General features: G+C 36.9%; 1 protein-coding gene across 4 annotated transcripts; it reads left to right on the top strand.

The window, feature by feature from the left end:
• Window positions 1–24,765: 24,765 nt before the first annotated feature.
• Atp2b1 (ATPase plasma membrane Ca2+ transporting 1) lies at window positions 24,766–136,137 on the top strand. 4 transcript variants are annotated; one of them, XM_063255283.1, is made up of 22 exons: window positions 24,766–24,905; window positions 75,161–75,589; window positions 89,750–89,947; window positions 98,194–98,448; window positions 98,541–98,666; window positions 102,183–102,323; window positions 104,811–104,849; window positions 105,556–105,717; window positions 106,879–107,093; window positions 108,624–108,866; window positions 110,226–110,467; window positions 113,219–113,456; window positions 118,438–118,617; window positions 119,272–119,359; window positions 119,703–119,809; window positions 121,650–121,841; window positions 122,072–122,285; window positions 122,698–122,909; window positions 124,126–124,233; window positions 125,894–126,076; window positions 126,446–126,532; window positions 132,909–136,137. In XM_063255283.1, the coding sequence occupies exons 2-22, from the start codon at window positions 75,382–75,384 to the stop codon at window positions 133,218–133,220; spliced, it is 3,750 nt and encodes a 1,249-aa protein (XP_063111353.1). In that variant the 5' UTR covers window positions 24,766–24,905; window positions 75,161–75,381; the 3' UTR covers window positions 133,221–136,137. The 4 variants fall into 4 exon arrangements, with proteins under 4 accessions (XP_063111353.1, XP_063111355.1, XP_063111354.1 ...); XM_063255285.1 differs by having other exon boundaries at window positions 126,446–126,597; window positions 132,909–133,209; XM_013159226.3 differs by lacking the exon at window positions 24,766–24,905 and adding an exon at window positions 26,037–26,061.
• Window positions 136,138–144,179: the final 8,042 nt, after the last annotated feature.

Below are 144,179 nucleotides of genomic sequence, written 5' to 3'. Positions count from 1 at the left end.
GCTTTTTTTTACCTGGGAATTATATAAATTTCTATGCATATTTTATAAGAACACTTGCTATAAACATACATTTTTATTTTTCTTCAATAAATGTATAAAAGTAGAAATTCTAAGTCATTTAGTAGGTGTATGTTTAACTCTACAAGAAACTGCCAAGCCATTTTCTAAAATGGTTATACCATTTTAACCTTCTATCCATGGCACCAAAGGGTAAAGACCACTACAAACCGTTTTCAACGATTAGTAGACTCGGTTTTTCTAACTTTATTCGTTCTGATACGCAGTGCACCAAGAGTAAACATAATGAACAACAATGTCATCAGACATAAAAAAGGTCATTTCATACTAATAAAAGGCATCAATTCACTAAGCAGACATACTAGCCCAAACCTTTAACTACCTAATAACATTTCAAATATGTGAAGAATAAAATTGATAGAACTTCACAGAAAAAGAGCCACATCACAATTACACTTGGAGTTTTCACTCTCCCTCACTTAATAATTAATAAAAATGTGGATAAAATATCATGCAGATATGGAAGACTCAATATTGTCAACCACATAGACCTAAGTGATAGTTTCAGAACAACAAAAGATAATTTACAATTTTTTAAAAAACACACGTGTAAAGGGGTGAGGGTTTAGCTCAGCGGCATAGGCACCTGCCTAGCAAGTGCGAGGTCGTGAGTTTGATCCCTGGTACCAAAAACACCCCACACACACCCTAAGTACAGATCTGTCAGAGGATGCTGACTCATAATGGTTCTGCACTGTCCACACTGAGGTCCGCGCTGGCTATACTTCTCTGACTTAATAATTCCTCTGCCTATATGGGACAGAATGTGAGAACAATAGTATTTTAAATAAATAGGATGTCATTGTTATTACAAAGCAGCAATGAATCAATGTTCTCAAAGACAAAAATCTCGGTGTTTCTCTTGGTATTTTTCCCTATAAATGTTGAGCCATTTTTAAAAAGTATTTTTAGTTGGGCATTGTGGTGCACATCTGTAATCCCAGCACTCAGGAGATTGAGGCAGCAAGGTCCTTGTGAGTTCAAAGCCAGCCTGAACTACACAGCAAGACCTAGTCTCAAAAAACAAAAACTAAAACTAAACAAAAACATTATTTAAAAAAATTTCAAAAGCTTCAATGGATAAAGCCATGATGATCAGTTCAATGGGGAAAAGAAAGAAGCTGGGAAGAATAAAACAGTACAGTTTCAGTCTCCTTTTGTCAAAAGATTAAAGAATTTTTTTAAAAACTCCACCCAGAAAAATTCTTCTCAGGTTCACTGGCCAGAATCGGGTCATGTGGACGTGACCCCTAAGGGAAACCCGGAAAGCAAAAGGAAAACCAGGATTACTTTTAATAGCTTAAATCAGTGCTTTCCAATATGTATGTCACATACATAACATTCAGGCCAGCATTCTTAAGTGAAAAAACAAGTAAATTATTTTAACCTCATTGAACAAAATATATTCAGAGTATTGTTATTTCAATAGGTCATCAATATAAAATTATTAATAAAGTAGCATACTTTTTCAACTTAGCTTTTGAAATCCAATACATGTTTTGTATTTATAGCATATCAGTTCAGACTAGCCTTTTCTCATATACTCAGCAGTCACGTGACACTAGTGGTTATATACTGCAATTTTATGAAATATTCAAATATCCCAATTTAAGAGCAACCACAATCCATTGCCTGAGACAAAGCACACTGCAATCCAATGAGGTTTTGTTAACAAAGAAGGAGAGATTGGGAGTGAATTTGAATACAGGCAACTAAAAATGACAGGAGCATTGATGTTATTACTGAAATTATTATTGATTAGCTTGAATTGTCAAATAAAATGAAATTATTTCGTTTTTCATTACATATTCAGGGAAGTCTACAAACCCCTTCTGGAAACTTGTACAATTTAAAAGGAGTCCTAAACGCTTTAGAAGATTCAGCAGTACAGTGGGCTCATATCTTCAGATTTTATTCACTAACAAAATGTTTGTTTTTGTTTTTGTTTTTGAGACAAGGTCTCACTAAGTCGTTTCAGCTGGTTTTGACTCTCTATGTAGCTCAGCTGACCTTAAACTCCCAGCAATCCTCCCGCCTCTGTCTTAACCTCCTGAGTGCTGGGATTACACTGTAACCACCATGCCTGGCTGAAAACATTTATTAATGACTTTACAATATTTTTTCAGCCTTTTCCAAGGCTCTGTGCCCTCCAAATCTATGCCGCTTCCTGAGAAAGAAATACGTTTCTGTTTCATCCCAATTTCCCATCCCTCAATCTGGCCGCCTCTAAATCTTTCAGTGCTCCGAGTAAATGTTGCTGCCTCAGGAAAGCGGTTCTCTAACTCTATATAATTACATTATGTACTTGCATGGCCTCTTGTTGCCCTCCTATCATTATGCTCACTGCACTTTACTATAATTATTTCTTTTATTACCCATCTATCTCAATATATGATATGCCCTGCATGGTCTTGTCTGTTTTGTATTCAGGATGAAGCAGACTAACTAGTCCATGTTGAATACATACTGATTGAATGAAGGAATAAATGAAATGTTACATGCTATATTAAGCCATGAAAAATAAAAAGTTAAACACAGATCTCAATACAAGTGAACAACACAACACTGTGATTAAAGCTACTACCAAAACTTGAAAAAGATGCTGTGAAATACGGAAGAGATGAGTTTAAACCAAATCTAAAATTTATTCACTATGGAATCAAGGTGAAAAAGAACATTCCAAGCAGAAGGAACAATAATCTAGAATAAGACATAAAAACCATAGTCAAAGCAATTAGAATGGGAAAAGGTGATTGTAAATTAAGGATATATCGTGAAAGGAGGATCAGCAAGATTTGATAAAGACTGGAGTGGAACATTGAGGAAGCAGACAATATCCAAGATGACTTCTGCAATTTTCGCCTTAGGCAAGCAGCTTGGGTAATAGTATTCATTAAGGAGAGAGTAAAGGAAAAGTAAATGCGTGGACAGAGGAGAAAAATCATCTAAACTGAAAACACCTGGAATTCTTGGATTTGTGGAAACTTGGGTATAGACAGTTAGAAATTTGGGAAGGAAGGCATATTTGAAAGGATCAGTTGTGCACGCATCGCTGAAAACATGGGTACAAATGAGATGGAGCTCACACGAATAAGTGCCTGCAGTAGCATGTCATGATAATAAACTAATGCAACCATTTCTTTTCTTATAAAACAAAATGACATCATTTAGACATCCAAGGGAGTGATGTTTTTCCCGGATGAGTCACTGCAGCAGTCCCTGTACGCAGGCTGACTATATTGCTCCTATTGCTAAAAATACATCTAAATGCTCTTTTTTTAGAGGCATCCTTTAAAGAGAACAAGATATTCTTTTGAAGATCCTCAATACTGGCTCATCGTCATTGTTTCTGAATGAATTTGATTAGCGATCAGCGAGAAAATTCCAAGGTAAGTCTGAAAGAGAAGGTGAATGAGTGGTCGTATCATAGAAGGTCATTTTGATTCATTAAACAAAAAAAAAAAGCAGTAGGTAACAAGAAAGATTTTTGTATGAGTTATAGACAGAATCTTAAAGCAGTCTTAATTCAAGAAATACTATGCACTACCCAAGGACCAGGCACTATGTTATATATACACAATGCCAAAGGGGAAGCTCCTATTGAGTTTTAAACTCTAGTAATATCAAGGAAGTAAACAGTTTCCCAAGTTGGCTCCTTTGAAAGACATAACTGCCTGGAAGAGCGTTAGGTCTTCCTGGTTTCCACACGGTTGTGTTAAATACTACTCTTCTGTGCCCCCAAACTCCAGGTGCTTATCTCTGTGATAGCATGTTTCTGTGATGCTACCTGTCTATTTGCCTCATGGGATGTTATGATTACCTTCTCCTTAGCACAGTGCCTGGAACAGAATAGCAGGTAATAAATATTTTTTGATAAGCAGGTGGATAGATTAATGAGCAGTAACTAAGTAAATGAATACTGTTATGATGTCAGTCATTTTCTGGCTCTTCTAAGCTGTCTTCAGAGAGGCCTTTGTTAATCAGCCAATATAAATAGTCCCATATATCTACCCCTGTCAGTCTCTATCTTTGTACTTGTTCTGCTTTTCTCCCTAATATTTACGAATACCTAAAATATATGGAATTACTTTTATTATCTGCTTTCTCGTAGAATTGTAATGGGAATGGTTCATTTTATGTGTTATTTTGACTAGGCTAAAGGATGGCTAGATAGCTGATAAATCCATATTTCTAAGGTATGTCTCAAGAGTATTCTGGAAGGATGTGCATTTGAATTGGTGAAAAAGTAAAGCAGAAATCCTTCCCAATACAAGTGGACATCGTCTGATCTTTTGAGGGTCTGAATAGAACAAAAAACAAAGGAAGGGTGAATTTGCTTTCTCTGAGGTGTGATGTCCACTTTCTCCTACCTCACACACAAGGAGCTCCTGGATCTCGGGATCTCAAACATAGCCTAGGACTTATACCACCAGCCCTTGGGTCCTCGGCCTCAGAAAGAATTACACCACCAGTTTTCTCGCTTCTGTAGTCAGCAGACTATGTGACTTAATTCTCCAAAACTACATGAGCCAATCAATGTCCTCACATATACATCTGTGTATACTTACTGTTGTGGCTTGTATCTAGCTGTGCCCTGCAAGCCTCTTGGAGTCATCGGTGGGGAGTTTTGAAGGTGGCTGGATTAGAGTGGCTGAGGCTGGGATTAAGGCTGCCCCTCCCCCGGTGTGGGTAGCGTAGCATCCACAAGGTGGGTAGCGTAGATGGAAGGTAAAGCGAGAGACAGAAGCTGCTTTGTTACTTTGCTTTGCCGCCTTCTGCCCTGCCATGCCATGGGCGGTTTCTCCTCTACATTCCCCTCTGCAGATGCCACCCTACCTTGAAGCCAGCTGATTAGGGACTGAAATCTCTACAAACTGTGAGCTGAAATAAACCTTTCCCCCTGTCACTTGTGGTGTAGGGTATTTTGTCTCAGCCAAGAGAAAAGTAGCTAAGATGAAGACATTTATCTTATTGGTTCTCTTTTGCTAGAAAATCTGACAAATAGCAGTAACCTTTGTGAGCATGCTGACCTTGTTCAAATTGTTTATAGATATATCCTCCAGTATCTAGAAGAGTTGCTGACACAGCAGTGTGTAATAAACGTGGAATAAATTACCTTTAAAACACAGTGACTTAAAACAACCTCTGTTTTATTGTATCTCATGATTTTATGGCTCAATGTGTAAGGCAGGGCTCATGTGGGAAAGATCTCTGTCAACACGGGAACCTCAGTTGTATTAGCTGATAGCCTGATCACTTTTCTTTTCTTTTCTTTTCTTTTTTAATTTTATAAAATTCCTAACACTTGGGCAAAAGTGACTTAGAAGACTGGACTCAACTGGGTCTGATGATCTGGGCTTTCACATGGTGTCTCCAGCAGGCAGGGCTCCTGCATGCAATCAGACCATAACGCAGTTCCTAGGAGCTCCCAGAATGAGCATTCAGAGATATGTGGGTAGAAGCTACAAGATTTCCTGATACTTAATGTCAAAAGTGTCACCTGTCATAGTCTAGTCATCAAATAAGCGCCTAGATCTCACGTGTCTTCACGGGAAGGAGAATTCCCTTTCAAAAAGGAAGATTTGCAATACCTTTATGGGCATTTAAAAACTCCTACATTCGTGAAAGGGAAAAAATGAGAATAAAAAATGAAGCAAGAATCTAAAACAGAACACTGATTGCCAACCAAGCCAAACATAAGTAACCAGAAGAAAAAAAATATACAATCCATAATCTATTGACTACCCAAAAAGATCAAATTTTTTAAGGGAGATAAATCTCTTGGAAAATGTCTATAAGGATTTAATAGGTATTAATCGATTTATCGAGTACTTTATATGTATTTTTTCATTTAGTCCTACAAGCCACACCATCAAGTTGGTATTAGTATAATGAACCCTTTTTATAGATAATGAAACTGAAGCACAGAGACATCAAGTAATGCCCCATAACACAATTAATAAGTGATAGGACAGAGCTCTAAACCCAGAGCACACATTGTTCTCCGCCAACCACCGGACTCTTGAAGAGAGCGTTATAATACATTGTAAGGCAGCTTTGAATGAACTGGAAGGACTTATTTTACAAACATGAAAAGGATATGAGATTTATAATCAACCCTATGTCACAAACGTGTTTCTTCCTATACTAACTATCCAGCAGTAGGCAAGTTATTTAACCTTAATTATTCATCTGTGAATTAGAGATGGTAATATCTAGTTGATAAGGTACAGTGTGTTAAAGGGAATAAGTGCCTAGAATAAAGAGCCATCATTTAGATTTAAAAAGTATTAGTTCCTTTCTCAAATATATAACTAATGCCCTACTTATGGGGAGAATCAATCCCATTGTGTCCCACGATTTCTCAGAGGGATTTCACATGACATAATTAAATATTTATGCTGAAAAGAATGCTCCAGAAATTTAGATTCATCTATGTCCTTAGCTAGTTCAGTGTCTGCTTTTCTTTTTGTGAAGAATGAAATTCTCTAAACAAAAAAAAGTTTTCCACTGACAAATTAGTAGTTATCAACATAATTTTCCATTGATATACAAATAGCTTTTAAAAATATTATTTGAAATTGTAATTATCTATAAAATAATATTTTCTTAGGAAAGTGCTTCCAATACCTAGATCCATGTTCTACTAAATAACATAACAAAAGAAATGGTGATGTAAAGGTATCATCATTTCTTATTCAAAACATCACCAACAAACTTAACAGGATTTTTTTTTATTACCAATAGTGTATAGTGATGGTATATTTAAGAAAATGATTTCCTTTTTTCCAACTAAAAGAAAAAGATTGGCATTCAGCCACTCATAGCTGTTATGTCCAACTATTCACACTACTATTTTAAATCTTAAATTAGCTACTTGCTTACCAAGTGACAAGGAATGTTGGTTGCATTTAGCATTTTTTATGCCTATACTTTCTGAGTGAGAAATAAACCCGTGAGATGGCAGTTCAAGGATACAGAGCATAACTGTGTCATTAGATGATAGAAGTAGAACAGCTTATAGGACCTAAGAAAAAGCTTAGAGCTCTTCGAAGAAGGGAGAGGAAGAAACAGTAGCTGAAGGTCAAGGACAGAATAATTCAGGATGAAGTCTTAGACGCAGGGCAAATGCAAAAGATGAAAATAATCTTGACTTCTAATAATGCTGTATTTACAAGCGCCACATTTAAAGATCAGAATAGCTTGCTCACATATATTTTATAATGGCTTAAGTTTCCAAATTAAAGAGTTTAAGTCTCAGACTAGAAGGATTTCTCTAGAGCAATTGCATATGAGCATGACAAAGTAAGGCAGATATGGGTCAGGAAACAAAGTCTGGAGATTCCAATCTTCTTGATAATTATCAAAAAGCTTATTTTTCACAAATGAGAACAGCAGAAGAACCTAGATCTTGAAGGGAACAGATTTTAGCAAGAACTTAAAGGAAAGTATGACATATGGAGGAATTTAGATTTTGAAAAAACAAATCTCTTAGGGAGAGACTGCGTTGTTGACCCACAATAGAAGAGATGACTGATTGTTAAAGCCTTTTATGATCAACCACTCTAAGAGTCACGAATATCTGTTAATTATATAATAAACACATTTCTAAAGGCCTCATATGAATTAGCCAGTGGAGATCAATTAAGGGGATAACAGTTTACTCTTTGCCCATTTAGTTTATCTGCAGTCTGGCAGCCACACACAGAAATTTAAAAAAATAAAGAAGAAGGAAGATGGACTTTTGGCCGTGGAGGTATTAAAACTTTATGCCTCTTTACAGTCATGGAAAATTTTACACATCATTACACTTTGGATTTTGGAATTGGCACATTTACTAAATGAGATACAGGAGGGAAGTGGCATGAGGGGAAAGTCTGAAAGTGACAGGTCATTTCAAGGCCCTGAGTCATCAGCCTCACAATAATGTGACCTGGTCAGTTCTTACACATCCTCTTTTTTTTTTTAAAGGGCCAAACAGAGAGATTAATATGTATCCAATAGAAAATTATGAAATGGCAAAATATATAATATTCTGAGGGATTTGGGAAGCAAAGTGCTACAATACATGTATCAATATAGACAAGCTCTTTATGTGTTCTATGATTTGAGACCCCCCCCAAAGAAGCACACACTCTCTAATCAAAAATATGTCTCCCACTGGATGAGATGCCCAAAATTTGTACCCATGACTGTTTCTTTTGGTTTATAGAATCAGAAGAAAGCCCCTAGTTTGACTGGGGAAAGAAGCCAGGGGACCACACAGGGCAGAAGGCGACTGAATGCTTAGCATTCAAACACTACAGAAAGAGCAATAAGAAGAAGTGAAACAGTTCCACAACATAGTCTTCTCTATTATTGTCTAAGAGTTTGGCCCAAAGGAAATGAGTCTGATATTTTCTAACCACTTATCTTATTCAGTAAATTAGTCATATGAGGCCTTAATTATTTTTGCTTCTTACTGAGTTACATTTTGTGTATTTATTATAAAGACTTTGTTTCTTTTTTAGAAAGTGATTTTGCCATTTGAGTTCTTTCCAGATCAATTTTTTTCCAATTACCATTAATGGCAATTGATTGAATGTGTCAATTTTTAGCTTCAGATGGACTACTTGCCTTAGTAGAGAGAGATTTATATCAAATCCAAAATATATTTTTTACCCAAATCTTTTGAGTTTTGTTTGATAGAGTGGTTATAGTGACAATATGAATATACTGTGGAAAGTATTACATAGAGAGAATGTTCAAACATGTTAAATATATGTGTTACATATTGCCCAAGAGTCTGGCCTGTGGAGAAAAATTCTGTATTTCCTCCTTTTGTCCTGCTAGCCAAATTGGATATTTGGCTAGCAGGCAATTATTTTGTTCCTTATATATAACATATATTGGTACATATATATGTTATCTCTCTCTTTTTCTCCCAAAAGACGTTTGTCTTTTAAAGATGTGTACTTGTGTCTAGATGGTACAGTTCATACCAGAACTGTACAGAGCCAAGCTGCTAAATCTTCCTCCTGATCTCCATCTCTGCCAGTCCTTTCTGGTTTAGATCCTCATCACTTAGATGCTTGCATCACTGACATAGCCTAGCCTTCCTGGAGAGTTGTCTGAACTCCCACCATCATGATATCATAATATGTTACAGGCAGCTGAGTTAGATAGAGATATTACAGGCAGTCAGATAGAGCTGGGCCCTGGAAAGAGCCAGTGCAGGAGACCAGATACCTTGCAACTGTAGGGGAGACAGACCCTCCTCTGTGGGACAGACCACAGGACAAAAGACCAAACAAAACACACTCACATCCTAAGGATAAATATCAGGGATTGATAATCTAATAGGTCTCTGCCACCCTAGGGAAGCTAAGAGTCACGAACCCAACCCCCTACAGGCAAGGCCCTGTTCAGTATCCAGGCCTCCTTGCTATGTGACTGGCTTCCTCATTTGTCTCTGAATTAGTCAACTTGACCTCAGCAATAATACTCATGATCTTATTGGTTGACCATAGTTCTGTCCCACCTCATGCCCACCTTGTGCACTCCCCTTTCTTTCCCACCTTGGACTGACCTCACTTTGTGGTTTTGCTGTATAAAATCCCTAGAAAAACGATGTTCTTGGCAACCCACTCAGGACCCCTTCTCTCTCTCTCGGACAAAAGCTTTCTTTTTCTCAATAAATATATTCTGCTCTTAACCTCTGTTTTTCCTAAAATTCATTCTTTGATTTTAGAGAACACAAACTTGTACTGGACATCTGGTAGGTTGGGAGTTTCTTTCCCCTATATCAATACTATTAGAGATATTTTATTTTATTTTATTTTTTTAATCAGTACCGGGGATTGAACTCACGGCCACCTACTTGCAAGGCAGGCGCTTATGTTGCTAAGCTAAATCCCTACCCCCCTATTAGAGCAATTTTAAAAAATAAAACCTGGTTCCATCACCTACAGTTTAAAACCCTGTGACGGCTTCAAATCATTGCCTCTGGGATACTTTGGACACAGGCTCTAGCCAACCTCAACTTCATGACCAAATCTAACTTTCGGTTACATTCTGTGTTCCAGCCACTGTGGATAACCTCTAATTTACATAGAGCTTCTTCACACCTCTCTACCTTTTTGTGTGAAGCATAATCAAGAACTTTAAGGTGAATATTTAAATTTCTTTTTAAGTATTAAAGATACTTGACATATTTCCCCTTGCTTCAAACACAGCTATCGCCCCTTTCTGAAACAGTTCTGGATGTCTTTTTTTTCCCTAAATGTCTTCAGTCATACTATTGTGGCTGCCGCAAGGTCCTGAGCTGATTCAAAACACTTAGGTTTTTAATTTTCGGGAAGAGACAGAAGTCTCATGATGCCAGATCTGGTGAAAAAGGTAGACGTGGACACAACATGATGTTTTTCATGAGCCTGCCTTTCAGCTGGACAGCATTAGGCAGCAGCATTCACTGTATTTTGTATCACAATTTCACACCTTGTGAAGACAAGTAAGGACTGCCAGAACTGCTTCCGAAAGTAGCAAGCAGGATGGCATAGTTTGTTTAAAACAAGGAGGGTATTTTGAGAGGCACTAATGGCAATGTGTCTTTTAGCATACCTTCTACAAATACCACAAATAACTTTTAAATGTTCCTTGTATGTTTTGATCACCCCTTGCGTGTGTTGTTCTTTCCACATGTAAAGCCGTCATCTCTTAACTCTCGTGGACAAGCTAATTTTTCAAAATTTAGCTTGGGCATCATCTCTGGGAAGCATCTGTGGTACACAGAGATGACTGAAATTTATCAACTAAATTAGAATTACTTCCTTTTTTGTTTGTTTGGTTGGTTATTCTTACTAAACTATGAGCCTTGCCTACTATATTATGTTGATGCCTGAAAAGTAGCTAGGTACTGCACGCTGAACGAACTTGAGAAGTCACTTTTATTAAGCAAATTATTTATACATAAATCTATTGTCTCTCTCAGGAAATAATCCTAATGCTTGAAGACAACTTTTTTTAAGACACGTAGCCCACGCTGGCCTGGAACTTGCAGTGATCCTCCTACCTCAGCCTCCCAAGTGCTAGGATTACAAGATTGCACCTCCATGCCCAGCTGAAGACAACTAACTGCTGAATCTAAATTAGTCATTTTATGCTCAACATCTCCACTAACTCAGCATCTTCATCATCTTTGCCTTGGTGACCCCAAATTCCTTTTTAAACAGATTTCCTATCTAATCTCATTTTGTGTCTTGACCTCCTACTTCCAAAAATTCTTAGCATACTATCCAAATTTTATGCATTTCCTAAGGGTAACAATAGACTTCCAAATAGCTCATTTCCTCCATCATTTCTTACTCCAACATCTGTCACCTCTAAGAAAAAGTGCTCTTACTTCATCTCCTTTTATCAGATCATCAAATCATGGCCTAAGGGACTTCTTCCAATCTCTATGCTAACTGTGGCAAAATAGCCACTGATTAACCAGTTGGAGGCAAGCTTGGGAGACCAAAGGAGGAGCTTAAACTGGCATCTTATCTATCAAATGAATGTATGATTTGCATGAGCTAGAGTGGATATTTTTAAATTCCTATGTTTTAGTCCAAATGTAAAGACTTTTGGGAAAATCTACCAAGATAGTAAACTTTTCTCTTTATTGTCATTTAATTAGCTTTAAAAGATCAGTTTTGTTTCATTAGCTTCAAAAGACCAATCCTTGACCAAAGTCTTTCATTGTTACTTAGAATTATTTAGGAAGGAATTTGGAAGGGCTAGACAGGAAATTAGCTCCACAGTATCACACTACCCCATGGAACTGGAGATTGGAGATGATTGTTTCTCTAGAAACTAAGCTGATTAAATACCTGTGGAAAGAGAAGAGCAGACAGGTGTACCTGGTTTTTAAAAAGTCAGCTGACTTAAGTTAGCTAAAAGGTCACTGTAATCTGGAGCTCCAGCAGTGCAATTAGTTAGCATGTGGTACTTAAACTGCTAAAAGGTTGCTATCAGATTCTCTTTGCTTCTGTAGTTCTAAAGTAGGTGCAACATTTTGATATTTTCTATACGTATTTATCCATTTGAACTTTCCATGATCATTGTGCAAACTAAAAATAACTTTTAAAGAAAATGTCCCTTTTCTCACAGCTTTACTTAATTTCTTTTGCATCTATTCAATTTAAAAATAGGAACACATGTTACAGATGAGGTCTGCTCATTTGTCTATATGAAGTATCAGGTTCCTGCTGGTAGTTTAGAATGATTTTTATCTGTTACTTTATAAGTATCAGATATTGACCTATTCAAATTGCCATCTTGCTTTGTCATAATACTGAAAGGAATGTATGCTGAGTACTATTCTCTCCATTTTGGACACAAGGGCACAGGATTGGAAAGAATTTGATTTGCTTCTTGCCTCCTCGAGTACATACTACGTCATGGCTCCTGAAATGATGTCATGTAGTTTGTGGCCTGCAAAAAGTTTCCAGGCATTAAGTGCCTACATAGCTTACTTCTGTGCTTACTGCCCATGTGTAATAATTTAAATAATGGAAATTCTCAACAACATTTATTGATAAAGCAAGATTTTTTTATTGTTCAGATTTATAGACACAAGTTTTAAAACTCAGTTATTAACAGGAAAAGTATGTACTTCACAATAATTTTAAATTTTCTTGCCTTATACCTTCCAATTATCACTCATTTATGTCTAAGTTAATTAAATACAAAATTGCTACATACTTCAGAAATATACAGAGTCTAGCATATGTGTATCAATGTGCCTTTTAGAATCCTAGAAATAACCATATTAGAGGGTAAATTTACTTTAAAAATGCTCAGTTTATCTAAACTGCTGGTTTTGGATTTTAGTTGCGAGTTTCAGAGTGCAATAACCTCATTTTTTTTTGCTTGAAAATGCATTGTTGATTACTATATATGTGAAGGATCTCATACGCTCCCTATATAATAAATGGCTTATCCCATTTGTTAACTTTTTAATACTGTCCAGCAGAAAGAAAAAACTGGAACCTGCCTTCTTCTGATAAACCCTGGACATTAATAACATGTCCTCTGAATTAATTCTGTTAATTGCAGTACTAAAGTTCAGCATGGTCACCTGGACTGTTTAATTAGTTCACAGCTGCACGGCTGGGATAACATTTCTTGTTGAGGAGGTAGCTTGGTATTCATTATTTGGGCTCTGGTTCAGAGCGCAGTGGTCATAGGCTTTCTTGAAAAATGGTTTATCATTGTTTTCAGGGAAGACTATATGCTGTCTTGATTAATCACTGCTCGGAAACATTTGCTAATTTTCTTGCCATATCTATATAGCTGTTGCAGTGGCCTTAAATTATAGCAGTCTTCTAGCTATAAAAGGATCCTGTGTCATCAAAGGACATTTATCAGAGTTATTGGTTCAACTAGCACATGTTACACAGTTAGAACCTTTACTGTTTTAAAATTGCTTAAACGTTTAAAATCTTTTAAAATGTTGAATATAAATTAACACATTTAAACATTTCCTTTGAAGCTGTATAAATGTTAGCTACATTTTCCAGTAAATCATATCACCTTTGCATATGATAAAGAATATGAACGCTTACTCCAAAATGTGGCAGAGTATGTGGGAAAATAATACATTTAACAACTAATAATTGAGTATCCATTATAAAAAACTATATTGTACATTTTCATACTTAAAAGAACCCTAGAAAGTCATTCCCATTTTAAATAAAGGAAAACTGAAAAATCAGAGTAAAGAATTAGCCCAAGATCACACTGTTGATAAATTTCAAAATTGAGGTTCAAATCCAAGCATCTAAACTCAGGTTTTAAATGTCATATCCTCTTCCTCAGAGTCAAGTTTAAGATTCATGTTTTCCACAGTAATCTTTTCCATTAATTTTAATTTGATCAGCATGAATTTATACAATAAGTATTGCATTATCACATATTTATATATATCCTTGGGATTACTTTTCTTGTTGTTTTGTGCTTCTCTATACTAGTATGTGTGTATATTCCCTAAATCTAGAAACTCTGTCTTCTACTCCTTTTTATGTCAACACAGCAAGAGCCACTGTACACAAATTATAACAACTTTGTTACCTTGGTGATGTTAGGTGTGATTATAGAGATCATTCACTTTCACACTGTACATATCTGTATTGCTTGTATTACAAAGAAATTGCAGATACAAATATATAGGTAATTATCTATGCCTAGTATCAAAAATATAATAAGTATTCAGAGGGAATGTGTATTTTCAAAAGTACAAAGCATACATACTCATTTAATAATGTCCTTGGTTTTGCTATTTAAATTCTTTTTCAGATAAAAAAGAATTATATGAAACTGGTAATTCAATTATTTTTCATTCTATATGAGTAATGGATAAGGGTCTAGAAATGTGGAGAAAAATGTATAAGGAACATAAATAGGAAGAATATGAAGTTATTAAGTGACCAACATTTAATTTTTAGACACATGAGAAATTATAAAGGATATTGAGAATGGATTTTTTTAAATTTTGAAGGTAGTAAAATACAACAGAAAAAGACAGAACAAAGCCAATTGTGACTATGCAGTGAAATTAGTACAGAACTTCACAGCAGGTTACCAGGATAACAGTAATAGGTATCACAGTATATCTCATTATCTTCATAATAGTTCTTTCAATCACGTATAGCAAAATAAAATGAAATACAGACCATTATAGAACTTATCAAAACAGATTACTGAATAGAGCAGTACCATTAATCAGAATAAAGCAAAACAGTAGTAAAAATATTTGCCTTCAAAGAGATGGTAGAAGAGAGTCCCCTTTATTTGCTATATTGTATATGGTCAACCTCCCAAGAGATATGCAGATCTCTGGTTCCCATTTGCTAAGGGGGACAGGGAAAGTGGGATGTTTGACTCTCAGCCTGTGCACTGATAGGCTCATATTGCTTAGCAGGGAGGCAGTCTGGTTGCTTTGTTTCCCAGCGTCCTAAGTTCCAAGATGGTGCGGATCTCAGGAGATGCTGGTGGTTCTCACCCTGGAGGGACCGGAGAATGGATATTATAACCAGAAAAAGATACAAAATGTATGCAAAACAAGCCTGAAATATAATAGGAAAAAAACACAACCATACTTAAGAATGTGAGACAAATAAAAACATCTTTAATTAGACCAGGACTATATGTAAAAACATTAACACAAATGCCAAACATCTTATAGGTATCTAATTAAACCAGTAGAATAATGGAAACACAAAGAGAATTTAGCATAACCAAATAAAAATGATTTTCGGCAGATTTTTATGTAGAAAATTCCTGTAGTCCCACAAGCAAGATGCTACTGCATAAGAAAATCTATTTTCCTCAGTAAATATTGTGCTTGTTGGTGGAGTAACTTCATATATCACACTATCTTACATTAAAACAAGGCATCTGAGAAAATAAAAATTGAAATTTACAAACATACTTAATCCTTGGTGTCAGGACTGTGATTAATGATATCAAAGAATTTAAAAAAGGAGGAGGGCTAGAATTTGGAAATGGGAAAAATCAGAAATGGAACTGGAGAATCTGGACAAGGCCAGGGAGTTAACCATCGATTGGGACACGTATTCCAAAACTGGAATAATTAAAATTCAAGATGAGCCAGCAAGGTTAGACACTGGGCAACGAACAAGCAGAAGTGAGAGTAAACAAACCTGAGACGTAAGTCTAATCACTGGGGCGGAAACTGGGCAGGCGAGGAGCAGATAATACAGTTACTGGGTTCTGGGCAAACGTGAGAACCTAGAGGACTCGAGTTCCAAAACAGAACCAAAAAGGAGAAAGCAAGCAACTAGCAGTTGGCAAGTGATCTCGCACCAGAAAATTCACAATGGTTTAGAGTTGGTAGAACAATTTGATTCTGTGACAAGTGTCTCCAGAAGTTTATTACTGGCATAAAGAAATTTTGTAAAGAGTTCAACATTTGTAGGTCTGGAGAGTAGGAAGAAGAAGACGAAACTGACCAGACACACTTGGTTGCCAGGTTTTCCTGGTGATAAGCGTTCACCAGTGTTATCTACAGAATTTCGGCCTCGGTTCCCCCTTCCTATCTCCACCACAAAGTAACTCCTTGTCACCTCGGTTTTCTCCCTGGAAAAGTCCCTATTTTTTCATGTGATTTATGATATGCAATTGCTCGGTCTTTTCCGTTGTATTTGTGTAGGTTTGGTGGTGGTGGTGGCTGCAGTGGTGGTTTAGTTTTGTTTTGCTTTGCTTTGTTTTTCCATACAGGATCACCCCCAGGTGGCCTTGAATTCACAATCCTCCTGCCTCAGTTTTTTGAGGTCCTGGGATTAACCTCCATGGGCCACCACATCCAGCTCGTGTGATTATTCTTGTTCTAAGGACATTTGACTATGTATTAGGTTATGGCCCCAAGTGCAAATATGTGAAGTGTTTCTCTTCAACAAGCAATTTCAATAACCTCCACACCATACTTTTTTCCTAACAATATCTGAAGCAGATTCTTTAACTTTCTGGGTCTTACAACTATGGAAACTTAACATCATTGCTGTTAAACTTGTATTTCTATTTGACCTAAACGTGTTTGCCTGTATAATTAGGGAGAAAGAGTGCTCAGTATGTGAAACTTTAGTTCCCTTTTCTGTCCCTTCTCAAAACTACTCTTGCTCTGCTGAGAACAGGGAGGATGGAGGAAGAGAAACCTGGGAAGGCTTTTCTTGGCTAGATTCCATTTATAATCTGTGTAATGGCTGATACGTTGTGTCAATTTAAGAAGTTTACTAGTTTAACTAAGGGACTCAGCAGGGGGCCAGGGTGCTCACTTTGCAAACATCCTGATCCTGTTCCAGAAGAGGAAGCCCAGATGGTGGAGGGCGGTAGCCTGCTTACAATATAAGGGAGGAAAAGAGGCTTACTTCCCTCTTTTTGCTCTTGTTGTCTATTGCCACCTTTAACTGTTGTCCCTGTGCCAAGCCACCCTGCCTTGGAGCCAGCTGGTTATCGACTGAAACCTCCACAAACTGTGAACTAATGAAACCTTTCTTTCTTTAATTTTGTGAGTCAGGTATTTTGTCCCAGCAATGAGAGGAAAGTAACAGACAGTCTTCTGGCAGTGAAACTTTCAATGTGGCTGGAATCCAGACACTGACTCTTAAGGGTTTATGTGGGAGGTCTTGGAAGAGCTCAGCAAGGCCTTCCAATCTTGCTTCCTATTACTGAGGTAGACTTTTCTTCTTTTTTTTTTTTTTTTTTTTTTTTTTCCAATCTCTTGATTTTCTAGCCCAACTATCTTCTCAAAAGCTGCTACCAGGACTCTTCTTGTAGGTGCTCTCACCTCTCTAGGAGCCATTTCCAAGCTGTCCCACAAAGAAACTGAGGCATCTATGCTCAGCCACATGATAGTCAGAGATAACTCTGCTACCACTGCTGTACTCACTGTGATACCTCTTTTCAAGGAAGTCTTTTTATTCTGATAAAATAAAGCAAGTATTGATATGCACCTGCTGCCTATGTAGACACCCACCCAATGTCTGCAGAAACCCCTGTTTATGTGAATCACTTTCTTAGGAACCTTGATTCCTAGGTAAATGAGATGTATGTTCACTTTCTGTTTTCCTGACAATGTTTAATTTCTCTTTACTCTCATATGATGCTGTAGCTAAATATGGAATTCTAAGAGAACTTGTTTCCCGAACAATCAGTTGGATTCTGGATTTTGTTTGGTACAGGAGATTGAACCCAGGGCTTGTTTATTTATTTAGGTGGTACAGGAGAGAGCCACATTCCCAACACTTTGAGTTTTTGGTAGGGTCTCACTAAATTGCTCAGGCTGGATTTGAACTAGGGATCCTCCTCCCTCAGCCTCTCAGAGGGCTGGAATTCCAGGAATATATCACCATACCTGGTTTTCCTAAGGGATTTGAGAAAGATCTTGTTTTAGTCCCTTTACTAGTATGGTTGCTCATACAGAGTTAGCTGTCATGTTAATTGCTTTTATGTTCTCTTGTCTTTGGAGTTATGCAGCTTCTATTTCCAGGCTCAGTAATTCACTGAACTATATTATCTGTTACTTGCCACTCTATCTTTAAATTCTGTATTCCTAACATTACAGATTGTTTTGTTTTTGTACTGCATTGCATATAGCATTGTTTCCTATTTGCCACAGCATTTATGACACTACACACAAACATTTGAGAAGTAGAATTATAGAATGCAGAAAATCAAATCCAGTAAATCCAAAGAAGGACTTTGATATAGGAATCCTCAAAAATGCTCATCAAATGAATCTGTGTTATGAATTGAATTGTGTCCCATCAATATTCATATGTGGAAACTCTTACCCTCAGTGTCAGCCATAGCCAAACATGGACTGAAACCTCTGAAGCCATCAGCTAAAAACATGGCCCCATCTCTTTGCAGTTGTTTGTTTCAGGTATTCTGTCACAGTGATGAAAATGCTAACACACTGTTGTTTTAGCCAGCCACTGTTGGATTTTGTTACAACATTCAGAACAAATGAGCATCGCCTGACTATCAAGACCATGTTCATTTTTGCTAGGAACCTGTGTACTAAAAATCTCTGGAACTCTTACCAAATGTAACCATAACAGGAAACCCCACATCTGAGCCACAAGAGAATGTCATGCAAACTTATACTGCCAAACTTATATTGCTACAAAATCATACTCAGACTTTACTGGACTTGAATATCACTTTTTAATCCTTTGCTCATCCTTCAATTTCTTTAATCTACCCATTCCAGTCTTTAGCTTACTAAATTCTGGCTGGTGCATATAAGCAGTTATTGTATAAGGAATATTAAGATTGGTATTTATATAGCTATATTATCCTCCCTCTAAACTTCATTTTTAACTACTTTCCAGTTCTTTTTTGTCTTTTCTTATGCCTTAGGAAAAAAAAAAAATGTTCCTTTTTCTTTCACAATGAACCTCCCTGGCATGTTCTATATCCCTTTATCTCTTCACCCATTTCCAGTATTTTTTGAAATGTTCCTCCCCTGACCCTTTTTTTGCCTTGCCATTGCAAACACAAGGGTCAAGAAAATGGCTTGCAAGGTTTGTTTTTGATGACTGGTGAACTGGCTTCTTTCCATCATTTCTATCTGGAAGGGGGAAAAAATGACCCTGAAAGAAGTTCCCTCAGGTCATTAGAATAAAACAATAAGGCTGTGGATATAAATTTAGAATTCATCATCAGAGAAGTGATAGTCATTTGTTTGTCCATTCCTATGAGCCAACTTTTACTTTAAGCGCTTATTAGGTGCCAAATTCTGTAGGGCCTTGCATAAGTGCTTAATAAAAATTTATTTGTGTAAATGAATAGATGAACTCTCCCCTTGATGCTAATGCCTCTTAAACAGAATCTTGTTTTCCTGCTGTGGTCACCTCAGAGGACATTTATCAGGATTAACAAATACACGATGAATAAATTCAAAGAACATTATCCTGCTTCTTATGGCACTGCAAATGGGTGAACTTTATAGAAATTAGTATAAAATTTACAAGTACAAAAACTTGCTACTGGAAATTGCCAGGTGAACAGAAAGAACGACCAGTAAAGAGCACATGGAGAAACATGAGAACAGTGTGGTGGTTCACCTTTAGGCGGAACCACCTAAAGGGACAGTCTCAACCCAAACCTCTGACACTGTAGCCTCAGAGGGGTCTGCACTGCCAACTTCACAGAGGTATTTCTTCCGTGTACCCCCAAAGGAGTTTTGAAGAAAGGGTAGGCAGCAATGGAGAATTTAACAAAGATACAAGCATTAAAACCACCCTTCTCTAAAGGAAGGATTTGCCATCAGTCTGAGAAATCTGGCTGGTTTTCGTATTGCTAGCATGTATCAGAGATGGTGGAGCAGAAAGTCGTTTACATGAATCAATGATGGCTGTGTTCAACAGCCTCAACCACCATGCCATTACTCCTTTAAACTTCCGATGTCAGAATAACCCCAACTCACTGAAGCTACCACTAACTTGGGTTTTGGTTACTTTCAGCCATATGCACGTCTGATTCAATAAATTTAAGATGTTATTTATCAAGAGAAGGCTTAGAAAGTACCAGTCAAATTAAGTGATAATTAATAGCTAAACTTGATTCACTTTATAGCAGAAAATGCTACCCCAAGCAAGTCTGTTAGAGTTACCCAGGTAACAATTCCTGTCACAAGTTATTGTTACTTCTGTTTCTTCGATATGGCCCACTAGTCATTGTGACACAGAGCTGGTCACTATGATGCATATTGTAACCAATCAAAGACAACCAATCAAAGACAGCCAAGTACTCCACCTCTGCACCTCCCTTATAATTCCATAAAAATCTCCCTTCCTGAGCCTTCCATGCCTGATATTTTGAGGAATAATTGATTCCTTGTTATGCCCATCAATGACATAAATAGATCTGCCTCCAAATACTGGGTGCCATTTTGTTGTTTGCTGTTGCAATTAAAGAGGATGACAAATATTGTCTATTTTACAGGAAACAAACACTTCCAAAATAATAATTGGTTTGACTAAACATGTATATTTTCTTTAAAAATTTTTTCAGTGTATTAACTTGGTAGTAAGGAATAAAGAATGTTTCTGAATAATAATGGCATTTATTACAAGTCAAATAAGGTGTTAACAACAGTATAAGAAAAACTCCCGTCAAATAACCCCATCTATCATTGTTAAGAAATAATGTATTCTATTTATGTTATGGTTTGGTACATTGTATCAATTTGAGAAGTCCAGAAGCTTAACTAAGCAGCTCTGCAGGTCTCCATTCTGGGGTGGAGAGGACATGCCTCTTTAGGATATTGTCCATTGTGTCAATTTGAGAATGTCAGAAGTTTAACTAAGTGATTCAGCAGGGGGCCAGGGGCATTACTTTGTAAACATCCTCACCCTGTATAAGAGGAAGGCACAACAATGGTGTAAGTGCTACACCCATCAGAAAGGTGCCTTTCTGATATGAGAGGAAAAGAAGCTTGCTCCCCCTTTCTTGCCCGTTTGCTCCTGTCCCTTTTGGTATCAGCACAGTCACCATGCACAGTTGCCCCACAGCCATGCCACCCTGTCTTGGCAGCTGAGTATGAACTGACACCTCCACAAACTGTAAGTTAAGTAAACCTTGTCTTCCTTCATTTTGGGGCCAGGTATTTTGTCTTAGCACTGAGAGAAAAGTAACCAACACAACTTATAAAGGTTAGAGATAGCAGAGGTAAGTATGTTTCTTGGAAACTTAAAGAGTAAGGAAGTAAGAGTGATAAACTTGTTCATTCTCAGGTATCTTTCCTGGCATTTCTACTATACGCCTTTGAATGATGACATGAACTGTTTTCCATTTTTTTACATCTAAAACTTTACCATTATGTAACTGGAAAATTCTTATTTGGGGCTGACTTGTAATTATACTCCATTTAATTTAGCAAATGTAATCAGTTTGTTACTAGTAGATAATGGTTTCTATGGTTTCAGCTAAGTACTGTTTTTCTTGACATCTTTCTTTCTAGATTTTCAGGTTAATGGAAATTAAGTACACATACAGTACTATTTTTTATGAAGTATTTAATATCATTTCATTTCCTCCCTCTCTCAACCAGTCAGTGTTTAGCATATGATTTTAGCAACAACTGGGATCAGGACTGACAGATTCACATATGCATAAATGTATATTTGGGGAAAGGATGTGATTTTAAAAATATGCTGCTGTTGATGTGCCATTTTTTGTCTTACTGCTAGATGCATGTGACAGAATTTTTTTTTTTTTTTTTTTTTTTGGTCTTTTTCTTTTTTATCAGTACCGGGGATCGAATTCACGACCACACACTTGCAAGGCAGGCGCTTATGCCCCTGAGCTAAATCCTCAGCCTCGTGACACAATTCTTGACAGTAAAGATTCTTAGATTTCCTTTTGCACTTGGTTACCATGAGGACTTTAGAAAACTATCTCCACGAGTTATACATCTTGAATGGATCAATTGACCACTAAAGATGTCAACAGTTCAGATTTAATCCACTAAAAACAATATACTGTAAAAAATTGCCAAATATATTATTTTTAATATGCAGTGACTCAATGTTGACTTCCCGAAATAGTAACTTGTCATACAGTTTGTCTTTTTATAAATTTTGCATTGTAAAAAGTGTATTATGAGAAATTTGTGAGATCATTTCAACAACTGTACTTTCTCTATTATGCACTGATATACCTCCAAGTCAATTAAATTGGGGGAATAAACTATATCTATGATTCAAAAGATTGTATCATATATATCACATTGTTGAATTCAGGCAACTTTTTTTTTTTACAGAAATGCTAACTAAGCAATTCAGTATTTTTTTGGTTTTCACATTGAGAAATATGCCATTCAGGAGGGTTTCAGTATTAACCCTATGGGAAAAAAAATTGTGTGTGTGTGGTACTGGGAATTGAACCTATATTTGTGTATGGTTGAGGTAAGTGCTCTACCCCTGAACTTTTTATTTGTTTTTATTTTGAGACAGGGTCTCGCTCTTACCTAGGCTGTTCTCAAATTTGTGACTCTCCTGCCTCAGCCTCCTGAGTAGCTGGGATCAGATGAATATCATCACTTCTGGCCTGAATAATTTAATGCACGCAGTTGTTTCTATATTCCTTTTAGCTTTTATTTCCACTTGAAAAATGAAAACATAAAAATCAAATATAATTATACTATATAATCATTTTAACAAGATTATAAATTTATCACATATGTGCCTCATTTCCTTAAAATACACATATTCAGAGATACGGTTTCACCGATGGGTAATTTACACACAATACATAATACTTATTGAAATCATATTCTATAATGAAGCTGTTCAGTTACTTTTCATAACCACGACACCCTTAAAACCATGTATTTTATAATTCAGAATGGCAACAAAGTGAACAGATTTTAGCTTCCTCTAGTATCCATTTTGCTGGTGTACTATAGAAATGATTCATGCAGTATTTTAATGTCAAATTACTGATTAAAATAGAACGTATAATTCAATTTTCTATTGTGACTTCCTTGGAGGAAAAGCTGGAGAAAAGCCAAGGAATCTTAAATGTAACTGAGCCCCTTTGAAAAAACATTTCAGGAGAATACTGGAAACTACCTAAGCGAAATTTAGTTAATTCCTTCATCTATTAAGCAGATTTGAAAGGGTCAAGACGGGCTATTTATTGCGGTACAGCCAATCAACTCTAACAGTGATTAACGAGAAAAAAATTGTTATTATTCTGTTTACTGCTGATTTTGCAGGCTGAGGGCACAGCTCAGAGGGCTGCTAATGTCTAACGTGGTAAGTTAGGTAGAATGAAAAGGAAATTCAACAGGATTTTTTGAATTGTTTAAAGTATTTTGTTTCTAAACCTTTAAACTTAATCTTCAAATCAGTGCTAAAAGAGATACTGTATGAAAACAGATATGATATACATAACACAGTACTTCTATATGCCTTTGAGAAAACTGTACAAGTATCAGTTCTTTCAGTTCTCAAATTGGGAAAAGAATACTGCTGAACTTAGCTTTTTGCTCTGGTTAAGTGCTATCAAAAATAACGCCAACACAGTCTGTACAAGCAGGGATGGTTCATGCGAACAATTAGACGAAGCTGGAGCACGGCATTTTAGTTAAGATACATGTCTTTAAACGTGTGCATGTGCGGATAGGCAGGAAAAACCGTTTTAGTTTTAAAAGTAGACGTAAAGATGGGTTTTTCCCCCTTAATTTGCAAAATCTTTTGAAGGTTGGAGCACCGCCAGTCACCTTTTAGCATTTAAATGACCGCACGTTACCCCGTCTTTTTTTCTTCCCTCCCTGAGGAAGTAAAGGTGTCAGGCTGAGATGCTACAAGTGACCTGGAAGAGCCACCAGCCTGGTGCAGGTAGAAAACGCAGAGGCGAAGCAAGGTCGCGAGGGTTTCGCGCGCGGCCCCGCAGGCTGGGCCCGCCGCCGTGGGCGCGCCGCCCGTCGGGGTGCGCAGCGGTGACCCTGGCCCGCAGTCGCGGGCCCAGAAAGAGCGCGCGTGGGCCGGCGCCGAGGAGGCGCTGCAACGCCCACCGCCCGGCGCCCGGAGCAACCTGTCCTCGTCGGGAGCGCTCGCCCTCCTCTCCCTCGCCCGTCCTGCCGCAGGGCCCCGCGGGGCGCGGGCCGGGGGCGACCCGGGCGGCGTGCCCGTGAAGGGCGTCCGCCACAGTCCCCGGGCTCCTGCCTCTACACGTCGCGGGAGCGGCGCGGCCCCGCGCCCAAACGGCAGCTGTAACTGACGGAGGTACCGCCCCCGCCTCCCCCGCCGCCCCCTTCCCCCGCCCCGACACGTCATGGAAACACGGACGTCAGAGGCCTCCAGCCAATCACAGGCCTCGGCAGGAGGGAAGGGGCGCTGGAGGGGGCGGGGCAGCCGCGAGCTCAGGCGCTCCGGGAAGGAAGCGCGGGAGGGGTGCGCGGAGGCACGAGTCCCCCCCCTCCCCTCATTCCGGCCACCCTTTCGCGACCGCGCGGCAAGTTCCAGTCGCCGGGCGCGCACCCGCTAACCGGGGACGCGCTCGCCGGGCCCTCCCCTTATACGCGCTCTCGGTGCGGCTCGGCTCGCAGTCCCGGTGCCAACCGCGCGTCCTCTTCTCTCGCGCGCGCCCGCGCCCGCCCGCCTTCAGGCTCCCCGCGGGCCGCGTCACGTGACCGCGCCCAGCCAAGGCGGCAGCAGCGGCGGCGGCGGCGCGAGCTTCGGCGGCGGTGGCAGTGGCCGCGGGAGCAGCTGCGCCGCCAGCGCGGAGCGGAAGGCGTGCGGGTGTGGAGAAAAGGGAGCACCAGGCCGGAACCGGTGAGCGTTCTCCTTTCCAGTCCCACCCCGGCGGGCTCGCGGGCCCCGGCCCGGACAGCGCGCAGCCCCTCGTGCGCGGCCGTCCGTGCCCGGAGCCGCGGGCCCCGCCCCGTGCGGCCGAGCGCGGCGCCCCCTGCCCCGCCCGCCGCGGCCGCTGCGGATGGCGGCGCGAGGCCGGGAGCTGCCTGTGCGGAGCGCGGCGCCCTGAGTGCGCTCTGCGGACCGGGAGGCGGGTCCTGCGGGGACGCGGGCGGCCACTCGGCGGCGGCGGGCTCTGGGCGGGGGCTGCCGGGCGCCGCCTCCTCCTCCGCCGCCTCCTCGCGGTGCAGCGTGAGTAGGGAGCCCCGGCTGGTGGACGCCGCGCCGGGGCTTGGCGGCCGCGTTCTCCCGAGGTGCAGCCGCGCCTCCGCGTGGCACCCCGACCCTGACCCCGTTCGCGGCTGCGGGCGGGGAGCCCCGAACCTGCTGTGGTCTCCTTGTCCTTCCCTTCGGGCAATGGTGCCCGCTGCCAGGCGAGGTGAGCGGCGGGGGTGGTCACCTGCGGGGGCGGGGGGCGAGCGGAGGTCATGGCGGGGTCCTGAGCACAGAGTACCCGGCGAATCGCGGTGGCTTCGGGAGAAGTTGGGGCGGGCGGCTCCCAGGTTGTCTCCGGCCCGGAGATCGTAAAGGTGAGCTTGTTCCTCACCGTGCGCCCGGCGCCCGGTCCAGCTGGAGTCGCCGCCCCTGGCCCGAGGCCCAGGTGGCTTCTCGAGTACACCCGCGGCTCTTTGACTTCGCGGAGCCGCGTTGGCTGCTCCACAGCCCATCCCGCCACCGGTGGCCCCCACCTCGGAGCGTGGTGACCTTGAGGGCAGCGGTGCCCAGCACTCCCTCTTTGCGCGTCCGGGGAGAATCACCCCTTTAATCCCCGGCTTCGGCACCCCAGGCTCGCGGCGGGCGGGGAGCGAGGGCCCCTTGTCCGCCCTCCCCCGGGTGGTTGATGGATGTGTGTCAGACCGGACGGCGACTCCCTGGGAGTTGGAGAACAGTCGCGCTTTTCTCCCCACCTCTTTCGTCTGCGTCCTCTGGGTGGTCCAATTTGCTTGTTCTGACTTAGTTTAAAAGAAAAACGAGCAGAAAAAGAAAAAGCCGCGACACCTCATCCCCTTTGCCAAAGGTCAGTAAGAAGGAGGACGATGTGCCGGCGGCGGGGTGGGGGTGTGCTCGTTTTTATGCCATCCTGCTGGAGAATCCTGTGGCTGAGCTGGTTAGCGAACCCTGGGTCTGCGCCTCGGTCACCAGCCAGGTCGGTCTCTGTGCGCCTTCCATTCAGTTTTCTGCGGGACTCGCAGCCGTGGGAGTGCTCTCGCCGGGTGTGGTGGAGCGGTGCCCGGCGCGGAGGTGTCGCTGGGCTGAGGGGTCTGCAGAAGGGCTTTTCCCTCCTGCAGGAACGATTTTACCTTCTGCTCTAGCAAGGAAAGCTGCAGTCAGACACCTTTGGTTGTTCTGCACGCTACTTTTCTGTATTTATTAATAATCTAATGGCTGCTGTTGGTATCGATTGCTATGCCTGATACATTAGTTACATGGATTTTTTTTCATACGTGTGTAGCTGTATGCACATGTCTGGACTATTTGCCTTTCAACATGGAAGCCTTTGTTGTGTTTAACCTCCCCCACCTGAGGACAGACTTATTTTAAAATACGGCTCTTGCTCAGCGTGGGTGTATTTTATAAGAAGTACTTGTAAAGGCCTGGTTCGTACGAAGCTCTCTCCGGGCATCCTTTTGGATGGTGGCCCCTGCGAGTGAATGGAGGGCCTTCTCTTGCCCTGCCACCAACCTTTCCGAGGCAGACTCCCTGTCTGTCCTTGTGTTTGCCGGGGCGGATTGGGAGAAGTAAGAGGAATTGGACAAGAATCTGCTTTTTATACTCATGCTCTTCATTTGGGTCCCCTTACCCCTATTTTTCTTCTTCCTCTTGGTGAGTTCAAATTTGAGGAAAATAGAGACAGTTTTTCTTATTGGGTGCATTTGAAGGCTATAGAGTATGAGTGGGCCGTTTTAGGCATGATTTCAGGGGCATGTTTTAGTTTCTACCTTGCTTAGATAAGATGGTTAAATTGCTGTAATTAAGGGTGGATCGCTGTCCTGATTCTGGCTTGGGTGGAACTGCAAGGATCTTTGAAAAGTAACTGTTATTTCCTACCATATAGTCTGCAAGAGTGAGTCACATCGGGTGAGTTGAGGACAGAGCGCCACCTTTAATTTAAAATTTTGAGACTTTTATCTAAATGATGAAAATTGAGAATACTCGTTGATTTTTGCCGCAGTTGTCATTACTGCCATACCCATTTAGATGTATAAGGAAGGAAGTGCATTCATTTTTCTATGTTTTGTAATTTTTTACTCCTGGGAGGAATTTCTGTAATTTTGTGGGAAAACATGGTTTCTTAATTGAAGCTTGGAATCCAAGTAGCTTTCTGAGATGAGGTGAGAAACGAGATTTGATTTGAGTTTTTGTTGAAATAATAGGGATATTGATAGTCTGGATCTGTTTAAGAAAAGGAAAGAAATTAGCTGCATTGTAAATGTTTAAAACCAGCCATTCCACCAACTAAGAGCATGATACTAGTTTTATAGACTTTCTAAGCTGCTGAGCTGTTATCAGAGTCTAAAATAGACTCTCAAAATTAGTCAAATGATTAATCTTGCCTGAATAGGTATATAGTAGTTCTTACTTGTTGTGTTTATATACTTGCCTTTTATGGTTTTACTGAGAGTTTTGCAATTGTTTTAAAATAACCCAAACACTTCTGGTAGGAATACTGCTTTTTTAAAGTTAATAAAGACCATATTTGAAAAACTGGTTTTTACATATGGCTCTTCTCAAATGCATCTCCTATAAAAACAAATGGAGTTCTTTTCTCTTTAAAGGAATGCTGTCATGAATGACAGCTGAATTGGTGAGAGGTCCCTGCCTACTTGTTCCTTCCTCTTTTCCTCCTTCCCAAATAATAAGTTTTAAGGTATACAGTCTTTTTAGACACAGGATAATTTTGATTATTGTATCCTATCAGCTGAAGTTTTAATTCAACATTTATGATTTCTTAATATACTGTAAAACTTAATATACTGTAAAAATTTGCCATTAAGCCAAGGGCATCTTTATTAAGCTAAAATTAAACAAAAATGTGTTCGAGATAAAAGATGGCTTATGTCTTGACTACTACGTGGTCTCAAACTGTAGAATGTGGCCCCAAACTAAAGGATGTTATTTAAACTGTTAGGTTGATGCATGGGAGATAATTGCATTGTTGTGTATACACTATGATGATAGAATCTTTTATTTTGGAATTCGACAAACATGTTAAGTTCATTTTTAATAAAATCTTTTATCGTGTGAGATGAGTTTTAAAAGGAATGACCCTTAAAATTTGTAATACCAAATGACAAAAAGTATTTGCTGGTTTTTGTTACACATAAAAATAGTCAAATGATGTTTTCATTGTCCTACTAAAATTTTTTGTTGTAGAAATTGTCAATATGAGAAAGTAGAATCATGAAGTAGAATTGTGAACTGGCTGTGCAAGAAATGAATCTGCTATAAATGGGCACCGAGGACAGATAACTGAATAAAATTCTTAGGTTCTATATTTTGTGACTTACAGAATATACTCCATAGTGTCCCATATTTATTTGAATCTGAAAGACCAATTTTTTTTAACGTTGCTCTTATAGTTCATCTATTTAATGGTAGATACCTGAAGATAACATTGATCAAATTTTGCTTTTTTAATGCTTTATTACAGTGTAGTGATTTACGAAGTGCTTCACAGTTTGTCAGAATGTAACTACTCATTTGATTGTCACACTTGTCAGAGATGAGTGACGCAGACAGTTGTACCCCGCCCCCACTGCCCACTGATAGGTAAAGTGGTTTATCCAGGCAGGCCTTAAGGTCATGCAGGTAGCATCTAGATCAGCCAGAACTGGACTTCAGGTGGCTTTCTAATTATGCTCGGTGTTTTTCCTATTATACGTGTTTATGTAAGTGTATCAAAGTTATATAAGTATATGGAAACTCAGCTTCTGGTGGGTGCTCATTTAATTGTAGAATATAAATAGTTTTGTTTGGGTCCTTTATAATTTAATCATTGCTTTTATTTGATGTAAGTAATTCATAACCTTGATTTACTTAACAGCAGAGTATATGAATTTGAACATAGTTGAAATACTGTATTTTTCATAGTATGGATATTTTAAGTTAAGAATTTTATTTTCAAAAGCCTGTTGGTCTTGATGTGTCTAGGAATGTCTTAAATCTTGATTTAAAAATGTCCTATACTAATTTTTCTTTTTATTCTTGCTGTAATATTTTATGTCCTGTTTTCCTGCTGCGTGCTATTATCTAAATTGTTGAGATATTAATTTGTTATGTAATGAAATTTAAAAGTTTAAATAAAAGTCCCAAGTGAAACTTTACTTTCAGAAGTCTGAAACCTTGTTAAAGATCTCACAAGGCAGGTAGTGGTGCTCCAGCACTGATCTGTAGAAGAATGGGCAAGGGGGTGGGGTTATTGAAAGTACAGATTCTTGGCCTTGCCCCTGCCAGTCTGATTCAGCAGATTTGGGGTGGGGCCCACTAGTCTGAATTTTGAGAAACACAGGCATCAAACTTGTAAGGAAGCTAAAATTCTGTAGTAGAGATGCCTTTGTAAATCAAGAAGACATCATTGATTAGATTTTGCACATAGTGGAATTAGTGCTTTCAAATATTTTTGACTGTTACAGTAAAGTTTGGTTCAATTGGATGATTTTTATAACAGTTGTGAAACTGCTAAATTGAAAATATTTCTGGTTGTATGTATAGTCTTTTAGAAGATCTATCTGTGGTTACTTAAGCACTGTAAGTTCTTAGAGAATGTTCTTTTTTATTTTCATGTTCTATGTCTGCTGTCTCCAAATGATTTCAACATAGAGGCTTATTTTCATAAAAATAATGTGTGTTATGTTATTACAGCACTGTATGTTTCTGCTAGAGTGTAGCTGTTACATTTTATTAGAGGAAAAATCCTTCAGACTAAACAGACAAATCTCAATGAATCCATTTGTATTGTTTTTAAAGTTGCTTTTAAAAAAATAGCTGGTTAGTGCTAAATAATCTTTCAAGAATTAATTATTGATAACTTGCTGTCCAGTGTATGAACAAAAATCACTGCTGTTTCACTTAAATGTTAATAGTTCATATAGTCGAGCACTCCAGTCTATTTGGGCTTGATTTTGGAACTATTTTATCCAACGTGGCCAGTTTTCTTACATAAATCCGCTGTTTAAAATGCAGAGGGAGTTTAGCTTCATATGTGCAATATCCTGTACCTGCATTTACAGTGCTTTTTTTTTTTTTTGGAGACAATTTTACTATGTAGTTCAGACTGGCCTTGAACTTACTATGTAGCCTAGTCTGGCCTCAAACTGGAAGCAGTCCTCCTGCCTCAACCACCTAAGTGCTGAGATTACAGGCCTGTTACCACCATGCCTAGCTATAAAATACATTTTAAAATGAAATTAATTTTGAAGCAGAGCAAGGCTGCACTGATAAAATTTTAGGTATGTTAGCTAAAGAGAATCAGGGAATAGTTAGGTTTCACAAATTACAATTTACTAATGATAGTGGAAATGTAAACTAGTAAGACTTTATGGAAGAAACACTGCGGGCAAGCATTTTCCTATACTCTTTTAATGCTATTTTCTATTAGTTTTCCTAGGACAATTGTCAGCTATTCTAAGTGGTATGTATTACTGTATTTTGCTTTATCTCTTTGGGAAGAGTGTTTCCTATTTATGAGTATAAATAGCTTCCCACAGTCTTATTTCTTAAAATCTATGTGCCCATTTTTGTGTAAATATTACTGTTACTGGGCCTCTAGGAGAACGCATCAGAATAGTTTTGGATGGATCAGTGCTTGCTTACCCTGTGAAATCTGAGATTGCACTGCCTTACTATAAACTGATATTACTGCTGCACAAGCCTGATAAATTTAGGAGTAAATTTTAATTTTTTAAAAAAGTGAATCTAAAGAAGGATTTGACTGCTGAACCTAAAAAAATAGTTTTAAAGTAATTTTATTATTAGAAATGTGATTCTATCCATTTTATTATTCTGGAGAGTTGCTGCCCAGGAGTATCTTTAAAAACAAAAATGCTTGTTCTCTAAAAATTCTCAGATTTGGTACTTAAATCTGCCTTCATATTTGCATTGGAATTTCTAAAAATTCATTAATTAATTACTTAATTTTGAAACGTGGTCTTTTTGCCTTGTAAGTCAGGCTGGCCTGGAACTCTTGGCAGCCCGCCTGCCTCAGCTCCCCACAGTGCTGGGTGCTTCATCATGCCCGGCTTTTGTTGTTTTAGATGTCATTTCTTTCCTAAAACTTTCAGTGGTTTCTCATTTTTAATTTTTATCCAGACTTTGAAGGTTTTGTGCAAAATAGTTCATTTTTAAAAGTATATCTTTAAGCATTAGTTCTAAAAAATATTAGGGGTCTGGGGGAAAGGAGGGAAAAGTGAAAATCAGGAGGGTTGTGTTAGTTTATGCAGTTTTTCTGTGTGTGGCTTCTCAGGTGTTTTCATATACTACTGTGCATTAAGTCAGTCCACATGTGTTCAGTGTTCTTTCCTCCAATTTCACACGGTCCTTTTAGTGGATTATCTTCCTGTCCATTTTATTGTATTGTCTAGCTAGGATCACTGCTTTGCACACCTCCAGGGGGTGCTGTTTACAGTAAGCACAAAATGAATTGTGCTTCCTGAATTGGAAGCATCACTGCGTACTGCAGTACTGCTGACTGCCCGCTGTGTGACGGTGTGTAGACTGCCAGTCTCTGTCCCCTTTCTGTGACTTCATGTATGTTTTTCTTTCACCAGACTGGACTGTATTTTTTGGTCTAAATATTCTGATCCTTTAAAACTCAACAGTGTTCTATCCTTTTGATTCATCTCACGTTAATTTTCTTGTCTGACTTCCTCTGTGTTTGTGTATAGGTTGTCCATCTATTGTGTAGCTTTTTGTTTTAGTAGTTTTATTTAGAGAAAATACAGAAGAGTTAAGATAGAACAGAGAATTTTGAGATAAAACACGAGTGCATGTGTATATTTAGCATTTTATCCAACAGATGTTCAGTCAGTATTTTGGCATATTGATTTAGAAGTTAGACATCATGTAACTTTGGTTCAGGTAAAGCAGAGAAGGTTGAGGAAACTGAGAAGGATTTCTAAAATTGCTTTACTTTTGATAGTTTAACTTTGTTCAAGTAGGCTCATAAAATAGTCTTTATCTCTGCATTTCATAGAATGTTATTAAAACAATTTAGTATCTTCGTAGGAAGTACTTTTCCATTTCTGAATTTCAGTGTAATAATTCATTAGTCCATGTTAGATTGTAGTCTGATAAATAAGCCATTATAGTAGCAATTGCTATTGATATTTATGTTTCATAATGACTAATTTTACTTTTCTTTGGCTTGTATCATCTTTTCCTTTTATCAGAATTGATGTTATTTAGATGTGCTTATTGGATTTATAGTCCATTAGTACATCGCGTGATGTAAAGGGCCACAATGCAAAGCATATGTTAATGGTTTGAAACTTAAAATGGTATTTTATAGTTGCTGTTTATTGATAGAAATATTCTTGGAGCTGTTTTGATATGTTTGTTTTTTTATGAACTACAAGCAAACCTGTTAGCTCATGACCTGGTTCCAAATCACTATGGGCATCAGGAAGATGTGTGGACATAAACTGTGTTAAAATGTGCAGCATGGTTAGTGTGGTTTTTCTTGAACTTTCTCCTTGGGTCACGAAATAAAGCCCATACTTGGTCTCATCATTCCTGTTGACTAATTTGTGTGTTATGCAGAGTAGTAATTTCAAATGTGAAGTAATTATGGATTTATATAAATTCAGTATGCAAATCATATCAAAAACTTCGAAACAAAAATCAGTGTTTAGTGCAGATGAGACTCCATCAGGTGCACTGGCATTCTTCTAATCCTTTTAAATTTTACAAGTTTTGCTAAGATATCCTAGAAAGAATCTTAAGACTTACTCTTGCTCTAACGTTGTGGTAATGGTCTTGATAACATTGTTGGTGAGTGAAGCACAGTAGTAGTTTTGTTAATGAAACACTCTGAACACGGTGATCTGGGGAACCAGCTAAAGTGAAATGAGTTAGGGTAGTACGGAAGTCTTGATCCTTTTCTGCTGGAATGAATACACGTGCGTGATAACGGTACATACTTCCTGCTGACTTGGTCATAAGAGATTTTCTGTTCTTTTCAGATAAACAGTCCTGTTCTAGTCCTCCTCAAAATCATACTTTTTTTATTTAGAAAAATGACTCATGAACTTCAGGTACTTTACTTTGGATGCTCCAGACAGCTGATACTGTGATGAAGCGCTACAGTACTGAGTTGAAAAGGCACCAGTGCAGATCGGGAAAGGGAAACAAGGCCAGTGAAACGGAAAAGAGATGATGGCAAAGCAGCGGAAGAGGAGTTCCCTTGTTGGCAGACTCTGTCAGGGATCAAGAAGCCAAAAACCAGTGATCAGTCAGTCCCTCCCTGCACATACAGTCTATTTAAAATTAGACCACTCTTCGTTTGAGTTTAAATACCATTGTTTTTATATATGTAGAACACTGGGACCTAACTGGTTTCTTTGTCACCCCAGGTCCTCTTGCTGAAACATCTTTTTTGGTAGGAATGCACACTTTTCTGAGAACCTGCATATCTTTGTGATATTCAAGTGACTGAACTTAAAACTTACACTTTGGATTTTTACTTTGATAAGATGGACTATCCAAATTTAAGTTTTCAAAAACCTTTGAAAGCTGTAGCAAATACCTCCCCCACTCCCATGGTGTCATTTTGGAGTGCGTGTGTGTATGTGTGTTATTTAAGACAGGGTCTTGCTATGTAGTTGAGGGTGATCTTGTGCTCACTGTGTAGCCCAGGCTGGCCTTGAACTCAAAGTAATCCTTCCCCAGCCTCCTGAGTCTGGAGTTGCCAGCAGGGTACCACCACTCTGCCATTTTTTAAAAACCACTTTTCTTTTCTCTTTTTTTTTTTTTTTTGTCTTTTTGAGACAGTATCTATGTAGTTCAGGCTGGTCTTGAGCTCACTGTATCCTAGGCTGGTCTCGAACTCTTGACAATCCTCTTGCCTCAACCTCCTGAGTGTGGGGATTATAGGTGTGACCCACCATGCCTGGTTTAAAACGACTTTTCTGTGTGGTTTTATTTCTGATTTTCTGATTTTGCCTTTCTGTTACCTTATCATTTGATTTTTTCATCTGTGTTATGCTGTTTTAGTCATGAAGAAAAACGTGTTTATTGAAAGGCTAAATTAGTCTAAGCTTTCTATTTCAGAAAGTTATAACTCATTTAATTTGACTCCTGGTAAACATGTACTAGAAGACAGTAAGGGAGAGGTGTTTTGTTTTGTTTTTTTCTGTCCTAGATCTACCAGGAAGAGGAGCACGCGCAAAGTTTTAGAGGTTGACTGGATTCTAAGCCAAGTATCTACTCAGCTTGTATCACAGAATTCCCCAAAGGCTCAGAGCTGGAAAACGATCAGCCTTTAATGAAGAGATGACAGTGGGGCTAAATGTAGAGAACTGATTGAAAGTTTAAAGCTTTGATACCAAGATACATTTCCACATTCTGAATAGCTCTGTGACCCTCTAACTCCTCTTTGCAGAAGTTCAGGGAATATAGGTTGAAAATTGGGTACTCTGTAACCTGAGCGAGTTTACAGATCCCCAGTCCTCCTCCTTCTCTCATTGTAGATTACAGGCAGCTGGCTTCAGGTATTCTGTCACAACAAGGGATTACATTAACATCTTTTATCACTGTTTCTCCAGTCCCCAGGGTTTACTTTGAGTACTCTTGACCAGCTCAAGGGAAGAGAGTTAAAGATTCCTCTATTGACTGTGTGTCCAGAGAAAATGTTATAGTTAGCAAGTTCCATAGTTAGCCACGCATTTGGATCCAGGACATTTATATAGCTTGTGTTCTGTTCCTTTCTCTCATAACTAAAAAAAAAAAAATTGTTAGAACTTTATCAAAGTATGGTTAATTTACAGTGGTAAACTTCACTTAACGTGAAAGTATTGAGTTTAGATCTGTATGTATTCCAATGAAATCAACAACATGATCAAGATAATGAGCTTAATCACCTCTCCTGAAACTTCTTGTTTTTTTTTTTTTTTTAAAGTCCCTTAAAACCTCGAAAACTGTCCAAATAAACCTTGTTTTCTTTGTTGATTGATTTTAGGTATCCTATCACAGAAAATGGGCAACTCTTAAACTCCAAGAACTCTAGCTCTACAGATATTGTTTGCTGTGCTCCTGCTTGCTTTTCTAGTCTTAGACTTTATATATATCTTTTGCTTCTGTTCTTTCTTCTACCTCTGGCAAAAACGCAACCCTTCCTAAATAAATAGATAGAAATCTGAATTTGAAAAGTAGAGAAGTATTGTACCTAAAGGAGAAATCAAGGAGAGAAAGACCTCAAATTATTTATCAGCGGTCTTTACTAAAAAGTGTTCAATAAAGTCATTATTAATCACTTATGCTTTTGTAAAATTCATTATTTTACCTAAAGCAATATTGAGTGATGCATTCAAATTGTGTAAAACTGCAGTTTTACGGAAGTAATTGTCACATGACAGGTCTGAATTATCCACACATTTAGCTTTTTCCATCCATGTTTTTTGTTTTTTTGATTTGGTGTTTTGAGATAGGGTCTCCTTACATAGTTCTTGTTGACCTTGAACTGAACTTGCTGTGTAGTCTAGGCAGGGACCCTCTTGCCACCCACCTCTGCCTCCCACGTGCTGGGGTTGGTGTGCCGCCACAACTAGCAAATTTTTTTTTTTTTTTTTTTGGTACTGGGGATCGAACTCATGACCATACACCTGCTGGGCCGGGAATCACTTCACTGAGCTAAATCCCCGGCCATATTTGGTTGCCATATTTGGTTTTATTAAACCAAATTGGTTGCCATATTTGGTTTCTTAATAATGTTTTAGAGTCGATCTAGTTATGGTAGCACCTAATCAAAAAATGGGCCAGTTCTGAAGCACTCTAGTTACTTTGACTAAACAAAGGAACTTCAAAGTGATTGAATAAAGTGAACACCTGTGTAGCTCGTTTCTACCTGTCAGGTACTACTGTTCTAAAAATATTTAAAGCTATTAAACTGTATCAATTAGTGAGTTCTGTAGAATATGTGGGTGAGGTATTCTCTATAGGAAAAGAGGAGAAAAAGATTATTAATGGTTTTAAAGGAATATCCTAAATAACGACTTACAAACTTTTTTATCAGTTAAAAGTGTAACAACAATATGAAAATACAAGAACAGTGTAAAAGTGAGACAAAATCATGCATAATTCTAAACTCGAGAATAAGCTTACTTTATTTTTTAATTTTTTATTTTTTTGGAACCAAGTATCAATCTCATGACCTCGTGCTTGCCAGGCAGCCCCTTACCCACTGAGCTAAATCCCTGGCCCCTAGGATCAGCTCACTTTAACATTTTATTTTCCATTTTTTTGTTGTTGTTGTTGTGGGTACATGTTTCTTGGGGAGTTGGTACACCTCTTCATTAATTTCTCTTTCCTGTCTCCTGCTTCTCACCACCTCCCTGCCCCATCTCTTGGTCACCTTCCCTTTTGCAAAAAATTCATATGTACCTGATCACTCCCTGGAGGTAATGGAAGTATGATTGTGTGCTTTTAAAACACTTACCATTTTTGGCATGTATTTAAATTGTTTCATTAACATCACAATGAGCATAGTATTGGGTTATTTGCTTGTTATGAATGGTTTCATTTCAATAATCCTCCAGCATCTTTATTTGTAGATGTTTACTTCTGTTTATTATGACCTTCGTAATTACGATTTAAAGGATTTTGCTGTTTGTGACATTTTGATTAAACTTTTCTTCCAGCTTCCTTTTTGGTCAAGTTTTGAAATTACTGGTCTTGTTTCACAGTATATGCACTGTCTCCTTCCCCCAGTTTTAGGTCCATGCTCTACTTTCTCAAATTCCCATAACCTTGTTTAAATTGTTGCTTTATGTGTTTGAGACTTTGATGAGATGTTCAGCTTGAGAGCAGGGACTGGTGCTCTACCACTTCCCCTTGGCACAGTGCCCTGTTTTTCTACTTGTGAGGTTCTTAAGAACTCTTGAAGGAGTATCTTGTGCCCAGTCTTTGAGCTTGAATGCACATAGATCTAGTTGCTCCCAAAATAGTTTTATTATCCATATGCAAAGAAGGTAGACTTTACTATAGAATAATTAGAAGAAACACATAGAGATAAAAGTTAGTGTAAGTTCAAAATGTGCATGAATGAAGTGTTCCAACGTGCCTAAAACAGACCAGTTATTTTTCCCAGGGAGGGGGACAGTGACGAGGGATCAAGCTCAGAGAAGCTCAGCTACCTGGCCATACCCTCAGACTTTTTCCTTTTTCTGTTTATATTTTTAAAATTATTATTTACTTATTATTTTTTGAGACAGTGTTCAGATTGCTCTTGAACCCATGGCAGTTCTCCTGCCTGAGCCTCTTGAGGGCTGGGGATACAGGTATGTGCTACCACACCTGGCACTTTCCTTATAGTTTGAGACAGGGTGCCTCTCAGTTGCCTAGGCTAGCTTCAGATTTGCACTCCTGCCTCGGCCTCTTACATAGACTTAACGGGTGTTTACCACCCTGCATGGCTTATGTATGTTGTCATCCTTTTTTTTTTTTAAATAAAGATGGAAACTACAAATTTTAACATCTAAATTTTTAAGTACAAATCTGTTTTCAGAGTTAATCTAAAAAATGTTAAGGCACAATTATTACAGATAAAATAAAACTCAAGGAATTTTAAGATATCCTAATAATATCTTCCTATTGTATGTCTTGCTTTTTCTTTATGTTTAAATGGAAATACTAAGATTTTAAATAAATGTGAAAATATTCACATGATCTCTGCTAGACAGTGGAGACTTTGGTAACCTGAGAAGAGACACAGATCTTGCAGTCAGCTTCAGGGTGTCTAGTGGTGAGGTGCTGGGTGCTTTCGGGGACCAGTGTCAGGCTCACATGTTCCCTTCCTGGTCTATGATCGCTTCATATGCGGCAAATTCCCAGGTATTTTAGCACAAGTCAAGAGGCATTGTAGAATCTTGACCAACATTCAAACTTGAGCCAAACTTGAATAGTTTTGCTGCAATTGTTTCCTTTGTTTCTCCTTCTTCCTGGTCATCTCTGTCTTCTTTTCCCGCCAAAATGGCCCTGGGCTTTGCTTTTATTTCCACACGCAGTCAAGGTAGTAAGTCAGATTACCAATTCTGCATTGCATAATTGTGAGCTTGTTCCCCATTGTCTCTCTTTGTGACATATACCCATAGCCATAGATTCATACTAAATGTTTCCCCACCAGGATGCTTGTATGATGGTCTTTGTCCTGAATAAAGCAAAACCCCTCCTATGAGGAGATTATTTGGCCATGCTCCTCTAGTACATTTGATGTCAGGTAGCTGCAAATAAGGCAGATGCTTTAGAAGATTGAAAGGAAGAAATTTTGAGTGGTTTGAGGGTCTAGACCTCGAGCTGCAGGTGTATATAAGGAATTTGCGATCATCATTGGAAGTCACAGGTTGTAGTAGCATTAGGAACTTTTAAATTGAGGTGATAGTTACAATGCGATGTTAATGGAAGAAAATAGGGAAGATTACTTAATTGTTTGGATGTAACATTTTACATTTACTGGGTAAGTATATGTCTAAATACACATTTGAACATTCACTAATAGGTATTTTCCCCCACTTAAATAATATCCCTTAATTTAGAAAAGTTGAAGTTGTAAAAGAATGAAATGTACGAAATTAACTGCAGAACCAATGTATTCAATTATTGTATAAGTCAATGAAACTAGTCTGTTGTCTTGGTAGATACCACTTAGTAGTAGACTGCTATATGCAGTTGGAATGAAAGAAGCATCAGAACTTAAGAAAGAGGAGAGGTATGTGATCATTTCTCCACTGGCCTCAGGCTGTTATTTATCCAGCTTCCTGAACTATGTAAAACAAAGTAGAGAAGCAGGAAATTGGCAGAACAGCATTCTAAGAAGCCAGAAGTGCCTTGTATCCAAAGCTTTTAGTGCTTCTCCCTACTTAGGTATTTTCTTGATGTGTTTATTAGTATTTCAAATACATTTCTCTAGAATTTTGACAACTAATTTTTTAGCTCTTTGCAAATGAGAGCCGATTTGAGAAACAAAAGATAGAGGTAGGCACAGCTATCACAAGAAGAGTCAAGAGTCAGCATCTCAGGATATAAGAGGTTTTTTTTTTTTTTTTTTTTTAAATGAGCATTTGTAAAACTTAATAGTCATGGATAGTTTGGTTTGAAAACAGTGACTGTGCTGCTTTTCATACCTGGAATGCCTTAATTTGGACTAGTCATCTTTTAGGACTCTTTGTGATTCTGCTTCGTGAAGCCCTCTGGACCAGAAAATCACATGGTACCTACTGAACTTCTGTTATTAATTCTGAGCCCCCTGTATTGTCCTGTGTCTGTTGTCACGGTGATCACTTTCAGTCATACTCAGTCCTGCCAGGAGTTCGTGTTGTTACAGACATGCCCACTCTGTACCTTTTCCTGTTCTTTGCCTTTTCCTGTCACCCTCCCCTTGCCTAAATTCCTCCCATTGCAGAACACCCCTTATCACTCAAGACATACTTCAGCCCTGGGTTCTTTGATGAGCCAGTTCCTGCAGTTTTTCTAGGCAGAATCATTTCCATATCTGTGTTGCCATCACTTTAAATTAACTTGGTGTTCCCTTGACTTTGAAACAGAAGGTAGAAAACAGATGATTAGTTTAGCAAGAGTTGTGTAAGGTAGGGAAGAGGGAAAAATGGAGTATGCATACAGAAATACCTCTGACTGAAGCATATTCCACTCTACAGAAAAACAAAAGACAATACATATTAATCAAATGTTACTTGCTTTCCTCAATACAAGGAAAGTCTGGGTCTAAGCCTTTGCGCTTCACTAAACCATTTAAGCCATGATTGAGGAATAAGATGGTAAAAGCATTGCTTTTCATAACCTAAGTTCTGTGACCTTTTCCGTGGACTTACAATTCTAAAACTTGGTGAAGTGTCAGAATTTTTTTTGAAATTTCTGTTGACTAATCTTGTGTTTTCCTTGTTGCCTTTTAAAATTTTTAAATTTTTTTATCTTTAATGTAGTACTGACGCAGAGTGCTGATGCATGAGGAAGGAAATGCTCTCCTTCCTTCACTTGAAGATTATATTTCTGAGAGCTACTAAGTTTCTTTTCCCTTTAATTGCTTTACCTTGTGATAGGCAGTCTGTGTGTAAATTAGCTTTCTGTTTCAGTGTTAATTTCTTACTTACAGACTTCTAAAAGATACTTTAAACAAAACTTGAGTATTCTCATAGACTCAATGTGGGAAAAAATTGGAATTTCCTGTTTTGGAAGCTGAGAATTCTAGAAAGCGGCCACGAAAATAGGGTATTTCTAAAATATCATTTGTCACCTGAAATTCACCTGTTTGTAAGATTATCTCCCTAGCTAGACTTCTTCAAGGGTTGGTTGGTATTTAGTGTATCCTTCGGACCTAGCAGATTTACTGGTATATTAAAGGTCTTAAACTCAATAGTAATCTGGAGCGATCATCTGGTGGCTTACTTATGTTTGGGTTTTAAAAATTGCTTAAGGTAATTTGCAGTATGTTGTGAAAAGACTTTTATGTAAAATACTTAAAATAAAATTTCTGATTCTATAAAGGTAAAGTTTCACCATAATGTAATGGTTCCTTTCTCTGGGCACCTACTTGCTCAAGTGCCCAGTGGCACAGATTCTGCAGGCCACGTCTCTAACTCAGGTTCACTGCTTTTGCTGCTGTACACAGATGGGCCTCTGATATGTTATCAGAAATTTAATGACAACAGCTAGATTTTTTTTTTCTTCTATCTTAAATGATTCTTCAGGGCTTGCCTATTCATCCAAGTGTTGATGAAATCATGTATAAGACACTAGGGATTTTGGTTAATTGACTGAGTATTGACTGCAGAAGGACAGATTTAAATCTAGTTCTATTTTGGTTGTACCACCCACTTAAAGTGATAAGTCAGTGGCACAAGCATTTGGCTGACAGGTATGAGGTCATAAAAAAGTTCAATCCCCAGTACCAAAAAAACACAAACAAACTAAACAAAAAATAAAGTGACAAGCAGTGAATGCTTGATGTTATTCAAATTTTAAAGGGGGAATTTATACTGTTAGATTTTAGGATAAAAATAGTAATTGTCATTGAATATGACGTTTCTGATGATACCAGGGAAAACAGTATAAGTCAGTAGTAAAAAAACAACATCCTAGAAAGCACTAAATGTTAAAACTAATAAATGATAAAGCACATGTTTATTAGTTTCCAGTTAGCAATAATTGTGCCATGAATTAACCTCATTGGCTGTGATATTGCCACTGTGCAAAGCTAGCATACATTTATTAGAGAAAATCTATTGACTTTATCTCACAAGAATCAAACTGATTTGGACTTAGGGTGTTGATGTTCTGCATTGATTTGGAACATTTTATATTGCAAAATGTTGCCATTTACAGAGGTTTGATAGTTTCTATACTTTTTTTTACCAGCCTACAGAGTATAAGCCATCAACCTTATTAATGAGTTTTATTTACAAAATTTTTGATAACATCTTTGGAAAAATGAAGATTTGCTTTTACTGAAGAGTTTCTTTAAAAGATACCCAAGTACTAAAGGAAAACTCAAATCAGGAGTACATATTTTAAGCAATGGCAGCCTTATTGGGATGACTTACAGTGCTCACAACAGGGCCGGATTTTGTGTGTCTTGTTGCCTGCTGCCTCTGATTTAGATTTGACAGTTCCCACCAGCTTGAATCACTGGTGGTATATGTTTGACTGCCATCAGGGCATCTTGTATCACTTTTCAGGGCTCTTTGATTATAACAGTGCAAAGAAAAGCATCAGTTTAGCAGACCAGATGTCATTATTTTACAGTTCCTTAAGGAAGATATTAAAATGGTATAAAAAACTGTAATGCAGCTAATTTGTGTATGAAGGTGCATATTATATGCACCAGCAATAAAATACTTGTATTTTCCATGTTAAAATTTAGATAACTAATAATTGATAAATTATTCACAAATACAAATAATTTGTTTTAATTTTGTTTGTTTGTTTTGTTTTGTTTTTCTTTTGGTCTGTTGAGACAGGGTCTCCCTATGCAGTTCAAGCTGGTCTTGAGCTCTCACTTTGTAGCCAGGCTGGTCTCGAACTTGCAACACTCCCCCTGCCTCAGCCTCCCAAGTGCTAAGATTATAGATGTGCCACCACTCCGGATAATTTTAATGAAACGTGTTGATTGCTATAATTTTTAGTTGATATGAATAGGATAAGTATTTCTATTTGTAAAATAATTGTTCCAATTCAAGCAGCTAAGTAGATTTGGTGCATTTATAACCTTTTTATTTGTCAGTAAAAAGACCAATATAAGTGGTTTAGATTGGTTTGTATTATCGTGGAATGAGCAACCGAATAGGAGTCTTGTGTGTATCATAGTGCTTCAGACTGACAGGACCATGTTATGAGAATTCTTGGTGGGAAAATAAAATTAAGTTGTACACATTTTGATACATATTTTAAATATTACTACTTTATAATCATAGGAATCAGCAGCATCTAAGGTCTAGAATGTACCAAATGTCCCCAAAATTTCTTACTAGAAAGAATTGAAGCATCTAGAAAGTTCATTACCAGGGTTTCTGTATATTTTATGCTTAAAACTAGAGAAAAGCAAACCTGCTGATAGGAATTTATTACACAAGTGAGTTTTGCTAAAATTTCCTTTAATTTCCCTAAAGGAAGGTGAAGATGTGCTCCATTTCATTAGCTAAAAGGGGAGATACAGTTATGGCTTTAACATCCTAAATACAGTGCCTGCTAAAAACAAAAGAAAAAGAAAAAAAAAGCTGATGTTAGTTATCTGCTATTCGTTAGGAGAGAGCAGAAGGCAGAAGTTTGAGAAAGGAGTTTGGAGTTTGGTGTAGGGTAGTGAACCGGAGGAGGAGGCTCTCGGATGCAGCACCAGCTTATCTTGGAAGTGTTCCTTCTGCTTTCATCACGCTGGGGTTGTCTTCCCAAGGGGCTGGGGGACAAGATGACCTTTTTAATTTCTGGAAAGGATAAAAGACAGGCATGAAGAACGGACACTGAAGAGAATTTCAGAGTGTTTTCTTGACAGTGGCTGGTTTCTCAGTCCATACCTAAAGAGAAAAATTCATTTGAAATTGAAGGGTACTTGAGGCAGGAAGAATGTATTAGTCTTCTGGAGCTGCCACAACACAATACGTCAGAGAGGCTGGCCGGATCAGGGGTTGGTTTTCTCCCAGTTCTGGAGGCCGGGAAGTTTAACACTAAGGCTCACAGGAGCTGGCTTTTCTCCTGGGGTCTCTCTCCTTGACTTCACCACTGTCCTCCCTGCCATGTCCTCACATGGCTTTTTCACTGTGTGGGCACAGGCTTGGTGTCTCTTCCTTTTATTATTAAGGACACAAGTTCTGTTGGATTAGAGCCTCGCTCTTATTACCTCATTTAACACTTCATTACCTCCTTAAAGGCTTCATCTCCAACACAGTCACACTGAAATTTAAGGCTTCAACATAGGAGTTTTAGGGGACATAATTTAGTCTGGGATACAGAAAGAAAAAAAAAAATCACACTAAGGTTTAATTTTCGTCAACTAAAACATGGTTCTCAGATTTTAGTATGCGTCAGAATCACCTGGAAGGCTTGGTATGGTCTCAGTCTCAGAGTTTCTGGTTTAGTAAACAGGGCTGTAGTGAGTCTTACACTGTAGTTCCTAACAAGCTCCAGAGTGCTACTCTGGCACCATATGTTGAGAATCACAAATGTTGAATTTCCTGCTTCATTTGAAATGCAGTTAGGATCAAGGGCAGTTGCAAAAGCTTGTCCCTAAAAAAAGGGAAACGCCCCTGAGAGATGGGAACGGTGAGACAGCTGAAGTGGGAAATAGAGGACAGAGCCGGGACGCTGGGGAAACACTGTTGGTCCAGCTTATAACAGTTAATGTGTACTCTCAGTTGAGTAAAGAGAGATTTGGATTACAAACTTAAGTAGCCTTGTTTTTGGTTACAGGCTTGATTCTAGATTTTATTAGCAAACTTAATTTGCAGCTGTTTGTTACTTCTTCAGCTCTGCTCAGATCCCCCTGCTTTATGATGAGGCCTTCCATGACCATCTTACTCAATTGCATCTGTGAATTTGGAGATTTTATGCCAATGAAAGCAAAGGTAGAGGCTTCAGTGAAAAATATGAATGAATTAGGGTGGCATCTAAAGCTCAGGATTTAATGTTTCTTAGTTTAAAGAGATTTTTTTGGGTTTGAGATGTAGGCAGTGAGTAGAAACTAGATTTGTGTTCCAGAAGTTTTGTTGATTTGCAGCTGGAAATGCTTTTTCTTGTACTATAAACAATTGGTTCTGAAAAATTGTGAAAGAAAGTTGTTTGTTAGCAGTAGCCTGAGACCTGAGAGTCAAGGTTACATTGGTGTCAGTTAACAGACCACGGGGAGAGAGGTGGAGGAAGCCGGGTTTCCTTTTCTGTTCACCCACAAATGGACTGAACAAATGATTGTCAAGAGAGCGAATGTAAAATGTGCGTTACATGCTCTAAAGTATCCAGCTTTTTTCTTTTAAAAATTACTTTTGATATATTTATGGTTTTGCCTGGGTGTTGAAATGTTTCTTAGGTGGATTATGGCATCATTGCCATTATTTCCTTAATGCTTACAGGTCCTTTGTACTTTAAGACGTGTACAGATATGTGTTGCCCATGATGTAGCCATATGCAGATATATGTGAAGGCATGAATTCACATGGATCCTTCTAATTCCATTCTGGTTCACTGAGTTCTTCCTTCTGTCCATCATGTTCTTTCTCTGTTACTCCGCAGAATAATAGTGACTCTCGTCTTTCACCGCTGTAGTTCTTGGATCAGTCTAAAGCTCTGTAGTCGGTTATTTATGTAAAGTTTTCTTCCATGCTTTTGGTGTTATTATTTTATTCATTTGAAACACAGTTAGGATCATTATTTGTATAAAATGGATTGTTGATATTGGAAGTATCACCATTTTATCTTTGGAAAGTTTTTAACAACTTAAACAAGTATATGTTAGGTTTGTCTTCTCAAAAGAGTAAGATATAAGATACATTCAGTTTTAATTTCCATGTTCCAAGGCCTTTTTGTTTCAACTCAATACAGTACTTTCAACATGTAGAACTGCAGTTTGCTTCTGAAAGAGCTGCACATGCAGAACACATACACACAGCTGTCAGCCCTTTGCCACAGCCCCACTCCCATTTCTAGGCTTTTTACTAGCAGCCGGCTTTTTTTCCATCTTATTTTTCCTGTTTCTTTCCCCCAGCATAAACAAATTTATGTAAGTTCCATTCTTTGGACAAAAAGTGATGCCATTTTTTTCTGTTTACTGTATTTTGAGCTGCTATATTGGCTTGTAGATATTTTTCTCTTTTTTTCTTTTTACAGCTATGTATTCTGCTCTGTGTGCTGTTCCATGCAGCCACTTGGACATGTAGGTAGTTTGCAATATTGTGAAGTTTCAAGTAGTGCTATAGTAAATGACTCTGTATATGTATTTTAATATTGTTAAGATTCATAGTAAATTCCTAAAACTGGAATTGCCGGAATGAAGGTTCAAATTCTATTCCATAGCAGTATACTGTTGTCTGGTTATCTATTGATGCATAACAAATCGCCCCAAAATTAATTGTATAAACTAATTATTATTATACTTCTAGATTCTCAGTCAGAAATTTGTGTAGGAGACGGAGGTGGGGAGGGGTTGACTTGTCTGTGCCCACTCTGTCCAGTTTCTAGTGCTGGAGGGGTGACTAGAAGAGTTGTTTCCTGCCTTAGTCCTGTCCAGTGCTCAGTGTAGAATGACACTGATCTCGGTTTAAGCTGTGAGTTACATGGTCTGTCCGTGCAACGTGGACTTCTTAGGCATATCGGGAAAGGGAGTATTCTAAGAACGCTAGACAGAAGCTGCATGACCTTCTGGGACCTACTTTCAGCTCCCATGCTTCTGGGCCTCTTGAGGATGAAGCAAATACAGTTCTGCCAAAACTCAAATATGGATGCAAACTGTGGTTCTACATGTGAAGATGTCAAAAAAAAGTTTGCAGCTAAGTTTTATCTTTCTCTTTTCTTTTTTGTCTTTTTGAGACAGTGTCTCTCTATGCAGTTCAGACTGGCCTTGAGCTCACTTTGTAGCCTAGGCTGGTCTCGAACTTGCAGTGATCCTCCTGCCTCAGCCTCGGGAGTGCTGGGATTACAGGTGTGAGCCACCATGCCTGGCTTGCAGCTAAATTTTAAAACTAGGATGTGGGGGCTGGGGGTTTAGCTCAGCAGCATAAGCGCCTGCCTTGCAAGTGTGCAGTCGTGAGTTTGATCTCCGGTACCGATAAAAAGGAAAAAGACAAAAAAAACAAACTAGGATGTGATGTTTTGTATATGTTGCTGGTGAATTCATTATTTATCCAAAACCTTGACAAACTACATTTTTCAGCTTTTGAATTTTTGTTAGTGCAGTTGATGAGAGATATTTCAATAGTTATTTGCTTTTCTATTGTGAGTAAAGTTGAAGTCCTTACTTTTTTTAAAGGTAGTTTTTATATTTTACTCAATGTTCTATGACTTCTGATCATTTTTCTTCAGGATGTTTAATCTTTTTTTTCCCTCTTCGCTTACAATTTTAATACATTAGGGAAATGAGTCCTTTTACTGTGATCTTAATAAATTGTTACTCGTGTCTTGACTTGGCTGGTTTGTCTACGTGACTGTTAAGTAGTCCACAGTATATGGAAGAATTTGTCTTTGCTTCCCCTTTCTTACAAGTAGACTAATGTCCTTATATAGTAGTTTCTGTTTCAGCACTTTCCATTGTAATCCTTTATCTTCTCATATGTCAACACCATACCTTTTTTTTAAAGTTATAAAGACTTTGTAGTATGGTTTATATCTGGTAGAGCTAAACTTCTGTCATACATTTTCCTTTGTTGTGGTTCCTTGGTATTCTTATATGTTTCTTTTTCTATATATACTTTAACATTCATTTGTCTGGTTCTCAAAAAATACTTGCTTTTAGTAGATTTGCATTAAATTAACACATTCACTTAGAGAAAACAGATTTTGATGTTGAAAAATCCTAATCATGAATAATAAATACATTTACTCAAGTCTGTCTTGTCTTTGAAGAATTTGTCTAAAAGAAATAAAAATTAAAAAAAAGAATGTCTATGCTTTCTTTTCTATAGATTTTAAGCATTGTAAAATTTATGCCTGAGTTTTAAAGTTTGTGGTTGATATTGTTTCATTATATCATATTATTAGGTGTATATATGTAATGCACATTAATTTTAAATTTATCTCTTAGAGTTGTACTCTTGAGTTAGTTTTCATTAATTCACTTCTGTAGTCTAGGGTTTTTGAGGTATACTGTCATTTATATAAAGAGGTGGTTTTATTTTTCTTTTCTAACTTTTATGGCTCTTGGTTTTTGATAATTTATAGCCTTCAGAAAACTATTAGATAGTAGAACTAAGTGGACTTCCTTTCCTTGTTGTTGACTACATATTGAATTCCCCAGACTTTCCCATTAATCAAGAAATTTATGTAATTTATAATGTTAATTATCCATTCATTCCTATATACTGATGGATTTTCTAATATTAGTCCTTATGTTTCTAGTTTAAATTCCACTTGATTATGGTGTGTTATTTTTTATTTATTGTGGTGTTGGGGTTTTCAGAAATCTTAACTAAAATATTAGCATCAGTTTTTGTGATACCTATCTATAATTTCCTTTTATTCTATCTTTATAAGGTGTAGATATGTCAGCATTGCTATAAGAAAATTGAATGTTTGTCTTTATATTTTCTGAAATAATTTGTGTGGCATTAAGACTTTAGTTTCCAAAGATTAGAATCTGTGTGATGCCCTTGCACTTGGTGCTCTTTTGTGAGGGTTTCCTTTGTAAGCTATATTTCTTAAATGACCTGTTGCATTTTGGTTTTAAGATTTATGTTTCCAAACATCTTCAGGTTTTAAATTTTTCGGAATTTCCTTTGTGGAAATAGTGGAACTTCCTCTTTTGTCATTTATTCAATGTATTTATACATTTTTCTTCCAGCGTGTGTGTCATTTGCATTCTCCTAACCACTTTGACACTGTTGTCTTAGTTCTGCACTTAGACATACTGAATGTTCACTGCTAGCTGTTTTGCTACAGCTTCCAGTTCCTGGTAGGTCAGGTTCCTTATCTGGTAAATTCTTCAGGAAAGGCACACCTTGTACATTCACAGTGATTGTTTAGGGCTGGTGTTTAACATAGTCACAGAGTATACGCCTAGAATGCAGAAGTCTTAGGATCAATCCCCAGCAGCAAAAATAAAACAAAAACTTTTCTTTCTGTTGATTTAATACTTGAAGGAAATCCTGGCTTCCATTCTTAATTTTTTTTTTTTTTTTTTTTTTTTTTGCTAATACTGCTCCCCTTTGTTTTTAGCTTGCTTTTAAACTCTTATTTTCTTACTTTTTAAAGTAGTTTTTTTGCTAATGTTATGAGATTTCTCTTTTCCCTTAAATTCAAGTAATCCATTTCCTAAAATGGATTGCTCTAGGGCAGAATTCCCAAGTATGCAGTGGACCTTTTTCAGAAAGATTAGAATTAGATTTTGATTTAGTTTGGTTTAGATTTTGCTCTTATTCTTGTTAGTTTTATATATTAGTTTTGATCTATTGTTTTCTTTCTTAAAGGGCTCTCTATACAGTGTTGGATTTCCTGTGCGTCTTCTATTTCAGCCACTTCCATGTAACATTTTTTTATTCCCTTCTCATCTTCTTTCCCTTACTTTCTTTGCTTTGTTCAGTGTCCCTTGTATTTTCATTAAGACTTGTTCTTTTATGGGCATTTTGTAAATTTTTTAAATTTTATTTTGAAAGAACAAGACAGAATAAAGCCAACTAAGATCATACAGTGAAATTGGTATACAACTTCACAGCAGGTTAGCGGGATAACAGAAATAGGTATCACAGTATATGTATATTTCGTTATCTTTATAATAGTTGTTCTTTCAATCCCGTATATCAAAAGAAAATGAAATACAGAACATTATAGAACTTATCGAAACAGAATATTGAATAGAGCTACTATTATCAGAATAAAGCAAAACGGTAATAAAAATATTTACCTTCAAAGAGGTGATAGAAGGAAATCTCCCTATTTGCTATGGTCAGCCTCCCAGGAGATGCTCAGATTTCTGATTCCCATTTGCTAAGGTGGGGGGAGGGTAGGAGAAGGGAGTTAGGGGAAGTGGGATGTTTGCCTCTAGGCCGCGCACCATCAGGTTCACTATTGCTTAGCAGAGAGGCTGGCTGGTTGCTTGGTTTCCCAGCCTTGTAAGTTCCAACATGGTGCAGATCTCAGGACACACCGGTGGTTCTCCCCCTGGAAGGGCCACAGTCTGCTGCTTACCAGGGAGGCGAGCTGCTTGCTTGGCTTTCCTGCGTCCTAAGTTCCCTTTAATTTGTTTTTAATTTCAGAAATGCTTTTTGTGTCCTCCCCGCTTCAGTATTATGTTGAGATTGATTAGCTCTAATTAGGTTTTTTTCCCTGGCTTTTGTTTTTATTTTTTAATTTTGGGTTTAGGTGATTATTATTTTTAACGTCTTAAAATACTTTTTGAGGTTGTATATTCAGTTTGAAGTACTATTTTAAAGTCTTATGCTTTGTGGTGTTTGTGTTTGGTCATTGTTTTGTGGGAGAATATGCATCAGATGAAGTGTGATTTGCATTTTCTTTTTTGGCCCTCCAGTACCTTCACCTGAGTATGTTTGAGTGCCGCTACCCGCCTCCGTTCCTAGGTGTTTTGTGGGTTGAGTGTCCCTAGTAGTCTTTTTATGAGTTGAGTTCTTAGTTCAAGAATGCCTTCTGTCAGAGCCATGCATGGTGATCCGCACTGCAATCCCAATATTTAGGAGGGTGAGGCAGGATCTCTGGGAGTTTGAGGCCATCCTGGGCTACAGAGTAAGTTCAAGGCCAGCGGGAACTACGTAAGGGATGCCTTCTCTTAAAACAATAAGTTCTGTTGGGTTTTGTTATTTGTTTATAGGTGATTTGAGTTTTGTGGTATTCTGTCACCTACTAGTGCTTGAACTCATTGTAGCTTTTATTTATACTCTGCTTTTTTGGGGATAAAGATCATCATCAGGCTATTGCCCTTATCCTCCTGATTCAGGAGTTACTGAGGAGACTTTTTTTTTTTAAATTTTTTAATTTTATTTAAAGAAAGACTAAGCAAAACAGAAGAAAATGGGTAGAAATAATACGTATGTTCAGAGAAAAAATGAACAGTAAGACATCACTAGTTGATGTTTACATACTGTCCTCTTACAAATAGTTGTTCAAGATATAAAAGTGGAACATATAAAGTGAAAATTCAAACAGCAAGACTGCAAACACTTCTGTTCAACTATCCAGTAGTAATATGGTTGTCAATCCTATACACTTAAACATACATGCAGTTACTCATATCTTCAATTATGTTGAGATTGAATAAACCCAAGCAGGCTAATATCACTCTGAATAAAGAGTAATACTATTGCTAGGTTTCACATTATGACACTCCAGGATCAGCACTAGGTACTTTAGTGTCTCTTTTTCTTCAGAGTATCTGTTCATTTCATCATGTGTCATAAGATCAGTTCTCGGAGCTAGGGATTTAACTCAGCGGCATAAGCGCCTGCCTTGCAATCAGGCAGTTGTGAGTTCGATCCCCGGTACCGATAAAAAGGAAAAAGACAAAAAAAAAAAAAAAAAAAAAAAAAGATCAGTTCTCATGAACTGTTTACAGATTCTATGCATGCATGATGCATGAGTCTTAGCATGTGTTTCTATCCTTTCTATATTAGAAGGAGAAACAGAACAAAGCAAGACAAAAGAAAACATATTCCTATAAACACATGAAACGAAAAAGACATATAAGACCGTTGTACGAAGAGTTCTACAATAGTTCTGGTGTTGTCTCTTGTTATCTTCAATAGAATTGCCTACATTATCAAATATAGTATAACTGAATATATCAGTGCATAACTGTATTAATAAAAACACAACTTTGTATGTAGTATAAAATTTCAAAAGCAGGCAGTTATCAAACCAGAATGTGTATTGTAGAGTCTTGTCATCTTCAGTGTAGTTGCCTATACCCTCAGACTTGATACTATCAATCATACCAGTTTTGAATAAAATCTGTGGATACCAAACAGCAATCACAGATTCAACTAAGATCACTCATGATAAAACAGTGTAAGTCATACAGGGCTCCAGATTAAGATAATAGGAAATTAAAGATGATTATTGTGCTATATCCTGATGTTTTTGGGATAGCTGTCTGTGCCCTCAAATCCAACACAAGTAGACAAACTGGGACAGAATAAAATCTATCAAAAAAAAAAGAAGAAGAAACTATCTAAGCAGAGTGGTGCAAGTAATGTGGGTTTTAAATCCTGATACACTATTAACAATATCTTCTGCCATCTTTTTTAAGACTCCCCCTCCCCTTTCACTTCCCCAGGGCACACTGCATTTTTGGGTCTGACCAAGACCCTTGCTTTTAAATTGGGGGATGGGGAGAGACAACCTGCTATTTACCTAAGTGATTCTGTACCTGCTCTCTCATGGACTTGATCTCTAATTGTATTCCTTTACCTGTTAGAGCCTGTCTTTGCAACCTATCCACAAATACTGGTCTAGTTGCCCCTATTATTCTCCGGTTCTCTGTCTCATAGAGCATTGTTTTCTCATATTTGATTTTCAGTCCATGTACTCTTTTTCTTTTCTTTTTTTGTCTTTTTCGTTTTTATCGGTACCAGGGATTGAACTCACGACTGCCTGCTTGCAAGACAGGCGCTTATGCCGCTGAGCTAAATCTCCAGCCCCACCAAGTACTCTTTTTCATGTTAATTATATTTCCAACAAATAGCATCTCAGTGGACCCTGCCTCCTGATCTACTCCATGTGTGGTTTTTTTTTTTTAAATTTATCCTATCAAGGCCATCTATATTAGAGATTATAACCAACCTTCTCTGCCTCATTTCTGTTATGCTCTTTTGTTTTGCCCACAGTTGTCTGCTTATCTTCTTCATTCTGTTTTCTGCTCCATTCATTGAGGCCTCTTTGTCACTGTTCCTGGAATCCTAGTACTTTGTCTCTTTCTAGAATGCCTTACAGCATTTTCTGTAGAGTTCGATTGGTGGTTGTGAATTTCCCGTTTCTGAGGAGACTTTAAGATTCTTAGACCCTAGTGTTGGATACTGATTCTATTTGTATTGTAGTAAGACCTAGAAAAAAAAATTTTAAGTGCTTTCTATGTCTTGGAACTGTTTGCTCTTAGCACAAAGATAGGTAAGCTATCTCCTTTGTAAAGGCTCAGATATTGGGGCTGGGGATTTAGCTCAGCGGCATAAGTGCCTGCCTTGCAAGTAGGCAGTCGTGAGTTCGATCCCTGGTACCTATAAAAAAATGAAGAAGACCAAAAAAAAAAAAAAAAGACTCAGATATTAAATATTTTATATTACAAGGACTATGTTCTGTTTTTGTTACATTTTGTTTTTCTGCCTCTAAAAATGTAACCAAAAAAAAAAAGAAAAAGATTACTACAGAAACAAACTTGTTGATTTGGGCTAATTTCTGCTTTATCTACCTTTAAAGGTGGGTTTTGTCTTTTTTTAAAGTTTTGCTTGAAAGTTATTTTAGTATTTACCTTTTCCTAAGACTGGAGTAAGGAGTGTGTTCAGTGCCTTGATGCAGCATTAGATCTGCTGAGGGCTGTATATCAATAGGTGCAAGACCCAAAGCATGGAAGTTACCCAGTACTCATTAGCTGCATCAGTAACCAAGAACTTAAATGACTCGTGTAAATCACCTGATTTTTTTACTGTACTTGACATCTGGATGTACATGTAACTTTGTGAGTGAGAGATCCCTGGAGAATAAGGTACATATTTCTCTCTAGTTATTTGTTTACATGTTAAGAATTTATACCGAAATGAGTTTAACTTTTGAGAGGGTGAAATTGGGCTTTTGTGGCACTGTACAGTTTCAGTTGGCTCTTAAGGCAATTCTTGATTTTTGTCAGTAAGACAAATGCAAATGGTCTCCACCTTCCTATGGCTTTTAAAGGGCATTAACTTAGTTGTAAAACCGAATCTTAGTGTCCGAATATATTGGAGAAAGTGCATGAAAGGACCATCCTCCTCCTCGCTTGTTTTTCTCCAGCATCAGTAGTAAAAAGAAGGATTTACAAATCAAAATTTACTTGAGAAGGAAAGAAATTGTTTCGGAAAGGTAAATAACATGAACGTAACAGTATACAGAACAAATAAGGTTCTGTTAAGGGGCTTATTCGTCATTAAAGGTTTTTAAATGTCATTCAGTGGCAGGGTCTTCTCTCTCCACCAGCTAGAAGTTGAGGCGAAGTGACCACTGTATGAGTATCGTTTAATCCTTCTGTGCTCTGTGAAGGGCTGTAGAAACACTGTGAACTCCCCAAAGTTCTATAAAGAAGAAAGGTCGCTCTGTGACGTCACCTTTAGTTTTGGTCACCAGTCGTCTTGTTTTTTCTTGTTCACGGATGCAGCCAGTTTTAAGTCTTTCACACAGACTCTTCCTTTGCATATGGAGTTAAGGAGGCTTTTAGTATAAATAGTTAGTAATTTTGCCAGATGCAGTGTGCTAGAACCCTCCTCCAGTTTTGGAAATGTCACAACTTTTCATTTCCTTGCCAAACCAAAAAAATAAAAAAATAAAAAAGGACAAATATAGTTAGTTATAGCTTTGTTCCCTTTCTTCTTTCCTTTCCCTACCATGATCCATTTTTTTTTTTTTTTTTTTTTTTTTTTACAGAAGCCAGAGTAATTTTAAGGCACAAATTAGAACCGTCTCCCATTATAATTAAAATAGCGTTTGAGTTCCTTGCAGTGGCTTGCGAGCTCTTCAGCATGGGCTCCCTTGTAACTCACCTAACTCAGGGCCTGCTGAAATTTGCCTTGGTCATCACAGTAGCTGCTGGCCTTTATCCTGGCTCCTGCTGGGGCGCCTTCCTGCTCTCCTAAGAATGCCCTTCTCCCCCATCTTTTTGTGGTGCTTTCTTGTCATAGTTTAAGAGCTCTTTTTATATGCTCCCTTTATCCTTCTTCAGAGCCCCGCATATGCTAAACTTTAAAGGTGTTTGTATTCATAGAAAATAGGTGGAGAAGAGAGATGAAGTAGTAGAATTCAAGATTCATTAGGACAGAAACATGACCAGGTTCATCACTGAGCTTTGTGTTCCTTATATATTGCTTGGCACGCAGTAGAATCTTACTTTGAAAAAACAGTGGTGTTTTTTCCCATGGCCGTTCTCTCCGTGGAAGTGAAGGGCTAGTTTGGCTAAGCTTAGAAGTAAGTGTACCTGGTTATAGCACTCATTGCTTGGGCTGTTGATGACCTTTACTTTGGAAAAATGAACCTTTTAGTTTAAAGTTGTAAGGTGTCAGAATTAAGGTTAAAAACATAGCAGTGTATCTGTAGTTTTAGGAAAGTTGTCTATCATCAGTTACCTTTAAAACACCTCAGTGTTCACTTCTATTTTATTTGAGTGTCAAGCAAATAAAGGGCATTTTTGTTTTAAATAGGGTAAGTTTTGTACTTTCCTATACAAGCATTTCCATTTTGATTTCTGTGGAAGTGACTTTCCCTCTGTTGCCTTAATCACTGACTTACACAGACAGGGAAATCTTTCAGTGCATTCAAGTCTTGCATTCAACTTCCATCAAAACTGGCCAGGTTTTATGAGTATTAACACCTATTTGAGCAAATGTTTTTCCTCAGTTTCTTCAGAAAACTTCGAGATCTACAACTGCCTTTCCCTACTTACTAAGTGGATTGTTACATAGGCAGCTGAGGTTTGAGTGGGCAAAAAGTGCTAGATTTTTTTTTTTTTGAAGATTTCACCATTCTGTACTTACACATGCCGCCTTCTCCTTAAGAAACCTAAAAGAAGGGGTTAGTATGTTTTAAATTTCATCTGGTTCCTTTTTTTGTCCCAGTCTTTGAACATGTAGTCTTCCATCTGTTCTACGAAGTCTCCCTTGTGGAATTTGAGAATTGTCTTTCATGTTTTAAGTTTTTGATGAAAAATATGAATGTATAATTATTTATTTTGTTTATTTTTATTTTTTATTTTTTCTGTCTTTAGACATAAGGTCTCTCTCTGGGGTCCAAGCTGGCCTTGAACTCAGGGAATCCTGACTCAGCCTCCTGAGTGCTGGGATTACAGGCATGTACTGCCACGCCCAACCTGTGAATGTATAATTTGATATTCTGCCCCTGGTGAAATTCTGGATAAGGATATGTGATTTTCTGACACTGTAAAGAAAAAGAAATGAGTGCTGTTTTTAGGCTTGGTTCCAGGAGCAAGCAAATGAGAAGAGTTAAACAGTTCATGGCTTTCAAAGAAATAAATTGTATTACTTCTAGTACAGTTTTCCTTTGACTTTCATAGAGGAGGATGCGGAGAGTATGTATTTGTTCTGTGGCATTTTCAGTCTTAAAAATTAGTAGAACGTGTTTCATTGTAATGTTGGTGTTGTGTTCTGCCATTTAAAGTATATTGAGTCAGATACTGCCATTACTGAGTTAGGGGAATATTTGAAGGACGAATTAATCTCCGTTGGAGATTATTCCTAAAAACATTCATTAATGTGCTAGAAGATGTAGAAGAAGGTACAGTCACTGCCACCCACTTTGCAGCACACATTGAAATTAAACCCCTATGGGTAAATCACTTAAAACAACTGGACTTTACATAAGAGTACCTCAAAAGCTGGCCATAAGATCAATGTAAAATATAAGGTGGATCTGTTTGATATCATACAGGGTGTGGGTTCAGTGTCATTTGGCAGTGATAAAGGAAGCTTCCATTTGCTGATCCTTGTATATTCTGTTAGCATTATTGACTACTATGTGAAGCTGTTAACCCTAAAATTGTCAGATTCCTTCCAGAGTGATGGATAAGGGTTTTTGGTTTGGCTGTTTTTGTTTTTTTTTTTTTGTTTCAGAAAATGACTTATAAATCCACCCCCCCCCCATAGTGGATATTAGTGCCTACAGTTACTCAAAAGAAAGAATGTAATTTACCCCTGCTTTTTTTTTAAAGCCTCACCTTTCTTTTTTGAAATAGAAATTTAGAGAAATTATGTAAGAATGTAGAAGATGGAAAGTTTTATTTTATGTGAATGGAGAAATAGCTGTAAAATGAATGGGCTATATCTTTGCAATTTTAATTTCCTTGGTTTAATAAAATGGTGTCTTCATTTCGGGAAGACTATTCTGTAAACTGTATGCCACTTTAACCTGTTAATACAGATAGTATTAGGATAAGTATCAGCAGTAGAAATGCTTACCATTTAAAAATCAAAATGTAGTCAATAATTTTCAGACCTTTTCAAGGGAACATTATAATTTTTAAGTTGACTTATATCTGGATGCTACTATTCAAGTCTAGCAAAATATATCACTAGTAATTCTGCCAACCAACAATTGTGTAGACCTTACTTTAATTTTTTTTTGCAATACCTTACATGATTCTATGTATCCAAAATTAACTCAGGAACCATTGTTGAGTAAATTGAAAATTTTGTTTTAACTGTTTCATCCTATTGTGGAACACACTGGGAGCTTCTCCTTCACAGGACTTCGTGCCTAACCCTCATCCCCCTCTCTCACCATCAGCTTGGATTTGTGTTATACATACTAGACATAGCTAATCTACTCCCAATTAGGAAATATTTGATGACACTAATCTCAGGTTATAAAAAGACTTTTCTGACCTGAATGCTTTATATGTTAAATAATCTTTAACATTATTTTCTAAGAACCTCTTAATTTTGAAATAATGATGCCTAAAATTAATTGCTGGCTTATTAGAGGTTTAAGGGAAAAGCCGTATCTTTACCCAGAAGGATAATAATAGCAGAGCTATCACTAGAATTGCAGTAGTGGCAGAAACAGCCTAGAAAGGACTCTTTCACATGTTTTATTTTAAAAGTAGCTAGTGACTGAATCACATGAAATATTAAAGATAGTCTTGAAATTAAGTTGTGGCCACTTTTCTGGAATTGTAGTAAAGGTACTTTATTGCTTAAATTGTAAGCAACAGTTACACATTAGAGTGAATACAAATTTTCTATTTACATATCTTTTCTAACACTATCATAAAATAGTAGTTGATTCATTGAGAAAACGTGTAGATTCATACCTGTGGCAAACCACAAACTGTTGGATAAAAAATGGGCTATTAGGCTCATTGTTACTACAATGACACAAGTATTTTCAGAGTTTGGAGTAATGATTTTAAAAGAATGAATGAGCAGTAATGCTGCCTTTAAAATGTAAGTGGCTATCCTTCAGAATAGATGAAGTAGCCTGTTTTAAATATTTTGATTCTGAAAGAAAAGAATTGATATTCATATAGTATGATTCCCTGCTTCTTGGTATTAAGTATCTTATTTATGAAAAGCACGTGTGTAAGCTTATTGCTAGAACAAAATGAAGTTTCCTAGTTCATTTTATTTAATTTTTACTTTTATTTATTTAATTAGTTTTGGTTTTTTGAGAGAGGGTCTCACTCTGCAGTTCAGGCTGGTCTTGAGCTTAGTTTGTAGCCCAGGCTGCTCTCCAATGCACAATGATCCTCCTGCCTCAGCCTCTGGATTACAGGTGTGCACCACCACCCCCAGCCCTAGCTCACTTTTAATGAAGAATTTTTTTCTTGTATTGTACACCAGCCAGGATCTTTCCCCCTTTTTAGTCCCTTTGTACTTCCATAGTGTAATGTAGTGCTTTTTACACAGTGAGCTTCAGTAATGGATGATAATGAAAAGTGGTTTCTGAGACTTAGTGTTTCTTGATTAAAATTCCCAAGAATTTTTGTGACAGCTTTTTAATAAATAAGAACTCTTTTCATGCAGTGTCTGGGATACCTGTAAGAGCTTTTCAGATTTGTTTTTCTCATAGCATGTGACCTATTTTAAGTTCTCAAATGTCTGATTCAAGTAAGTATACTTTTGTAAGGGCATTTGTTACCAGGTTAGTGTTGGTAGGCAGTTTTTCATAAATTGTTATCTTTAGTTATATGGTCTGTTTTTACAAATGGATGCTCATCTCAAGAAGTCAGATGCCATCCTCCATATATATATTTGCAAAGGCACACAGGGCAGATCAGTGAGGAGCAAACCACATGACCAAGCACGAATCCCAGCTCTGGTGTATAATAACTGTGTGACCTTAGGTAAATAATGCCTTATTTCAGATTTCCAAGTTTTTTGGATTGTAGAATAGTTACATAGACTTTACCTACTGAGCATTCCTTACCCAAAATTGTAAATACACCAGACTTCAGCATGGCACTCCAAAGTTGCAGATTTTATAGCTTTTCCTATATTTAGAGTAGGTATGTTCAGCCTATATAACCCACATTTGTAAGGGCCTAAGTAAGCTAAAACGTTCGGTAGCTGTTAGCAGTTATTATTGTTACCATTGTCGTGATGATCATTCACCATATTTAAGACTCATAGAGCTCCTCTGTGCATTCAAAAATCGAGTTTTCACTTATATTTGGCAGTAAACCTAAGAGGTACTGTTCTGAGGTGTGTTTGCTATCATGGACACAACTTCAGAGAATTTGCTTGTAATACTGCCTTGTGGCCAGAAATTACCCAAATCTGCCTTCCTCCAAGTGTCTTAATACATTTTCCTACCAGTTCCAAAAGGCTATAATCAGACAATATTTTGATCCCTTTATTAGCTTCATGTCTTTTTCCCTATTTCATTAAACATAAATAACCAACATTAGAAAAGAATCAAGTTTATACTTTTACCAAACTTGTAGTTAAATGCTTCCTAGATATACATATACATATGCATGTGCATATACATATATTTTCCCAAAAGAATTTAAGTTTCTTGGGAAATGGATTTGTTTTTCTCTGTGCTGTGACTCTGCCACTTAGAGCACTAGATATGCCTTATGTGGGGAAATATTTGAATGACTTCTTTTGAAAATCAAGAAAGCATTTAAAAGTAAATTTACCTGAATAACAGTCTTCACTTCCAAAAATTTATGGAATACGTGAGATACAGTTACAAAGAGAAGAGTTTTGGAGATTTTAGAGATGAGAAAGAAATGAAACTTGGAAGCACAGTTTTATAGTCAACTAAGTGGAATCGAAAGGCAGACGTGGAAAGGAAAATACTAATATGTAGCTGTGATTTTGAATCTAACACTATTGAGTTGCAGAGAAAGACAGATTTTCAGTACAGTGTACACAAATACTAAACTGTGGTTCATGGTGTCATGCAATGAAGGGTACAGATAGTGTATAAATGCATATCTCGCATGTTAACTATAAGGTGCTGGTGAGATGAAAGACCTCACACTTGGCTGGGCGTGGATGTGCAGGTGAAGTGATTTGGTGAGGAAAAAACATAGAAGAACCAGATAGAAACACAAAGAATGCTCACAGGTAAATACAGAATTAGAAGTTGCACTTGAAAAGTGAGAGGAGCATTTTGTGGTATAGATTGGCAGCCACAGGTGTTAGATAAGAAACATGAGAGCATTTGACTCAACTTTTTTATATAGGAGAAGAAAATAGATCAAGAGAGGTAGAGATTTGCTTCAGATTAAGCACAGCAAAGCAGAGTGACAGGATCTTGTTCGTTCATTTTTGCTTCTTTGTACTCTAGAGATTTCAAAAAGGAAGAGATTGCCAATAATGACCTGGAGCTATCAACATTCTTAGAAATGGGCTGTTCCTGAAGGGATTTCACAGGACAAGAATTGCATCTCTTAGTAGATTGACATTGGTAAAGACTTAGGCTTGCAGATTGTGAAAGCCAGTTCTAACTACAGTCTAACTCTGATTTTTTGGTTCAGACTCGTATTATTAACAAAGTTTGTAAGACTTACAGAAAAATCAGAATGTCAGTTTATGTAGTTTAAAAAGCTGTTAGGAAACAGGGTCTCAAATCTTACCTGTATATTTGCTGCATGGCACAACTCATTATAATGAGAAGGTTGCTTACTGAGTATGCAGGCAGATGTATGTTTGGAATGGGTAATGGAATCAGGTTTTTCAGGACCTCTCAAAGACCAGTTGCCTCATCTGGCAGTTGTAGATAATAATAGTACCTTGTTCAGTAGACTGTTAGGAGGATTAGGTAACATGATCGGTGTTTTTGTGAATTGGTAGTACCTCCACAGATAACTTTTTCCCTCATATAAACACTAGCAATATTTTATTACTTAGTTGGTATACAAATACTACTGAAAGCCCACTGTGAGCATAGACTACTGTTCTAGACAGTCCTGGAATGAGTCACATTGTTTTTTGGAAATGTCACATTTTTTCTTTCCCTATTTAAATGTCTATCTTTTAGTTTTCTGGGTTAATCAGTCCATTTTTGACTACTCAATATTTTTCCCCCATTGAGTTAAAATCAATCTCCATTATGCTCTTTTTATTTTGCTTTGAATGCACAGCTCAGTTCTAACTAGATTGAACAACATGAAAGTGCTAATAATCTGCTGGTTTTTATCCACAAGAAAGAGGCAAAAATTGTTACAATGATTTCACATTTTAATTTCTCCTAGATGATTGCAGTAGTTCCTCTTTTGAGAGTCAAGTCAGTTGTTTAAAACACAAAGACTTCTCCCATTACACTTTTTCCCATGTTGACCTTCTGAGAAGGTTCTTCTGGGGTATATGTATGTCTTTCATGTAGTATATCATTTTCTCTCTACTTCTTACATTGTGTCTCTTATTTGCTCAGCCAGCAGCAAACAGGAATAATTACTTATACTTCTTCAATGGTTAATTAACACTGCATTTATTATTAAATGCATAAAGATTATTAAATTGCTGTTTTGTTGCTCAATATACATTCTATGAATGGTATCCTTGCGCCTAGGCATTAACTTAATATATTCAGCATTTTATTTTATTTTTTTTAGTCAGCATTTTAGTAAGGGTGTTACAGAGTCAGTGTCAGCGCTATCAGGTTTCTTCCATTTCACTCTCTGTGAATCGCTGGTAGGAGTGAAGTCAGATTGCCTCTCAGCTGGAGGGAGAAACCCCAAACTTGTTTTATTTTGCTCAAATAACAAAGTATCCAGGAAATAATCTACATCATTTAAAGATACATTTAAAATTTATTATTTAGAAAATCTGTAGGATTAATGTTCAGAAAGCTCTTTTCTCCCCCATTCTTGTCCATTTATAGTGTGTGGATTCTACAGGGTCACAAGCATTGGATAGATACATTTCTGTTTTTCCCCAAAATACTGTGTCACAGAATTTTTCATGTTAGTATTTAGTTTTCTTAATCATTTTAAAATCTCTTAGAAATCTTAAATGTCTAATTTAATTAAACGTTTAATTAGACATTTGTCTAATTTTTCTCCCTCTTGTGTATCCCTGTACTATTCTTTTAAAAGTAGATATAATTTAGAGATTAGGTGTTAGAGAATTTTAGATGTATGATTAAAGCCCTCTTGATTTTTTTTATCTCCTTATTGTTATTTGGAGTCATTATGTACAAGCAGATTACATTCAAACACTGAATTATCTTTTATCTGTTTAGCAGATACATACTGTGTTACTTATATTACTAGGTTATTTTAAGCATTATGTGATACATACTTAATATGACTATTTATTGGAAATTAAAGTTATATTATGGCTAATTGTAACTGTTACAACAGAATAGTTTATTCGATGCTTATTGTTAAGTGCCAGGCTCTGGGTTGAAGACATTAGGATGATTCTAAGGTATTTGAAAATATTAACTTGTTTCGGTCTTTATAAGGTAGATGGTATTATTCCCTTTTTACAAATTAGGAAGCTATAACACTGGGTAAATTTTCCACACTTAGTGTAAAAGAGTGCTAGATGAAATCTAAGAAGCTTTGGACCTATCATAGTTAGGGGAAAAATGCTTTTCTGGGATTGACATTCTTTTCTGTGGGCTTCTGAGATGGACTTTACAGTAGTAATTACTCAAGGACCATTGTTTGTTTTTAATGGTATCACTGTATTGTTCTCCAGTTCAGTTTAACCTGTGTGGAGCAGTTTTTATGGGCAAAGTTTTGTTGGACCGATCACAAGGAGATACAGAAATGAACAAGATCATCCTTAACGTTTGAGGTAGAGATCTGTGTATACAAGAAATCGCAGTACCCTCTGAATGTGTTAGGTTCCAAAAAACTTAAGAAGCAGAGAAATGGATTAATTTCATTAATCCATTCTTGTCCATTTATAGTGTGTGGATTCTACAGGGTCACAAGCATTGGATAGATATATTTCTGTGGGGGGGCATTTTAATCGTTTTTTGAAGATAATAGATGGGAAAAGGGAAAAAGGTCAGTTTTGAAGGGAAAATTCACTGGTGTGTCATTAGAACTTGAGCAGCTTGGGGAGTCTGAGAGTATACTGCAACAAATGGGTGAGCGGAGGGGTGCTGATGTGGTGTGTGTCACCTGCCCTCAGTTAATCCAGGTGTGTGTGTAACCTGTGGAAGACCTCCGGAGGCGGACAGTGCTCACAGGTAGATAATGCTCCTCATCAATTCCTGGCTTATTCATTTCACTTTCCACATTTGCTCAGAAAGGGAGTAAGACATGTTTGATCTCAAAAAATAACAAATCTCTCATTAGTCTTTTATAAAATGATTTCAGTGGATTTTATTAAAAAGTTGCAAGAAGCAAGTTGGAAACTTTTGAAAACTGTTTTCTTTTTTTGTATGTGCACCTGTTATTTCTACTTTGTTAGGGGAGCTTAAACACTTTAATAGCATTAATCTTGTTTTAGTTTGGATGTACAGTGTCCTCTTAAGAGGCTCATCAGTTCAGAGATGGGCTTTTGGGGAAGTGATTGTTCATGAAGGTGCTAACCTCATCAGTGGGTTAATCCATTGATGAGTTCATAGCTGAAAGTGTTATTTGGAGGTGGGGGTTGTGTGAGTGGACTAGGACATGGGGACCTCCCCTTAGGGATTTATAGTTTGCTCCTGGCCTCTTCCTCTAGGCTCTTTTGCTCCCTCTGCTTCCTGACTACCATGAGATGAATAGCTTTGCGTGGGCATACTCTTCCTGTATGACTATGATGAGCCAAGGGTCTTTATATATACTGAGCTATATTCCCCCGTCCTTTTTCTATTTTGTGACAGAGTATCACTAAGTCCTTGAGTTGCCCAGGCTGGGCTCAAACTTGTGATTCTGCAGCCTCATGCTGCAGTTATTAGTATGCGCCACCATGCCACTTTCTTCTTTGTTTTTCTCAGATATTTCTTCATAGTGATGAAAAACTAACACAAATCTTTTCAACTTTACTCTTTTTTTTTTTTTAATCGGTACCGGGGATCGAACTCACAACCGGCTGCTTGCAAGGCAGGTGCTTATGCTGCTGAGCTAAACCCCCCGCCCCTCAACTTTCCTCTTACCCATAATGATTGGTTCAGCGATCTGCTAGCCTCTGTAAGGGATGACACTAAAATGAATACAAGATCAGAGGATGATGGGAGAGGGGAAGATACAGTAAAATGGATTAAGATACTATATATATATATATATCTATATATATATATATATAGAGAGAGAGAGAGAGAGAGAGAGAGAGAGAGAGCAATTCCCCATGATGAATATTACATATTTCAGATGTAAAAAAATTTAAAAATAACAAAACAAGAAAGCAAGCTACGCCGATTAGTCTTAAGTTGTATTATAGGAGAGATAACTTTCAAGAAAATTTTTATCAGGTTGTGACACAAGTGTATAATTGCAGCACTTGAGAGGCAGAGGCAGAGGCGGGAGAATTGCTGCAAGTTCCAAGCCAGGCTGGGCTACCCAGCAAGACCCTGTCTCCAAAAAAAGGGGGAAAAATTTCGGAGATAGAAGTAATTTTTTTTTTTTTATCACCATCCTGTGTCACCTTTTTTCTGTGCTGCCTCTGTTCTCTGTGCTTAGCTCCAGCAGAGTTTCGTTTTCAGCTCTTCCCCGCGCCTCTCAGTTTAGGCGTATCCTAAGATGAACCCTTTCTAAAAACTCGTGGCACTGGCCGCGGTAGGCTGTTTGTGGCATTGAAAGCTCCAAAAGGTTCATCTTTGCTCCTGGATAGCCATTTAAAACTCTGCACACCATGCCTTTTGTGATATTTCTCTACAAAGTTTATACCGTAAAATCTCTGACAGATCCTTGGATTTAGGGCTTGCTCACGTCACGTATCTTTGGGACTGATAGCAACTTTAGTGAACAACAGGTTTAGAAGGGAGAATTTAATTTTGATATTTGTATTTGAAGTGCTTCAAGATGTTTAATGGAGATGTCCTAATTGTAATACGGCCTACAGCTGTATCTGGTGGTCTGTGTTAAGATATTTTCTGAGTTACGGTCTGTATAGGTCATTCTGTGGGATGAGTTTACAAGAGAGGATGTTTTATAGAGGGGTGCCTATAAATAGATCCCTGGATGATATCCTTGCTTAGGACAGGGTAAAGATTTCAAAAGTGAGGCTGGCTTAAAATCCTGTGCGAACTGAGTAAGGGATATCATAAATAGGAAGGAAAAACACTGTCTAATGACACAGAAGCATAGAGGAGATAAGGACAAAGATCATTAATCACTGTGAAGAGTCATTTCAGTACTATGTGGACAGAACAAATCCAGTTTTCCAAGGTCAGGGTGAGTGTAGGTGATGAGGAGTACTGAGGAAAGACTTTCAAGAAATGCGCTGAAAGGAGGGGAAAAACAAAAAGGATAATTTAGTAAGATAAGAAAACCCGAAGAGTTGACATTGGGGGCAAGAGGAAGAGACATGGTCTTTTCCTAGAGTAGACTGCATCTGAATATTGTGTAGGCTAAGTAAAGAAACCAAAGAAAGGGGACTGAGTTTGCTTACAGCAGCAATCAAGAAAATAATGTCTTGGAGCCAGATGAGTGATCTGGGTAGAGACAAAAGTAGAACAGTTTTAAAAAGACATGGAATTGGAGGAACATTCCGGGAATCAGTGGGTCATCTATGACTGAGAAAAATAAGTTTCTAATGGAAGTTAGAATTCAGTTTTCAAAATTTTACCAGCATTGCTCGCCAGATGGCTTGTCTATTCAAGGGTAGCTAATTAACCAGATGGATATAGTAGGAGGATAGAGAACAAGTCACATATATAGACCACTGGGAAGTTAGCTCTTTCAGGGAGGCAAGTACTGATCAGATGGAATCTTTACTGTCTTGAGCCAAGAGGTGAGAACGTACATACAGGATTCAGTACAAGTAAAGAGAAATGAAGAGGAATAAGTTGTACTGACAGAGAATTTTGAAAATAGGACAGTTTCAAGTGGTGATGACTTTCCATGCCTGTCCCTGACCTTGAATAGCAGTTAGAGTATAAATCAAAGTCTTAGAATAAAGATCAGGGAAGTGTGAAACCAGAACTCTAGGATCATCAGCATGATGTGATGAAGTGAGTTACGGTTCAGCACATCCTTAATGTCCTTATTCTTTGCACTTCATTGAGCTAATGATAAATCACATTCCAGTGTGATTAAAAAACAGCTTACCTTATTTTTCAGCCAAATTACTTGAATGTATCACAAAAGTAGGCATTGATTTACTAAGCTATTGTTTAATAAATGCAGCTAGAAATTGCAAAAGACCATCAGATGTCAAACTACATACATAAAGTGGGCATAAAAATGGGAATGTGTCGTAGGCTTTTAGTTCTGTATTCAGTTGTTCAGATACAGGAATAAATCTTTGAAATCTGGAGTTTTTAATTAATAAAACAGAAAGCTCACTTACAGATGAAAATTATGCCTCCCTCTATTGCCAACTTTATTTTTGTAAGCTTGTTCAGTGAAGTAATGAGCATCCTGTTTCCTTAAGCACTGCAGTGTAGGTTCTTGTGAATTGACAGGATAGAAGCTCTGAAGAACTGAGTAGGCTGACCGAGCAGCTGGCGTGACATTCAAGTGTGCATACTGCCTTCCAGCTTTTGAGCAGAAGGAAAAAACAGTTTTAATTTAGAAATCTCTTCTTTGACTATATCTGAAATTTCAGCACCAGTGAGACTAGAAAAATGATAGAACATTTGGTTCTCCTATTTAATTAGAGATATAGTATGTTCTTATATTTGGAAAATTGCACAGATTATATAAAATTAACTTTCCTTGTTTTCGAGCCTTTCAGAAGCTTTTTTTTTTTTTTAACTGGAAGCTTACTGTAAATATGAAACGTTCCTAAAATGCCTAAATAGAACAATAGAAGAAAAAATATAGTTTACTTGGGAGGGTTAGAAAATTTGGGTATCTAAATTATATCACTCCCAGCTAAATTTGTTAAAATTAATACCACCAAGTATTACATGTGGGAATGTGAGCCTATATTTTTACTTTGAATGAAAGAAATTATTTATGCTATTTGTATGTTATAAGCTTTAAATAGAAAAAAATTCAATGTACTTGGTATTATAAACAAAACAGCTCAAAGTACTAGATTGAGAATTTTTGGAAGATCAGTCTGCTTTCAATTATCCATGCAAATTAAGAGTAATGTAATAAAGAACCATGAGTAGTTTGCTTATATTTTGTCATAAAATTTGGATAGGATGACAGTCCAACAGTTTGCTCTTCAGTCAGAGTTCAAGCCTACAATAGTGATTTTGGACCCAGTAATAACATTTCTCCGTCTAAGAGGTTGTTTGAAATACAAAGTCATCTTATGGCCCACATCAACTGAAGAAATTTCTGGCGTGGAATCTGTCAGATGATTCAGATACTTAGGGAAGTTTGAGAACCGCTAATCTGCAGTATGCAGAATTAATTTTTTAATTTTTCGTAGTTTTAGGAGATTCAGAGAGATCATGGTTATTTCTTGTTTTTTGTTTGTTTGTGTTTTGATTCTGTAAATACAACTTTGAAAAATTAAGTCAACCCTTTAGGAGATCGAGGTGTTACTAATGTTTGAGATAAAGTGGTACTTAATTGCCCATCAAACCAAACATGTCTATAGTCAACTTCATGATGTTTTGTTTTAGATTATTCTTAGTAACATTTTGCCATAGACTGCGTAATGAAGTACTTCTTTGGCACAAATAAGTCATCTGTACTGTAAATGACAGTTACCGAAAACCCTAGGGTGGGAAGTGAATCACTACTTTATAGAGCCTGCCCTGCTTTGGGCTGGCATATTCTTCAGTAGACTCACTTATGGGAAGAGGAACTCTATTCGAGGATAGGATAGGGAACTGGGCGGTTTTTATTCACACGTTCTCTGAGCTACTCTGATTATGTGGTTTCATTTTAATTAAATTGTGAAATGCTGAAATATGAGAAAACAAAAAACCATAAATAAGCCTTGTAAATGCACATGCAAATAAACTTTTGTCATTATCTATAAACGAACCTAATTTTCGCTGACTAAAACCAGATGAAAACAATTACTATAAAGACTACCATGCCACCCAGCTCCTCCCCATTGATTCCCTTCTTGGCCATGTGGTAGGAGGAAGAGAAGAATTACGGCAGAAACACGTGGTTAAAAGTAGCAAAGGTTGTCAGGGTCAGATGAGAAGGATTTGTTCTTTAGCTCTAAAAGCAAAAGAGGACACTGGTCATCTTGAAGAATAGTTCCATTGTGGTGCCTGAGGAGAAGCTAGGTTGATCTGTGAGTGGGAGATAGAAGCAGTAAATTTCAGAGAAGATGCTGGATGTAGGGTTGAGGATTTTCTTATCAAGTAGCCTTAACTGGGTAACATTTTGCTTTGTTGCATATTTAGAACTACTTAACTAATTTTGATTTTTATATATTTTTATTTGGCACGTAACATTATTTTTGAAATAAATTGGCATTGCTTCCATGCTTTATGGAATTATTGAATCTAAGTATTGTTACTTTGCCTTTGCATATCCTCAGGTTTCTAGGAACCTAGTTTTTTAAAATTTGCCTTAGACCGGGCGTGGTGGCTCATGCCTGTAATCCAGACACTCCAGAGGCTGAGGCAGGAGCAGCACTATTTTGAGTTCCAGGCTAGCCTGGGCTACAAAGTGAGTGCAAAGCCAGCCTGAACTGCACAGTAAAACCCTGTCTCAAAACGACAAAATAAATAAATAAACACAATTGCTATATAGCAGAGTATATAACTCATGGGAAAATCTGAAATATCTTTCATTTGAATCATCTAGAATGATTTAAAGGAAAGCTTATATAGCTTGGTTTCCGACCATGGTGGTTTGAAAATTTTGAATGTTGACTTTCTCTGACACATTACTTAGATGTGTTAGGAGGTTTTAGTTTGGTGTACTATTTAAAGTTGTCATTGCTTCTTTGGTGACACCTCTTTCTCAAATTGATTTTAGCTTAAGGGGCAACCAAGAGCATTTCAGTTCGGTAAGCATTGAGCCCCCACTGTATTCCGAACAGTCCTGGAGTTTAAAAGTGAGTGGCACAAAACATACTCTGAGTTCACAGTTCACTGGGGAAGATAGGTGAAAAGCTCCTTATAGTTGTCTGATAAAAAGCTGTACTAAAAGAACAAATTAATCTCTCCCCTACTCTAATCTTTCCTACTCTGAGAGATGTGTTGAAGTGGTCACACCAGATTTACAACTGTCAGCAGCTATAACTTGCGCTTTTTAAGTACATACTTGGTCTCAGAGCTTACTGGACGATAAGTAAATTACTAAAGGAAGTGAAGCTAATTCTAGTCAGTAGACACAGGAGTAGTATTTATGAATCCTTTGAGACTTATAAATCAGGCATTGTAAATGGTGCTGATTTTCTGCTGTATCAATTGTGTAAAACTGTATCTGTTCTCAGAAACTGGAATCCTGTTTGATGAATTTCCTCATTTTATACATAGCATTTGTTACTCATCTGATACAAGTTACTTTCATTACTAAGTCTTTTAGACTTTATTTTTGTATATAAGTGTGTACACTTAAGGTCCTTTAAAAGTCAAAAATGCAAGTTTCAAATAATACTAAATTTTAAGTTATCCTTTGTTTTCTTTGGAATATAATGAAATAATTCAAGTACAACAAAACTGTAGCAGAAACTGCATACCTATCATAAATTTAAGAATATATTCTTTCTGTGTGGTATCAGACCACCTGCTCTTTCCATATTACATTTGTATCTAATTTTCAGAAAGCCAGCCCCCCTCCCCCCACCTCACTCCATTTCTGAGACAGGGTTTCACTAGGTAGTTCATAGTGGCCTTGAACTTCTGTTGTAGCCCAGGCTGGCCTCCCAAGGGCTAGGATTACAGGCATGTGCCACCACGCCCGGCACTATTAAAAAAAATTCTAATTGTTGGAGGAGTTCCTGTTTTTAGGACCTGTGTCAGGTAAAGAGTTATCTTTGTTTCTTGCAGAAAGTGGCTGTGTAAGAAATTTGATAGTTCATAGTTCTTAATGCTAAGCTCCAAAATGTATAATGCTAGATTTTGCTTTAATTCATTTTTCAGTATAATAGGCATTAAATCTAGCCACAGTTATGTAGTAATTTTACTATCCAGCCTCTATAGGAAACATTTAAGGTGGTAAACATCAGATTGTCCACAAATTTGAGGATCACTGCTGTTACATGGGACTGTTGGGTAGGGCGGGGCAAAGCTCTTACTTGATAAAATACCACTTGCAACCACAGTGAGAAACAGTTATAGTGGCTAGTTATGACTCTTCCCATAACTGCCTGTGCCGGTGCAGAAAGTAGACTTGATTTTACATTAAAGAGAAAAAAATCAAACTGGAGATCTGTTGGACATTTTGTTTTGGAAAAACTGTAGTCAAAATTATTTTTTTAGCTTTTTGTCCATCAAATGGTGTATCTAATGGCTGGGGCATCAGTGTCCTTTTAAAGTATAATTATACTCATTTACTTCATAGTTGGTGCCTCCCTAAAAGCTGCACATTGTTACGAATTTATTCTGTGATTTAAATGTTGATCACTTATTGGTGTTTTTAATACTTCAGTGAATGTTTAATACTTGCCTTTTATTATAAACATTTTTATCCTTTTTGGATGTATGTAATTGCAGACGTTTGGTTTCAGTGGCTATGAAGTTAAGTGGTATTAGTCTAGCATATCTTTCAGTTGTTAAATTCTGAGATTCTATTAGACTGAAGGCTTTTAAAAATTTCTTTGTAATTTATATTTATTTTGATTTGGACTTAGTAACTTATAAAATTTAATACATGCGTAATCTTTCCAAAAAATGAGTATTCTGATTAAGGTTGATAGCTTGATATGCAAGTCAGTATAAGGTTCATAGCAAGTCAATGCCTATTTACCTTTAATAAATTGTACCATTATCTTTACATATACGCTGTTGCATTTCTTATGTATCATAGTTCCACAGTTAGGTTTTGAAATCAAATATAGTAATTATGTACCATTAAAACTTAGCCTCATTCCTACCTGCCTGTTTGGATTGAGATCTTGTCCTCTTAATGTATTTGCTGAGATATTACCTGGCTTTGAGGTGTTTATAGATTGGATAAATACAATTTCTACAGCTTCAGGTCACTAGCAAAAGTTTAGAATCATTCAGGAATTGGAAATATTAACTCTTTTCTCCAGATTGTTTCTTTTTTATCTTGCCTGCAAAAGTCTAAAGTTATATATAATACTGAAAAATCATTTTTAGAGCTCCTTAGTTCATCTGGGACCACTTTTCAAACCATAATTTACTTAGCTATTTTCTATATGCTTTTAATTTTTCTAAGTGATAGAGGAATGTGTAGCTTCCATACGCTTTTTCTATGATTTATTAGTCTAGTGACTATGAAAGAAGGAATTGAAATTGTATTTCTAACAAAGCTCTGTCTTTGTGAACGGTACTCAGTAGGACCCATCGTCCTTTCATCTTCTTTTGGGGCCTAATCACATCTGTAGGAACCTACCTTATTGCCACTTTTGAAAATTACAGCCATTTTTGGCCAGCCTGCAGTCTTCAGCTGCCTCGTTTTTCAGAATGCCTCAAAGATTACCAGAAGGGGTTTGATCAGAGCTGTTGTTACTCTGGGATAGACTTTGTAGGCTAAGCATCTTGTATGGAGTAGCTGTATGCTTTCTTTAAAATTTGTCTCTTCCCTGTGGGAGTAATAATTGTCATTGTACAAAAGAAAGTTCTCTAAAAGATATAACTGCATATATATTTAAGTGTATAAGATAGATAAGCATATTACTGAGTTTTGTTGGATCATTGAACAAAACTGTTTGCAGTCTCACTGTTTGGAAGTCCCCTCTATATGCTTTATAATTTTGTAACTTCAACAACTATTTCTAAGATGACAATATGTAATTAACTAGTGATTTCCTACTGTTTATTTTTTCTGAAATTCTGTATAACTTGTACCCTTTTTCTGTTTTTTTTCTTTTTTCTCTTTAAAGACAATTAAAAGAAAAATTTGTCTCTTCCTAGTCTCAGCTTCCACTTAACAATTTTTTCTTAAAATTTTCAAATAGAAACTCAAAGTCCTTTAAAGAATAGAGAATCAAAATGGCCCCTCTAATTTTTTAATTTCAATTCCAAATAAGTTTGTCTTTTGCTTTTTGTCACTTACCAGTATAAAGCAGAACTTTTTGTTTTCCTAACATTTTTGTCAACCAACCAGTTTAATAATTTAAAGAAGATTATGGGGACAGTAGATAGGGAGGCTATGGCATTTGGTACTTTTCCCTGGTGTCCTTTTTTAAAAACAGTGGAGCGACTGAAAATTAGTCATCTTCTTATCAAAGTTCTGTGAATTGCAAAGTGATAAAAAATCAACCACAATTTGACAAATTGCCAAAAAAATCAATGATAAAATCAGTGATAGGACAAATTTTAGTCATGACCCAAATGAACCCAAATGAGCACTATGGACTGATAGGCACATGCTCACTTGGGCTCCCTCAGAGGCAGAAATCTTCCCATCTCTCAGCTTTCAGTATAGAGATAAAAGACAAACAAGAAAACTTTGCTTCAGAGTTTGAGCAAGTTTCTTTGCAGTTCAACCTTTTTTGGGTTCCATTTGTGTTCCTAATGTGAATGGCTGGGACTGTCTGGGATGAATCTCCTTCAAAAGATTTATTGAGTGTTGAAGAAGGGCAAGTTTGAAACAAAAACACACTATTACAGAAAGATGGACAAAAGGATTTTGAGGTGGTCAACAAATACTCCCAGTAGTGTCCCTTCAGTATGGGTTTGATTATGTAAATTGGAACATTTACAAATAATCTATTTTAGGTTTAGGCAAACAGATCTTCTTGGGAATTTAAGATTATCAAACACCTTTCTCAATTTTTGAAGTTGTTTTTAATTGTTATTATTTGACTTTGTTTTGACCTACAGAAATTTCCATCTGACCTAATAAATGTGAAGACTTAAAGTAAAGACTGTATTGTGGAAAGAATATGGCTTTGTGAATTACAGTGTTAGGTTAAGCGTGTGGAGGATTATAAGGGTATCCAGTGAGCAGCACTCTTTTCTCCTAATTCAGTTTTGTCAAGAGAAAAGACAAAGATTGGCACGTAGCAATTTCTAAATGAGTTTTTTTTTTACCCCTGTCTTTTTGAGACAGGGTTTCATTATGCAGTATAGGTTCAGGCTAGCTTTGAGCTCACTTTGTAGCCCAGGCTAGTCTCAAACTCACAGTGATCCTCCTGTATCAGCCTCCCGAGTGCAGGGATTACAGGCGTGAGACATCACGCCTGGCATCTAAGTGAGTTTTATAAGTAATAAAAGCTGAAATGGAGAAAGTGATTTTTGTGTGGCGGTAATAAAGTTCTAACATCGAACCCAGAGCTCAACAGTTAGTTTCTTGTGCTTTATCCCCTTTGAACAACAGGAGGCTTTTTTAGCCTAAGATTTTGCCTCTTAAATCTCAAACCAGAATACATGAGTCCTACAGGTGTCTAACACACATGCATGCACACAACCAAAGAAATGGCAGACGAGGAGAAACTGTGCATCTGCTTAAGGAAAATCTCTGGTCAAGCAGGGCATTTCATCTCAGTAGTAATCAGTGGGGCAGCCTGCCAGGAGTTAGGAAAATTCCTCTTCATGAAAACCAGATGACAGATGAACACCCATGCCCTCAACTCACAGACTTAACGAACCTTAATTATTTTACCTGTTAGACAAGCAATCTATTTTGGGTTTAGGCAAACATCTTGAGTATAGGAATTTAAAATTATCAGACAAGCCTTGCAGTTTTTGAAGTTGTTATTATAGTAACTAATGTAAGAGTAGAAGGGAATCCACTTTACCAATGAAATGAGTAAAGTTGGTAGTAATTGCACAAGCATAAGGGAATGTGAAGTGGGAGGAAGCAGGCAGTGAGTCTCAAAGAATCCATTGCTGTCATAATTTTGTAAATTTAACCCAAAGAAAGCAAACTTTTATCAATCTATCATCCATAACTCCTGGTATGTATTCTGTTTTTAATCAGCTCTCCAGTCCAGTGCGTCTTACAGTGTGCTCCCTAGACAAATAGTGTTGTCTGGAAACTTGACAGAAATGCAGATCATGGTGCCTCTGCTTAATCCTAATGAATTTAAAACTGTGAAGGTGGGGCCCAGCAATTTGTATTTTAACCAGTTCTCCAGGTGACTTTGCTGCATGCTGAAGTATGTGGATCACTTGCCATTGTTCATAAACATCCTCATAACCCTTTATAGCTTAAAGAGTAACTGCACTTGCCAGGCTCTTTTCTAGTTCATAATCATGAAACATTTTATTAAATGTTGAAGGATTGAGTTGCTTGGGGGAGAGAAGTTGAATTACTGAGCTCCCACTTGGTCATGACTGCCAAACAGGCATGAAGAATAGGACTCCGTTTCTTCCTGCAAGTATAGATCCAGTACCATGATGCCTAGTTTAAAAACTAAATGTAGTAGAGTAGTGTGGAAAGCTTAGCTGTCAGAGATACTAGAATGAGGAGCAAGCTGGTGAGTAGGACAGTGGTGATTCTGGAAGAGGGCTGTTTAATTAGGGAATATAATGAACTCAGTCTCTGGGGGTTAATTCTGGGGTAATTTTTACTTTAAAGGAGAAATAAAAGAGTTGAGAGCTCATCTGTAGGTAGGTTAGAGTAGGGGGAAGGTATGGTGAAGAAATTGAAGCAGGGAAGTACATCCATTTGTTTCTTCAGCTTGTCTGCCATGATTCTCAAAAGATAGTCATTGTTGAACCCATCAGAACTAATATTAGATGGTGGAATAGAAAATAACTTTAAGTAATTGAATGAACAAAGTAATTTTAGGCAATAATGAGGGGCAGCAACAACAAAAGTAGCAGAAAAGACTGACCAAAAAGTAGAGAATTTCTTTAGCTAGCTAGTCAAAGGAGACTTGGGGTCATAAGATGTGACAGAAATCATGTGGGAAGGTAGTTTTAGGAAGATGGTAGAGGGCAGAATGACAAAGGAAAATTGCAGGAAACCATATCAAAGAATTTGCTGTGCTTCTTAGGCTTTGAAAGGCTGTTCTGTGTGAAAGGCTTAGAGAGGGAGGTGCACATGGGAAACGGAGCACGGCTTGGAGATAGTCTGGCCTGAGACATTTGTTAGCTCTGCAGAAAACGTAATTCCTTTGGGCCTTACTCTCTTTAGCAGGATGAGGATTAGTAACACCTCACGGGGTTAAATTGTGATGGTTGGTGGGGAGGATGAACTTTGAGTAGTCAGTGTAGTGCTGGAACTAAGTACTTCAGAGATAACTGTTAGTAACAGTAATCTTGGGACACGGAATTCATCCACATGAAATTGTTTAATTTAATAATGACTGGATCTGATTTCTTGATGGCTTAGATATACTTGGATCATTTTATCGTGCAGAAACTTTGAAGATGTTAAAGTTCTCAAATATTTTTATATTTAAACAGTATGCTTTGATAAGTGACCTCATGATATATGGAAAGTTGCTTATGTTCATAATTCTAAGATGGATCTTTTAAATACTTTCTTCCTACAGATGTGTGCATCTCATGATTGATATGAAGAAACAAGTCATGGGCCAAAGGTCAAGATACTTCTCTGGGAAATGTTGCTGCTGATGCCACTTGACAGAGTCATAAGAGGAGTGTTTGGTTTAAGGAACATTTTCATATTTAAAAGATTTTCATCTTGGAAATATATCAAGTGAAAATTAGATTCTTTTGGGAAACATTTTCCTCCTAATAAATTATAATTGTAATGGGTGACATGGCAAACAATTCAGTTGCATATGGTGGTGTGAAAAACTCTTTGAAAGAAGCTAATCATGATGGAGACTTTGGAATTACGCTCGCGGAGCTGCGGGCTCTTATGGAGCTCAGGTCCACAGATGCATTACGAAAAATACAGGAAAGCTATGGAGATGTCTATGGAATTTGCACCAAGTTGAAAACATCTCCCAATGAAGGTGAGTTTTATTGTGCTTGTATTTAGTGCTGTATATTTTGGCTCAGAAACAGACATGCCTATGATTATGTGATTATGCCATAATAGTAGTATCATTAAAAATGGGCTAATACCAGATTGATACAGTTAAAGTAAGTTTAAATCAAGAAGTAATATAAATGAATTTAGATATTTTATATTGGTGGGATGAAATATTGTGTCCTGTTGTATGTATTATTTCTGCCTGTTTAAAATAACTAGATAGTCTTTCCACTCAAGCTATAGAGGATAGAATCAGGTTTGGTAGCCTCCAGGGGGATTCAGTGGAAATAAACCCTGCTCACTATCCTTCATTTAATGTAGCTTAAAATAGTTGTTGCTACCAGTTGCTAAGATGATTTTAGTTTATGGAGCTTAATCTAAACTCTGTTAATTAGTTCAGGAGGTCCTAAAGTAAATTTGTAGATTAGTTAGCAATTAATTTTTCACTTATTAGGCATTTCTTTGATTATAAATGGTTTTCAGTCTGGAGGTATGTTGACTTTTTCTATGTTTGGAAAAGACATTGGTTTCACAGTTCTTGATTTGTAGCAAGTTTCCTTTTGAGAAGAAAGGAAAATTCATTACCACTTCATTGCCTTTGAAATGATTTGAAAATGAACCTTTTCTACATTGATTATGTTGAACATAAAATTAAGGTTAGGGTTTCAGGAGGGCATTTCCAAATTGCAAAGGTGAGAGTGGGAGGGATCACATGAAGGTGAATGTTGGACAGTTGTGATTTATTGAAATGAAGATGAGCGATTACTCCAAAAAATTATGTGCATATATATTATAAAGCAGATTCAGTTATACAATGAAATAATGTTTTCTTTACATTATTTCTCAAACACGCTACTCTATTACAGTATTTATGATACATAAAACCAAAACATAATTTCTAAAGTTATTTTATAATTTTAAATCACAGCAAAAGATTCATTAAAACATTTATGTCAGTTTTTGTGCATTGCTAATTATTAGTCGTGGATAATTTCTTTTGATTGCTCTGAGGTAATATGATGTTGAGGAAGCCTCTGTGAGTATTCGCACATGGGTTATTTGTATATGGAACATTTTTCTGTGAGACCTGTTAACTCTACCAGATTTTCTGGATCTTTTCAAATTGGAATCTCTACCATCATGAATTTCTTGTTTTGCCCTAGTAGTCTGATAAAATTTTGGACCTTGTTCATTACGGAAACTCACTTTGAAATATTAGCTAACTTTATAGCATCTTAGAACGTACATTAATATGCTATTGCTAGGTGGTAAGTTCATTAAATCGTCTTAACCATATGCTCTCACTACATTTTACCTAAAACCTACTCAGTAAATGTTTCATGATCACCAGGCTAATAAGTGATACCAACATTAAAGAAAGCTCTGAGTGTCATAGCATAATTTGTTCCTGAAAGCCATCTTGAACTTCGCTTTGTGATCGATGTGTAACTGTTCTTCCTTCAACTATGTCTTTGTATTTCTCTGCAGTTGAAGGTCTTCTGATAATTGAGCACCCTTTCATTATGCTGTCTAATTTTTATAAATATGATTTGTCATTAGTTTGCGTTGCAGTTTATTAGTTTACATTGCTGTTACTTTGGATAGTATTCTTTAAATTCATTTTGGTTTAGTGAAGTTAATTGAAAGCTTTGCTACTAGCAGAGTAGTTTTTAAGATTTGGAAAAGAAGATTATGGACCCTTTTACCAGCTGGTAGAAGATACATATATGCTCTCAAAAAATGACGTAGCCTTGGGAATCTAATGTTAATGGTTAGTGCTTTGTGTTAAGTGTGCATTATTTTTCTCTTCTGTTTTTAGAAAGTTTTCACTCATGTTCTTTAGCAACTATATTTAGTACTTGCTAGAATTTATACAAACTGTTGTCTTAAAGATTATATAGAAACAGTTTATCATTTTGGAATGATCTTTTAAAGAATGTGAAACAACTGGCTGTGAGCATTATATAGTAATTCCTCAGTTTACGAACACTTCTATTTGCAAATAATTCAGTTTACAAACAAAGCATTCAACAAAATTTTGATTAAGTTCACAAACTCCCTATCCATTCCTGGTTGTGAATTCAATCCCCAGTTCCAAAAAACCCCCTCCATATCCAGTAACAAAATACACCCACAGGCTGCCTTCCCCAAAACTGTAAAACAAATTAAGCTTACAAACAGAGGTATCATTGTGTTTGTGTTTATAGTTGTTGGAAACATAAATAAATAACAATAGCATCCTTCATAGAATAACTATGTTAAAGACTTGTCAGAGTTTAGAGATATTTTGTGCAGAAAGATATTGAACAGTTGGTCAGTAATTAGCTGTACGGATGATAAGCAAAGCAGGAATGAGAAAAAGCAGCTAAGTATGCTCACCCTGGCAGCACATTACTAGAATAAGCAGCTGGGCGTTTGCGTGCTCGAGGAAATGATCTAGACAAAAGTACTTCTGTGAGGATTAAATGGCGTATATGTTGTTTGCCTGTTCCTTTCTTTCATTCATTAGTTTATTCATTAGCAAAAGTTTTATCAGACCTAGGATATTACCAAGTGTTTTTTATATATATCCCTGAACGAAAGATGTTAACAGTTACTGCAAGATGATTTAAGTATATAATTAAATTACATCTCGTTTTCAGATATTTAAATAAAATGTAAGAATATGTGTACCTTAGAATTAGGGTAATACAGTATTATCAGGTATCTGCTGTGTAACAGTTACTTTTCTAAGCTCTTGCCTAGGTCCATGAATAAAACGAAAATCTCTGCCTAATTCTCTCATGGGACAGGTAGACATAAATGTATGTCAGTGGCTTAATGTATGTCATGTACTTAAGAGAAAAATTAATGGAAAAAGAATCAGAAATATTGGGAGTGTTGATATTAGTTTATATAAAATCTGGAGGAACAGCCCAAAACGCCTAAGAATGGCAACAACAAAAATAATAGCACATATGATAGTTAACACTTTTTGTGCCATGTTTGTTATTCACAAATATTATCACTTCATTCTTCCAACACCTTTATTCTATTTTGCAGCCAAAGAACCCACAGTACAAAAAAAGGTTACACAACTTAGCCAAAGCCTCATGATTGGCTGCAGTGTCCCATGCTTAATTTAGAAATCATACTTTTAGTAAAACCACTGTATTCTGTCTGTTATCAAAGTTGAACTCACACAGCTTCTTAAAAAAGCTATAATACTGAGAAAAATATCTGTGTGCCTTCCTCTTAATAGTGTTTTTTTGATGGAGAAGCAGATGTTTTTACAAAGTATATAGGGAAAAATAATTTGGATTAACTTTCTATAGGTTAGCTTTTAATTCCTGTGATGGAATACTGGATATGATCAATTTAAAGAGGAGGAAAGTTTTATTTTGGCTTAGTTTTGGAGAGTCCAGTCTATGTTTGGTTGGCTCATTGTTTTGGGGCTTGTAGTGAGACAGTCTTTATCATAGTGGAAACGCAGGACAGAAAAACCTATTGACCTTATGGTGGCCAGGAAGCAGAGGGAGTTTCAGGGTCCCAGATCCTCTGCAGGGAATGCCTGTAGGTGGCCTCCAGGTCCTAAAGATTCTGCCACCTCCCACGAGTACCACAGGCTGAGGACCAAACCTTCAGCTCACAGCCTTTGGGTGACATTCATGATCCAAGTTTCCGGTTTATGCGGCAGGCTGGTCTTTGAAAGCATCTTCTGCCTCTTCAGGCAGTGGTGAGTGGTATTTTTGTGCTGCGCTTGTTCTGCCGCTTCATTTCTCCTAACAGTGTAGTTCTCAAGGGTCCTATGTATGTGTGCGGACCAACAGGGAATATTTTGACCAGATACAGTTTTCCATGTTAAAAACTCTAGTGTTTCTTCTTAACAATAAAATTTCTTAAGGGAAATGGAACTGTAAGTTTCAGGGTTTTCTGGAATTGAAACTTGTAACTTCACATTTTTAGCTGTATCTTTTAAAGTATGCACCTATTTAATAGTCTTCAGAATCCAAAAATATACTTTTATACCAAAATAATCTGCTTACAACAACCTAACTGCATAAAATTACCTAAAATTTTTCTTTTATGTATTTGTTATTTTCCTATATCAAATTTCTTACTCTAAATCAATTTCTTGATAACTATTTTTACAACATATTTTGGTATCTTGTCTATTTTATGTGTTCGTATATTTATATTTTATACTGAGTGGTAGGGTAAACAGTCTAATAACAGGATCTGGATTCAATAGTAATATATTATACAAAATTTAGAAATAAACTCAAAATGTACAGGCAGATGTGGAACGATGTTCTGCAAGATTGACGGGTTTGTAAAGGGCAAGAAGTAAGGTGAAACACTAAAATTAGATAGAACGGGGAAAAAACCCCCAAACTTTTAAAAAAGAGACAGTGCTATAGAGAGAAACAAGAGATTTATGGTAGGAAGCGGTATAGGGTCAATAAACATTCCTGGTTATCTGAAGTTTCCATGATGTTTTAGATGATGTGCATTATTTGCACTCAGTAGAAGTAAGACTTTTTTTTTTTTTTTTTGAGAGAGGATCTCAGTATGTAGTTTAGGTTGGCATTGAACTCACTATGTGGTAGCCCAGGCTAGCCTGGATCACCCACCAGGTGATCCTCCTGCCTCAGCCTCCCAAGGGCTGGGATTACAGGTGTGCACCATAACGCCCAGCTGAAGTAATGTAATATAATGTAATATTTTGTAATGTTATGCTTTGATCATTTCCTCATGATGTAGGAGAATAAAATGAACAATCACCTATGGAGAGAGGGAGAGAGATTATGTGTGTATGTTGAGACAGGGTCTCCTTAGGTAGTTCAGGCAGGCTTGAACTCATGCACCTGCCTGCACAGGCATCTGCCTACCTCAGCCTCCCCAGTTTTGGGACCACAGACTTGCCACACCTGACTCGGAAATACATTTTAACTCTTTGAAAGAATTAGAATTAGCCTTTCACCAAGGATAAATCATTATTGACTTAGATAGCTACAAAAGTGCTGTGATGCCCAGTTGTAAATGTTTGGTTTTATAGGTTTTTATCACGGGCATCAAGCAAGTATTTGCATGGCCACAAGTGTGTCAGACACCTGTATTTTTTACTTGAGTTAGCGTTTAGGGTTTTATGTTGGTGATGCTGCAGGACCGTATCCTAGAAATTTTTGTTACTCTAGCAGAATTATAGTCATTTTAATACCTGTTCATACTACTGGTTTTCATTGCTTATGGATTATTTGAAGATGGTGCGGCACTGCTTCTGTACTCTGTAGTATGTATGTTATTTTTGAAGTCCACTTTGAGAGAACTTGAAATATACTATGGCCTTCATTTTTGTTTTTGTGTTGCTTTGTTTTCAGCTTAGTTTTCAGGTCCCAGGATATCCGAAACATTTTCAGAACATTCCCTTCTGTCTTCCTAATAGTACCCTCGCAGTTTTGTGTTCCTCTCTGTGGCCAGTCTCAGTAGCCACTTGTGTTTTTCCTCCAGGTGATGCTATCCATGGACCTATAAGCAATGTAGATACTGGTGATTCCCACATTATGAGCTCCAACACAGAATTTTCCTTCAACCTTTGGGCCTGAAGACCTTGATTTCTTGTAGACACCCTCTGTGTCTTGGTTACTTTTCTGTCGCTGCTGGGACTAAGTACGAGACACCCAAAATGACGGAAGGAAAGGTTTATAAGCTCACAGTTTGTGGAGGTTTCAGTCTGTAATCAGCTTTCCAAAGCAGAGTTTTATGGCACAAGGGCAGCACTTCAAAGCTGCCGAAGATGGCCAACCAACAAAAGCAAAAGGGGGAAAGAACAAGCCTGTTTTCCTCCCTTACACCGTTAGCAGGCCATACCCCTCGAGTGGGTGTAGCGCTCACACCACCTCCTGCTCCTCTTGCACAGGCTGAGAAGGTTTACAAAGGAAAGACCTTGGCTCCCTACTTCAGTTGCTCAGTTTAACTTCTAAACTTTTCAGTTTGACACAATGAACAACATCCTAGAGTGTTCAGGGCCCTTCCTCTACACCCTAGAATGTAGAACTGCTGAATTACTTAAACTTTTAGACTTCTCAAGTTGACACAAAAAAGCGTGTCTGTTTTTAAAACTGTTATAAGCTAGTGACTTTGCTGGCCTTGGCCTTTAAAGTGAATTTCTTGCTCTCACTTGAACAAATCCAGGAAATTCTAACTTCTTTCTCATTTCAAAGGTATCTACTTCATTGTGTTCTCACTACTTTATTTTAGGGTGGTTCAGATAACACAGTAATTACTATCTCTTCCTGTCTCCTCTCACTGTTACCGCTTTCCTGCTGCAGGTCAGCAGTAGTTCTGCACTGCTTTCAGAATGAACTTTAAAACTTCTCATTAGGCTTACAAATCCCCTTAGAATCTGACCACTGCTTACCTTTTCTATTTCTCACTGTCCTTCATCTCAAAGGATGAGAGGTTAATTTTGGCTCACATTTCAGAGGATCCAGTCCATGGTTAGTTAACTCAGACACACGAACAGCATAGCGGAAGAGCATGGAGGAGGAAAGATGCTCAACCATGGCAGCAAGAAAGCTGAGAGAGAAGGTAGGAACCAGGGACAAGAATATGCTTTTCCAGCTAACACCTCAGTGATCCACCTCCCGGCAGCTCCCAGTTCTAACAGCACATGTGCTCCCACATTCCTCAATGGATGAATCCACTGCTGAATAGTTATGCCACCTTCATGATCAAATCGCCCTCGAATATTCTGGTTTCTCTTCAGATCATATAAATCTTTTGCCTTTTACAAATTACCCTCCAAACACATGGGACCTTTGGGGAACACTTAATCTTAAACCATTATGGCTTTCAAATCTCATCTCTTCTTTCCACCTTTGTTCCTCAGTGTTTGAAGCATAGCATAGTTTTTAGTTTTCTTAAATACTTTTATTACGGCACACTACTTACTTTGTCCAGGCTTCTAACTAATGATCACACTTGTCCTCCAACAAAATCCACATCCTCTATAAATAATAAAATACATTATTCTTTAATAAGGTAACAATCTATACTGTAACTGTCCTCTTAATCATTACTGTGATCACAAATTTAATACTTAAAATTTCTATATCCACCCCAACTCCCATCATAATTCTTAATACACTGGGTTGTTTAAGCTGAGAAAGTCTTCTCCACCAAATTACGAGTTTCTGGAGGGAAAGTACCAAGGCATCCTGACTCATTTCCCTTTGTATGCTTAATGCCTTTCACGGTGCTTGGCAGGAGATGGGATTTGGGAATGAATATGTAAGTTCGACTTCAGACCAGCGGTTCTAAAATTTGGAGATGGGATTGGATCACTTTCCCTTTTGCAGTTTAGATATTGGTGAAAATACTAGACTATTTCCCAAAAAGAATGCACATAGATGAAATTTTCATTCAGGTTCTTGGTTTATGTTTTGTTCTGGCTTCCACCTGGAGAAGTCAGGTTGGCTGCTGCTGCTACTTCTCCTGCACATGGACATACACACAGGTACAGACACAATTTCAAGTATGGAGTTTGACAGGACTGTAGTTATCTGCTGGGTGTCAGCCATGATTTTCAGTTAAACCCACCTGCTTCTAGCTTCCAGTAAACTCCTCCCAAACCCTGACCATCTTAGGTTAGTCCCAGCTTTGAGATGCCACATTTTCTTGTGAAACAACAGTTTTAATATTTGCATTTTATTTCACAAAATGTCATTTTTGTTCAGATATAAAGACAATGTAACTGAGTTATTATGTATATATATAATAAATATAGGTTATTTTTACTCTCCACAGTGGTGGGTTCAGATCTGAAAAGCATGTAATTCTGAGGCAGCTTTTGATGAGTTTTAGTTATATTGTGTCTTTGTGAAGTTAACTAGGCGGTGCCCGGGAGATCAAGCCCATGGATGGCCTTGGCCTCATTGTCACTATATTACAATCATCTGAGCCTATGAATCTGTACACATTTCTCATTGTATTTACTTATAAGTTATTACTAGTAATTTGATATTTTTTCTTTCATATTTTTAAAACTAAGACTGAGTACTTTCATTACCTGCCCCAGCAGCTTAGCTGTACTTTTTTCCTATAAACTTTGCTTTTTCCTTCTTTATAGTGGAGGCTCTTTATATAATACACTAATGTTGTACCCCACACTGGCCATGGGTTCCTTTCCTACTCATTTCAAATTCTTTACTGTAGTATTGTCTTTTGTCTCCTGTATATCTGTCACTTGTCTTTTTTAAAAGAACAAACGCAGAATGCAGATAAAATGTGCTTTAACTCACCTGTCCTGCTTTACTTCTTCCGACTGAATCATCCTCCTGTGAAAAGTCATCTGTACTTGGTTTTCCACTGTTTCCCATCTTTTGTTCACCTCCTTCTAATCAAACTTTCTTCTGTATCACTAGGTTTCTTATCAAGGTGTTCAGCTACTGTGGAGTAAAAGAAAGCAATCCATTGTTTAGCATCCTTTTCAGCTTCCTAACGTCACTTGTCATGTTTTAACCACATTATCCAGGTTTCTGTAATTTCTGCATAAACATATTTTGCTTTGTTTTATTCTCTCCTTCCTACTTCCACAAGCTCCTGCTTCTCAGTTACCTTGAACTTCTCTTTCTCTAACCATTAGTTATCCGTTCTATGCTTAGTTCTGTTCTCCTGGTGTTTGCTTACCGAGAGCTCTTATCTGGCCCATTACTCCATTATTACCTGAACATTGATAATTCACTGGCTGAAACTCTTCCCTGAGTTCTGAATATGATTAGCTACCTATTTGCTAGAAAATGCCACTGTTTTGTTTAAATCTGTGAAACAAAACCATTAACTTCTCTCCCCTTCACCCGGGTTCTGCAGTTCTCAAAGCTTGCCTTGGTAAATGGCTCCACTCTCTACCATTCAAATAGCATTTGCTGTGGTTTTCAGTTAAACTCACCTGTTTGTAACATTTCAATAACCTGCCTCCATTCAGTTGCTGGGAACAAAATAAATAAATAAACCATGGCTATTACCATTCATTTTTTTCTCCCTTTTAACCCACATGCCCACATCTAATCATTCTATAAGTTGTCTTTCTTCCTTGAAGGTCCCTGGCACATAAAGTAGCTCCTTTCTGCCCCCATTTCCAAAACTTAGATTCAAACACCATCATCTATTTGAATAACCTCTCAGCGGGTCTTTTTCCTCTACTGTTGGCTCTCCCATTTGTCTTTCACATAGTAACTTAAAGGTGCTTTCTAAAATGCAGAGTAGTTATCACTTCTCTGGTATAAAACTTGCAAGTGGTTTCCATGCAGTTAAAATACATGGAAGCTTCTTTCCATATCTCTTATGGTCTCGTCTCTGCTTTTCTCTTTTGGCCGTCTGTTCTTTTCCCTCAGTCACTGAACTGTATCTTCATAGGCTTAGTTTTCTGGGTTTTGTTCTTTTGGTACTGGGGATCGAACTCACGACCTTATGCTTTCCATGCTGGCACTTGTGCTGCTGAGCTAAATCCTTGGCCTTAGTTTCTGGTTTCTGAAACCAGCATTTGAATAAACTGCTTCCATCAGTGCTTTAACCTTGTTTTGGTCTGTGGGTCTTGTATCTGCTTTTGTGCTGCCAATATTGCATTGGAATCTTGCCATGGCAGACTCCTCGTGGTTTGGACTCATGTGCAACACAGTGTGATCTTTGGTTCAGGGACTTCGTTTGTGAATGGGAACAAAATTTTGTGGAAAGCTTTTGTTTGAGAACCAAATTACAAACACACACTTTGGACAAAATTTTGTTTCCATTCGCAGGTTACATTGATGACAAACACAACTGCAACGTGTTCCACAAAATCATAAAACAAATTAAGTTCATGAACTGAGGTATTACTGTTAGCTCTGTAGGCTAATGCAGTCCATGTGGTCTTTTATTGTCTTAGGTATGTGTCTGTAATTATTTTAGTTGTATGTCTCTCGCTCTCCAATGTAATTTATACTTAATGAAGGTAGGCCTTCTCTTGTTGACTTTGATGCCTTGGCATGTACAACAGTCACTGGAAGTAATGTTCAGTAAATACCTCTTGGGGAAGTAACTTGTTACAAAACTCACATTTTCATATTTAGAGTAGTAAGTTTATTATTAGACATGAATTGTTCTCAGAATGGAGTTAAAATCTGTAATGTTCAATTTGTAACATGTCTTTATCCTCACTTAGCTTAAAAGTGATAATTTATGATTTAAAAACTTACTATAATTTACGTACTACTATGCACTACAATTTATAGTTCAAACTACTGCAACTTATGATTTATAAACTTATTTACCTTCTCCTTTGGTCCTTGAAAACAGCCCTGGAAGTTACACCAACTAATATTAGTGGATATTCAAACCCCAAAGTGTTAAGTGACTTACACAAGATTTTAGTAGATGAATTGGAACCCAGATCTTCTAATTAGTAAAGCTGACAACATTTTTTGATACAGTGTTCTAAGTATGTGCTTGTGTGTGTGGTGGTAGTTTAGAAGAATTGTAATAATTCTGAGATTTTTTTTTGGTAGTTGCTCATATCCCTCCCAGGATACATTATAAAGCTATTTTTAAGCTCAATACCTATTCTTTCTAACATTAACACAGAATACTGAATTCAGTTGTAATGAACAAAAGGCTTTGAAAAATTAGTTCTAGAGATATGGTGCTAATATTTAATATGATCAGGTGTTATATTTATGGACTTAATGTAGTCTGTTTATTGGGAGTTAAGCTGATTAAACCCGTGTCTTTAAAGACATTTCTTAGAAAAAGTGGAAACCAACAGAGAGGGTTAGCGGTACTTCTTTCCCTTAGTAAGGGCATGGAAACATAAGACAGAGGAACCAATTCCCCTCGTTGTATATCATTGCTATGTTCTCCCACTTGGCCTTCCTCCTTTCCTTTTCTTCCATTGATGATTAGCTGAATGCTTAGAGCTCTGTAGGAAGTTGTGGTCGATGACTTCAGTTATCAGAAATCTAAAATGGTTTTTGAACTACCCACTGTGGAACCACTGTTGAAAACATTCTCTGGAGTCATTTTTTAGTACCTTCAACAAATAATTCCTTTAAATCTATATGTTCATTTTCCATTATTTATTCTAAAGTATATTTTGTCATGTCTCCTCCTGCCACTGCATTGAGATCAATAACTAACCTTCTTAGTCTTCCAGTAATCTGTTTTTCTTTGATTTTTCTTATGGAATGAACTCTTGCCAAAAAACAAGTAGAAGTTAGGTTTCATATGATAAATTAACAGTGGTATTATTCTGATTATCTCTGACCTATTCTTGATTCTTAAATAGATAAGAAAAATGTGATTTGTGTTTGCTGTCTGTACTATCTCCCAATGACATGTACTTTGCATTACCAGCTATTTAGGTTTGAGAGTGTCAGCAGGGCTAGGGGAGACGGTGCTTGGGAGAGAGGTGGAAAGGCAAAAAGAGTATTCAGCCAACTCTTAACCTCTTCCCTGATATTTTTTAATTCTGTACTCCAAACAAAAGTAGTATGTCCTACAGTGTGTGTCTTTTCCTTTATAGTGACAGTAGGTGCAGTCAGTCAGTTGTACTTTTTCTTTAAAGAAAGGTCACTCTTAAGTTGTGACATGTGAATTTTTTATCACTCTAAAAGACATTTAAGTAGAGAAGCTTTCAGAAGTTACAATAAATTAATTTTTCACTGTTCTTTGGTAAGTGAAAATCAGACTTTTCACTGATTATTCGTGACTCAGTAACTGTATCATATCTACACATGTCTTTTAATTTATACAGGCTTTCCCTTTTTTTGTAGGGTGTATATCCTAAGTAAGTATCAGAAAAATTTTTAATTCCAACATAAAACCTATCAAACTGTCCTATCAAGTTCTGGACTCAAGCAGTCTACAAGATGTTGTTAGTACAACTAAAAGTAAGCATTTGGGAAAGTGAAATTCTTAAAATTCACTGTTGCATCTTCTACTTAAAATATTTTTTAAAGCACTATGTGCTTTTTCTCCCGTGATTTAAAGTATGTATACTTTGTCTGACGGACAGTTAACTAAATTTTTTTTACATTCTGGATTGTCTCTTCACTCTGTTGGTGGTTTCTTTTGCTATGTAAAACCTTAAAAGATGAGATCACAGTTGATTTTTTTGAAGTATTTCCCATGTAATCTGCATTTATGTCTTCAAGATTTCTACCTATCTTCTCTCCCAGTAGATTTAGTGTTTTTGTTTTAATATTTAGATCTTTGATCCATTTTGACTTTAGTGCATGCTGATAGACATGGGTCTATTTTTAGTTTTCAGGATGTAAAGAGCCAATTTTTCCAGCACCATTTATTAAAGAGACTTTCTTTCAGGGAACATGTTTGGTCCCTTTGTCAAAGATAAGGTGGTTGAGGGTTTTGTAGTTGTGTCTGCATCATTTAAAGTGTTCCACTGGTCCTCAGGCCTGTATTTTTTTGCCAGTACCATGCTGATTTTACCTACAGTAGCTTTATAGTATAATTTCAAGTCAGGGATTGTGATGCTAAAGGATTTCTATCTAGAACATACAAGAAAAAATCAGACCCCTCAAATTCAAAGATCCAATCAAAAAATGGGCATCTGAGATGAATACACAATTCTCAGATGAAATACAGATGGCAAATAAATATATGAAAAAATGTTCAACATCATTGGTCATTTGAGAAATACAAATTAAAACAACACTGAGATTCCATCTCACCCCAAAACGAATATCTGTCATCAAGAAATCAACCAGTACCAAATGCTGATGGGGCAGTCGGGGCAAAAAGGAACTCTTCTCCGCTGTTTGTGGAAGTGTACAACCACTGTGGAAATCAGTGCAGAGATTCTTCAAAAATAAAGGATTAGAGGTTCCATTCAACCCAGCTCTTCTCCTGGATATCTTCCCAGGAGAATTAAAAAGTCATACCACAATCATACATATGTACCTATGTTTATAGTAGCACAATTTGTAATAGCTAAATTATGGAAACAACCTAGATGCCCATCTGCTGTGCAATGGATAAAAAAGATGTATTTATTTTTACAATGGAATACTACTCGACTATAAAGAAGGATAAACTGGAGACTTTTATAAGTAAATGGATGCAACTTGAGACCATACTCATAAGTGAAATAAATTAGACTCCCCTGTAAACATCATATTGTTTCCCTGGTGTGAGAAACTAAAAGAGTACAAGTAAACAAAAGTGTAAAATGTACAACAGAAATAAAGTAAAATCTGTATACTTCGTCTGAAACACACAAGTATTTTGATAGGGTCTAATGAATTGCAATGTAAAGTGCAGTGAAAGCAGCAGGAGGAGAATAAGAAGCCAGCCACTTCCTAGGAGTCAGTGCCGTGCTTGGGCTGCCGGAGGGCAGTCGGATGCCTGCCCCTTCCTGATAGTGCCAACCGCGGGCCGTGGGGCGGACAGCCTGATGACAGCCCCTCGTGGTGTGCAGGCTGAGACATGCAGAGCCAGGGTTCCTCCCTGCCACCCCCGCCCCGAGCACCAGCTGGCCGGAGAACACAGGCTGAGATGATAGCTATTGAATAAAATGCAACCTCATGCTTTGCAGGCCTAAACGGTAATCTGAGCATCTACTTAGTGTAGCACCTGTGGGAGATCCCTTCTGAAGGTGGTAGATACTGTTAATTCCATGTTTTAAAGTCCGGTATCATTTTCATTGTTTGGTTTGGTTTGGTTTTATTCTGTTTTGTCTTGATTTATTTTATTATATTTGATAGCATGGGCAACTATTTCAAAGATAATAGGATACATTATGGTAGGTATTATGGATTTACTATTATGTTATTTTAAAGTCCTGTATTGCATTCATTGTTTTGTTTTTATTGGTTCTATCCTATTCTATTTTGTTTGATTTTCCTGTGTCTGATGTTATGGGCAGCTGTTTCAAAGATAACAAGAGGCATTTTGGTAGCCATTGTTGATTTCCTATTGTTTTGAAATCATCTCTCACTTACACTGTTTTGTTTTGATTTGCTTTATTGTTTAATTTTGCTTAGTTTTATTCTCTTTAAAGTAAAAAAAATTTTTTAAAGTGCAATGAATTAGTATGTTTGTAATAAAATAGATATTTTTTATTTACAAGTAATAAAATTACTCACTGAAATTTATTTCTTTTTATTAGGTTTAAGTGGAAACCCTGCAGATTTAGAAAGAAGAGAAGCAGTGTTTGGAAAGAACTTTATACCTCCTAAAAAGCCAAAAACTTTTCTTCAATTAGTATGGGAAGCATTACAAGATGTTACTTTAATAATATTAGAAATTGCAGCTATAGTATCATTGGGCCTTTCTTTTTATCAACCTCCAGAAGGAAATTCTGCACGTAAGTAATTGAAGTGGGGAAGACAGAAAAGGAAGCCTTTGGTATGATGCTATTTCAACTTATTTCTTAATAACCAGTCAACATCTGTTGACTGCAGTGTGCTAGGCAGTCTTATGCTTAAATGTATTGCCTTAGATAATTTTCACAGTAACCCTTCGAATTAGATATTGTCAGGTGCCTTTTACAATGGTGCACAGAGGTTAAATAACATATAACCTATTTCTTTTTTTTTTCCCTTTTTCTTTTTCATCTGTACCAGGGATCCAACCCACGACTGCGTGCTTGCAAGGCAGGCGCTTATGCCACTCAGCTAAATCCCCAGCCCCTACATGTAACCTATTTCAAAAGAATATACCGCATATGTGATGTAGTCTTCCATAATTGTTTTAAATTTAAACTATCATAATTGTTTTTAAATTTTTAAAAAATACTGTACTATTGTGAAATCATTTCCATTTTGGTTTTTGGTTTCTTTTGGGAAATATTATGAAAACAAATTCGTATTCTCTTCCCAAGTGATGTGCAATTTTGTACTGGTGGTATCATGTTGGTACTCAAAAAGGTTAGATTTTGGAGCATTTTAGATTTTCAAATCAGGAGGTTGGTCCTTCTTTAAAGAGTGTCCTAACAGCTGGAGAATATTACTGAAAGGATAGACACACTTTTACTTGCAGATATAAATGTTTTTCTTTTATACCCATTTTTCTGTGCCTTCATGTATCTTTGATATTTCTTTGCCTTTTAAAATTTATTTAAAATAAATAAATTATTCTGTAAGTGCTAGGAAATCTAGCCTTAGTTTTGATTAGTAGCCCTAAAGTCATCCATTAGTATTTTACAGAGCAGAAGATTGGTTCAGTAAAATACTTTTCTTTGTAAAAGCTTTGTTTTTTATGCCATTGAAGCTGTGAAAAGTTTAAGAAATATTTCCTAGTTCTAGAAGTTGGTGTAGTTTATGTGCAGAGTAACAGACTCATGCATATCATGGACTCAAATGAAAACTTTTTTTTTATAAAGAAAATCATAGTATAAGCCAGGTTATCAGTAGTGACCTAGTGACCGTAGGACAGTGTTTCACAACAGCAACAATCAAAAATATGTCCAGAATTAGGACATAGGTGGAAAAATTGCTTCTGACAGAGAATCACTGATATAGATAAAAAGGGCATCATATAATACTGTTGTCAGTTTTGCGCCAAATCATTTTTACAATTTTCAGTAATTTAATTAAATAAATAGTTCATTTTTTACTGTGGAAAAAAAAAGGAGAAATAAAAGCCAGTCCAAAGCAAATAATAGATTCACTGAAAAAAAATCCTACTCTGTAGATATTCCTGCTATTGTGTGTGTATGTGTCTACATATATATACATGTATATATTCTTTGCAGATTTAAAAACATATCTATGTCTCTATATGTTCTATGTCTCAGTATATATGTGTACTCATGGTATGTGAGTGTGTGTGCATGAGTAAGTGTGGAAGGTGTGTAATAACACTATGACCTGAAAAATGAGACCATCTCAAGTTTAGCAGCATAGAGCTGTATTCGTCAGTTTTGTTTACCCAGCACTTTATTATAAAACATTGGAAATTGGTACTATGTAGTGGAGTTAATTAGCAGACTACTAAATTTTTATTTTACTTTTAATATTTTTTCCCAAGACTGTAAGACTGTTGTTTTCAAAGAAGTTAATTACCAGTTCGTTTGAGCTAAATCTTTTAGTAAGGGGCAATAACAGGACCTTTTTCAAATTTTTACAGATTCTTTTATTTAGAATGCAACTGAGAAGGTACCTTAGCATTATCAGTGTCATAAAGAGTCTTGACTCAAAATCTTGTAGAAGTTGTAATGAAACATGTAAAGACATTTTTGCTTCATAGCGGCAAGTTATTTAGTGTACATTTTATCTTTTTAACATTTGTAAGTACACTGCATGGCCCATTCTATCCTGTGTTTTTACACTAAGAAGTCATAACTTTCTTGAAGAAAATTCATTATTTATAAATCTTCAATTGCAGAAATCTTAAGTTATCATGTGGCATAAAAATAAGGCTTACATCCAATTCAAGTCTATAATTACTGATATCTGCATGATGGTGGTTAAGCTTTGTGGTCTCATGGTCCCTTTACATTTTTGGTATTGAGAACACCAAAGAAATTTTGGTTATGTGAGGTATAATATACTGCATGATAAATTAAGGTGGAGAAGTTTAAAAATATCAGTGTGTTCTCACCACACGTACACAAGAGATAGCTCTGTGAGGTGATGGATTTATTAATTTGCTTGATTATGGTAATTCACAGTGTATGCATTTATCAAATTTATATGTTTACCCTACATATATACAGGTTTTTTATTAATCCCAATGAAATTGAAAAACTATCAGTGTGTTTAAAAATCACAAGCAGATTATGTATTATTATAGGTGACATTTTAATGGAAAATAATTATCCTCTCAAACCATTTGGATAAGGATTTTTTTTGGGAGGGGTGGTACAGGGGATCAAACTCAAAACCTCATACTTGCCAGGCAGGCACTTATGCCAGTGAGCTAAATCCTCAATCCCTATAGGAATTTTTACATGAAATCTTGAGGAGTGTTAGCATTTTTCTTTTCGGTGTGTCTCTTTAGTTTCTGGTATACCTGAGCAGAGCTGAGTTCTCCTGTTTGCTTTTGCATTTAATATGTCACAGCCAGTGTAATATGATCTGTGGAAAGTTCTGTAAAATCGATTAAACGTGTTAATATTGATATGAAAGTAGACAACCTGAAGGATCGGCCTGGCATTCCTGTTCAACACTTTGAGAACTATATGCTATCAATGAATACATTCGTTTGATACAACATCTGAAGAATAGTTTCTGTTCAGGACTTTTAAACTGAAATAGATTCCTTATGGTAGAGAGTAGATAAAATTTAGATTGTGCATCTCCGTCAAATGCATTTACAAGTAAAGTAGGTTTTTATTGTATTTTACTTAGAATTTCAACGTTAAAAGAATTTTGTATAGCTAAACTTCATCCTGTGATTACTTTGACCTTCATGTTACTTTCTTTTTCATTGTAGCATCTTTAAAAATTCCTAATGGTTGTTAGTAGGAAAAAGACTCAAGAAATTTCTAGAAAGGTTTTAATACTAGTCTATGTTAAGATCATTTCAGTCTTATCTTTGCAGGATAAAACAGCTGTATGTGTAGGGAAATATGTTAGTTTGTTTCCAGTTCTCTTTTGAAACACCGTTAAGAATAAAACATGCATGTGAGATTTAAAACTGGAAATTACGTAATTGTCTTATAGTTACCTCCTGTTAACCTCTGTTACATTGGTGTTTAGAGGGTTTTTTTGGTTCTTTATTAGGAAAAATTTGAAGACATACCTCTAGTTGGTAAATGTATGCATTATATCTATAATTGTATCTTTACAATATGTGGAATAAAATATAATTAAAGTATATTCAAAAGTAGGGATTGAAAGAATAAAAGATGAGATAAAAGTTTAAAATTTGGATTTTTAATAGCTATAAAGCATTATTGTTACTTAGTTTGGGTCTAACTTTGATTTGTTTCATCACTTGGTTTTACTGCATTTCGTAGCTAAATAGAAACACCATTATGTAATCCCAAGTAGAAAAGTGTACTTACCAAATCAGGATGCTGTTTGTAGTCCTGACATCAATTACACCGAAGTTTGTGTTGAAATTCTGAAGAATAAGTGGTAACTTTCATCCTCTGTTATCAGTTTAATGTTCTTTCTTCACAGAACAAAGTATTATACTTTGATTTTATAAGAAGTTAAAAAACTACCTAAACATTTTACTTGGATAGTATTTTAGCCATGTTTCCAGGGTGGTGAAAGCATTCAACTTAGTAGTTCAGCACTCAGCTGTTCTTAAAGTCATACTTGTTCAATTTAGAGTTAATTCCCCAGACCAGTGATGGCAAACCTTTTCAAGCTGCAGCATGCAGCCTCTAAGTTCGTCACCACTGCTGTGGAGGCTGTGAGAGGAGAAGGAGGCTAAAGAGCATATTTATCCTTAGTTTCTGTTTAAAAATATAAATTACAAATTCCTTTGACTTTTTGTAAACCATCATACAGTACTACCTCAGTTCACAAACACATCTGTTTGCAAACAAAATCATTTGGCAAATTTTGCTTTGGTTTTCAAACTCCACAACCAGTAACAAACATGACCACAACCTTCTTCCCATACAAACACAAAACACATCCATCTTCCCCAAAATCGTAAATCAAATGGCGTTCATAAACTAAAGTACTACTGTATATGGTCATTTCTTGAGTGTAATTAAAACAAAAATTACAGAATTTGAGTTGAAGAAGATGGCAACACTCAGTGAATCTTACTGCTTACACCTCATCTAAGAAAACATGCATTTTAAGCCTTGTGATAAGCCTCTTACTGGTGGTTCTCAGGATATTTTTTTGTGTTTGTTTTTATCGTTTGTCCCATTTGATCATACTGTTTATTTTTTGACCTCTCCCACTTCCTTCTCCAAGACTAATTTTTCCCCTTTCTTTAGTCTGTGCACACTGTTCTGGAATCTGCTTTAGTCATTCTAGTGACATTCATTTGTTCATTCTTCTGTATTGTCCTTTGTCATTTTCATCTGCCTTACCAGTGGTAGACATTTCATTTCAACTTAGAAATAACTTTACAGAGCAAACTAGAAGACCCTTCAGGTCACTTTATAAATAGCCACAGTGAAGCCTCAAGAACCACCTCTTTCTATATGTATGTCCTTGTTATTTTATTCTGCTCACTTTTGAAAATGGTAGTTGTGAACCATTGAATTGATTTTTATACTTAAATAGATTACAACCCAGTGTCCAAAAAACCATATTGCATTGGCCATATGGTTTTGGGTTTTAAAACATTTTCCCCCTTACTCTTTTCTGAAACCTTTTTGTGCTTTAGAGCATTTATACTGACTTCAGTCTCTCCCTGGAAGTCTCTTCCTTGGATCTGTAAGGCTGGTTCCCTGTGTACATTTGGCTCATATTCCAAAAGTCCTAGATGCTTCCAGGGGCCTCCTTGGCTCATACACCTTCCATTAGTCCTCTTTATTCATTTGAGAGCAGCAAATACCATGGTTTTTTTTTTTCCCCCTTTGTAACATTTGTAGATATCTGAAATTAACTGTTCATGTCTTACTTGAATTTCCTCCTGCTTTTACAACTATCATATACTGTATCTCAGGCTCCAGGAATAGTCCCTCAGCACCTGCTAGGTGCTCAATTGAAATAACAAACAGCACTTTGCTCAGGTTTTCATGTTACAAAGTAAAGCTTCGAGCACAGTGCAGTAAAGTTGCTGTGAATAAATAAGTGTTGTTCATGGATTAGACGTAATACTTTAACTGTGTGTGAGACCTGCCATGTGTAACGGCCCTGTCGGGTGAGTGGAAGGATGGGCCAACCACTACTTCCCGCGTGTTTTCACATTTACCTCCCAACAACTTGAAGAGGTAGTGGATTCCTAGTTTGACAAAGAAACCAAACCTCAAGCGAAAGATGGGCATGCCTTGTGTTATTACACCTCACGTGGTTGTGTGTCACCAGGTACTGCATTTTTCATTTTTTCACATTGAGAGTCTGTGACTAAACTGTGTCAAACAAGTCGTTTGGCCGTTGGCATCGTTTTTCCGATAGTATGTGCTTACTTCATGTTTCTGTGTTTCGTTTTGAAATTCTCATAGTATTTCAGACTTTTTCATTGTTACTTTTATCTCTCACAGTGATCTGTGATCAGTGGTCTTGGATGTTGCTGTTGTAATTGTTTTGCACACACCACATCCACGTAACACAGCAGTCTTAACCAAAACAGGGTTGAGTGTGTTGTGCATCGGGGTCCTGGCCAAGCTCCCAAACTGTACATGAGGGGTGCGGAAAAAGGAGGAAATAAGAGGAAGTCTTACTGCTCTAGATAGAGCAGCAAACCCGCCATAACAGAGCAAGGTCGTACTTGACTCCAGTTTTGTAAAGGAAAAGAGAAACAAGGAAAATGCAAAGGAAGAACTGGGGACTGGAAGCTAACGGAGACTAGTTCATGAGGTTTACAGAAGGCATCCTCGGTGAAATAAAAGTGCAGATTGAAGCCCCGAGAGAGCTATTACTTAAGGTGAAGCAAGTTAGCCAGAGATCTGAGATAACGCTAACGGTGGCCATATTAAACAGACTTTCAGTGTAGATAAAACAGCCTTACAGTGGAAGAAAATGCAGTCGAGTTCTGTACTTCCCTAGCTAGAGAGGAGAACTCAATGCCTGGCTTTAAAGAAAAGGCTGACTCTTTTTGTTAGGGCATAGTGCTACTGTTAACTTCAAGTTGAAGCTAATGCTCATTTACCATATCAAAATCCCTTAGGAATTCTCCTAAATTCTTAATTACAGTAATTCTATTCAGCCTGTGCTAGGTAAATGGAAAAACAAAGCCTGGATGGCAGCACATGTCCTTATAATATGGTTTACTAATTATTAGCCCACCAATGAGAATTCACTGCTTAGGGGAAAAAATCCTTTTCAAGATATTTATGTTCATAGCTGTGCTCTTGGTCTCTGATCCAGAGCTCTGGTGAAGTATACTATAAAGTAAATGTTTCTCATCTGCTTAACACAACATCCATTCTGCAGTCCATGGATCCAAGAGTAATTTTGACCTTCTAATCTTAATATTTAAGGATTACGTTTCATAAGAGTGCTGAGGTTATCAGTAGTGGTTCATTTGATGGATCTGTGCAGAGTGAATTGAAAACTTCACAAAAGAATTCTAGATTCATGAAAAAGTTAAACTAGTAGCGTTAACAGGAATTTGGAAGCAGTTTACTCCCAACTCTGATAAATGACTTTGAGGGAGGGGTACACTACTTCAGTGAAGGAAATAATTACAAATGTAGAGGAAATAGCAGGAGGATTAGAATTAGAAGTCCACCCCAAAGATGTGACTGAACTGCTGAAGTCTTATGGCAGAACTGGAATGTATAAGAAGTTGCTTCTCAATGAGCAAAGGAGGTAGTTTCTTGAGGTAGAATCTACTTTTGGTGAAGATATGGTAAACATTGTTGAAATGATAATGAATATAGACTGTTGCACAGACTTAATTGATAAAATTAAATTGTGCGATTTACTTTAATGTCAAACATTATCAAGTCCTATACAGAAATCTTTGTAAAAAGAAGAGTCAGTCAATGTGGCAGACCTCACTGTTGTCCTATTTTAAGAAATTGACTCATGCAGAGGTGGCAGTGAGGGAGTCAGATAGGTGAATGGTATTACACCTATAATCCTAGCAGTCGGGAAGGTGGGAGCAGGAGGGTTAGCCGTTCACGCTCAGCCTCGGCAATTCAGTGCAGTAGCAGAACCCTGTGTTAAAAAGTACCTGGGGCTGGGGGCATATGGCAGTGCACAGACTCTAGGTTCAGCCCCAGTGCTGGGTGTGGGGAGAAAAGAAAGAAATTGCCACCTCAGCTGCAGTCTTCAGCAGCCACCGCCCTGTAGCTGCCAGCATCAAAGAATGACCTTCCACCAGGAAAAAAATGGATGACTTGTTGAATGTTCAGATGGTAATTAGCACTTCTTGACAGCAAAATATTTAAAATTAAGATGTATGCATTTTTTTAGATAATACTATTTTATGGGCAGAGTACTATATAGTTTTTTTTTTTGTTTTTTTTTTTTTTTTTTTTTTTATCTTTTGAGATAGGGTCTCACTATGCAGTTCAGGCTGGCCTTAGGCTTACTTTGTAGGCCAGGCTGGTCTCGAATTTGCCACAATCCGCCTGCCTCAGCCTCACAAGAGCTGGGATTACAGAAGTGCACACCACACCTGGCTAAATGTAATTTTCTATATGCAGTTGGAAGCCTAAAACTCATATGGCTCACTTTATTGTGATACTCACTTTGTTGCGGTAGAGCCAAATTCATGATATTTCTGGGAGTTGCATTCAGACTGAGATTTGATCTGTAGTACACTTATTCTTAACTAGTACCCCGTATATGTCCTAAGGTTGAGACTCAGAGGCAAGGAACTTAAAACTGTCGCAGGGAGTATTCTTGTCCTTGTGGAATATGTTGAATTGAATACAGTATTTATGGCTCTGAGAAAAATTGATGGAGTAAAAAAAAACATGAAAATATATTTGGACTTCTCTGGTTTTTATCACTAGTTCAAAATTTTTCTTTGTATTATTCCCCCTCCCCCCTTAATAAACATTTTCTTCTTTCCAAATAGTTTGTGGAGAAGTTTCTGTTGGAGAGGAAGAAGGTGAAGGTGAAACTGGCTGGATTGAAGGAGCTGCAATCCTGTTATCAGTGGTGTGTGTGGTATTAGTAACAGCTTTTAATGACTGGAGTAAAGAAAAACAATTCAGAGGTTTGCAAAGTCGAATTGAACAAGAACAGAAGTTCACTGTCATCAGGGGTGGTCAGGTCATTCAGATTCCTGTAGCTGACATTACTGTTGGAGATATTGCTCAAGTGAAATATGGTAAGTAAAAATGAGCAACACATCTGACTCTGAGTGTAAAATTATTATATGATCCTCTTTATAGTTTAGTGTGTTACTGCTTTTTCTTTTAGGTGATCTTCTTCCAGCTGATGGTATACTGATTCAAGGCAATGATCTTAAAATTGATGAAAGCTCATTGACTGGTGAATCTGATCATGTTAAGAAGTCTTTAGATAAGGATCCCTTACTTTTATCAGGTATGAATTTCTTCTGTGTACTTTGGACTTTTTCTCCCTCATAGCTATATAGTATTGTCAGCAAACATAGTTAATGCCCTGTGAACCAATAATGTGAAATCAGTATTTAATGCTACCGTATCCTTATAATCTTAAGAGACTTTATAAGATGACAGAGACAATGCAAGTCTCTGAATTCAGAGCTATATTTTACAAATGAGTAACCTGGGTCCATAGAAACCAAAGAGATTTGAAAGTCAGTGTTAATGTTACTGTAATGATAAAACTGAAAATTTTAAAAATTGTTCTGCTTTTCTTTTTCACATTTTTTTTTTTTTTTAATTTGAACTAGAGATCAAACTTACGACTTTGCACTTGCCAGGCAGGTGCTTGTGCCCCTACACTGTATCCCTGACCCTCACATTGATTCTTAAGACCTGTTGTGTGGAGGAATGATTGTGTATAGGTTTAAAACATCTTAATGAATTATCATGCTAATCTATAAACGATCAGGGATTTTTTTGAAAGAAATGACACAACTGTGAAAGTTTACGTAGTCCTACTCCCTTACTTAACTGTTGAGTGAATCTGAGATTTGAACTGTTTACCTACGGTTCTATGACTAATCATCATGGATAAAGAAGAGCATTCACATCTACTTGTGAGGAATGAATATGTACAATATAAGGAGACTGTTTTGGGAGTGGGAAAAAGGATTTACGTAGATGAGGTACTGTTTGAAAAGAAGAAGAAGTGTATGTGTGGGAGTCTCTTGTCATAGCCTAATTGTGATAGGTTGAACTAAAGTTTGTTGAAAATAAAACAGAAAGGAGTACATAAAAAAATCACGAGGTTTAAAAACACTGAATGTGAGGAAACCAGGATACCACAAATTACCTCCAAAAGCATGCTGATTCAAATGTGAATTGGTAAGTTTCCTATTCTGCTTTGATAGAATTATGAAGTTATTTATGAGAGCTATGTTACATTGAATTTATACTAGTGTGTGGGAGAAGTCAAATATTTTCTATTTGTCTTCTATTATCACTACCAGATATTAATGAAATACTAATATTTCATGCATTGTCAGATTACAGGTGATTTAGCTATTTAACAACTTGACAGCTATGAGCTTCATATTGGTTAAACATGATTTTGCTAAAAACGAAGTTCTACCTGTGATTACATGGGAGCAGAACCTTTTCAAGATTTGTAAATGTGTGAGACAAAGCCTACAGCAAAAATAAATAAAGTCACGGGAGATAACCTGTGTATTTATCCCCAAAAATTACTGTAAAAAACATATTTATGTATATATTTAATAAATGCCGCTTTAAAGTATGATAAAGTTCCAGTTGCAATGTACACTTACATATTACTAAAAAAAAAAACCCTTGAGATTTTTATATCCTCAATGTCCTGCATACCTAAAAATAGTCATTCTTTGAGTTTTTTTTTTTTTTTATTGCTTGGCTTGTAATTCATATTAAGTAAAATACTTTGTATGTACAAGGATAATGTATTTAAGTAATTATTCTTTACCTTGCTTCTGAGAAATACTAATCAGGTAGGATCTAACCTTTCCAAAGGAGAGAGGATATTCAGTCATACCTTAGCACCACAGAGCCATGGTATTCAGCAAAATGAGCGAGTCTCCTGTTTTACATTTGCCAAATGCATAGTTTAGCAGTTCATGAACTAATAATGTACATCTAGCGTATTTACATAGTGCTTAACTGTTGAGGTTGATTTTCTTCTCTGAACTTTGGTCCTTTACTATTTTAACATAGATGACTGGTTAGTTTCGTTGTAGACTCTGCTTCCTAATACACTAAGTATACCAAGAGAACTCTAAATTTTTCATTTTTGTGAAGAAACAGAAATAACTTTGTACTCTCTTACCGCAATAGGGTGGGAAAGTTTTCTGCATTTATTTCCGTGTAACAGAAATCTACTAACATACACAACATGCATTTATTTTTAAATTTACTGATGGTGCCATCTCTCACTACTGTTCTTGGCATCTTAAATTTAGATTTTTTAAAGTAGTATTCAGTGATTGGGAGGGATATGATATAAGCAAAACTATTTACTTTGCCTCAGTACATTAACTTTTAGGAAAGACCAGAACATAAAAATTGAAGTGTGCAGAATGTAAGAATTACTAGAAAAAGCAAATTGTTTGTTGTATATAGTACTTGCTAAATGTTTCATTTATTTCCTTTGTATTTTCACTGTCAATAAATCTGATATTCAGACCAATATTCAGAATATAGGTTTTTTAAAGCAAGAAAATAAAAAACTTGGAAATTTGTAGTAGATAAATTACCTGTTAATTAATAGCCAAATATAAATCCTTAAGTACAGGAGTAAGTACATAAGTAAGCATTATCATGGTAGTTAGTAGACGATCTTTGATATTGATTTGGTACATAAGATGATGGTAGGTGATGCAGACCTGCCTTCTGGAAGATTAACTACATTAAAATATAGTAAACGATAACTGCAAGAATGTTTATTCAGTGAAAATTTTGAAATTGATTAAAGTGAACAAAAAATTGGACTGTAAATGAGCCGAGAAACCGTTTAGTGAGTAAAGGAGAATGCACAGATGTGTATGTAAAAGGTGGAGAACTATAAGCAGACTTCCTGCAGGAAAAATACAGACTTTGTCCTCTGATGACATTAGATTGAATTTATATCTTGTCAACTCCTAGATGGATAACCTCAGGCAAGTTTCTAGAAAATAAGAATAATAATGCCTGCCAGCTTGCAAGATCCCTGTAAGGAGCACAGAATTCTGCTCCTTAGCTTTTTATAATGAAATTTTATGTTAGAGTAATGAATGAGAAAATTTGAAATGTTGGTTGATCTCAAAAGATATTAGACTAACCCATTAGGCAATGAAGAATTAGAAAATTTTGAACCATAGGAGGCATATAATGAAATCAGATTGTAGGACTATTGAAACATTTCCAGGTGAACTTAAAAAGCAGAGAGACTTGTTAAGGGACAAGGCAGGTTAGGATGAAAGCCTGGGTTAGACAGACATTGTGAAGCTGGCTTTGGGAAATAGGACATTTATTACTATGGAATTCTTTTGATTATAAGTACATTTCTTTATAAACATCTTTAGAGACATATCCTTCATACCTTAGGTTATAATTAATAATGAGCATTTATTGAACTGCAAATCCAAAAGAGCATGTTAAACACTTTACATTTATAGACTTGCTTGAAAAATGTAAATTGCATTTCAATGTAATTCAATGAAATGCATTGTAATGCATTTCAATGAAAAATGTAAATTACATTTCTGTGAGTACTGTTTTCCCCATTTTACAGACTAGGAATTAATATTATAATTTGCCCAGTACCACACAGTAAATGATACAATGAGCTTTCAAGTTGCATGTATCTGGTTGCATAGTTAAGACCTTATGTACCATTTTATTGAATGTTGAGGATATTGAAAACAGATTTTAAATTTGGTGGTAGGAAAGAAACCTGTCATTTTTACGAATTTTTCTGCTGTAGGTACTCATGTGATGGAAGGTTCTGGAAGAATGGTAGTTACTGCCGTAGGTGTAAATTCTCAAACTGGAATTATCTTTACCTTACTTGGAGCTGGAGGTGAAGAGGAAGAGAAGAAAGATGAGAAGAAAAAGGAAAAGAAAAGTAAGAAGAGCAATTTGCTCTAAAAATTGGTATTTGGAAATAGAATCACTAGATCATGAGAACTGATACAGAAAACAGATTCTTTCAGGAGATTCTGATACAAAAAACTCTAGTGAAAATGAACCAGAATTGTAAGTTAGCATGATAGTATTTAAAAGAGTTTTTCTTCTAGATTTAAGTCCATTAAGTCTCTTCAGTTAGTATGATTATCTCCACCATAGCCCGACAGATTAAGCGTGTGCTTGAGTACTTCCACTGCCTGTATTCTGTTTATTCTCTAGTTTATATAATTGAACACTCACTTCTTATTTGCATTTCTTAGTTTTTCTCGTTTCTTTGGTAGTAGCTTTCTTTGTCAGCCACACCACATTTTGGTCTCATTGAATTTCTAATCTTTTTTAGACTTTTGCTATTCACATGTCATTCTGTGTTTATGCAGTTGGCTTATTGGACACAAGACTAGGACATCACCTTTATATTTAGTCTTATATTCAGCCCATCATCAGATATCAGGACTTCTGATTTGATCCATCAGAGGGGTGTCTGCTATCCTCCAAGTTATCTGTCAGTCAGTAAACTTGATAACCATGCATTTGTCCACAGAGATCTTGTACAAAACTCTGTCACACATAGGGAAGCATCACAGTTTCTTAGTTGGGAGGTGTGTCACTTTTAGAAGATCCCCCTCTCACTGTCTGCCATACCACCTTTTGTCTCCCACTCTGAGCACCCCCACGAGTCATTCTGTTTTACCTTTTCAGTAGCCTGTAGTTACAGCACTGCTTGCTTGCTGGCTGGCTGGCTTTCTCTCCCTCCCTCCCTTCCTTCCTTCTCTCCTTCCTTCCTTCCTTCTCCTTCCTTCCTTCCTTCCTTCCTCCCTCCTTCCCTCCCTCCCTCCCTTCCCTCCTTCCTTCCTTCCTTCCTTCCCTCCTTCCTTCCTTCCTTTCCTTCTTTTTCAGGGGGATTTGGGCAGTAGTGGGTGGTAGTGGTGCTCTCCTGGATTCAAACTCCCGTAGACTTCTCCTTACACATGCCAGGCAAGTGATCTGCCACTGAGCTAACCCTAACCCTAAAACAGTTTTGAATGTATGTGTTAAGTTGTTTTGTTCTTTGAGTTTCATATTTACTTATGAAATCCTTATTTTAGTAAAACAGTATTTGAGCAGCTCAGCTGCAGAGGAGAGTGGCAACCCGTATTTCTAGGTCCTCCTAACCCATTGCTCGAGGCAGTACTCTGTGAGTTCCCATGCTGTAAGGCCAAGCGGACTGCGTCCAGCAGGCCAGTAATAATGATTGTGAAGCGCTTCACACGCTCATTTCTTTGACCCTCCTACCCACATGAGGTGAAAACTGTCACTTTCCTTAGAGATGAATAGAGTAAGGCTTGTGGAGGTTGTGTCACTTGGTCCAGGCCAGAGCATTAGTTACTGACCAACCAACTTCACTCTGCTCCATTGTGCTACACAGGAGTTAAAAAGTTATCAGACTCATTTACAAAGGAAGGAAGCTTGCACCATTTCTTGGTTCTTACTGGTCCCACAGTGTGATTTCCAGTAAGCACCTTTTCCCCTAATAGCTTGTACAGCTGCTTTGCCTCGCCTCGCCTGGCCTCGCCTTCCTGCCCCACCTTCCCCTCCCCTCCCCTCCCCTCCCCTCCCCCCTACCCCCCTCCTCTCCTCTTCTCTTCAATACAGGACAGTTTGCACTATGGCTGTCAGCCTTGGTATATTCTCTTGACTGCTTTGGCAACTGCTCAAAAAGCAGTCCAGGGTGATCTGTCTCATTTCCCTCCACAGCCTGGAGTGTGGTTATCTGGCCTCCCAAACTTGAACTTATTCAAGTAGCAGGGTATTCTCTTACTGTCTCCTCATCTATCCTGAGCTTCTATTCCTTCTGACCATATTTGTTCCACATTGCCTATTCCAAGCAGTAGACCTGTGTCCTCATTGATTGCTTTATAGCACCAGACATTCATTTTTGTTTTTCAAATCTAAGCTAACCTGGGGGTTACCTGGGGGTTAGTCTTACTGGCTTATTCTGTTTTTATTCTAGATTTACTAAGGTATCTTTCTTGTCTTTAACGCACCTTTTTGTTCTCACTCCCACCAAAAACTTGGTGTCTTTTGTGTTTTTATAACCTTATTGCCTCCATATTTGTGTTTTCTGCTTTCTTAAGATAATGTCCATAATAGTTTGAAAATCTCATGTAGCGTATTTGGGTTTATTACAGCTAATACAAGAGTGTAGTCTTACGAAGAAATCAAATTCAGATAGATGCCCCAAGTTATTTTAGCTTTTTCCCCAGTGAAGACCTAGGGAGTGATTGATGTTACAAGCCAGATGTTTTCACATGCACATGCACGCACACACACACACCCATCTTACTGTGTAACAAGTCTGTTATAGAAATGTGAACCACCTTTGCATTATTTAACGGAGCTGTATTCATTTCTTTGGAAAGCTTTAATTCCCATTTTGTTCCTACAGATAAGAAACAAGATGGAGCTATTGAGAATCGCAATAAAGGTAAATTCAGTCAAATAAAAGTACAGTTAGCTGGGTTTCATTATAACCAAAATAGATCTACTGTGTACTGTTTCTGTCAGAAATTAGGGTTCATGTGGCAGGGAACATGAACAGTATTTTCTTACCTTGGATTAACCTCTCTTCCTGCCAGAGCCTCAGTCATGCTGTCTCTACAAAGATTTTAATTATGATTTAACTAAGCTTTTATGGGTACTTCGCCACATAAGAATTTCAAATACTGCAATATACATGAAATGTTGTTTAATATATAGTAGAGGCATAAGAAGCAACATGCTATATGAAGTTTTGTTTGGGCAGTACTTGGGATTGGGCAGGGTTTGCTCATGCCGGGAAGCACTCTGTGAGGGAGCTACATTCCCATTGGTACATACGGTTGTACATGATGCTACATTTGTGATCATAAATTACCAGGAGTGATTTAAGGCTGCTTATTTCTTAACTTAAAGACCCTGTTGTTCTTAGGTCTCATTCTCATCACCTAGTATGATATTCTCACATCTGCTAGACTTAATGTCATTATTGTTTTATTGAAAAGTATAACATACACAAATTCACACACTCTCAGCTGGATTTTTATGCTACTTCTGTTGTCTGTATGAAATGGAATTTTAAGAATTGCTTCAAAATATTAATAGTGGTATGTCCCTTTAAAGAGCCTTAACATTATATTTGTTCTTAAATTTAGCAAAAGCACAGGATGGTGCAGCCATGGAAATGCAGCCATTGAAGAGTGAAGATGGTGGAGATGGTGATGAGAAAGACAAAAAGAAAGCAAATTTGCCAAAAAAGGAAAAATCTGTTTTACAAGGGAAACTAACAAAACTGGCTGTTCAGATTGGCAAAGCAGGTATGATACATAGAAGAAAACAAAGTGTTTTGTTTTTAAAATAAGCACATTCTTCACTTCAAAAATTATCTTTTAACACAGTGTAAGGAGTGTTAAAAATATTTTTATTATGATGTACCTGCTGTTTGAGTTACTACAGATATTCATAATACTATTGCAGTTTGGGGTATTATCTTTGTGTTAGATAAAGAGATTTGTCCTTTTGTCAGCTAGCTACTCATGGTCAGGTGAGAATTTGCTCATTTTATGAGGCCAGGCACCCTAAGTTTCTCTTGAATTTCTGCAGCAGTAAGAGAACAAAGGATTGCTGTGAGTTTATTCGGTGCAGATTATCCACTTATAAAGAGAAATTTTTTTAGATGTTTTGTTCACCATTTTACTGGCTAGCTATGAAGAATAACTATTTGTATTTTTGTAAACTTCACTAGAAGACAGACATCTGTTAATAGAACCACTCTTTAGAACAAAAAATCAGAGCATGCCCCCAGCATTATCACCTTTTTGAAAGAACACTGTGTGAGTAAGTCAGCATAATTATTGAAACCACTTAAATTGCTTCATTCTACCATTTCTAGGAGGATGTTTGAAGTTTTGGCTTCTAGCCTCAGCTCATTAATAAATATTTATTCAGAGTCAGTTGGAAATACAAGTATATGTGTGTGTGTGTTTTAAACACGGTATTTAATTGCAAGCTTTCCTACTTAACATATTCTCTGTCAGCATTAGGTAAATTACCTACTGAACATAAAGCACCAGCTTGTGATTACCTTTTGGTATTTTTTTGTTATTGCCTATTATTTTGTTTTAGCATTAGTAAAATGCAGAACATAAATTAATTCTGAGAATCATGAATACTTTGCTCCCGATTCTTTGTGTCAAAGCTATACCTAGAAGCAAAGAATTAATCTGACAATATCTAGCAATCAGGTTCAAAAACTTCTCAGAGAAATTAAAATAAACATGAGGGGCTAGGGATTTAGCTCAGCAGCACAAGCACTTGCCTTGCAAGATGAGGTTTGAGTTCCATCCCTGGTACCAGAAAAACCCAAACTATTAAACATGAGCCAGTTATAACAGTTTACAGTGGCTGATAAGTAATTGGCAATGGATGATGTCTGGAATACTTAAATAATTGCATTTCTTTCTTTTTTATCCTAAAAGGTCTGTTGATGTCTGCCATCACAGTTATCATCTTAGTATTATATTTTGTCATTGACACCTTCTGGGTTCAGAAGAGACCATGGCTTGCTGAGTGCACACCGATTTACATACAATATTTTGTAAAGTTCTTCATTATTGGGGTTACGGTTTTAGTGGTCGCAGTGCCAGAAGGTCTTCCACTCGCAGTTACTATTTCACTGGCCTATTCAGTCAAGGTTAGTAGGAGGTAGCTAAGTAGACATAATGTGTTGAAAACCTCAGCTGGTTTTTGAAGCATCCAGCTTAATCTTTCTTCCAAAGTGGTTTTGCGGGTAAAGCATTGTATTTAATGGGAGAATGGTGGTCTCATAAGTTTTAAAATGTTAATTAGCAGTTCTTCTTAAACAACAGTTGTTTACAGTGAGAAATATAATTCATCATAGTTTCTGCTCTAGCGTGCATATTTTCAGTGAAATATTTTACAGTCGATCTATTACAAGAATGTTTTTTGCTTATTATGTTTTCATTTAATATCTTTTGTTTAAAAAGTAAAAGGGTAAATGTTTCAAAGAAATAATAAGATGCATGGAAACCATCTACTCATCTTTTTTGATGTATTAAAATACTTAGAAATCATTAAACACATGTTTCAGAAACACTGGTCAGTCATTTTACCAATAGTATTGTAAGTTCATCTTGAAGTTATCAAAAACATTAACTTCTTACTCCATCAGAAATACATGAACAGATTGGTTTGTGTTCCTTGAGTGGAACATGAATGGGAACGTTCTGACTGATGTTAAATTTTTGTTACAGGTTTATTTAGCCCTAATGTTACCGGTTACTGTTTCTTTGGCTTCCGTGGTCTTTACAGATCCTGTAGTGTTTCACGAAATTTTACATTTTCTTTACTGTGGGCTTCATGCTTTTAATATTTAAATATTCAAGTCACAAATAATTTGGGAAGTCCATAGTTCTCTTCCCCAAGTTTATTTCTTCAAGGAACTGGTTTTTTATACTATCTTGCATGTTAATAGTAACAAGAAAAACAAAACTACTATTTGTAAAAGAGCTCTATATAGTTTTTCACCCATTCTACATATGTATCAAGAATTACTCATAAGGTGCTCTAAAATACTCTGTGAATACTTTTAATTTTTTAGAAATGATCTTTTTTAATTATAAATGGTAAAGTAGTAAGAAATAGTTTGATCTGAAAGATGAAAATATGTAATCTATTAGCATATGGAATAGATAAGAATGATCCGGTAACAGCTATGGTGTGTTAAAGTCTATTAAAGTTTAAAAAGAAAAAAAGAGAAGGAACTGCAGGATCTCAGGCTCTTTATTTTATCTGATAGAAGCTACTTTTTCCTTGAAAATTTATATAGGAATTTTATTTTCTACTTAATAAGAACTTGGTCCTTTATCTTACAGTATTGAAAGTGCAATTGTTCCTATAGTACACACAGTTACTCTTCTTAAAGGTCACTTGCTTGTGGAGGTACATAGTCAATAAAATTTTATATATAAGTGCAAGTGTTGGTATTTATTAGGTTGTTACTCAATAAAGTGATTCGAGCCACAGAAAAGTTAATACTCTTTAGCTTATTTGAATGTGTAAATATATTTCCAATATTTTAAATTAGTACTTTTACGTAAGGCAGGGAGTTTTAATTCTGATCAGATCCTTCTACTGTAAGCAGGTGATTGGTTCTGTATGTATCTTAACTCCAATTTTTATTGTTTTGTTTTGGTCACTGTAGAAAATGATGAAAGATAATAACTTAGTAAGGCATCTGGATGCTTGTGAAACCATGGGAAATGCTACAGCTATTTGTTCAGATAAGACAGGAACATTGACAATGAACAGAATGACAGTTGTTCAAGCTTACATAAATGAAAAGCATTACAAAAAGGTTCCTGAACCAGAAGCTATTCCACCAAATATTTTGTCCTATCTTGTGACAGGGATTTCTGTGAACTGTGCTTATACATCGAAAATATTGGTAAGCTTTCTTTAATAATTCATTAATGTTTAGCTGTGTAATGATTTGATTACATGTATTCCTTCAGATCTATCATTTCTATATATAAAGAACTGGTGTGTTATATTACTTAGAAGATGTCCATATAATGTATATGTTTTTAATACATTTTAATGTGTTATAGTAAGATCTGTAAGATATCCATGTAATGTATGTTTTTAATACATTTTAATATAGTAAAATCTGTTGATACACACATTCTGTTGTGTCTTTGAGTATTGTGTCTGTATATTTTGAGTTTCTTGTGGGTATAAAATCTAAAACTTTATAACTATAGCATATTCTTAATTGTAAATTTTTGTTAAGCTCATTTTATGAAACACGAGGCTGTGTAAGAAGTCAACTCTGACTTTTTTTTAGAGAAAACTTTAAAGCTAGGTATCAACTTAACATGTTTTGTGTGTGCTTGGTGTAGGCTCTGTGTGTTTTCTCAGTAATTCCTACCTATATGACCTTGTCTTTCAGGCCTCTCTGGAACTAGTAATTATGTACTTGTGCCAAAATATATTCACCTTTGCAAGTTTTACAAATCTTGTAAGAGAAAGCACAAAATTTGTTTGACTTTATATCTGGTTTTTTAATGCATGAAAGCCATGCAAGGCATTGCAAGTTGTTTAATTAGTGAAAACACACATGAATTGGATGGACTAGAATGTTAGGGGTCTTGATGCAGATCTGGATTTGCTTTTTACTAGCTAGAAGTCTAAGATGTCACATTGTTTACTAATAAAAGAGAGTAGATCTCTTTTTAATGCTGTTGGGATGGGTATATTTATTCAGACACTGCAAAGATACTGAAACTTTTTTTTTTTTTTGGTACCAGGGATCAAACTCATGACCTCATGCTTGCCAGGCAGGTGCTTGTGCCACTGAACTAAATCTTTGGCCTGAAACTTTTTAAAACTAAGGCAACAGTACTGTATAAAGCCATAAAAGTAGATTTGGTAAATTAGATTTTATTTTTAATTGTTGAATATAATAAAAGTTATTAAGATGAAGCTCTGCTGTGTATCAGAATCCAGCTATGAACTTAATACATCCTGTATCATTATTTTGGGGTGGTGAAGTCAAGTTCCCACAGCAGTTGCGTAGCTTGCCAGCAGGCCACACAGCTAATGACTGTACTGGAATTCGTGTCGTTCTTAGCCCTCGCTCTTTCCTCTGCCTTTGTTTTCTGTGTCATCTTTAAAATACTGGTATTAGTAGACATGTTCTCTCTATATATTTAGTTGTTTTAGGTGTCACTTTCCATTTCGTATTATAAACTTCCGTAGGGAAGCACCATAGTGTACTGGCTTCTAAAGTTTTTTTCTCTTACAGCCACCAGAGAAAGAGGGTGGATTACCTCGTCATGTTGGTAATAAAACTGAATGTGCCTTGTTGGGATTTCTTTTGGATTTAAAACGGGACTATCAGGATGTTAGAAATGAAATACCAGAAGAAGCACTATACAAAGTGTACACTTTCAATTCTGTTCGGAAGTCCATGAGTACTGTCCTGAAAAACTCAGACGGAAGCTATCGAATATTCAGCAAGGGTGCCTCGGAAATAATTCTGAAAAAGTAAGAGTAAAATACTTAGTTGAATAACCTGCTGACTATCACTGCTTCATTTACTGCCTTCTGTGTTGGTTTTGTGGTTTCTTTCCCTAAGTGTCAAGCATTTGATAGGACCGCAGAGCTTCTAAGTGTATTTTATGGTAGCCAAGTATTTGTCCATAGTGTTCTGCCATTTTCACGCTCAGTTGCTCTTACTTTTGGTCTTTTATATAGGAGAAACCCTAGTGCATTCAGTCTGGTAGACTTAAAGAGGTAAACTTTGATGTTTGGTTTTAGACACGTTGATTTCACGTAACATTCCCTTGACTGGGGATTCAGTGGCACAAGTGCCTGCTTGGCAAGCATGAGGTTGTGAGTTCAATCTTGGGTACGAAAAAACACAAAAAATAAAACATTCCCTTCATCAAAGTGAAGTTTACATAGTTATCGCCTACAGTGTGGTATTTAAGTATTTTTCTTTATTTTGTATAATAATCTTATTGTTTCTTTTACAGATCAATAACCTCAATTTTGACATTTCATGTTTACATATAAGTTTTCTTAATATTTTATCTATTATCATAGGTGTGGGAATTTTTGGTTTCTTTAATTCCAGTAGAGAATTACAAAATTCAAGAGCGATTTTGGAAAATTGGAGTACATTTCCAAAACACCATTTAAAATAGTTCTACTTTTAAAATTGTGTGTATGAGTTACCTTAAAGCACTTGTCAGATTATAGTCTTAACAGGTTTAAGAGACAATTATATAAATAAGTAACCGAAAAAGCAGCATATGAACAGTAAATGTAGAGTTAATGAAGTTGTACTGTTTAAGATGGGTTTTAGTACGAAGTGAGAAGATGAAAATAAAGGAAGCCACAACGGAGGGAAAAAACATGCAGGTCATTTTGTGGGAAACACCGAGGTGAAAAGCTAACCTGAGTGTTGGTAGGGTGGTGTGGGCCGCATAGAGCTTGTCTTCTGCAGAGCGTATGTGGCTGTTCTCAGAGCGAAAAGGCTAGAAATCTGGCTCGTTCCCTGTTGCTTGGTAGCAGATAAATGGTGAGGAGAAATTTTTTTTTTAATCAAACCAACTAGTGTTTGATTCTTTCTCTGCAACTAATCAGCTGTGAGAACTGAGGCAGATTTTTCCTTTATTTTCCATTTTCCTTCATTGAAAAACAGATGATAACCACCAGTTTAGCAAGAGTGAAATTATACATACAGATGTCAGCATGGAGCCTGATATATATATAGTAAATATACAGTAAGAGTTCCCACAGTCATGTTTATATTCTGGTTTAGAGACTTAAAATATTAGGCTGAGCAATTAAAAGTTAATTAGGCTTTATAGTACAGTGAAGTTTCTCTTTCATCAGGTAGTAAAATCTTCAAAGCCATGACTGAAAATAATTCTCATGTCAGGGTATGAGGTGGGTTGGGAAAAAATAATAAACTGGAGACAGACACCAGGGTAAAGGCTGTTGCTATAACAAAGCAAGCCAAAGAAGTGCTCGCAGGGAGAACAGAAAGGAGTAGCGTATGCAAGAGATTGCTTGGAATAAAAAGATACATAGGATTTAGGAGCTTAGGATATTTCCTGACTGTTGAGGAAATAGTTATTCAGGTGAAATTTTAGACATATGAAAGTGATTGAGATAATGTTGATATCCACATGGACAATGAGGTGACTTCCAGTCTCTAATGCATTAAGGTTAAGGACCTGGTACAACTTACCAGTAAAACTCCCATCAGTAATAGAAAGCTTTGAAAAACAATCAAAACAGGATGTGCATTTGGGAAGCACTTCCATGGAAGCGGGAGGAGGTGAAACCATCAAAGGAAAGGAGTATAGAGAGGCATTGTGATTTTACAACTTAAAGAAAAGGTTATAGTTCGTTTCACTGAAAATAAAACTATTCAGACATGACCTGTCTCACTTAATGCTAGGGTTGGTTGGGGGCTTCTTTGTTTTGCTTTTCTTCGATTGTTTTTTTGTCTGTTTGAGACAGTATCTCCCAATGCAGTTCAGACTGGCCTTGAATTCACTTTGTAGCCCAGGCTGGCCTTGAACTTGCAGAGATCCTCCTGCCTCAGCCTCCCAAGTGCTAGGATTACAGGTGTGAGCCACCATGCTCGGCTCATTTTTCTTTTGATGGTTAAAATAGCATAAGTGATGAAACAACCTCTCAGGTAAGGTTTTGAGTGAACTTGGACAGTTAAAAGAAATTTGTTGTTGTTTTGTTTGTTTCTGGAAACAGGGTCTCACTATGCAGTTCAGGCTAGTCTTGGACTCACTTTGTAGCCCAGGCTAGCCTTGAACTCTCAGTAATCCTCCTGCCTCAGCCTCCCAAATTCTGGGATGACAGGCATGTGCCACCATGTCAGGCTAGTGAAAAAAATTATTTTTGTGTTACATAAAATTAACATCTATTTCTTTACCAATAATGGCCAAGTATGTAGTTTATTCTCTGTTGCCTCTTGGAATTCTTTGTGAAAATTTAAAAGCTTATTCCAAAAGGGAAGGTTTGGAAAATGCAGTAACTGCTGAAACAGAGAACTGTCATCAAGATCAAGCGAAAACCATACCAACTAAAACTGATGTAAAGAAGTCAGGGAAAACTGAATCTGGTTTTAGTCTTTAAAAATGCAGCATGTAATTCTTGACATTCCAGATACAGATCCCATGATTTCTTGCCCTTCCTGTTCACTTAATTGGCATTAACCATTATTTTTGTTAATTATTGATATTTGGATTCAACGTTTCCTTTTAGGTGTTTCAAAATCTTGAGTGCTAATGGTGAGGCAAAAGTATTCAGACCAAGGGACCGTGATGATATTGTAAAAACTGTGATTGAACCGATGGCGTCAGAAGGCTTGAGAACCATATGTCTTGCATTCAGAGATTTTCCAGCAGGAGAACCAGAGCCGGAGTGGGATAATGAAAATGATATTGTCACCGGCCTCACATGCATTGCTGTTGTGGGGATTGAAGATCCTGTGAGACCTGAGGTGGTGAAACATTCTGTGTCTGCATGTGCAGAATCTGTTGAATAGTTAAGAGGACCTTGACAGTAACTAACCAGTTTCCTAGTAAACTTCCTAGTGTTTGTGATTTTAATTTTTTTATATATGAACCCAAAATGAGTGAAGTGTTTGCAATGTTTATAGTGCCTTTTAATGGTATTTAATTAGATTCTTTCTGAAATTCCGTGTGCTTCCAGTATCATAACCTAGCAGTGTCTTGAACTAGGTAGACTTTTAGATTGATACTTATTTTAAGTCAGTAATAAATGCCATTAAGTTAATGTTTTCAGGCTCTAGACTAGCACCGTCTAGTAGAGCTTTCTATGATGATGAAAGGATTGTGTGTCGCTTGGTGCTGTAGCTACTGGCCACACATGATGACTGAGTTCTCGAGCTGTCCTCCTACAATTGAAAAACAGGATTTTTGACTTCATTAAATTTAGCTGTCTGGTAGTGGCTGACTGTCATGCTGGGTGGTAAAGAGCTCTAAACTTTGCTTTTTTTTTTTTTTTTTTTTTTTTAAACCATTTTTTAAAATAGAGTAATCAATGAGTGCCATGTGGTACTAGAAACAAAGAGTTCAGAGATCTGGTCCCTGGCCTCAAAGACGTTACAGTCTTGGGTGAGAACAGACAAACATTATAGCCCATATTAGGATATTAGTACTTTGCTGGCTATATATCGATCATGTTATATGAGCAAGAGACATGAACTGTCAACCTTGTCTAGAGTTATAGTGTCTTTTTTGCTGAGTGTTAAAGGATCAGGAAGATACTAATTAAACCAAAAGAGAAAACTGTAAACTGTGACAAAGAAGCAACATAAATAAATACACAAATACAGAGAATGCTTTTGTTACTATGACTTCATGAACTGACTGACCTCTTACTATGTAGTAGTACCAAGCACTGTTTCAGGACCTGGAAACATATAGTAGTTATAACGGTGTATTGTAGAAGAAAACACCAAATAGGTAGTAAGATAAGATACATGGACAGTATGCCATGTGAGGAAAACAGTTCTGTGGTGATGTGACTGGCCCTGCTCTCACAGGCCTGCTGCTCCGAGTGTTGTGTGGGGTGGGGTACGCTGCAGGCAGCAGTGGGGACCTGAAGTCCGTTAGGGCTGTAAAGGGTACGAACAGTCGGAGTCCGTAAGGTAACTGAGAGACCACATAAGCTGAGATGAGATCTGATGGCTCTCGTAAAAAGCCAGATACATAAATAACTTCAAAAAGAGCATCCAAGCAAACAGCGAAAGGTGGAGGGACCCAAAGGTGAGAAAAAGTATCGAGCTGTTTTAAACATGCAGAGGAGGCCGGTGTAGCTGGGAGTGTAGGAGGAGGAGGTGGGTGAAATGCGCTGCAGCCTTGCTAGGCCTGAAGGCTTTTCAATTTTATTTCTAATGTTTAGTTTGGGAAATAACATGACTTAAATGATTAAGATTCTGTTTTGGGGTGGTGGGATTATGGCGTGAACGAGAGCCCTTAGCACTGCCACCCTCCTCAGGCGGGGTAGCATCTTGAGCACTGTGTAAGAGCAGTAATCGATGGAGAGAAGCAGAAGCAGGGAAGCAGTAAGACTGTGGTGGTCTCCTGGCAGTAGGGCTCATGGCGGGGCAGACATCGCTGGCAGGAAACGCGAAAGGGCTGATTTGGGCATAAACAGAGGCACTCCAGTAATGAGTTAGCTGGCCGTGGTAGACTGTTTTTGATACTGACAAGGTATCAGAGACAGCCAAATATGTGTGAGGTGGGCATTTGACTTAGGAGCCACAAAGAGTTCTCCTTAGTAACTATGAGACTGAAAGAGATCTAAGGAAATTGTGTACCTAGGGAAGAGGGCTGAAGGTTGAGACCTCACCACGACTTTAGGAGCCAGTCTCTAACTTAATTACTTTGATGAATGGTAGAGGATATTATCAGTGTCATAAGAAAATTTTTAAAAAAGTTTTTTGAAAGAGGAAGATAAATTTTGATGCAGTTTTGGAGTTTCAAATACTAGAAAGTCTTCAGTTAGATAATGTTGCTGGGATTTGGTCTCCAAGAAACCAAGAGTTTTCTTCGTTGACTTACAGCTTGAATCATAATATATTAAATTAGGATATCTACAGCTTTGTGTTTTAGAAAATGTAATTAATCTTTTATCATGTCCTTGAAATTCTGGTTGTTGAAGAGTTTTATTGTTTCTAAAATGTGTAAGTGGCAGTCTGTTTTTTCAGTATCTCAAAATGAGATACGAGTACTTTTATACTGAGACAATATAGTGTGAATGAAACAGCTTCCCTTGAGTAGTGGGTATTAGGGGTTGTGCAGTTTTAGTGTGTGGAATCTTGGTTAATTAAATACCTAGAACAAATTTAGTTTCACTGCTTATGCATAGGCACTTGAACAAGACCCAGATTTGTTTCAATTCCTGATAAGGAACAAGTGCAGGTGGTTTGTGATTGTAAGTTATAAATATTCGTTGGTAATGAATGCTTGCACCATTATTTTTAAATAGTTTTAGTGAAGTATAATTTACATATCAGACAGTGTGCCCATTTAAAGTTTATAGTCTAATGATTCTTAGTATGCTCAATTGTGCAGCAGTTGTGTAGCCATCACTGTAATTAGTGATCAGACATTTTCACCACCTGAAAAAGAAACTCCATAATCATTGGTAAACGTTGCCTGTTTCTCTCCCACCCTGCACTCCAGTCCCAGGCAGTCACTTGTCTACCCTCTGTCTCTTACTTACCTGGATTTTTAAAAACCTGTATTATTTTCATCACCTTATAACAGTATGTCCTTTGGTCCGCATCTCCTTTCTGTACTTCTCAAGCCTGTGATAACCACCGTTCTGTTCTGTCCTTCAGTACTGTTTGCCACGTAGTTGACGAGTTTCTCCCTTGTATTATTTCTCCCAGAGACTACCTAGTCAGTGACTTGTACAGTGATGTACAACTCAAAGATACCATTTTATCTTAAATGAGATACCAGGAGATATTTTTCCTTTATATTGCTGACTAATAGTTTCAAAATCAGACTGATTTTTAAAAAAAGAATCTTGAGTGGGCTCTGTCCTTCAGCATTCAGTAAAAACGAATTTGAATGATTGCTTGCAGTTTCCTTCCCGCCAGCAATCTAGATGAGGAAAAGTTGACATAAATATTTTAACTGTGTAAATCTTTAAAGTTACACATGCATATGTAACTTAGTAATTAAATTGTATACATGTTTTAAGAAATTAAACCTCATGTTTTCTTCCCTAGATTTGTTTCCCTTTTGGAAAGATGCCCCTTTGATGACTGTTTCTCCAAAGTTTTGTAGTTCAGTAACTCAGTTAATATTGGGCTATGGTTATGTGTCAGGCACTCATTTGTTAAACAAATGAAAAAATTGTACTAGATGTTGATACTGCAAAGATAAGGATCCTACCTTAGAGAAATCTATTAACTTGCAGAGGACTCAGGTGAACAGTATCTAAAATATAATGAACAGTAATAAAGATATGATACGAAATGGTAAGGTAAAGACATAATTTTGTCTAGATAGGTAGGCCAAGGAGGCTCCAGAGAGTTTATGTTCAATCTGGATTTAGAAGTCACAAGCAGGCAGCCTGTAGACTTGAGGGGTGGTGTGTGTGAGTGCACGTGCGTGTGTGTAACATTAAGATTTGAAAGATCACATACAAATTAAGAATTTCTTTTTTATTTTGAAATCTTAAGTTTTGTTAACATGGGTTCTCATTCCCCCTGATAAATAGATTAGAACTGAGTAATTCTTTGCATTAAATATTTATCTTGGGTTTGGCATTTGTAGCATGTTTATCTCCTTTATTACCTGCATGGCTCTATGGCCATTTAAATTTATAATCTCTGCTCTAGTAGAATCAGTGTAGAATTTCTAGTTAAAGAAGAAAAAGGATTTTGTGGATCAAACAAAGTATAATAGTAGAGACACAAAATTAATTATGTAAACTGTTCATCTACCAGCTTGTAACAGAGAAAAGTATTCTGAGGCTGAACTGTGATAGTCTGCTGTACCAACTTTGTGGTTCATGTGTAACAGCTGAGGAATCATCATGTATTTTTAAGAAAGTGTATTGGTGTATTAATAAAAGAACTCTACCATAAAGTGTATCAGATGCTTTAAAGAAGGAACAACATAAAGGCAGGGATACCAGTTTAAAAGCCATTGCAGTAGCCCAGGCAGTAAGCAGGGACATGGCACAGGGGAAGTCTGAGGTCGAATCCGTAGGAGCCCTGAAAGATGTGTGGAGGAAGAACGAACGGGAGCTCCAGCTGCCTCCTAGGTTTCTGTGAAGTGTCTGATGGTCTCCTTTTTAGACCAGCAAAAGATGGCACTTTTCAAGTGGAAAACTATCACAGTGAGATGAGGGAAAGACATAGATGTAAAAATCGTTAAGACATAGATGGTGCAGGACAGATGAGTTACACTTTCAAAGAGTTGCAGTGAGAGGAGCAAAAAATACTCATAACTCTGAAGAACATCAGCATTTGGGGCCAGGGATAAAGCTCAGCAACACAGCACCTGCCTGGCAAGCGTGAGGCTGTGAGTTCAGTTCCCCGTACCAAAAACTAAAGAAATAAAAGGAACACCAGTGTTTTCCTGTGGTGGGATCCTAGCGGTGAAACTAGAAAGGGAGAAAGCCATATAGAAAACAATTGCCTGATGGAATGCCAGGGAGAAACAGTGATTTAAAAATCCTCAGGAAGTAAGTAGCACAAACAAAACAAGTAAGCTGGTAACTGAAAATGAAGCCCGAACAAAGATTCTGGCAGTGTAATAGGAAAGAAGAGATTATTGGGGTAATTCAAAAAATACTGAGTATCTTGAGATGAAATTAAAGTTACCATTAGTTGTGAGGCCATGAAGTAATGCATGTTTGTTCAGAGGAATGTTTTCTTTGGAAATACTAATTTTTTTGTTGTAACGTGATTTTTTTTTCCACATGCAAACCAGGTACCAGATGCAATAAAGAAATGTCAGAGGGCTGGAATTACTGTACGGATGGTCACTGGTGATAATATTAATACTGCCCGGGCTATTGCTACCAAGTGTGGTATTTTACATCCTGGGGAAGATTTTCTGTGCCTAGAAGGTAAAGATTTTAACAGAAGAATACGAAATGAAAAAGGAGAGGTATGGATATTTGTTTTGATTTTTAATTAAAGTTTTTAGTATGTTAGGAGTTTTCTTCAACAAATACACACTGAATAGGCACTGTGTTGTAGGTACCTTCCATGAATAAATGCATTCCATACTTTCTATCTCAGAAACCAAGCATTCTAAGAGATAAAAGCAACTGACAGTAAAGAAATTTGCCATAAAGGGAATGTGCATATCTTATTAAAATGCTTTATGAAAGTAATTGCTGTGCCTCTAGGCCAGCCAATTCCACAAGTACCTGCTATTGTAAGAGGGATGAATTTGGAAAGGCTGATATGGTTCAGGCTTGCAGAACTATTAAACCTTTTTATTTCCATAAGCAGCATATTTTTAAAAATTAATTCAGTCATACAGTGATGCCTCTGGCAGTATTTCTCAACTGTGAGCATCCCTGAGAGTCACCTGGGGAGCTGCTTAGCAATCAGATTGCTAGGGCCCGCCCTAGATGTGTGATCAGATAACGCTGGGCCTTGCCCAATGATGGACATTTCTGACGAGTTCCCAGGAGCTTCTGATGCTGTTGCTCTGTTGAATACGTTTGAGAACCACTGATACGAATGATTGATGACTAATTTGGAATTATGGAATTAGACTTCAGCACATTTTAACTTTGATAAAAATTTATAGATTGAACAAGAGCGGATAGACAAAATTTGGCCAAAGCTTCGAGTACTTGCAAGATCATCTCCTACTGACAAGCACACACTCGTTAAAGGTAAGTAGATGTTTTAGTTATTTCACAGTGTCTTCATGTGGAAGTGTGTTTGTTTCCTATAATAGTAACAGATACTGAATATTAGATTGGATCAAAGATGCAGTCTTTTCTAATAAATTCTAAATATAGCTTGGCTGAATTGTGTTAATATCTTGAGTGATACAAACAGCACACTGTTCCTAATGTTATCTTTGCCCAATATTAAACAGTTTCCATTCTGTTTGTTTTATTATATGCATTTTTTAACCTTGAATCTATAAAAGTGATTTTTTGGGGTAGTCTGTAGAAATCCTTATTAAGTTAAAAAAAAAATTTACAGCACAAGTATTTACTTTTATTTAAGGTATAATTGACAGCACAGTCTCAGAACAACGCCAGGTTGTAGCTGTAACTGGTGATGGTACAAATGATGGCCCAGCACTAAAGAAAGCAGATGTTGGATTTGCAATGGTAGGAACTTACTTATTTAAATATTCGATGCAATTTGGTAGCTGTGTGATTGTTGGCCACATCTTTGCTGATTTTTAAACACTATTAAGATTAGTTTCAGTACACATACATTGATTTATAAGTTTGATTTAGTTTATTTACTAGCATGTATTGATGTCATGAAATGTGGCTAAATAATGATTTCGTTGGACAGTTGTAATAATATACTTTTACTTTGTACTCTGTAAAATACTTAAATGTCTGTTCTCTCATCCAAACCTTTTAACAACCTTCTTATGGAGAACACAGGCTTGAAAACAGTACCATGTACTTCAGTTAAAATATACTTGTACAAATACTGCCAAATAAAAACATTTCATATTATTAGTATGTATTAATTTTTAAAGAAGAGAAGAGGCCGAGCATGGTAGTGCACACTTGTAATCCTAGTACTCGGGAGGCTGAGGTAGGAGTTTGAGGCTAGTCTGGGTTACAGAGTTGAGTTCAAGGCCAATCTGAACCCTGACCTTTCTCATATTTAATAGGCAGCTATGTTACAATAAATCTTTAAAAACTTGTGAAGAGTTGCTGAAGAGGGACAAGGAATAATTAAGTGCTCTGCCTTGTATTCCAGGCAAACAGGATCATTCTCTTTTAGGAACAAAGAATTCATGCTGCACTTGAATATTTAGCAGAATTTGTATTGACACTTTCATCAGAAAGGTAGTTAAGTAGAATTCATTTTAACAAAGAAAGCTTTCTTATAACTTGAGTATATGACAAATAGACTTTTAAATAAATATAGGTAAATAGAGGCATGCAGTGAAAAATACAGTACAATGACTATTTTTTTTTAAGCTTTAAAGGTTTTAGGAGTAATTGTACTACTATTTTTTAAAATGATAACTCATCAAAAAATTCATTTCAAAGATAGCAAGAGAATGGCTGATAAAGTAAAATGTTGGGACACACACATGCATGTACCGTGCTCCTCTAAGAAGCTCATTCAATTTTTTTGTATCTGAAATTTTCCCAGACCCAACTATAGAACTATTTTGGTTTGAATACCAATCAGTACATTAGTTACCTTTTAAAATAAGGATTTTAAACAGGAGATAGTAAGATTCCCATTTATAAATTACAAGGAATGGTTAGTCAGGAAAACTTGTTCCACTTAGGTGTGTTAAATATGCTAAAGATAATGTATGACAGGAACCGAGAGAAACTGCGATATTTAAGCTGTGTGTCCGATTTATTTCACTGAACATTGTGGTCTTCTGCTAGCTGGTACTGCAAAGTCCTGAACTTCAGAAGGGTTCCGCAGAACCAAACAAAAGACTGCTTCTCTTTTTTTTTTTTTTTTTTTTTTGGTACTGGGAATTGAACTCATGACCTAGTGCTTGCCATACAGGCGCTTATGCTGCTGAGCTAAATCCCCAGCCCAAGACTGCTTCTCTACCATTGACTTGGGATGCAGCTTTTGTGGGTCTGTGGAGTTACCTATCTTTTGGTTACTTGCTTGTCAGCATTTTAAGTTTGTCTTGGAAAATACCCTTTACTCTAATTTGGTCTTTATGAAATCTTTTTCATGTATTTTCATTTTGGGACTTTGGATGGAAATTGAGTAATGTCTTTGTTCACTCTTCTATTTTTGATCCCACTTGTACTTTTAAGTTACTTTTTGCCTGATTGTCCTAAACAGACTGTCTTTTTCAGTGACATCCTAAAATAACTGTGTTATCTTCCTTTAGTATAAATTGTCACTGTTTTCAGTGTAAGTTTTTATTTATTGTATGTTGTTCTTTTGAGTATGTAGAAGTTACATTTTAAATATTTAGTCTGATTCATAATTTTTCCACAGGGTATTGCTGGAACTGATGTAGCTAAAGAAGCATCTGATATTATTCTCACAGATGACAACTTTACAAGTATTGTTAAAGCAGTTATGTGGGGACGAAATGTCTATGACAGCATCTCAAAATTTCTGCAGTTCCAACTTACTGTAAATGTCGTAGCAGTGATTGTTGCTTTCACAGGCGCTTGTATTACTCAAGTAAGTGAAGATTTGTTTATTAAAATGTGTTTATTTTAAAGCAAAAATGTCTATAATTTACCTTTGTAATATACCTAGGTATTTAAGATGAAACAGTATTTTAGTTAATTAACAGAAAAACATAACCAGTTTTATTCTGTTGCTTAAGTTTTAAAATGTTTAAGGCATCCCGAGAATTGCTGGGTCCCTGCATAGTTGTGAGTGTCCATTAGGAAACATATCTTTTCTAGGATTCACCGCTTAAGGCTGTGCAGATGCTGTGGGTAAACCTTATAATGGACACACTCGCTTCCCTGGCTCTGGCAACGGAACCACCCACTGAGTCTCTCTTGCTTCGGAAACCGTATGGTAGAAATAAGCCTCTCATCTCACGCACAATGATGAAGAATATTTTGGGTCATGCTTTCTATCAACTCGTAGTAGTTTTTACACTCTTATTTGCTGGTAAGAATTCACTGTCTAATAAAGATTTAGTTGATTCTGTTGAAATTGAATGCCATTCAGATATGCTCTGGGGTCACAAATATTTTAGAGCCTAAGTTCTGTGCTTGACTCCTCATCTCTCACAGTGGGTGCTTAGTAAATTCTGGGAGGGCAGTGTGATAAATGGGGTGGGGAAGAGTGTCTTGACTTCTTAGCTGTGCCACTGATGTTTTGTATGTCACCATAGTTTGAGGGCGTTCATCTATAAAACAAGAGAGTTGGATTAGATAGTACCAGCTCTTTTGCATCACTTTTTGTGCTGTTATTCCAGATCAAATAAAGGCTACCTAGGTTTTATTACTGTATGTTTCCTTGAAATACTAAAATTTATTTTGTGTGTTAGTTAAAAAATAATAATGTTTCATTCTTTCAGGAGAAAAATTTTTTGATATTGACAGTGGAAGAAATGCTCCTCTGCACGCACCTCCTTCCGAGCACTATACTATTGTTTTCAATACCTTTGTGCTGATGCAGCTGTTCAATGAAATCAATGCCCGGAAAATCCATGGCGAGAGAAATGTTTTTGAAGGAATCTTTAATAATGCCATCTTCTGTTCAATTGTTTTAGGCACTTTTGTGGTTCAGGTGGGTAATAGAAGACAGGGACTTGTTCCAGAGAAAGTAGGTAGCTGTAGAAGGAAAGAGACTTCTGTTTTTTACCCTCATGATGTCTTTAGGTTCCTATTGATCTAAGGTATATCTTAAAGAATATGGAGACTTGGTCTCTTGATTTTAGAAGTCAGTGCCATAATTAACAAAACAATTTTATTTCTTTAAATATGAAAATTATTTTTTATGAAACTAAATCATCCATTCACATAATCTTTTTTTTTTTTTTTTGCTTCTAGCACCTTAACACTTTTCACATCTTCTATACCAACAAAAGATACTTTAAATTTTTAAACACTAGGAATACTTGTATAAATAAATATTGAACCTTTTCACCCTCATTATTTTCTTGGTTTGCAAAAGAAAATTCTGTGAGTTTTTTATCTTTATGAGTAGCATCAAATCATTTAGTATGCAGTCTTGACTTTTAAGAAGTAGAATTAACAAATACAGTGCAAAGAATGGAATTTGTTACTTTAAAAAAGTTTTAAAATGTTAACCACTGTTATTTATCAAAATTAGTCTTTTTAATTTCCATTTGGTAGCTACTTCACTGCCAGTGAAGAGAGGTTTGTCAAAGAAGAGGGTGCATATTTTTGTCACGTAATTGTTAATACTTTTGTGTACAGTATTTTACAACATTTAGAGTAATGAGAGAAGTATAAGGTACTATATTATCAATTATTCATATACATCACTGGATTTTCCTCTGTGTAAGGGAAATCCAACTCCTAAGGCTAAACCTGGTTGGTCCATATTTCATAGAACTTCACAAGTTGATTCCCATTCATAATTACTCCAGCATCTAAATATTAACAGGGAATGAATAGGTATGTAGACGGGAAGGGGTTGAATGCTTTATCCATTTCTCTGTACGTAACATTCAGTCTTGGCCAAAAGTATACTATCTTTTGTGGAAGTCATAAATTATTCAAATAATGAAACAAACTACAGGAGAATATAGTATGATTGGGGCTAAATTGTATTAAACTATTAATCTTGATCATGATTATTTTAATTTAGAAAGCATAACTTAAACATGAATACATGCATTTGAAAGTTTGGGCAAAGAGTTAACTTTGTATTTCAGTTGTCTTATTTTCAGCTGAGAGTTAACATAGTGGTCATATTAAGAATGTGAATTTTAAAATTCAAAAGATTTAAATAAATTTACTTTTCCTTATTCCTCCAGATCATAATTGTGCAGTTTGGTGGAAAGCCTTTCAGCTGTTCAGAGCTTTCAGTAGAACAATGGCTGTGGTCAATATTCCTAGGAATGGGGACGTTACTGTGGGGCCAGGTAACAGTCTCATCATTTCTCCTCAAAACCCAATGTGATTTCTTTGAAAATTTCTAGTGTGTATTTTCTTTACATAGTTCTGTTACTTGATTCTGAATAATGTGTCAAAAGGAATTTGGAAAAGTGTGTGTGTGTGTGTGTGTGTGTGTAATTGTACTAGGTATAACTTTCAGTATAACAAAATTTTATAGAAATGTTGCAGCACTTCAAGTGATAGTTTTACAGTTAGTTGGGATACTGAATACCTTTTATTCTATTTTTACATTTTTAGAATAAAATAAAAATAATGATATTTAGAATGTAGGACCACTAAATGGCGTTTTAGAGTGTTGGACTGAGTATCTTAATGTATTAATAAAATACAATGCCTGAAGGATGAGGTACTGCTCATCTTTAGTCTGTACTTGCAAGTGCATGTCATTCTTTTTTAAAGATGAATCGTAATGACTTGTATGTCTGTTGTAAGCTTGTTGTCATTACTATAAAACTTAACTGATAGAGAATCTATATTGCTCTCCTCAATGCAGGACAGTGTGTTATATGACTTACGTAAGCAAGTTTTTTAATTCTCCGAATCAAACCAAACTTTCAGTTTTTACTTAAAAAATTTAGCTATAAACTTTATGCTTTTTTTATCTTACCTTTTTCTGTTCCTAGATTCTAAGTTCCTCTTATTTATTTTGAGCTTTTTATTATCACAGATCTTCTTTTAAAGTAGGATTCCTACATGGTCCACACTTCTTTTTTGACTACCAGTGTAATTGTTGCATAATGTTCTCTGATGGGCAGAACATAGCCTTACAACCTCCAACAGTTGTGGCTAATTTCAGGAAGCGGAAATGCGATACAACACACATAACGCAAAAGGCTTAAGTTGATGTGGTCTATTGATTCTAAGTACATCGTGGTAAAAAATAAATAATAAGTGAACATCACTGGCTCTTACGGCCAGGCAGCATGGAGTCTTAGTCACTGCGTACGTCTCTGAACTATTTTTGCCTCTATGGAATGAGGTAGTTGTACTAGAAGTTTTCTAAGCTATTCTGTTTCTGACTGCATGCTTTTTTCTCTCTAATACATACTGGTTAGAGTTTCATATATCCTTTATTTTTTCTGAGACACTCTTACTATTTGATGTCATTGTAAGTCAGATTTAAATAGCAGTATTTTATACAAATAAATATAGTCAATAAAACTTCAGTATGACCTTGATAAGTTTCTGGATTTTGGTATTTTTCTTATTGAATTCTTACAGCACTAATGAAATATGTTTTTTATCCAGTAAGACCACCTGGTGTTTTCATTTTATTTAAAGTAAACATAATTAATAATTTTAAGTAGATACATGTTTTGAAGCATAGTTGTACAGTTTACTGTTGTAAGTGTCCAAACTAAAATATGAAAAAAATGTTAATTCTTATTCAAAAAAATCTTTTTATCCTTCAAACCTAAATCTTTTTGTATAACTAAGAAGAATCTTTTTGTATAGCTAAGAAGAATAATTTTGGTTCTGGGCGAGAGTGTCTGATCAACAGATTTCATTGCTTCATTGGTAAACATAGTTGCATATTCTTATAATTTTTGTGGCTTTCACATAAAATTAATCCGTTCAACTGTGCTTGGTATGATTTAGTTCTAAGTTATTCCCCCTGTGTTGTAGCTTATTTCAACAATTCCAACCAGCCGTTTAAAATTCCTGAAAGAAGCTGGCCATGGAACACAAAAGGAAGAAATACCTGAAGAAGAATTGGCAGAGGATGTTGAAGAGATAGATCACGCTGAAAGGGAGTTGCGGCGTGGCCAGATCTTGTGGTTCAGAGGTCTAAACAGAATCCAGACTCAGGTATGGGCCTGGTAGAGAGGTAGGAGAGATGCGGGAGCAAGGGCTTTGACCTGGGAGGAGGTTTGTGTGTGCTCCTTAACTTCCTTTTGACCTCCCCAACCCACAAAATTTATTCTTTTGAAAAATACTACTGTGGCTGGAATGAGTGAAGCTTTTAACTGGTTATGGAAGAATGTGTTTTATATGCCCCAAGCTCCTTTTTTCCTAGCTTTTTTTTCTCCCCATCTCAAAATGCTACTCTTACCCATTTATCTGCTCTGTAAAAAGTGCCTTTTTCTTTACTTTTTGTATGTTGATAGATGGAATGGTCCTTTCTCTTGTTCTCTCTCTCTTGCCGAGCAAGCTGTCACAATCTCTGATTCCTTGCAGATGGATGTAGTGAATGCTTTCCAGAGTGGAAGTTCCATTCAGGGGGCTCTAAGGCGGCAGCCCTCCATCGCCAGCCAGCATCATGATGTAACAAATATTTCTACCCCTACACATGTAGTGTTTTCCTCTTCTACTGCTTCTACTACTGTGGGGTGTGAGTGTGTGTTCCTAAGTGCATGAAATTAACATTTCCTACTTCACACACCTAACGTTTCTCATTTTCTCCTTAATGTTAAATCATTGTTCAGGCTTTTCATAAAGCTTTCTTTTCGTAAAGTGGATTGAGACCTCAAAGTGTTGTCGTTGTTGTTGTTTTATTTCTTAGAGGGCTAGATAACTGGTGAAACAATTGTAACCAAAGATTAGATAGGGAATCTGTGAGCTTGTCTCTGTGCTACCTCTTACAGTTATTATATGGGGAATAAATTATAGCTTAGTATTTGTGAAACTACTATAAATTTTTGAGTATATGCCTTCAAACATGTCCATCCTGCATGGTTTCTAGAAGCATGTGATTTAAAACTGATGTAACAGACTCAAGAAATGGCATTTTTAAGGTTGAAAAGGAATTTACCATTTCTACTTCTGTCTTGTCCAGGTTAGAAACTTAGTTACGTGAAGAACAGTTTGCAGTATAGCTAGTAGTTTGTCTTCTTAACCTAAATTTTGTTTGCCTTCCTTTGTATGAGCTTTATATACATATTTATGATATTTATACTTTAGGGTTTCCTTGCATTATAGAAAAGAAGCATTGTCTTAAAAGAAGTGGGAAAAATATATAGTTGATTCATTATTCAACCATTCCATGTATAAGTCCATTAATTGAGTAGAGTAACAAGTTCCCTTTCAAATTTTCGGTAAATGGCAAACTCTGAAAAGTCTTACTATTTATGTGGTCTTAGTGTAATTAGGGTCTTCTGATTTCGTGTGGATTTTCAGTGTATTAAAGGAATTGAAACTATAGACATACCTCCATGCCTGAAATTGCTGAAATTCTTAAGGTTGTATTGGGCAGAGGTGTATCTTCTTCTCCATTTAATTTTCAACCAGTTAAGGACTGGAGGAGCGTTGACATAAAGATGGAGAGAGGGAGAAAACAGTGTAGACTGTTTACGCAGTGCCAGTTTGTTCAGTGTTTGCTCGTGGAACTTTTATTTGATATTTTTAACAATTGTAAAATAGGCAAAACAAGGTCCATTCCCATTTCATAGGTGTGAGCATGGACTTGGAACTTAAGTAAGTTCCTGGCTAATACTTAGAGGTAGTATGGTGTAAAGCAAAAAACAGACAAGCGTCTAAAACACATTGACCTTAAAAGAGTAGGTATTACATTTACATGGACAAATAGGTATCTCCCTTTTAAAAATTACCTACATTAATGAAATGGTAAATATAAATTGCCTGCCATTGTGCTTGGTACAATAAATATCATTTGCATTCCATCATCCCTGTGGATTTTACACTATTTCAGGGTCTCTGGGGCTAGCTCTGGATGGTAAATATTCCACAAACATTGATGGAAGACTTAGTATTACATGTCAAAGCTGTTCTAGAAGTACCTGCAATCTAATGAGAGAAAAAAGTGGAAATTTCTATGAGGTAGGGAAACACAGAATATTATGTCAGGGATCTGAAAGTACACTGAAAGACTCAAGAAAAATTATGGCAAGGAGATGACTGTTTCAAGTTGATCCTTAATAGAATTTGCTAATTGAACAATGCAATCTTCTTTGATAATCACTGGCTACTAAAAGAGTAACAGTAAATGATAAGAAGTTGATGGAGCTAGAATGGAAGGTAATCCTCTGTTCATGTCCTGTGAGAAGCCACAGTAGGACTTTATCCAAAAGACTTCCCTCCCCTGCCCCAAATATTAAATTTGAAAAATTCCAAACCTTTATATGAGTTAAAAACTTAATATGTCTTGTAATACATACTGTATTAATATGTTCAAAATAATTTAGTACTATCTTATAATCAGTCCATATTCAGATTTCCTCAATTTCTCAGTATCTTTGGTAGCTTTTTGATGCAGGATGTGCAGAAGAATCAGCAGCAGTGTGTATTGCTGTTCTTTAGTTTCTGACCTGGATCTATTTCCTGTCTTTATTTTTTTTATGGCATGAACTTTTTCTAAAGAATCAGCCAGTTGTGTTATGAAGTACCTTCCATTTTGGATTTATTTATTGTTTCCTACTGATTAGCTTCATGTTAAACTTTTGACAAGTTTATTGTGTGGGTGGTATATATTTTATTCATTTTTATTTCAGCACTTTTAAATGGCCATTTTTGTAATTTGGAAGGATGTCACATGACTTTAGGTACACTGTAGTCACTGTATTTCTCATCCTAATTTGGTCCCAGTTTCTGTGTTAAATATCATGCCTTTACAAACGGTTACGTTTGAAAGTACTCATGCACACTTCAGGCTCTTTTCTGAGGCACAGCTACATATGAAACCTCTTGAGTTACTAGACCCAAGTGACCAGAGAAGTAGTAGTATTCTTCAGGGAAGTAGATTTCTATTTCAGAGAGCAACAAAAGAAGGATTTGTAACTATTGCTTCATCAAGGTTTGAGATGTTTCCTACTTTATTGTATATCCTGTGGTCTTACAACATGAGATATCCAGGGACTAGATCATATCTTGCTAATGAGGTTATCATAATGCAGTAACCGTTGCTGTAATTATACTGTTTTTACCTTAAATTTCTCTAAAACTTGGTGGTAGAATATTGTCTCAGGTACTATGACTAATTAAGAATCTTAGTATACTTGATGAAGGGTGTAATTTTCTCACTATGCTTCTGACCTACTATTGAGTAGTCTTAAAAATACTATGAATGTCAGATTTCTTTGCTTTGTTAAATAGACGTTGTCTATGGCCATACCACCCTGAATGCCTGATCTTGTCTGTTAAATAGATGTAGTAATGACCCATGCCAGCTTCATCAAACACTAGACTTTAAAGTTATCTAGAGAGATCATCTTTTCTCATTTGTTAACAAGATCTCTACTCTTCACAGTTTCTAGAGAAAAGTAATTTATCTGTAGATATTTTATAAATCATATCAGCTTTTCATCATTACTAAATGCTTATCCTGAGCAAAGAGCTAAGCTTCCTAGAAAGGAGAAATTGAGAGGTTTAACTTGAAGGTAAAAGGTATATAGAAGCCTGTGAGCCAGATCTGTCCTGTCTCCTACATTTTAAAATAAAATTTTAACTAGAACAAAACCATGCATATTCAATAAGTATTACAGTGGCTTTTTTTTTTTTTCCTATCAAGGCAGAGTCGAACAGTTAGGACAGAGACCTTATGCCTTTAAAAATTTAATATTTACTATCTACTTCCTTATAGGGAAAAGATTCTACCCCATTCCAAATAATTAGTAAAATAGTTCACATTTACACAGGTGAGTCTCACCTAAAGGAATTCACTATGCTAGTCTCAGTTTTGGAGAACAGCCCAGAATTTTCTTTTTTGTTGAAAAGTATCTTTTACCGTAGTGTTTTAATTTTTTAGATTAAACAACATAGTAAAAATAACGATAAATACAAATTTTAGAAATGGGCAGTCTGTTGTGGAAGATAAGATACATTGGCTTCTGATGATGCGGCGCGTCTTAGAAGGGGTAGGGGGCAGTGTGTTGTGGAAGACGCGGTGTTGGTTCCTGCTTATGGAGTCCAGTGTCTTAGAGCTGTCTCCTGACATGCCATGTCCTGGGCAGCAAAATTGTTAAATGTCTGCTCACAAAATCTGGGAAGGCATCTAGAAAAACAGGTGGTTTTGTATAATTTTTTGATTTGTTACTTACATTTAATATTGTTTACTTTTACAATCATTTTTTAAATTTCTTAAAACTTTCGGTGGTAATCCATTTTTATCACATATGCTTTATGTCCAGCTTTCTTCTGTTCTCTTGTTGAATAATTCACTTGTTTAAAACTTTTCTGAACATTAGAATTAATTCAGTTTTTCTTATAGTTTTAGGAGGTAGAATCTTGTGCATTTAGATCCCAGGCTATATTACATAGGAGTTGAATTACAAGACTATGTAAGTAATGAGGCTTTGCTGGTCAAAATGGGAAGTTAGAGTTCCTTCTGAGATTTATGGCCATATTGGATTCTTTGTGGTATTTAGTTCCTACCGACACAAAATATTGTGCACAATTCTTTTTCTCAGAGTAACTGAGAATTTTACATATTATTTGGTAAGGTCAAAACAAGTATAAGTTAGGTCAGTTTCTTAGCAGCTTTATGCCACTGTTAACAAAAGACTTAACACAGTGTGTGTTTAATTATGTGGTGGTGTGCTCGCTTCAGCAGCATGTACACTAATTATGTGATGTACACGTACACATGTTGCTCTTCCCTGCCCATTTTTTATGGTGCTCCATTTAGAGTTTTGTGAACTCGCAACTCTTGTCTTAACCCCATACCTTTATTCTGAATTCTAGGATTTTTCCAAACTTAATGTTCAAAAAATGGATTTATATCCCCCTAACTAACTCCCTTGCATACTGGAGTGGTTTAGAGAGAGAGAAAGAGGAAAAACAAAAGGAAAACCATGTGTCTGATTTTTCTGTAATAAGTAACAGCAGCACTTCCACCCTAGGCAAATCTAGAGCAAATTTTGGGTCATCTTGAACAGTTCTTATTGCCTATTAAGTTTGCTGGTGGACCCTCTTAATTTGTTTTCTTTCATCCCTGCTGACTTCTGACAGCAGATTTTTTTATGATGTTATATCTTTCTTTTAAAGTATAAGACAGCTAGCGTACTCACTGAAGTATCACAAATGTAAAATGTAAGATTTTACAATAAAACATTAAATGAGTGATTCATCTATATTATGTGTATTAAGCACTTTGTATCTTAGTAAAGCGGGGAAAAAAGGGGCAATAAATTAAAATGTATTTGTTGTTACTAATTTATCATATTAAGGAACCCGAGTACAAACACAAATAGAACAAGATTTTAAAATTGTACTGATAAAGTAGCAAGACTGTACAGACGTGCTGCCTACTGTTCATGTGTAGATGAGGCCTGCAGCACCAGCATCGCTTGGGAAGTTGTTAGAGATGCAAGATCTCAGGCTCCTTCTGAATCATGGTCTGTACTTTAACAAGATCCCCAGTTAGTTCTTGTGCACTTAAGAGTTTGAGAAGCCCTGGGTTGATCCTTCCATGCTAGCACTTTTCTGACTCTACTTTACCTAATCCCCCATAACAACCCCAGAAATTGTTATTTCCCATTTTGTGCCTGAGAAAACCTATCTGACCAGGTTCTTTACGTAGTTCAGTGGCAGAGCTCTAACTCATTTCACCTTTCTCTTTCTAGGCTATTACGCTACACTGTCTGTATATAGGGCTCAGTTTATATGAACCAAAGCAACTTACAGACATAGCTTGGTAAATCAAAAAAGACAAATTCAAGAAACAGTAAGGTAGTCATTAATGATTAGAAGTGGACACATTGTCCTAACTCAACATACATATTTTTAAAATATATTCAGTGTCCATTTGAAGAAATTTATTCATTACCATGAGATGATTTTGGAAACTGCATCTTTTTTTCCTTGCATGTCAAAGTGTCAGTTGCATATTTTTCTGTGTCAGTGATATCTCCATTATTAAACACGATTCATTAGAATTAAAAACAAATACTGTATTTGAATTGGTTGTGTAAGAAGAGCTCAACTATTTGGATATTCTTTTTTTTTCTTGAATGATGCTGGACTGCTAAGATCTAATGTCAGCGCTGCAGTAATGATTTTGAGTTTGAATCTCAGAGAATTTGTTTTTATGTTGATTCTGTTCTTCCCAGAGGACTGTAGTAATTAAGTTGTAATCTACTTAGAGAAAAACACTAATACTTTATAGAAAAATGGCATATACTCAAATATTTATAGCTGTTTAATGGCATTTTATAGATATTCTTGAATTAAGGGAGTAGTGGGGTAGATGTGAGTTCATTGTGGCATTCAGCTTATATTTGCCTGGCTTTTTCATAGTTGGTGACACCCTAATTCCTAGCATGATGAATAGTAACCCTTTGTGCTTGACTTTTAACTTATTTGAATTGTTTTCAAAAATACATTCTTTTTAATTTACAAAGAAATCAGCTAAGCTTGTCTATGGTTAAGTTTTTGTTTGTTTTCTGTTTGTTTTCGTTTTCTTAGGGGAAAATATCCTATAAAATGGCTATTAAATTTTTAGCCAGTAACAATGAGGTTTTCTTAGTATTACCTTAAACCTATACCTCCTAATTCTTAGAGTATGTGGTTTTGTCGTTCTGTAGTGTCCTACTAAAATATTCATTTTTTTACAGTGTATTGCAAGTTCCACTGCATTACATGCAAATATGATTCACTCATACCTAGCTGTTTGTGGATTCAAACTCATAAGTGAGCCAATTTTAACTTACTAGTGTACTGACATCTCTGTGTTTTCTGATATTTACAGATTCGAGTGGTGAATGCATTTCGTAGTTCTTTATATGAAGGGTTAGAAAAACCAGAATCAAGAAGTTCGATTCACAACTTTATGACACATCCTGAGTTTAGGATAGAAGATTCAGAGCCTCATATCCCCCTTATTGATGACACTGACGCAGAAGATGATGCTCCTACAAAACGTAACTCCAGTCCTCCACCCTCTCCCAACAAAAATAACAATGCTGTTGACAGCGGAATTCACCTTACAATAGAAATGAACAAGTCTGCTACCTCTTCATCCCCAGGAAGCCCACTACATAGTTTGGAAACATCACTCTGATTGTAAGCTGAATGTTAACACACTAGCTGCATTGTAAAGAAACAAAGTGAAACTGGGTCTTTTCACATATTGTGACAGACAAGATAGTATTCTTGTCATTGGACTTCAACAGAAGACACACTTGTACGAATGTAGATTTATTTTTTTAAAAAAAAAAAGCAAAGCTTTCTGCCAGACTGAGGGTGCTTTTTGGGGGGTGGGAGAAATGAACTGACAGATAAACAGTAACTCAGCGTAAGTGACCCATGGATCATCAGTAGTGCCCAAGAATGGTCCTCAGCAGTGTATGAGCAGAGCTTTAGTTTAATCTCAGTCTTTGATGGGAGAGAGGGAGGAGTCGAGCTGGGCGAGACAAAGAGCCCTGGATCATTGAATTGAATCTTTAATTTCTGCTGTTGGCTGTTAATAATTTGGATTATTTATGTTTATAAATGATAAAGATCTGTTTACAAAGGTTTGTAGATACTTTTTTTGTTCCTGTTCATAGATGGGAAGCTTCCTTATAACTGATGCACAGAAAAATTAGTCCTTCAAATACTGCTGTATTTTCAGGAAAAAAAGGGGTGTTTCTATTGAAACTGTACTAAATTTTTGCCTACAATTTACCTTGTTAAATATTGTAGATAAATTGCTAATACTAATAGCCAAATAGATGACACTAATGCTTTGTTTAAAAAAAGAAAAACAAAACAAAACAAAAAAACATGAGCAGTGGTGTTCTAATGAAGTTATGGCATCTGTCCTGATTAGTTTCTTAAATACATTTACTACTTAATGGTTTTGAAACAACTGTTTAATTTTTAAAATTTTTGAAAACTTGCTAATAACCTTTGTTCAGAATTTAGATTGTTTAATGCAGGACATCAACTACATAATGAAAGATGCTTGAAATGCTTTTGTTATTTCAGGCAAATCAAATTAAATCAAACTATCAAACTACAAGAGAATTTCAGTCCTTTTTGTTTTTGTCTATGTTAGTTCAGTGATGTCTTGGTGAACTGTGAGTGAACTGTATTGATTTTTCTAATCCTTAAGAGACCTTCGTACAGCATGAGGGCTGTTGGCATTTTGAAAAAGGTTAATAAGTAGAAGCATACATGTTTTCCTTTTGTTTTTGAAACTTGTTTGTAAGCATAAATAAATATGCCCTTTTATTAAATAAATACATGGCAATGTTTTTTTAAAATGCATTTCAGCTTCTTTCCTCAATTCTGCATAAATGGTGCATCAGTCTGTTCTCTTTAACCACAATTGGAATAAATTTCAAGATGGTAACAGCCCCATGAAGTAGCACTTTAATTCGCTGGTGATAATCTAATAGATGCAGATTGAGAGAATTATCACAATTTTGCCATTTAATTTACTCTTCATAGAATCCAGTTTGTCTAAAATAGTCTCACAGTTAAAAAAAAAGTAATGACTACTACTATCTTCTATACTTCTGATTTTTAAGTGGCCAAATAACGGGTTAGGTAAAATGAGGTTATATGAAGTCTTGGAAACGCTTCTCAAGATACATTTAGATATAATAATAATACGCTGGAATGCCCATCGTAAGCCAGTTGGATTCTTTGGCTCTTTTTCTTTCCTGTCTTACCTTCTTCCTGTTTGCCTTTTGTACTTTTACCCTTTAAAACTGTCATTGTGCTAGCAGCCCAGATTTCACCAGATAAACAATCCTCAGGCTGACGTAAAGTTTACAGAGACTACTACATCTGAGAGTGCTGACCCAGCAAAGAAACACTTAGTTGATGGTGCTTGATATTTTTGGTGGGGGAGGGGGGGATTGTTTTCTCTCCATCAGTTCTTTGCGGTAATCCTCTGCAGGTCTTAAAAACACATTGGCTCTGTCAGCATTTGCTATTGTACATTTATTCATCAGGTATTTATAACGACTCATACTGTAAAAAGAGGTAGCATGATATGCTGGGAAGCATATTTAGACCAGGAGTCAAGTCCTGTTTTCTAATCTTGGTTTTGCCATTAACGTTGCTGCATGATCTTGGGAAAACCGTTTACCCAAAAATAAGGGTGGTGGACTAGACTTTCTTGAAGAACCCTTTCAACTCTTAACAATTTACCCTATCAACTGGAGAAGCCTACAAGGCATAGGGAATAGAGAAAAGGGAAATACTTTCAGTTTTCTTTATTTTGGTTATGCTTAAATATGAATGTAATTACCAAAAGATTTAGAAGTGCATGTGCTTTGGAGGATTTGTATTGAGCTTTTACAGTATTCATTTTTCAGCTCAAGGCAATGGCTTTTTACACCAACTCTAATCCATAAACAGGTCTTATAACATCCATTAAGTAGTTAAAAGACATGCTTAGTGTGTATTTTCTCTTTGAGACACTGTAATTTCTATCACAAATTTCCAGAGCATTATGTAAGTTTAAAAAAAATGCAAGCAAGCTGTTAAAGATCTTGGATCCCATTATACAGTCTGTATAGTTGAAAGCAGCATCTGTAACTCAATCATTTTTTCTCTTTTATTCTCTAACCCAAAAATTGTTTAATTTTGCACCCCAAATGTTTTTAATCTTTGTATATTTTTTAGAAATCCTTTTCTCTTCATCATTGCCTTTTTGTGGTTGTAAATACACTTACTTGCACTTTGAAAGATGAGTTACTCCTTGTCACCTTACAAATATGTGATATGGTAATTTTCATAACAGATGTCAGTTTTGAACCAAGAAATGGTGATTTGTTAATAAGAAAAAAACTGGCTTCATTTCTGTGAAATTGCTCTCTGAAAATTTCTTTTTACACATGTAAGCCAACTGAGATACCGTGATGGTGTTGATTTCTTTCAATGATGCTTACCATCTATTTTAGCCACTGAGCCTTTTATTATTTGTCTATTTGTAAAGTTTGTCTTAACTCATTTAATAAATATACTGTTTATCTGTTTCTGAATGGGGACTGAACTTTTTGAATAATGAAATCTACTTGAACACCAGATTTTGAAATACTTTTTTTCTACTTGAGATTTTAAAGATCTAACTGATGAAAATCGTATAATGTGCTTGAAATGTTAACAGTTGTGTTACCATGAATCAGGATTCTAGTATGGATGGCCCTGCCTCTCTGGTGAAAGTGGGTACATTTGCCTACTCTTCTGCCCACAGCTTCAGTCCTTCTGGCACAGTAGATTAATTCTGCCTTCTGGGGAAATACGATGCTTTGTTTGCAGAACAGATTAGTTTTTGACATTAACTGTAAGAGTTTATTTTGCATTAAATCCAGAATTGTCAATAGTGATTATCTGAACTCTGTGGTAAAAGTAATAAAATTTCCCTTAGTTGGTTTTATAATAAATTATTAATATAAATTAATAATTTTGTTGAAATGCTGAGTGAGCTTTAAATGATATGAATACCTTTTCAGTAGTATAAATTATTAGCAGATTATTGAATATATTTAAATATCATATTGTTGACATGAAAGATATTTTCCATTTTGTCAAATTGGGTTTTGTATATGTATGATGTATTGGAATCGAGTTTTGAATTATATTTTCTTTGTAAAACTAATGGAATAAGAAAGGGAAGTTTAAGCGTTTGTCTGTTGACATTTTCCTTTCCCAGGCCTCGCAGAACTCGGGTGTTGCTGCACCTGCCGTCTTCTGTAACCTGTGCTACTCTTCAGTCTCTTAATCCCAAAGGCCCTGGGAACCTTTACCTTTTTAGTGTTCTTGCTCTCATTTGTTGACAAAATTAGTAGCGTAATTATTCCCTTGCTCAAAGTAATCTCTGAAAAGTAACCTTAGAGACTTAAGTGTATTTCACGAAGAATGCTTCATGTGATAAAGTTGGTGGTTGTGTTACTACAGTGCTCGTTGGTGTGAGTCAGAAAGGAAATTGTCTTTATCCAAATAATTTCCCTGTCAACAGGCTACTTTTGCCACTTAAATTCTTAGCTGGTGGTTTGCACTTAAGCTTTTTATTGTAAGAACCACTTCCTTGTTATCTCCTGTTTGTTAAAAACACTTCATCTTCTGGATGGTACGTTAAATATGCATTCTTTCGAGTTGAGGGTATCATTACTAAAAAATACAATATTAATGTCTATGAAGCAGACTTTATAAAGTGTGTATGTATACTTAGACAGTATCAGTCTCTGGCAGTATTGCTATCATATGACCCAGCACTAATTCCCAGTCACTAACACAAGTCTGGGTTTGAGTTGAGTGTAGCACTGAGCATTTCAGTTTAAATCATGGTTTCTAGGGCCATATTTTTTAAAGTTACCTTGTAGACCTCTAGCTATTACAAGGGTGGTTGTCACAACTTAAATTAGTATTTATAAATGCTTGATGTGCACTCAGCATTTTACATGGATTATGTGACTAGCTCTGTGAACTGCTGCCATCTTTCAGATGAGGAGGCTGAAGCTGGGAGAGCTCAGTGCACTTGAGAGTCTCATGGCAGGTGGTAGAGCTGAGATTCACGCTTGAGGCAGCCTGCCAGGCCCAGCTGTAGCCTCTGGACTGTTCCCGCACCTTGTTAACACTTGCTGCCATTCCTTTCTAATAGCAGATGTTTCAGAGATGATCTTAGGAATCCTCATACTCTTCCTGGAGGATACCTCCAAAGACTGAGGATGAACCACCAGTTAAAATGGATGTAATAGAAGCTTTTCAACAGATGCTCTCTAGAAAACTCAGTTGAATAGTGTTTTAATATCTTGATAGAGAATTTCATGATTTGGTACTTTTAAGATGAGTATGTTTATTTGAAGTTTGATGGATAATAACATTAACAAGTCTTTGCTTTATTTTCTTAGTAATTTGGAGTAAATAAATTTATAATAATAAGATAGTCCTTTTGTGACGTTTGTGGAAGTTAGGCACTTCCTTAGCAATAAAGAATACTGTGTTCTACTTTAAGGCAGCATACCTTTTTTAAATGAATATTTTGTCCTTCAGTATTTTCCTTGATGAAAATCCTTAGGGTTTAATATTTAGCCCAAGGGAGTGACTCTCGCACATTGATTTTGAGTGGTCCATTTTTAAAGAGAAGAAAAGTACAACCATTTTTCACTACTACCTCGATACTACTTTATAGGAATGTAGTTTACAGTTTGTGGATAGTCTGTCCTGTCCTAGTCTATAAAAATGAGATACTTGCTGACTTTATGGTCATTAGGTACTTGAAAGCTACGATGTTTTAAAACCTTCTCTAAGACTGCTTTTGAAATCCTAAGTATTTCATTCTTCTAAGGCACTTTCTAGACAGAGAATAGTAGGTAGAAAAGGATGGGAGCACAGGGAGACCCGTAGTATTTGAAGTTGAATTCAAATTAGCACCTTTAATTTATTGAGTACTCTGAACTTTTCAACATAACCTTGCTTTCTAGGAAGGGTAAATTGGTAGTGTATCTGAAAATCTTTAGATCATTCATTTTCTGCTGAGGAGCTCTCAGTCTCTGAGATAGATAGGCCAAGGAGTGGATTATAACAAGCCACACCAAGTCCCTGGAGCTTGGAACTTTTTCAACATTTATGACACTACTCAGGTGTCTCCCATTTTTGTGCCCCCAAATTACCTGTATATTTTTTGTGTTTCTCTCTGTTTGTCCAACAGTTCATTCAACTCAGTACATGGCATGAGAATATCATGCTGTAGTAGACTCTGAGAAGAAACAAACAAGGCCCATCTTCTTGAGTTTTCTGTTCCACTAAGTGGAAGAGGCAGGCTTTTGATAGGTGGCGGGGATGATGCAGGCTGAATAGGTAAGCTAACATTTGAGCAGAGACCTGGAGGAAGCCAATCTCAGAGCTCTAGAAGACCCTTCTGGTAGCTGGTGTTTGGTAAGTTTGAGGAAGAGGAAGGAGCAGTGGCCAGGGTAGCTGGAGTGAAAGAACAATCATGAGAGTGGAGGGGGATACTGTAGGCAGATACAGGAGGCTGTAACCTAGTTACAAGCCTTGGTTCCTCTGCTGGGTGAGATGGGAAGCCAAGGGAGGATGCAGGGGACCAGCGTAGCCCGCTTTTGAAAGAATCATTGGCTGCTTTGTCCACAGGATAGATTGAAAGCTAGGAAACGTTAGGAACCGACGTTTTCAGTCTTGTTCTGTTCCAGCTGAGCTTCTCCCTCATCTTCGTAGCCTTTGTCTAACTAATCACAGGGCCCCTTACTTCCTTTTCCTATTTTACTTTATAGGTGGCAAACTTGGCCAAATGACTCAGGACTAGCCCCATTTTTAATCCCACATTTTTCCTCATTTGCTGTGGCCTGTGGTTCCACATGGGTCACTTATACTCTGTAATTCAGTCACATGGTTACAAATAGAATATGCTCACTTTTGAACTTTTAGTCTCCAAGATCATGGCCAGTGTGTCTCTTCAGATCCCCTTCTATCCACTTTGTAAGCACTGTATACCTGGCAGTCTTCTCAGAGTCTGGGCTCCCCAGTCTCTCTCAGCCTGCTAGCCCTTATTGACTCCATATTAGCCAAGGCACCTGGCTCCCTCTTCCCGTGGTGTCATTGGCCTGACAGCTTTGCTTCTTGATGTTACTTCCGTGCCTAATCCATTGACTGCATGCTTGTTATGCTCAGTCTTGACGGTGACAGAATGCACATTCCTGAGTTTCCTCCCTGATGATCAAGCTTAACTTTTATTGTCTTTTATTCTTCTCAGGGCTAGTTTGCATTTATAGTTCCCTCAAAGCCAGGATTCTAGACCTGGTTTGCCTGACTTGAACCCACTTTTACCATTCTGGGACCAGCAAAATCTACAGTATTTTTAGTGTTGGTAACTGTTTCATCTTGTCATTTTGTTACTGGATGTTGATCCTAAAGAGCCAGATTTTACATCTGCCCATTATTAAACTGCCAACTCACACCACTTTGACTCCTGATTTTGTCTAGTTTATTGCTCGGCTTATCCCTAATGCTCTCCAGGGTGATGAAGAGTTTTTTTTACTTTACTGCAACAACTTTTTGTGGTAAAACAAAGATTGGAACAAGAGTTCTGTGAACAACTTTTGCCTGCCTCATTTTTCAAAACCACCACCAGGCTGATACTCGATCTAGTCATTTAATCAATTAAGGGTCACCTAATGACGGCTTCTGCCTTCTACTTAAAAACAGCCATCAACTCCGAAGTAGACGATGCCATATTGTAATGCTGTCAGCTGTAATAGCTATTTTGCTATAGATACTTCTTCTTTGATTTTAACCTTTCATCTTTACTTTTTATTTTCATTGCTGTTACTCTAGTCCCTCTTTCCGCTGTCTCACACACTTAGGGTCCTCCGCATCCCTCCCTGCCTGCCAGCTCTTCATTGCCCTTCCATCTAATGCCCAGTCTCCAACACCCCTTCTCCTACATCAGCTTTCCCCTCAAAAATAGGGGAGTAAATCTCAAGTTTCAGAAGCCCTTTTTTTGCTTAGTCCCCTGCCCGTCTCCTCTGCCGCGGTGTGTTCATGTGTTCCTTCCTCCTCTAAAGTACTCTCCAAGCTCTGCATCTTCTTGGTCTCTTGTGTTTTGTGTCTTCCCAGCACATGGGTCATCCTCTTTCCCTAATACAAGCGACCAGTGAGAAGAGGGGGAGTGTGCTTTTCAGAGGAAAGTGCTGAGGCTCAGCCCTCAGGAGGTTTGGGAAGAGGCAGTATTAATGAGAAGAGCATAGCTGTCAGCAGACCTTGCTGTGGTCCCAACGTGCCCACTATCTATCAGCCTGTACCACCTTGAGCTCTCCCCTTCCTGAACAGGAGTACAAGTGTTGTAATTCTTGCCCAGATTTCATTAAACTCAGAGATGTAAAGCACAAGGACCATTCAAAATGGTGCCATTGCCCGAGTAGCAACCAAAACAATTCTCTGAAAACTTTTATCAGATTTCATTAAACTCAGAGATGTAAAGCACAAGGACCATTCAAAATGGTGCCATTGCCCGAGTAGCAACCAAAACGATTCCTGAAAACTTTTATCTTCTCCAGTAAATTTTACTTAAGTTGAAAAATTTAGAATTGAAGCTGTCTCATAAGTTTCACCCAGCTCATACGTATTCAGACATTACAAAGACTGTCAACCCAGGAGATTATCTCAGGAGATAAGTGTTTTCTACTTCCATTTTTTTTTTTTTTCCTGTTTAATCAGTACTCAAAACATTTTCCCTTTGAGAAGATGTAGTTGTGTGCATCTGGATGGTGGAGAGCAAACAGTCGTGTGAGAACCCGGTGCACTGTTTCACCATTTGTCATTTAGCTGAGCACCACTAGATGGTCTGATGGTTTGGGACTATTAAGTTACAGTTGCTGTTTTTCCCTGGTCATCTGTAGTCCCATAATGAACTGTGAGGTGTCAGTGTTTTCCACACTGCAGCACACTGGACTGAGGAGAGGGAGCTTTTAGACATGTGGGTGCCTGGTTCTCTCCTGTGGTGTGGCCTGAATGCTGCCATTTTCACAAACATCCCCAAGCTGACTCATACTCGGCCAAAGTTTGGGAACTATGGAAGGAAGGATTGAGAAGTGCAGTGCTGAAGTTTAACAAGCTAAGAACATTAAAAGTAATTTATAAATTTGTTCGATTGATGTTTAGTACCAGAAATTATTTACTTGCTCGAAAAAAGTTTCATTTTTTTTTTTCTTTTTTTAAGAAAAAGCTTGTAATACTTTAAAAGTCAGTCTTAGAGGTGCAGAGTTGTACATGTGTAATGCCAGCCACTCTAGAGGTTGAGGCAGGAGGACTGCAAGTTCAAAGTGTCAACCCAGGCAAATCATCGAGACCCCACTGCAGGATAAGGCCTGATGATGTGGCTCAGTAATAACAGCGCTTGCCTAGCATGCATGAGGTGCTGATTTTAATCCCTAGTACCACAAAAAAGCATGGGAGTTATTTTTCACTTTAAATTTACTGCAATTAAAAGTTAACCCGAAATACACATTTTGTGGAAATTGCCTTACTATAAAACATTTAAAATCTCAATTTGGGATATGGATATAGCTCAGCGGTATAATTGCCTGCCTGGCAAGTGCAAGGTTCTAGGTTTGATTCTCGGTACCAAAAACCATAAAAGATAAAATCTTATTTTACGCAATTTATGATTTTTAAGATAGTACCGGTTTTACTGTTCATATATATATATATTTGAGACTGGGTCTCACTATGTGGTTCAGGGTGGCCTTGGACTCGCTTGGTAGCACAGGCTGGTCTCAAAATTTAAGACGATCTGCCTGCCTCAGCCTCCCAAGTGCTGGGATTACAAGAGTGTACCACCATGTCTGGCTGATAATAGTTTTTTTTTTTTAAGGCTAGTCAAGTGAAGCTGTGGGAGAGGAGAAGGAACACAGAAATCTGTAACTGGTTGTGATCAATTAGTTGTAAACACCACTGCACTCGGACCAGCCTGATAATAGTTTTTAAATCAAGATGAAAGCACTTCACACACTGAGTCATGAAAATTTACTTTGCAAATTGTAGTCTAGAAATGGAGTCTCAAAATCAAGCAGTATAACCTTTTAAAATTTATTGCTAGAATATACTTTTTGTGGAGTTGGAAATGAGCATTTTTCACTTGATGGAAATAACCAGATTTTATAGTGAATATTAAATATTAAAATATGTATAATAAGGACTATACTTAAGGTTTTTACCTTAAATCTCCTTTTCTCCAACTTGGCATGGCGATGAAGGAGAACCGTACAAGTTGCTTTTTTTCTTTTTTTCTAAGTCAGATTATTTTTTAAAAAGAAAAAGGTGGTTAGCTGTAGCCATCCTTTCAGTTAACCCCTAAAACATCCTGTAACAGCCTAGACGGGCTCGAGGCTGTCTGCTCCTACACTGGCGTGTTGTCAGCAACAGCTGCAGAGCACGCACGGACCCTGAGGCCTGTCCTGGGCCTTCTGCTTTCACCTTCTACCTCAGTCATTGGCCAGGCGGTCCTTGCAGACACAGTTAGGAAACTTACCTCAGGCCACACAACTGGTTGGTGTCATCCCATGTTTGAACCCAGAATTGTCCAAGAGCCAAACTCTTGGCCACTTCCTGTAGACTGGGAAGCGTCTTCAGTGTGGCCACTCCTACGTGTTAAACTCATCAGAACAGTCCCTCCTGGGGGTTTGCCTGTCCTCCAGCCCGAGTCCCATCTTCAGTGTCACAGCATCTCCCGTTCCTGCAGTGCTTGTCATGGTGGTGGTCTATGTGTCCCATTTTACCAGCAATGGCTTTGGTAAATAAACCTGCCATCCAGTGTGATTAAGAACACCCCTCTTTTCTACCAAGTGTTCATGTTTGAATGTTCAGGATTACATGTTTTCAAGATGTGTCATCATGCAAGTCCCTTTCCCCTAATGTGTCTGTGTCTGCAGCCATTTTAAAATGAATTTAAGCTAGCTGTGACCACTAGAAAACAGAAAAGATCAGAGCCTGTAAGGTGACAAGGGGGCTCACAAGTGGATCTTGCTAATAGCGCTCAAAACTCAGTTCATAAATCTCAATAAAATATCTAGCAGAGACTGCTATAATCCCTGCTGCAGTTCTCCAAACGTGATTGTTGAAGGAAGCCAGCTTGCTTTCAGCTCAAAGCTCAAGAGACTTGAGGATGTAGTTGGCAGCCTCGCTGTTGATCTAAACCACTTTAAAAAGTGCAAAGCGTGAGGCACACCATCCACGGGCTGGGAGGCTGAGGCGCAAGGATCCCAAGTTCCAGCCGGGACTGGGCAGCTTTGTGAGATCTGTCGCAAAAAAATGAAAACCATGGCTGGGAGTGTAACTCTGTAAAGACACTAGCTTTGTCCCCAGTATAAAGCGGGGGGGTGGGGGGGGTGGGGGGGTACACCAAGAGTGTTCTTAAAACTCAAGTCTTGTGAGTTTTTTCTTTGTTTTATTTACCTATGATAAATGTTGCTTCCCGGAGATACACTCTGGAGCCAACATTCCCCTTTGAGGACAGCATGTAACAAGGATGAGTGACACAAAGGCTATCAATAATTTAAATCTGTTTTTA

The sequence above is a fragment of the Cavia porcellus genome, unplaced genomic scaffold (genome assembly GCF_034190915.1).
Source record: "Cavia porcellus strain 051 isolate PalLab524CR breed Dunkin Hartley unplaced genomic scaffold, mCavPor4.1 scaffold_8, whole genome shotgun sequence".
NCBI lineage: Eukaryota > Metazoa > Chordata > Mammalia > Rodentia > Caviidae > Cavia > Cavia porcellus.
The sequence above is the reverse complement of the archived record's forward strand: the minus strand, read 5'-3'. Positions and strand labels throughout refer to the sequence as shown.

What these genes read in the sequence shown, in the direction of transcription:
- Atp2b1 (XM_063255283.1), top strand. Translation starts at nt 75,382, where the DNA reads ATGGGTGACATGGCAAACAATTCAGTTGCATATGGTGGTGTGAAAAAC. An exon ending in TACGAAATGAAAAAGGAGAG is followed by an intron (nt 118,618 to 119,271) that starts GTATGGATATTT and finishes AAAAATTTATAG; the next exon opens with ATTGAACAAGAGCGGATAGA. An exon ending in GGACGTTACTGTGGGGCCAG is followed by an intron (nt 124,234 to 125,893) that starts GTAACAGTCTCA and finishes CCTGTGTTGTAG; the next exon opens with CTTATTTCAACAATTCCAAC.